This window comes from Chanos chanos, chromosome 2, assembly GCF_902362185.1.
Source record: "Chanos chanos chromosome 2, fChaCha1.1, whole genome shotgun sequence".
In the NCBI taxonomy this organism is placed as follows: Eukaryota; Metazoa; Chordata; class Actinopteri; order Gonorynchiformes; family Chanidae; genus Chanos; species Chanos chanos.
Genome location: NC_044496.1, coordinates 18,647,564 through 18,791,742, shown reverse-complemented (window position 1 = coordinate 18,791,742; position 144,179 = coordinate 18,647,564). Strand labels below are relative to the sequence as shown.

Here is a 144,179-nt window from a genome sequence, read left to right as displayed (position 1 = left end):
CATTTGATTTGAAAAAAAAAAAAGAAAAACTTTTTTAAACTCACTGTTTTTTTGTTAAATGTATTAGTGGCTTCTGGCTCGCTACTGTAGATCTATGTAACAGAAATTGCAGGCGGATCAATTAGCTCTGACCTTAAAAACCTCTGTCCTTGTTTAATTGGCGATACTGAAGCAGGGTAATTGTATAAATCAGCTGTTAATGAGATCCCTGCTTGTTGTGAAAAACATAATAATGTGGGGAAATGAACATCAACCAGCTTTGTGCAGTTCCAGTTCTGTACTCTCTCTTCATGCATGTAGATGTGATCCAACTTTTTTTTTTCTTTATTTCCACAATATTGAGGTGGAAATTTTATGTAAAATTTGGTTAGATAATGGCAAACTGGGTGCGTCCACATTAAAGAAGTGCTCATTTTTATTTTCCCAGCAGAGCTGTGAGCTGCTGGACTTTGAGGCGTGCTGTTAGTACCAGTGCATGTTGCTAAATAAATCATTAGAGTTCTGCCGCTGACGAGAGACAGAGAGTGAAATTAAATAAAACAACCACTTTATATGAAAAGCATTTATTAAAGAAATCAAACAGCGCTAGGACAGATTAATGAGGTATTAAAGAAGTGGATTCTAAACATTGTCTAGGATTGGGTCCCAGAGGGGAGAGAGAGAGAGAATATGTAGAAGCCTTACAGCTTTGGGACTGTTTAACTTCATCTGTTCGGTTTCTGATTGGGAGCCAACAGTCACCACTCTTCTGTTACCCTCACTCTACCACTTACTCTCTCTCTCTCTCGCTCTCTCTCTCTCTCTCTCTCTCTCTCTCTCTCTCTTTTTCTGTCTTGTTCTCTGTCTTTCTTTCTTTGTCTGTCACTGTCTTGTGCTAGCTATATTTATTTGTTATATTTATGTTGAAAACCTATCACTAACAATCTTTCATATTTTTTTTTATAGGTCATTTTCATGAATTCAAAATCAACTTACCAGTGATCACTGGGAGCTGGGGATAAAGTTTTTCTGTTTGTGTAAGTAGGTTCTCTATTGTTCCATTTCATTTCCACCTTGTATTTCCATTTGTATCGTGTTGTAGTCCTATAAAAATAGTGTATCACGTTCACTCTCTCTCTCTCTCTCTCTCTCTCTCTCTCTCTCTCTCTCTGTCTCTCTCCCTTTCTCTCTCTCTCTCTCTCTCTCTCTCTCTCTCTCTCTCTCTGTAGCTATCTCTTTTCAAGCACATTATTTGTGATGTTATCCTTTAATAATGTAATCCAAAGTCAAGCATAAGGCTGAATGTCTTCATAATTTGCAGAATTGTTTAAAACCATTCATAGAATTGAGATTATTTTAAAATGGAATTACACTTGAAATTATTGGACAGAAATGAATGCATTTTAATGCCAAGAGATTATTACTGTAAACTGAGTTCTTAAAATACTTGTGGTTATTTTACTCAATTTATTTATTTATTTTTTTCCAGTTTTGGTAGATATTATTCTCTCATATGTTTTTGTAACATTGGTAGTTTTGTGGCAGCCAAGTTTAACTCAAATGATTTGGAAAGTGCAGGTTGGTTGGGGTCTTTGGTTCTACATTTTCCACATGCACCTCCTTCTTCACATAGAGTAAATCTATTCTTTATGTTAATGTGGGTTGTGTTATTGGTAGTATATGGCAGCCGGTTGTCTCAATAAGAGCATTCACAGCAGTGAAGAAAGAGGCCCTTTTTTGAAAAGAAATACAGGCAGAGCTCCATATATAGCCACAATATGTCCTAAATGGGAGTTTTCTCTGCCACTGTAGCAATAAAGATCATATCTGGCAAAGTGTTGCTCCAGGTAATGTTAAGCAAATAAAAGCCCTGAAAGTTAAGTTCATATTAATCTTTTTTCAAATGTCAGTTGGATATGAGGAACAGGACAGAGTTATATTAATGTGACGAACTCTCTCCTGTTGGCCCTGCATAATTAGGCCAAGCAGTGATAAAAGCATATCCCATCTCAAAGTTCATGGCCATTCTCTAATACCACTGCTTTATCCCAGTGACTTCATGTCAACCCCTGCCTTTGCAATGGCTCAATACACCCATTTTTTTCTCTGGGCTTGCTCTTCCTTTCATTTGCTTGTAGTTTGTATTGGTGGTGTTAAGTCCATTCGCGGTGACTGTCCGTAGCGTGAGAGGCAGATCTCTATAGCTTCACTCAACTGGAGCTGAATGGTAGAATGGTCCTGGAATGATTACTACCTTTGTTTTCCAGGCCTGTCAGTCAGAGGAAAGTCTACCTACACTTTTTCTTTTCTTTTTTTAAGCGGCAAAGCATCTCAAATGACTGTCTCTGTGGCTAACTCATCATCGGGTATCAGGTGGAATGATATTGTTTGTAAATTGGTAGTGTGAGATCATTGAATAATCTATAGTTATTTGTGTTTCCGTTTTAATATTAATAGTGCATCTAAGTTGACTGATTTCTGCCCTTTGTAACAATAATTGCCTGTGTAATCATTTGAGCTTTCGTTTATTTTATGACGTGCCCATTTAAGAATAAAATTTGTTTTAATGATAGATGGTCCACTGATCTACTGCCATTTCATGAGGATAGAGTACAGTTCTAGAGCTGTGTTGATCTGATTTGAATGAGAAATGTTAAATAGAGAGCTGTTGGATGTTAAACCTTTTCTGAAGGAGCGACTTAATGGCAGCTGCAGACTCTACTGAGTGCCATTATGGGGTCTGTGAACACAGATATTAACATTGATAAGTTGCAGGTTCAGTGCTCTATTTTGGGAATGAAACAGTGATTGTTGGACTGAAAAAAGGTGAAAGAACCACTGACTAAGAACAGTAAACATCAGGCCTATGTGTTGGCTTAGGTCCAATGAGCAGTGTAACAGTGTATTCCTTGTCCAGTACACCAGCCTGGATTACTCACTTTCTTGTGTGTGTGTGTGTGTGTGTGTGTGTGTGTTTGTGTGTGTGTGTGTGTGTGTTTGTGTGTGTGTGTGAGCCGTTAGATTTTTCTCCTCCTCCATATTCATATTTCCATCCCAGTTTGAAAGAGTAACATTGTTGATGTCTAAATACTAATACATGTCAGAGGTTTACTGAGAATCTGAATGCTTTTTTTCACACCTCCTTTCCTCTTTCATTAATGGGCATCAGTCTATAAGTTACAGAGTCACCAGCCACATTTGACTGACTACCTGCTCTAACTAGTATGTGGTAAAAAACTTTAAAGCGGCTCAAGTTACAAAGAAGCTAAAAAGGAAACAGGGTTAAAAATATTACAGTCTAGAGGATATTATTTTAAAGAAAAGTTGACAGGAAGAATTACAAAAGACTAAATAACTCACGGCTCTGAATCAGTGTGACTGAGACTCAACATGGATGCTTGTCTTCTTCATTTTAGACTGTGTGTTTTATGATGCTCAGAGGAGTATTCAATTCCCTGTGTGCCCCTATCACTAAGACCTTACGCGCTCATTAATCTAAATTCCTTTGCAACTTCAATCTGCATGTTTAATTAATCATAAAATGAGGCGGTAAGTAATTTGGGCAATGTGTAGCTTGTTTTCGGCTGCATTTAATCACTCTTGTGTGAACTCATTTGGAAACACCTGAGGATGCGGTGAGCCATCTGAATAGACAGAATACATTCTTTGTCAGTGTGTGCCATTCATCTAATAAAACGCTGGGCTCTCCGTCATTTTGAATTTAGCCCATTTTAGTGCTGATGTCTCCCTGGGGTAGGGTCTGCAGGAGTGATTTTCAGAAAAATTGAAACTAATGAAAATGAATAACCTTTGGGTGGTTATTTTCTCATCTGTTATCTGTACTGCAGGCCTCACCACTTACAGTAGTTTACTGACCCCTCCTTGATTATTGTCAGCCCTGGCATTCAATAGGGTCGGCATTTTAATTTTATCAACCGCCGAAATTCTTCTGTTTCAATAGACCCGAAGGAACATAAAATTTCATCACTGTGAATTTAGAATAAGATTTAATTGTTGGAAATTGAATTATTGTAATGAAAAGAAGTCCTAAGCTCTCTTGAAACATCTGAAATGGTAATGTCTGCCTGAAGTATTTACGGAAGAGGATCCATCAGTTTTCTCATTACTGCTCATGAGATTTGTATGGGAATACTTCTGGAGCATCATCTGCTAGTTAAGTTTCTCTCACTGTTGGACGTTGGACTCTCTTCATGGCTGAGTACAGGTGTGGAACCTCAAGGTGACAGACCAAGTTTTTTCCTTGAGTGCAAATACGCAGACAGACTGTGTTTGTGTTGATACATATGTTCTGCATTATTCACTTTATTCAGCTGTGCTGCCTGTGATCAGTTTCGTCTAAATCGCCAGATTCGACTTACTAGGAAAACAATGAATCATTTTTTCTCTCCGCTGTTTCTGTTCTATTGTATCACCACGTCTCAATCCCCCATCCAAGCAACAGGCTGTCATAGCTGAGGTCTTGGCCCCTGTGAAGGTTTATTGGATATATTACTCTTTGGATGGCTTGATGTGCTTTATTCAATTCTCCAAAGAATAAAACCTAATATAGATTTGGCTGTCTTCCTCCCTTTCAAGGTACTGAAAAAAGAAGTTTTCACCTATTAGTTTTATATGCCAAGAACAGGAGTGAGAAGCTTGTCATTAATCTCCTTGGTTCCCCAGCTGTAGAAACTAATGCATAACTAAAAGTCCTGTAAAATGAATTAATGATTTCAACCATGAACTTTTCTCCCAAATCGCCATGAATCCTCTCCAACCGATAATGCGCCCCGACCCTGCAGTGTGAAATCCCTGTTATGTTGCGAGTAGCCAGTTAATTGATTCGCAAATTATTTAAAGTTTGTGGCACCCAGGGGAGTGCTTGGCTCTAATGACAACCGTTCCCAACGAGTTTAAAAAGTCTTTCTCTCCAGCTTGTGTTGGATTGTAATAAGCTAACAAGCTTAATCAGAGACCTGAAAAAGAACGAGTACTACACTCATCCTCACCCCTTTCCACTCCCCACACTTTTCCCTTTTGTGTGAAAATGGCATAACAGAATAACTCCGTTTCATTGTTTGTGTATTACATATAACTGATGTCTTTACGTCTCAGAGGTTGAATGTCTGGTAAATGTGGGCAAACAACCTTGAAAAAAAAATTGTTTCTTTTATCAGAGCACATCCAGATAAAAACATGTTCATTGTATATTAGTTCTTATTGTCATCAAAAGCATACACACAATACATGCATATACAATAAAGTCAAAATATAAAATAAATTCATAAGTACATACTGTTCAAAAGAGTCTCCTTTAAAAAAAAAACCAAAACATAAATTTAAAGGACTATCTTTTTGTCACGCGGTGGAGTGGTGCAGGACCCAAGCGCAAGACACAAAGGTTGTAGTGACAAAAAGGAGGACTTTACCTACAAACTGAAGATAAAAATACAGGCGCAAGCAGGAACAAAACTGATAACAAAAAGTTGCAGCCTAACAGTGTGCTCAAAACACAAACAACAATAGACAAAGGACAGGTGAAACACAAGGGCTTAAATACAAGAGGAAAACTAACAGGGCTAACATGATTGGATGAAATTACCAAGGAGGGAACGAGGTTAATAAATACAACAAACAGGATCAGGTGAGGGGTGGAAAGACACACGGAAGAGGAGCACAAGACATTTCAAACTAAAAGTCCAAAGATGAGGCGCAGGCTGTGACACTTTTATCTGTAGATGCCAGCGACCTTGATCCTAACTAGAGGTACTCTTTTTCCAAATTTGTAAGAAACACAAAGAGTCATAAGTATTACAGTTATCTTTACAAAATTCAAAGGAACCACTGTGCAGTTCATAGAGATTATAAATGGAGGGAATCTTTGTAAATACTTTTACAGACACATTTTTAATGCATGTGCTATAAAGATTTTTACCATCTTCAACTTTTCAAATTTAAATCATGGACATCCTTTTAGGGGATATAAAAACAGTCTGTGTACCAGACACACAGCTTGGATTACAAGTGTTTCATTGTGTGTTTCCAAAATTGAAAACAGTGTATATCGTATGCTCTTGACTTCAATTATTTCTTCTTTTGCAGTTTTGAAACATAAGTATGTGTTCATCCACACTACCTATTTTTAGAGCCATAATGGGACCAGTGTAGTGGAGACTTGGGAGCAATGTTAGAAAGATCTGTTTAAAACAGAGTTTTGAATTAAAGGTGAGATAAACCCAACCACTGTTTTTCTTTTCGTTTCTTTTTTTTTTTTTTAAGTGGACTTCACAATGATTCATTTTAGCAGGTCACTTTCTTTCTGTTTTCTTTTCAGCCGGTTAAAAATGTTGACTGGCGAACAGTATTCGGGCTTTTTGAGCGTTTATTAGACAACTGGAAAAGTCTAGATTTCTCATGTTGTGATCAGCTCTCTGCTGACAAGCATCCTTTAAAATATAATGTACTAAAACATAATGTTGTAGGCTACAAGAGTTTGTCGTTGTTTTAAGTTTAAAGTCACAGTGTATCGCAGTATTGTAGCTTCAGTGAATTACTCAAGTGGGGAAAAGATGAACACATTTAGCTAACATTTGAGTCTCCGTAAAACTAAAACAAGAATTTCAATTTAAATGTAAGCCAAAAGACCTTTTTGTGTGGGAGGGGCTTTTAAGTTCTGTGGCTCAAGGATTCTGTAGAAATGGCTGTATCTCAGCTGGTTGGCTGTGGTGAAAGGTTTTCTGTTACTCACCCACTAAGTGGCTGTATCTCTGTGCTAATATCAAGGAGCCCCTAATCCGAGCCCCATTAGCAGGCGCTGTCATTCAGACACACAGTGTCGGCCTGATTTAAATAAAATGAAATGAAGATAGTTGTTTCTGGTCCCCTGGCTTCACTCATTGCCATAAACATATGCTCCATGCCCCGCTTCTTTCCATCTTATTTATGACTTTAATTTGTTGTGTGGGCTGCGCTAGAAATCAAATTTAATACAATCCTCCCAGGGACCCTGTCATATAATAACATGGTAATTTCTGTGTATCCTTTTGAAAAATGAGGAAATTAATTCTTCCTGACATGTTCTAATTATTCCAGTGTGAACGGCAAATCCGCTCTCTCCCCAGCCCCCTAAGTGTCAGAAGCAGGCGGCTGCCGCCGGGCGTCGAGGTGCTAATGCTGACCAGCAGTGCGTTTAATTTGAAACATGAGCAGACACCTTTCAACACACCTTCCTAATGTTGGAGTGCTTCACACAAATTAATTCACTACTCATCTGGCAGCGTCAACTCACGGGGGTGTGGGGATGGGGAGATGGGACACTAGCGCTATTAGTCAAGGTATAGTTAGAGGGGCTTTGCTGTTCAGCCACTCTGATAGGTCTACCTTCGTGTCTTGCCGTTTGACGGTACGTAGAAATGTGAGATTCGCGAGGGAGGCTTAGATTTACGGACAGAGGTTTTTTTTTTTCTTTTCTTTCTTTCTTTTGCATTCCCATTGCTGTCAAAACACTTTCACACATTCCTCCGCTAAGCTGAGAGGTCTGAAATGCTAATTTAATTAGACTGTCATCAGTGAGTATTACATACAAAGCTATAGCCTCAGCAAAAGAAGAGGTGATTTTGAGCCTGTCCTAGTCGCAAGGAGCTCTTGCCGTATGTCTAAGACCTGCATTCAATATAACCCCTGATTGTCTCCATCACAGCCTTCAAAATGATGTTTACCATCTTGTCTCATTGCTCAAAGCACAGCATTTACATTAATGGCATTTTTTTCCCTATAGCTGTTAATAGATTACACAAGGTCAGTACCAGGTTTAGTTGCTATTGAAAAGTAGACAGTTAGAACTCCTTGTCAGACAAATGATCATTTACAGACAAAACTCTTGTCCTTCTCTCTGTTCTCTTTCTTTTCCTCAATTTTTTTTCCCATCATTCTCTGGGGAGCAAAATCATTTGTTTGTAGCGGATGAACAGGAACTTAATGCTTTCATTGTAAAACATAACCCTAAGAAGCCACTCCATTCTTCTCAGAATCAATTTGCCCCTCCTCAGCCCACCAGGAGCTCCCCATAAATCTTCACCCCCTTAGAATCATTGATTAATTAATTGTCTGAAATTAAGACACCACAGTTATACCATTATGACAAATTTTCTGAATGACAAGGCAATTACACCAGGATCTTGGTTTATGTTCAAGAACAAATTTAATGGCTGTACAACAGGGGAATCTGAATATGATCTCAGGCCAAGAACAGAGGTGTGTAATATGAGCTGGTTCTCCATCCACTGCTCAGCAGAATTTATATATGATAAAGCATAATCAAGAATTCAGTCTGAGGTGTGTGTGTGTGTGAGTGTCTGTGTGTGTGTGAGACAAAAGACTGAGTAAAGACAGGCACACCCAAACTGCCTGTTACATCCTCAATTAAACCTTTCTATTGACATTCACCTCATCACATTGAACGCTTACTCAGCGGTTAGGTGCAACATAGTCAGTGGTGGATATCACATCATTATCTCGGGTGTAATATTGGCACATTTTATCCCTTAATTTTACACTGTTTGCTTGGAATGAGGATACAGAGGGGTCATGTGGTATGTTTTGATCAAGCGTTTTACTGCGTTATGAGACAGAGAGAGTAGGGTTTTTTTAATATTAAAAAAAAAAAATGGAAGATTTTCCTGCGCTTCTCTAAAACCTGCCTAAGAACAACATTCGAAAAATTCAGGCACTGGAAAAGAAAAGCTTTTTTCCCCTCTTTTCTAATTCTAAACAGTGTGTAAGAGTTTATGACAGAAAAAAATAAACAAACAGAATTTTGTGAACCTTTGGGACGGGTTAAAGCCAAAGAGCTGTTATTGATTTGGTGCGCGCCCTGTATGTGTGCGTTTTTTTTTTTTTTTTGAAGCGGAGAATACAGACCTCCAAGTCTGGCGTCATGCACTCTGAGAAGAGAAGGGCTTTATAGTCTGTGGGTGGGGTCACTGCTTTACTTGCTGTGGAGAGGCGTCACCATGGCCGCCGAATACAGACAGATTATCATTTTCCACACCCTCCAGCTTTAATCAGTGCCATGTTGGCTTGAAGAGCAGGAACAGGTCATCATCACTGTGGAAGAAGTGATGCGCTCCTTTCAGCCTATATTACTCTTTACATTTCACTGGGACGTTTTGACTCCTCTGTCCTGCTGCTGCCGCGGCCGCTGCTACAGTGTCTGAGAGCAAAGGGAGGGATACTGCGAAACAGCCTGAATGGCTTTCCATTCTCTCTCTCTCTCTCTGTTTAGCTGTGGTGGTCATCAACCGCCTCCCATTGATTGAAGGAGATCTCCTCAGTATGGAGCACATCACAGGGACCAGTGTGGGCTGCCTCCCACTCTCCAAAGTGAGTGTAGGCTGCTAATGATGGAAGCACTGGGATCCTTGCCCCGTACCAAAGCCCACATGGTTGCACTGCCGAATTAATTCAGCAGTCAATTTGACCCAAAGTTTGAAATCTGTGCTGCATTAGGAGGATGTGCAGAAGCCATGTTAATAGCGAGCTTGTTGTCCATATGGTACTACTTTAATGGATCACATTTGTTGCAGATGGTGGGAGAGTTGCTTTGGACAGAGGCAGGTTTTGGCAGAGCTCGGTTTCTCGAATGGGCCGCAGTAAGCATGGCACTGTCTTTTAACACTGATGTCGATCCTCCCTCTTTTTCATTCAACCATTGCCCTTGAAAATGTGGCCTGTTCTAAATTTAAGTCTTACGCACCCCCCAACATCCCTCTTTTCAGATGTACGGAGAAGAGCAAATACAATGTGGCTCACTTTTTCCTCAGCTCTTTCTCCAAACCACACCTAACTTCATGCATAAAGCCCTTAGTTGTCTCCATTACCACAATGGGGCTTTCGGCAGCAGGCAGCTGAAGCTAAATCACCCAGAGAGAGAGAGAGAGAGAGAGAGAGAGAGAGAGGTACGCGAAGTTATGAGGGTCAGAAAAACTCTCTTAAACAATGCTTGAGCCACAGAGGGACATGTTCTTTATCAAGTAAAGCATGAGACATGAATTCAGTCTCACCTCTAACCTACATCTTTCAAACGTGCGTCTTTATCAACATGTTTCTTCATGTGGAATATGTGCAAGTCACCGTGAAAGAAGTCTAGAAGAACTATATATTGTCATACTCTTTTCTACATATTCACTCATTCCTTGTGCATTTGGACACCCTGTGCACTATTTTGTATCCATTTATCTCTCTAACTGTATTCCCTCCTTTGTCTGTGAAGTATGTGAGCCACATAACACTGCTGTCAGACTGGACTTAACTTGACTTTTTCCCTCTCTCTCTCTCTCTCTCTCTCTCTCTCTCTCTCTCTCTCTCTCCAGAAAATACTTTCAAAAGTAGCAGATTCAGTCAGCTTATGTGAGTTTTCTCTGTCTTGTGCTTGGCTCCTAACAAAAGGAGAGTAAGAGAAAGAGGAGGGTACAGGGTGCAGCGAGTGTGTGTGTGTGTGTGTGTGCGCGCGCACATGTGTGTGTGCGTGTGTGTTTTTAACACTCCCTCAGAATGGTGAGGAGACACGCTTGATTGGCTCTGCAGCATTTTACTGTTGTTTTCTCACGTTGTCACTGCTGCAGTGTCAGTATTATGGGCACTGTGTACGAGTGGCCTGACCCTCCCCTCACACACCTGATAGTGAGAAAAGTCTCGGCTGGGCCCACTGGGCCCGGCGGGTCTGCTGGCCTGCTAAGTGCTGGTGGGCCTGAAAGGCACAGTGTCCTTGGACTCACTGCTCACTCTTTCCATTCTCTCAGAAGCTTTGTCTCCAGAGTCACAGCCTCAGCAGAGAGACAAGCACAGGCAGACGGCCGGGGAGGAGAGAAAGGGGAGACTGAGGCAAATTATGGCCATGTCACTGAATACGAAAGCGTTTAGGACCAAGACGCTGGATGTCTTCCCTCCGAAATATCTTATTTATGATGACGTCTTGGAGGACGCTGAATGTTGCAGCATGAGAAAACACTAATTAGTTTCAGCACTTCATGAATTCTAGTCCTGAGCATTGCGTTTTTTGAAAAACAGTGCTAGAAATGCAAAAGCTCCAGCTGTTGGTCTTGAAAGATTAGATGTTGTTGGGTTTTTTTTTTGGTTTTTTTTTTTGAAAGGTGAAAAATGATATAGAAATCTGATTTGGTATTGTTGGTGTTTTAATGATTTAAACACAGTAGAAAATTAGAAGGGTTGAATTTACGGTCCTTAGTGGAGATATGAATATGTCAGTTCTTATTTTACAGTGGCCTTTTTCCCATCGAACCCATCATGCAGGCAGGAAATTTTAATTGCTTGCTCATCATTGCTTCCTCATGATATTCAGGATCAGTATTTAGTTCCCGCATAAACAATATATACCTTATGGCCAATAACTGATACTAATAGAAACCTTTTTGGTGAGATTTCCAAACTTATGTTGCTAAATTTGTGAACAAGGCTTCTGTATGGCCTCTGTGAACGATAATATTGTTTCAACATCCACCTCCCTCCTGTTGAATGCATGTTCCATCCCTGGGCCCCTATGGTAAAGTTCCCAAAATCCACAATGTATCTAACGCGACTCCGTGGCAAAAGCAGGCAGAGGCTTCACCGGAGCCAGTAGCAAATGTGAGCACTTCATCAGACTGGGGCTAGAATCTATGTAACTTAACTTGCTGTTCTTTAGGGAAAAAAATGGATTTTAACTCTAGTGGCTGAGGTAATCAATTGTACAGTTTTCACATTAGCGTGATATAATAAGTCTAATAGGTGTGAAAAGAGGAATGTGTTCATAGTATGTATTTGTCTGTTCTTTGTTCCTTTTTTTTTTCTTCTTTTTTTCCCCCCGTTAAGTTCCAATGGCTCTCTGTGTATTTTTCCTGTCACAGAACACCAAATGCTGAGCATGGAGGGCTTTCTGCGTAGCAGCTTTTTACTGAGGTTAGTTTCTCTCTGTTGTTGCTGCAGGGATCAGGGATCATGCTCATCTGTCCTTTCACAGCTCCAGTGTCTTGACACCTGGCATTATAACTAGTGGAAGTGTGTGTGTGTGTGTGTGTGTGTGTGGGTGAGTGTGTGTGTGCACGTGTGTGCGTGTGTGAGTGTGTGTGTGTGTGTTTTCATGAGTACGTGTTCTGTATGATAGTTCTATGTGAAACCCTGGCATGCTCACACTGGTAAAACAGACGATCAAAATGAAAAGCATGTCCCACTACAGTACCCCCCCCCCCCCCCCCCCCATAACCCTCCCCCTTCCTGTCCCTCATGAGTAGTAGTGTGAAAGGCAGGTTTCACTGATCATACTGCATGCTTGTGTCTGTTCCTCAACTCGCTCACAGGACAGGTGGAGCGGGGTGGGGTGTACTCTGTGATTTTTACTGTTTCCTGTTGTGTGCTTTTGCTTAACTGCTAAGTCAAAACCAGTTAGGATGGTATTTTCCCCCTTCCTGTGACTCTAATTAAGAATTTGTGCTGTCGTTACACAGAGGAAGTAAATAACACTGAGTGTGTTAGCCATTGGCTGTTCTCCTTGTGAACCACCTTCTCCAGACTTGAATGCTGCATCCTAATTAGCGATGTCTCATTAAAAGCAGTAGCAGCATCTGCCTTTCAAAGCTGCTGTCAGCCAAACTTTACTAAAGCTAATGAATCCCCTTTGATTTCTTTTTCAGAAGGTCATTTATTTGATTAAATTAACAACATTTTTCCCAGGACTGTTGGAATCCAAACAAATATAAGAAGCACATACTCTGATGATTCCTATTTAATTTTTATGCCTTTCTGTACTTAAAAAAACTCCAATTTATTCTGTCGTCTTTATAAACAATTTTTAGCATTTTGATCGTGAGAAAAATAGTTGTGTCACTAACTTGTCACTGAGTTTAAATTATTTACAAGATATCTTAACATGCTTCTGAAACAGTTCAGCTGAAACAGACACTAACCGTCTGCAAATGTGCTGTGGACTGGCCAAAGTATGAGTGAGAGGATGTGTGTAAGACATCCAAAGATATTCAGATGGACATAAATAAAACCAGACACACTCAAATGTGAGTGAACAAGAGTGACGACTAGTATTTGCTTTTTTTTTTTTTTTTTAAGATCCCATTTTCGTTTATAGGCGAACTACAAAATTCCATTTGCATCGATGCTCACTGCCACAAAGTGTAATTCTAGGGTGAATGTTTGGCAGTAGGATCGCTCTGTGTGTGTTGGATTCCTGTCAGCACAAGGTCTTTATACATTCACGCTCTCTCTCTAATGCTCCAGAATGGAGGATTGTATCTGGCTCAAGCCACCTGTTGAAGGCAAAGCAGTTGGATGGATAGCTAACAATGTAGGGGGGAGGTGATGGCAAAGGATGGCCTCACCTCTAGTCCAATCCACTCGTAATACATCTACAACTTAACAGCTCAGCCTGATAAATGAAGAGAAATATATTCATTCCTAAGGAGTTGTTACAAACAAGGCTGTTCCATAACACAGTGCTTTTTGTTCTTTGTCGAAAACATTACTAAGTGAGAACACTGTGATTAATCTGGGTAAATGCATCATTACAATCCTAATCCACACCCTTCTGTCAATGTCTGTTTTAATTAAATGAGAGATGCCAGTAGAAAAGATATCACGAACAAGCAGGGGTGATTTGAGGAAGGAGGCCTCAACAATCAGGATGAGATTAAAGACGAGCTTCGCCTCAGGGCTTGCTCTTTTTCTTGGTCAAAGCTAGTGTGTGTGTGTGTGTGTGTGAGAGAGAGAGAGAAAGAGAGAGAGAGAGAGAGAGAGAGAGAAAGGAGGGGGGTCAGTAGTGGTGAAGCGTTAAGAACAGCATCACAACATGTTTTATTGAGCAACCAAACTGTGAGAGGATCTTTGTCAGTGCAATTAGAAAGTGAAACTCGTACTCATGACTCAATTCATACATTCTATTTTGATTTTATGTTTTAAAAAGGTGTTTATTTGCCTCTGTACCTTGTCCCCCATTTGAATAGGACAGAGCACAGGAGATCTGATCCAGTGCACAGATGTTTATCATTTTCTGTCATCCTGGGACCTGGTATCTGTAACAAAAGAGAAAAATACTGTTTCTCCTTATCTTTAATGAGTCAGTACTTTTGCTATGAGTCAGTCTTTAGATATTCTGTTTGAACAAAATTAATTCTGTGAATTCACATTAAGTCAAAGGCTTTGATAGTCATTTTGAAAGACACAAGTAATTGTTTAGAAAAGGTCATATGATTTAAAATGTTTTACTGTTAATGTGATAGTATCTACATGTTAGGTTTATTATGTTTTTTTTCTTAAACAAATACAGTAAAGAGATGCATCTGCTGAATGAAGTGAGATATTCAGTGGTACAGTGTTCTTTTTGAAATATGTGTTTTGTACATTAAATAATTGCATACTTTGAAAAAAGAAGACAGTTGCAATTGTTCATCTACTGGAAGAGACTATAAATTAATTTGCACCTTGAAACATGTGTGTGTGTGTGTGTGTGAGAGAGAGAGAGAGAGAGAGAGAGAAATGGTGTGTGGGGGGGTATTAAGAGAGAGATGTGTCTAGTAGTCCCTGCCTAATCCCAGTGGAGAGCACCTCCTCCTACATCCCTTCCATTATTTGATGTAATGAAAGGAGAAAGTGTGTAACACAGAGATTGTTAATTAATTTAGTCTAACAAGATGAAGATAAATGAAGCACACTGAAGGTTGACTAGGCAATGGGGCCCACTTAGCATTCCTTCTCCCCTTCTGCTCTGCCCATCCTGACAAAGAAGCACATTTAAAAGGTGCTGGTCTGAGTTCTGTGTTTGCCAGCTCCAGTGAGGTTGAACCCGTTACATATAGACACTGATTAAAGTCTGACTTAAAATCATTAGCTGTCTATAAATAGCTCTTTACTGCTTATCTGTTCTACTGATCACAGTATTATGATTTAAAAAAAATGACTGTATCTAAATCTTTAATTTACTTTGATTTAATCAAATTAGTTTGATGTGTCATCATTATGAGCCTATATTCTTCTCTACGCTTAGTTATTTTGTTTATCAAAGTCAGTCGCTTCATTGACATTTATGAGTTTGTGTTTTTTTTTTTTTTTTTCTTTTTGTCCCTTAGGCATCAGCTGTGTGCGCTGCTAATTTTAAGCTGAGTTAAAGGGGAAAAAAAACCCCCAGAAAACAGGGGGCTTCTTTAACCTGATGCTCCCTTGCTGGGGCCGCCTCATGGTCCAAAAGATGTGCCCGTGTGGCTCAGCCCATTCACCATATGAATGGTGCTGGGCTAATGCGGATCAGTGGTTATTTGAGCGGCGAGAGAAGGACAAAAAGGGAAAAGAACATTTTTTTAAAAAGCCAGACAGTTGTCTTCATCCACACCCCTTTCACCAAATCTGCAGTCTATCAAGGACCTTCTCGGCAGACAATTCTGTATGGGCCAGCATGGCAGCACAGACCAATCATCATGGCACCCATTCTCTGCTCCTTTATTTTTCAAGCCCACGACAATAGGTTGTTGATTGTGTGGACAACACCAGAACAATTACGCTCTCTGTTTTGGTGGCAGGGCAGCATTTTAATGTCCGATCCTCAATAATGGGCTCATTATTGTTATTCTTAGACTAGGCCTCAAGAGAAGGAATAGTTGCTCACAGTACGTCATTATTTTGCAAATTTCGATTAGCTCATCATGTTGTCTGTGCGGCCAGAATCATAGCTAATTAAGGCTAGGGAGCTCTGCTACTGGCCCTTGAGCTCCTGAGTTAAAAGGTAGCACTTGATAGGCCAATAATATGAAGAAAGGTGGTAAAAAGGGGGATTAGAGCTGTTGCCGTAGTAACTCCAACTTCCATCTGCGAGGGAACAATGGACTTGTGTTTCTCCACCACCTTGGCTTGAAAAAATAGAAAGAGAGAAAGCGAGTGTTCTGAAAGGACAAGACCCTTTTTAACAACAAAGTGGAATCCTGGCCTAATAGGCTCTTTGGTCCGAGTTGTTAGGCAAGACCACTGGGGGATAGGAGAGATGAAAGGTCACAACGTAATCCAAGGACAGCAAAGGTCATTGTCCTCTTTTACAATAGCAGTTTGTTTTGGGCTCCCATTTGTTCATCACAGTCGTGGCACACATGGAACCTTCAGCTTGTCTCTTCTTTCAACTCGCAGGAGAAGAAAGAGAAAAAAAAGGGGGGGGGGGGTATGGGGAGTAACGCAGTTTAGCGAAAGGGAAAACGTGCTATACGGCCAAAACCTACTTGTTCCTAACTGACTCTAAATAAACACAAACTAGATTTATGCCAGAGATCTGGAAGAAAAATAACTTCTCCAATTAGAAGGAGCTGTCAGATGTTGTTTGGACTGCCTCCAGCCATTCCCATTCCCGTTCCCTGAGCTGGTTAGGGAGGGAAGGGAGAAAATGGCTCTCTGCACTCTTCTGTATGTTTCTGGCATCTCACACTCCACTCTGATAACAAAGCTGTCTGTAGATTCAAGCTTTCTTTTGTTTCTTTTGGTAAATCGTAATGTACAATATAAGCACGTACAAAAGTATTTCAGAGCCTCACGTTTTCTTTATGTGGCTTTTTTTCCCCTATGAAAATATTTATGTCCTCACATGCTCCATGACCTAATAACATCAAACAAAATGGTAGGGGAGATAGCTGGTTACAGTAAAATTAAATGGGAAAACTGGATGATCAAATTCAGTAGTTTACTCATTTAAACAATGTCTTATTGAGTCATTATATGTAATCTCATTGCTCCTTGTTGGCTATGGTCCTTTAAAAAAGAAAAAAAAGGGAGTACGACAAGCAAAAAAGGAAAAAAAGAAAGAAAAAAGAAAAAGGGAGAAGAAAAAAAAAATAATTTAGCTAACCTTAAAAAAAAGAGCCACTAAAACTCTGTCAGTGACAATATGGTTTGTCTGAGTTATTGTCAATCTACGGTCCTATGTGTTCCTCCTAATGTTTTATGTGCCTTATTACAAGTGGAATATGTCTGCACACATTAAGCTAATTTATGGTTTGGGCCACTGAAACAGCAGTACGGGTTAATGAATTTGGCATTACTAATTATGCGTTATTGAGGTCTGCAGATGGGGGGAGTGATGGGGTATGTGGTTTTACAGGGAGATTGAGGAGCTGGACAGAGATGCTTTTTTTAATTTTTTTTTTTTTTTTTTTTTTTACATTTTACCTTCAGCTTCTCAGTAGAATTCTGATATACATACTGCAACAAATGTCTTGAGTCTTGAGAATAAAATGGTCTGGAAATTTAGGGCATTTCTCCCTCCCCCAAGAAAAAATCCAGAAAAATTCTTTACAAAGTCATCCTCAGCTGCATGTCTGAAAGGAGATTGTTGATATGATTATCTTTAATTTGATAGAGCGTCTTAGCAGGAAAAACAGTTCTCAGTTAAGAAAACACAAGGACTGGCCTCTGTCGAGCTGCTTAAACACAGGTGTTTAGCCATGCTCAACAAAAGCTGTTTTTTTTTCATTCAGGAAAATATGAATGTTTTTTCCTCCGACAGAACACATGTTCATCCTCTCATTTTATCTTTAATTTGCTTAGTTCCTCATTTAAAAAAAAAAAAAAAGGATCCACGAATAACTCCTGAGGAGGTGAACTGAGGACTTTTTAGTCTTGTATAATGTACTAAATGTCTGTACATAAACTAAACAATAGACATGTTATGCAAGATGTGTTGACCAGTCATCTCACTTTCTAAAAACAGGAAGCCAGTTGATGTAACTGAAGCTATTCACATCAAAAAGCCATCTAGAAAGGCTCTATTCTTGAGCTCAGTTACATGTTTTTACTCTTGAAGACCTTGAAGACTATGAAGACCTGGTTAAAGTCTTAGAAGGACTGGGGTCTTCCACTGCACTACTACTCTTAGTGTGCCCTGCCCCATCCTCTTTGCAAAGACAGAAGACCTGACAAGTATGAGTGGGTTTAGTACAGTGGTGTAGGCTGCTTTCAACATATAAAGGCCAGCCAGTATATGAATAGGATCCACCTCATGTTAATGTGATCTTGGTTGCCATGGTATGGCTAACTAGGGCCTCGTCAACACGCAGTGCTGAAGCACAGAGATGTCTGAGAAAACTACCCAGCAATGACTCACGGGTCTTTCAGTTTGTCTTTCAGCAGTCCCATCCCTCCTTGTTCCTTCAGCATCCTTTCTTTCTCTGTTTCTGTCCCTCAGTCTCTCTTGCTCTTTAGCCACAAGTACTTCCGCACTCTCTGCCTGACACACTCTTGTTGCGAACCAAGCCTTTCAATTTAGATTTCAATTATCATGTTAGTTTTGTGATTAGACTTGTGTCCTCCAGGAATTAGACCTCTCTGCTCCTCATTTTTTCCTCTTCCCCTGCAATCAGATAGGATCTGATGAATTGCGCATGTAATTACGGAAGTTATTGAATATGCAGATCACTGATGACTCTGAGTGAGCTGTTCATAGTGCATTAAGTCTAACTGTATCAAACAAGAGGCCTGCTGAAGACCCACTCTCATAATGAGAGAGGGCCAGTGTATGCCATTAGTCAGGGATAATAGCAACCACTAAGAAGGAACTCAATTAAGATTCACACAGTCCCATTATGAAAGCCTTGCTTCTCCATACGCAGGCTAACAGGCTAACGTAGCTGGACGTGGGTTGCAGCTGTTGGACGCAGTTTTTTTTTTAAGGCCAGGCCCTGTAGAGTGGGTGGAGGTTATGCCCACGTTGACTACCTTCATCATAAACAGTTTTGAGATCTATCCTGGCAGAAGCACAGGGTGTTTATGAATTACTCAACATGAAGTATTTTCCCCCACTGTCCATGACGGCTGTATTGACATGGCCAACGTTGTGATGCAATCCCAGAACTTCTCTCCCACGGAGGGAGGGAGGGAAAGGGAAGCATGTCTTAGTCACAGGGTCGGGACTGAGGGCAGTTGGGACATTTTGACTATAGAGGGGTTGAGCAGAGTGCTAGACAGAGCTGCGCCTGTGAAAGATGCCAGCGTGAGGTAAGCCCTGGCCTCTGGGTCCACTCTATAATCACTGCACTGCTCACCTTCTGAGCTTCAGCTGTCTCAACCCCCCCCCCCCACCCCCCACCCCCGCCCCACCCCCCAACGACCCACATGCTTTGAGCAGCTCTCCGTACACTTCAGCTTTAAGAAGTCATAGCTACATTCGACTCCTTTGTTCATGATGCAATATTTCAGATGCTAAGGCCAGTCTGAGAAAGGCACTGAATGACTGAATAAAAATTTTGGGGTATCTTAATTTTGGAAAATTTAAAAAGCAAGGTTTTAAAGAGCTTTTGAAGTACGTTTTTTAAACACAGCCGGAGGAAAAGCACTTTAGAGTTAGTGTTTGGCTCCTGTTGTGTTTAATTCAGGATTCTCTTCCAGAAAAGCCCTCTGTATTTTTAGCTTCAGCCGTGGAGCTGCCATTTATAGCAGACGGCCCTGTTCCTGGACTGCCACACTGCTGACGTGTGTGGGATGGATTTTAGAAACACCCGGACACAAAAAGGGAATCTCTGCCCCCCAGGGAGGTCCTCACACTAAATGAGCAGCAGTTATACTCACTGAAATACACATGTATGCCTTAAGCACTGAAACACTAGTGCCAAATAAGCCTGAGGAATGCACACACACACACACACACACACACACGCACACTCACACACACCCACCCACACACACGCACACGCACACCCACCCACCCACACACACACACACACACACACACACACACACACACACACACACATCTATGTCAGCGTGTATGAACACATAGTGTTTATGCAGGAGAGGACACGTGTACCACTCTGTACAGTTTATTTATTCATCAGAACCTTAGAAATGACTCCTTAAGGGAGTGTTTTGTGGCACGCTTGCATTCCTCGCACACATTGCATTGTATCTGCCTAAATGGCTGCCCGTTAAATATTTACCCTAAAACTGTCTCTATTTGTTGTCAAGGTGACACCGAAATAAACAGTAAGACCATCTGCTGACATAATGCTTTCATATAGTTGAATAACATGTTGTTTGGTGCCTTTAAAATTCAGTATATTTATGAATAATATACGTCTTGATCTGAAGTGAAAACACTTAGAAGTTTTATTCATAAATGATGTATCCATTTGTTTTCCCTGTGTTTGATGAAGAGAACATTTAGAAATTGAAGTGCTACAACAATAAATGAAACAAGCTCGTCAAGTGTAATTATGAAATCTGTCGTGAGTGCTTACTTTAGGTAAGCACTGCTTTCCATCATGGTGTCTCTCTTATGTGTTGTTGTCAGTATAAGTTCTTGTCATTGGTAATTCTAAAATACATTATTTAAAAGCTGAGATCTTGCTTCCGACTAATTTCTTTTCACAGTCTACTCTTGCTCACTTAAATGTTTAAGTAGCAGTCATTTTGAGAAGAAACCAAAATGCAAGTAGTTTTACACTGTACACTTCTGAACTCTGCAAAGCTGAGACTTAACAGCAACATGGGATTAACTTCTGACCTTGTTTGAGAACACAAAGGAACTTGGATCAGAGGCCTTGGCACTTTCTGTTTCTCGGTCAGGCCTGGGTGTGGTATTTAAGACTCAGAAAGGGCTTTAACGCCTTGGACCACTGGCTAGTGGAGTTCGCTCCATGTATATTATTAGGTTAATAGGATTGTACTTGTTTACACCAACTGTTAGCTTAACAGGAGGTCAAAGAGGTGGCTTAAACTTGTGTAATGGGCTTATTAGAAAATTCAAGTAACATTGTAGTGGAGCGCATACACACACACACACACACACACACACACACTGCTGGTGCACTGGGCTGAGGACACTGTATGATGGGCATGGGCTTGCTGCGTGGTCTCTGTGTTTTCAGGTTCTTGATAAGGGGTGGGTTGCGAAAGGCGACCTTTGCCAGGCCTCAGCTATTGTTTGCAGATTGGTTGCAACTCCGCAGGCTGTGAAAGACACATCTGCTACCTTGTGTTGAAAGAGGGGGACGGGGGAGAGCGGGAGAGCGACAGAGGGAAAGAATGAGAGAGAGAGAGAGAGAGAGAGAGAGAGAGACAGAGAGAGAGAAACAGAGAGAGAGAGCGACAGAGAGCAAGAGAAAGAAAACAGAGAGAGAGAGAGAGAGAGAGAGAGAAGGAGAGAGGGAGGGGGACAGAGGAGGGGTAGAATTGGGGCCATGGGGAGAACCTAAGCCACGCATCCAGCACTGCCACAATCCCTATCCACTTATCAAATATTTGTCTGGCCTTCACTAGCTGTTTACCTTTCTGTGTTTACTTTGCTTATTTAAGTCTATTTGAGTCAGATACACACACCGTTACGAGATGCTCTTTTCTTTTTTTGAATAATTCATCTTTTTCGAGTGTGCCAGTGTCCATTCTCTAGTGAAACAATATAATTATTTTGATGTCTGGAAAATAGTTTTCAATTTTATTCCTTTCTTTGTTTGAAAACCTAACACGTTACTTATAGTCTGATTATTATAATCTACAGTAGCAGATTTTAAAAAAAGAATGCTTTGAAACGTCAGTGTATCGGTAATGATTGCGTTTTATTCCATACAGATGTGAATGTTGATCTGTGCAGCGTTCGGTAGCTCTCCCTTTAGACTCCATTTTTATATGGTTCACCCCAGAATGAAACTTCTGTTTGTTTAATATGCTTTTGATTGATTCAGTGATGTTGATCTACACAGCCGTCTTGGAGCGCACAGACACAAAAGCCTCTTTGTGTAAGTCGGAGCTGAGTAAAATGGAGGAGCAGTTTGAGATTACCCGATTATTTCATATTGGCCTGCGCGAGCCGCAGCTCCGAGCCCGGCCGCATGGAGCAGGACGGCTGTGGTGACGGAGAACCACAACAGAGCTGGAGCAGAGCCTGAGCAGAGCATGCATGGCAACCAGAGAGGCTGCGGAGTGCTCGCCAGAGACAGATACAAAAACCTTGTCACACACTTGCGGTTTTTTTAAGAAAGCAATTTAGTTAATGATTTCATTCTGAAAGCCTGTCATGATGCATGCATCTGTGTTTGCCAGGAAAGGAAAAAATGAAACACAGAAGGACAACATTTTTTTTTTTTTTTTTTTTTTAAAAAGTCACAGACGAAGGTGTTAGTCAAGATGAATACTTCTGACTAGAAGCTGCCTTTGGCTCCAATGAAGTTTACATGACTGAAAAGAACAGAAGTTTCGCGTTTTTACACACTTGCTACCACCACAGTGTGAGGGAGGAGAACTGCCTTTCACAAACCCCTTTCTTTTTTTTTTTTTATTCTGCCGACTCAAGTGGCACATATTTTCCAGTTTGTTGAGAACATTTTTAAGAGGCGACTTTGCCGTTTTATGTCTAAGCTGAAAGTTGGTAAGAGTGAGAGCTCAAAAATAAGTGGTCAGACACGTTGGTGAGACATTTTCTCTATCAGTCAGCGGCTGATTCAGTAATGCGCTTGCTCTCCGGACTGGATATTCTACACTTTTTTTTTTTTTTTTTTTTTTTTTTCAACCATGTCTGTCAGCTCACTCATTTTATTAGGCCATGTTTCACATTCACTTTTAGTAGTATTCCAGCCCCACTCAGCGAGTGAAACCATCTTAGCATTGCTAAAAAAGGGCTGTTACATGTCTTCTGTGAATCAAATTTTAAGGCAATTACTCAGATCAATGGCAGGACTGCTGGTCTTGCTTCTCTCTTTTTTTGTATCAGCTGTCAATCTCTGGGATAACTTTTAACCACTTCCAAACAGACATGGTGCCAGGCATTCATTTAGTGCTTTTATTCAACCCCTTCTCACAACCTGTCACACGGCCACACACTGTTGACCATGCTTTCCATTCAACATCGGCAAATGAATGGGTTTCAGGGGTTTAAATCAGCAATCAATGTCAGTTTCCCAACATAATAAAGCTTAATCATAAATCTTTGAGGTGTGGCCTGCCTGACCCTCAGTTAATCAGGCCCTCGTACATGGCCTCATCTGGGTGGAGCAAATGAACTATCCCTGTTTTGATTTTCCGATTGACGTGTCACATGAAACGTAGCCACTTTCAGACTACATCTTTGACTCCTCGCTCCTCTCCCATATACTCCTCCATATCCCATAAGAGTAATAATCCAGAGAAAGTCCCTACTTGACAAATATAATTTTTTTTGTGCTGTGCATGTTCTTATGTGCGTGAATCATCCTGAAGGAAAATAAGACATGGTGAGAGAGAAGGAAAAACAAAAGCAAAAAAAAAAAACCAAGATGTAATGTAAAAATGAAAAAAAAAAAAAAAAAGGAGTTCATAAGAATTAGGGGGTAGACTAACAGTAACTAATGAGCTGTTGTCCACCAAAACCCAAGAATAGAGCAGCTTAATCAAAGCAGCGTTGAAGGTAATTTCCTCAATTTTCTCCCCCACAGAAATCCATTTATGAGATGAGAATGAAAGGGAACAAAACTGCTTTTCTTTTCATTAGACGCTGCAAATTTTCCAATTTGGGTGACCAGCACTGGCGAAGCTTCCTATTTTTGGAGAAGAAAGAAATTAGGATAGTCGGGGAGAAAGTGGACCACTGTGTGCCGACATTCCAGATGTCCTAACGGCAGTTGTACCAGCCCAAGTTTTCTGGGCACTGGCTGCCAATGATGACCTCATGAGGTCTAGGCTGAAGACTGAGGCACAGCTCTCCCGGCACTCTACCAGAATAGCCCTTTGCTTTCATAATCCATTCAGTGTCTTCAGTGTCCCTCTTCATTCCTGTCGTGGCAAAATTACTCCCTCATAATTAGCCATTGTTCTTGCTTTTTTGGCGAGTCCCTCTGAGATTTTTTCAGGGCCCCCTGTTCTTTCCCTTTTCTTCTCTCTTCCCCCTCCCTTTCTCCATCTCCTATATACTCATTGTATCTCTCTAAGAAACAGAGGGACTTGTGATACCCCCTCCTCCCCTCAACCACCTCTCTTTGGCATTCTCCTCTCTCTACAGTCGGCCTTAGAAGGAACTGTGGGAGATTTTACACTTGATTTGTTGAATCTGAAGTCTTTGCTGTAAACTTGCAACTGCTCTGAAGAAACTATCTTTATAAATGACAGAAAGGACCTGGTCTGAATGGTGCTTTGTTTACTGTTTTCCTAAAAGGGGCCCCCACTATATTTCATCTGTCAGAGTTGCTTTTCTTTCCCCCAACAATGCTTGATTGTTTCCACCAAAAAATTCAGGTTCCACAGACTGGAGAATTCTGTATTATATTTTCCTGCCAAATTCCGATCTCTGTTTTCCTTCCCCTGCGCTCACAAAGGGCTCATAACTTACTGTCAACTGTTAGGCAAACCACAAAGCTCCACTGTTGCTCAGCAAATAGGCTGTGTTGGTTGATGGCTTGACTGGCTGTAAAGTTTGCTTAACTGCAGCGGCAGTGACAGAAGGCACTTTGGGAACTGCATCCCCCAGAAGGCCCAGACTTCTTCACGTTCAGTGAGAGAGAGAGAAAAACAGGAGGGAGAGAGAGAGAGGGAGAGAGAGAGAGAGAGAGGGAGAGAGAGAGAGAGAGAAAACAACAGGCAGTGTTTCTTGTCTCCGAATCTGCCTTGGCTGGAAGAGCGAGAGGCAGAGCTGAGCGGTTCCTCGTTGTTTTGCTCCGTGTGTAGCGTGTGTGGCGGCGTGGCTTCCCCCACTGGATGTGTGCTGAGACGCTCTGCTGTGGCTGGGACGCTTGGCCCGAGTGCGTGTGTGTTTGTGCCTGTGTATATGCTCTCCTGTCTACGCTCTGGGATCTGAGGGAGTGGAATGCCATCCAGCTCTGAAGCGGAGGCTGGTGGAGAGAGAAGAGGGCCAGTGGCTGAGCAGCTAGACGGGCTCAGTATGTGAGTGTTTATTGACCTGTACCTGCTAGACGAGCACCTCAGCTTACACACACACACACACACACACACACACACACACACACACACACACACACACACACCCACACAAACACCCACACGCACATACACATACACACACACACACACACACACATGCGCGCGCACAACACACACACACACACACACACACACACACACACACACACATTCCTTTTAGAAACAACCCAGTGTGTGAGGTATGGTCAGCTCAACCAGCAGTCTTATAGAGTAAAATACAGGCAGACCCACTAACTGGATACTTTCTCTAATAATCCACTACGTAAAGTAATTCACTGTCCTCTGCGGCATAAGTGAAGAGCATTTTGGAAGTGGCTGGTGTAATTTGTCCTGTTTAGATGTCTTCTGAGTGTGCTTTTTAGCTGTACAAACTGCTGCTAGTTTGAAGTGAAATTGTGCATGCAAAAAAAAGAGATACTTGAGTGTTGTTATAATTGAGTAGACTTTTTTGAGGGTCTTCATTTATAGAGGAACAATTTAAACAAATTAATCTTGACTACACTCCTGTGACATATTTAGAGTGTAGGTATTTTTCAAACCTTTCAGCGCCATTATTCATAATTGCTTTGCTCATTTCAGTTTCATACCAAGTTTTTCTTTTTTTTCTGTCTTCTGATATGATGGCCAGTGAGCAATGCAAAAACAGAAAAATGTATTATTGAGTAAAATTATTTGTTAATTCTGATTTAAGTCGCTTTTCTAAAGAAAAAAAGTAGTCTCAGATATTTACAGAACAGGTATATTTCCCTGAAATACTCTGACAGGTAATAAGAATTTGTTTAAAGCAGGAGATAGGAGGAGAACAAGATGTGCCATTAACGGTTTTTGATGAATTCACATGTCATTCTGTGTGTGTGTGTGTGTGCACGTGTGTGTGCTGAGCTTGTGCCATTCTCTCATTGCCGTGCTTCCATTTGGAAGTGCAAAGTGTGGGGGAATAAGGAGTACCTCTCTATTGATTTTCATTTACACATTCGCTGGCTACTGGGGAGTAGCTGTTTTGAGGAATAGACAGGACTCTGTTGACTCCCCTCTCTCTCTCTCTCTCGCTCTCTCTCTCGCTCTCTTTCTCGCTCTCTCTCACTCTCTTTTTCTCTTTCTGTCTTTTTCTCTCTCTGGGATGATTATGTATGGGCAATCTGCTCAGTCACAATGGAAGGTGATAATTTAATTGTGCTAAACGGCGCTGGTTGTGAGAGTAATTTTCCAGCCGAGGGCTGTCAGGTAACGTTGGCACCTTACCCTGGGTTAGGACCCTGAGGAGGTTCCTGCCTCGTCACCTGTGAGAACACGGGGGTTCCCTGACTCCTTTAGTCACCAGCTCCCACTCCGCTTCTCACTCTCTGCAGATCCAGATCCGCCTTTTTTCTTTGCAGCTTTCTTTTGCGTACTTACGCGTAACATTTTCTTCAGGTGGATGCTGTGTTTTTGTATGCATGCTCCACTCTTTGGCGGCTAAATTATATATAATTATTAAAATGTTGATTGATGCTGTAAAAATGCTACCAGTACTGCGTCTTGACAATTTCGCTTTGTGCAGAATATTTTAACCACAATTTATTTGAACTGCGGTTCAAAGTAGTTGCTAAGGTAACATTGAATTGTATGAGATAAAACGTATTTTAAAGGGAGGCTTACCATTTTAAGCCCATTTTAAATAGCACCTCATTTTTAAGTTTTATGAGACTTACCTTTTTCTTTTCATCAAGATGCGTGACTGTGCTATTGGTTGAGTTACTCACTGGAGACGATATTAATTTTCCTCAATCTGTTTTCACTCCCCCTCCAACCTCTGTTCATTAGTTGTGCTTTCTGCAGCGTTATGTATTAAGTGCTGACATTTCTTATTTCTACCCCGTTTTTATTTTTTACAATAAAGCAAATCTTAGTCACTGATGTTACATGAAAATTACTGAAAAAAAGTGCTTATATATGTATTTAACGATTATATCCTTTGACCTGCATTAGTTGATAATGTAAGTCAGTACAACTTGAAATGATTTTCTGTCTCTTTTTTGGGTTGCTCAGTAATCAAATCTTGGACAAAATTTATTTCAATCTTCCTTTGTATTTTACGTGTGTATTCAAGTGTATGTATGTGTGAACGTTTATGTGCATGCGTTTATGTGTTCCATCACCAACGGAAAGTTGAAACTCCGTCATAAAATAGCTTTTACCATTTTCAGCTTTCCCTTTGTTAGGTCCTGAAACAATGACTCTCTTGTTCGGCCCTTTTTTTTTTAAATATTATTTGACTATTTCTTTTGCAGTACATTTTGTTGGTGATATTTCAGAAAGAGAGGGCCTTAATCTTGTCTTCCTGACGTGTCTTGTAATTTTGCTGGTCCTGTACTAAGTTGGGAGAGGGGTAAAGAAACGGTGTACGCTAACTTATCACTATTGTCTATAAAAGGTCAGTGGTGTGAAAGAGCAGAGGCAGCGGGCTGGGAGTCAGCGCTTGTTACGATAGAGAGGGAAACGGGATATCCACAGACACATGGCCCCAGTCACAAGACCTTTATGGCACAGCAATGTGGGGGCTTCTAATGCTAACCAATTAAACAGAGACTGGTGCGTGATGAAACATTATCAGTGGCAACAATTCATGAGTCAAAGCATTCCAGGCCATATGAGCCTCTGCTTTAGGAACTTCGCTCTTAATCCCAGTAAACGCAGAGCAATAATGTCAGATATACGTAGGTCTTTTCCTTTTTTTTTTTTCTTTCCCTACTGAAAGACATGGGGGGCTTTGACTGGAAAAAGACAAGCTGAGTTTTATGCTCTTATTGATTAGTTTGGTTTGTTAGCTGTCCATTGTTATTGTGTAATCAAGCGTGAGCGGCAAGGGCTTGTCAGGAATTCATATGAGGCCACTTCAGCCTGTGATATATTCTCTGCTTAATATGCACACATGCATGTATTGGACTTATTTACTAGAGAAACAGATTGAATTATTAATCAGAATATAGAAAATGCTGCAGTGCAGAATACACTCAAGTCAGGCATATACGACGCTGTTGTGTTTGTGGCTTCTTCTTTTTTTCTCCCTGTGAAGCACTCATGGGCTCCGTGTGTAAAACAGGATTTCATTTGATAAAATGCGATTATGTTTCTGGTGCTGTAATATTTCACATGTTTAGTGGGAGTTCTCTCCCACTCTTACCTCTTAACCATACACACTCTTGTCCTACTACTGAACACGGCAAGAGACTGAGAGTAAATGATTTTGAAGTGATTTAAACAGACTGACTTTTCCTGACAGACTTCGAGAAATATACGTACCGCCTGCTTTCGTTTTGTCGTCAGAGAGATGATGCACATGTTCTTTAATTTTTGTAACGATATCTCATTGGTGGTGCAGAGGCCAATCTAGTGTGAATCAGAGGGTTTTGTTTTTTTTGTGCATGCAGTGTAAATGGGTGGAGGGGACAGGGAGAGGCAGACTTACCCCACTCTCTCTCCACTCCTTAGCTGTGCACACAAGCAGTGCAGCCCTCCCAGCTCTCGTAATAAATTATTAACTCCAGCTGACAAATACTGTTACGGAGCCTGGCACAGATCTGTTGCATTTTCTAACAAGATTGCTGTAGACACATGTTCCAGGAGGCTGGAGTCAGCCGTGTTCAGTCTCTCTGCAGCCCCTCTCATGCCTCAGCAGTTTGACTGATGGCTAGAGACTGGAGGAAAAGTGCCTGAGAGACTGAATATTTTAGAGGTAAAATAATACCACTTGATTTACTGTGTAATACAAAAGAAGTGCTTTGTTTCACTCGCACTCCATTGAAGACACTGCTTGTTGTACTGGAAGTCAGGAACCTTTGGATCCATGAATAAAAAATGGATAGTATCTCCAATCTCTCTTGCCATCTCCGCACGTCACCCCACCTCCTCCTCCTCCTCCTCCTCTTTCTCCTGCTGCAGCCCCCTCACTCCCCCAGAGCACCATCACACTCAGTCTGTGTGCTCTGAACTTTGCTCTGAATTTTGATTTTCAATTAACACTCCCAATTTCAAGATCATACTCTATTTGATATAATTACAGGAAACAATTTATTGGCTGATTAAAATTGAGGGCCCGGACTTGCTTAAGAAAATAGCACACAAACCAGATGAGGTCCCTAGTTCCTTCCCTCCACTAAGTGACACTGTGTTTGCACAGCTGTGGTGGCCAGCTTGATTAACTTCTATTGGTCCTATTGTCCTTCTCTGCTCACAGCTACAAAAGTGATCTATGACTGCATGTGTGTGTGTGTGTGTGTGTGTGTGTGTGTGTGTGTGTGTTTTGCTGCGTGATACACTTGTGTGCTAAAGTGTATATTATAGGACGGTCTTTTATTGTTCAGTATACCAGACCCATGTCTGAATGACATTGTTGCTTAATGAACAGTTTTTAACAATTCAGAGTGCACATAGCTTAGTGCCCAGTGACGTGTGCTATTGGATGGCACAATTTCAAATGAAGCAGTCACTCTTTAGAAACATCTGAGTACTATTGGACCTGACAGCACCACGTAACCCCCACATCCTTCATGTACGAGGATTGTGGACTCTGTGCACACGTGAGCAGATTAACTCACAGTTTGGTGTTAAAATAATCTCTCCTTGTGTCAAATTTGTTTTCATCCCCCGATGAACCCCATGCTGTAAACTTGGCAGAGTTGGGATATGGAGTCTGGAACACCTCGGGCTGCCTTCATTACCCAGCCTGCCTCTGTCTATCTCCCAGCAGTCTCAGTGGGCAGTCGAAGGACATTAACGTGCTACAGCCCTTGACCTAGAATGCCCGTGACCTGTTTCCATGCCGATGGAGCCGGTCGCGTGGTCCAGCCAGGGCATAAGACAGGTCTAGTCGTCCAGGACAGCAGTGTAAGAATGAGAAGCGTGGCTTTATAAGATCAGCAGTGAAGACTAGCCCCCCTAATTAGAGATACCCCAGAGTGTTGGTTCCTGACATGATACTTTCATTGTTAGATTTGTAGAGGAAAAGGAGGATTAGGACTAAATACACACTGGCTCATCTTCAGCACTTCAGATCAGTGGGAAAGCCATACGATTCACTTATTTATACCAAGTGCTTAATTAGATTAGCTGACTGCATATTAATTTCACTCATTGTAGCGAACAGCATGAGAGCAGCTTCATTAATTGTGAGAAGAGTGGAATTAGCTGTAAAATCCTATCTGAGGCATGGGTTACCCCGTAAAAATGCTATTTAAATTGGAATTAACTTCATTAGTTTTCTTTGCACCTGATATGTCAAGCGCACTCTTCACTGCAATATTCATGAAAGCCTGTGACAGTTTGTAAATTTTGTCTTCCACTGCCTGGCTCTGATTTTCAAGCTCTTTAATCAGGATTTATTTGCCCAAAGAAATACTGTAGTGCTAAAAAGTTAATGATTTTCCAATTTGTCGACAGGGGGAAAAAAAGAGAAAGCTTGCTTCGATGTATATAGCCTGAAATGATCGCGTTGTTTTGAGATCAACACTTCTGAGTAAACGTTCACAATGAATTTTCATAAAAAACACTTTTCAATGGATCTTCTGTCTTGTAACTCGAGTTACTTATTCCATATCAAGAGCAGAAAAACAATATTATACAATGTTTTCTCCATTATGTGGGAATTGGCACTTCTGGCATTCATTTGGCCATTATAAGTGTCTGAGTGAGATTGGGCTTAGTGCGGAGGCTGCATTAGCTCTTTAATGAGAGTGTGTTATATAGTATGGTAACCCTCTTAGTGCTGTAATCATGTGTTGGGTGGGGGATTGGGCAGTAGGCACAGCTCCAGGCCTGGCTCAGCATGGCCATTTACATTAAACAAAGGATTAAGAGGGACCCCAGCACCCGTTCTCTCCCCAGCCATGCGTATAGACACTGATAGGATCTCCTCATCTTTGATTTTCGTCCAGACCAAGGGTTAGATGGGATCTTGGTCCAGGATGCTCTCCAAGTCCATGTGTGGAATGGGCACTGTTAAAAGACATCCGTCACCTTCTTCGAAAAAAAACCCAAAAACAAAACAAAAACAAAGACACACACACACACACACACACACACACATTTACACTTGTGCACAGACAATGCAAAAAAAAAAAAAATTGTCTGTGTGTGTATATGTGTGTGTGTATGTGTGTCTGTGTATGTATGTGTGAGTGTGTATTTGTGTGTCTTTGGAAACGTCTTGTGGCATACTGACCTGTGACTGTGTTGCATTCCTCAGCAGAATAATGTCTTCCAAGCAAGCCACCTCTCCATTTGGCTCTGCCCCTGATGCAGAGGATGCTGTGAGTCAGGACCATCTGTCCTGGGAGAAAGAGGAAAGTGCAGACCCCCTGGCCGCCCCCCAGCTGCCCCGACACAACCTGCTGCACAACAAACCTCACCCCGAGGAGCTCCAGCCAATCAGCGGTGTCCCGCCCGAGTCCGACTGGGACAACCTGGTGTCAGCCCAGCAGCGCATGGTGAGAGACTACACCTATCTAATCTAATGATGGATTGACAGGATACAGGACTTGTACACTGCTTTCTGTATTCACTGCAGGATTACTGCCCTGCATGCAGCTTCATTACACCCATCTGACGAGTGATAACTTGTTGGTCACTGACTCTGTTTGTGACTCCTCTCTTTTGCCTATTTGCATAGAAAACTATAATGAAACCTTTAATGGGCTGAAAATAATAAGCCTGAACGCATATGCTACTGTCTCCTCTCTTTCACTCTTTCACTCTTTCTCCCTCTCTCTCTATCTCTCTCTCTCTCTCTCACACACACACACACACACATACATGCACACACACACACAATGAGCACCCAGTGAACAGGCGCTGTTGAATCGCTGCACCCCAGCAGAGAGGAATTCTCGTCCCAAGGACACGGTCAGAACACAGCCCCTGGAACAATTTCAATGAAGACTTAAGACCTTGCGTTTTGCCAAGCACTTGTCTTTGAAGTTTAAGCCCTCACAAGTGCCTGGAGATTCCCCAGACTGTAAAAGTCGAGGAGAACAAAGTATTGAATTGCATTTCACGTCAGACAGATTTTATGAATCTATAAATAGAAAGACAATGAGAGAGAAAAGTCCTTGAGAGAAAGTATAAGTGTGGGACTGAGATGGCTCCTGAGGCTTTTCCTCTCCCTTGCTCCAGCGCTTTCACTAGCCCAGGAGGCTGTGAGCCCAGACGCAGGCTTGACAGGCACTCATTGTTTGCTGCTCGTAAAAGGGAGTTCTCCATATACCCTGCCCCTCCTCCTGGCCCAGGCCTGGACAATACAGCAGAGCCCTGCAGACTTAGTTCCCTCAAGCCCAGCAAAAATACTCAATCATGAGCCTACCGTTCAGTTCAGCAACAAGACCACTCACATCTCCAGCAGCACTGCAAATGTCACTATACGATTCAATCTAGAGCTTTCAAACCTATTTCAGACGGACAAGTAAAACAGATAGGTAATCCAGGCAGTTGTTGTTGGGGGCGCCGGTGTGCGGCAGAAGTAGCTTGACACATGTGGTTGAGAATGAAAATGCTTTGATGTGAGGAGCACAGAGGAGCAGAGAGGAGCCGACAGAAGCTGAGCCACTTGTAGGATGCGGCAGTGGAGGCAGGTGGTTGTTTGTGACAGACGGGCTCGGGTAAAGAGACCCAAAGGAGCAGTGAAGTAGCCTTCGACTGAACTCCCACTGATGGATGCCGGACCCATGGCTCCTTTGTTTTGCCCTGTTTTATATGGATACACGGTGGCCTCTCAAAACTGTCTCACATGTAAATGCAGGCCAGAATATTACTCAGGTGGTCCCTATTTCCAGGAGGCCTAATTGGATTACAGCGACGTTTCTGATTACCGTAATTAGAAAAGCATTTCAAAGAATTTCTCCGCATTGTCCGCTGCAACGTGCTAGGATCATTCAGCTTCCTCTTGATATAATGAGGAAAACCGTATGAAAAGTTAATTCTATTCATTTGATCTTTGAGAGCGGGTTGATTTGCATATTCGCAATTCATTTCGTTCAACAAGCTCTATTCTTTTAGCTGCTAAACACAAACGAAATTTCTGTGCTGTTGATTGTTTAATAGATTTTTTTTTTCATTGTTCTTGAAACTCTCAATTTGAATTATTTGTTTTGTTATTCATGTACATATCAAATGTTTGACAGCAAAAGTTTATAAAACATTTTTCTTTCGTTTTCCTGCCCTTTTAGATTAATCTTTATCCGGAAAGATACCTTTAGATTTGTATCCGTTAATTTTGGTGACAAGTGTGAAAAAGGGATAAGAAAAACCCCCAAAAAAACTAGTAGGCATGAGTATTCCTGAGGAGCAGGAAGAGGAAAGAAAAGGGTGTTGAGAAAGTGAGAGAATAGAGGAGAAGTGTGTGGGGGAGTTGCCTGTGTTGATAGCTGGACTGCGCTGTGCCATGCGTCTGTGTGGGCTGCAGCGCTCTGAGCCCGTGCCAGCTGATTGCCCTGTGTCGTCCTGCTCCCCACTGGCTTTTTGTGACGGCCGTATAAGCAACGTGCAACCCCAATAACACTACATATGTCTGCCTTCAGGCACCACCTCTTACAAGCTCAATCCACACTTATCCTCCTAATGTTAAGCGCGCAAGTCCTCTCAGCTCACCTCATCTCTGCATACTGGTACGGATTAGCCAACTTCTGTTTCTCCCTCTCTCCCTCTGCACGCCGCAGAACGTGCTCCTGGAATTCCTTTCATTGCGGCTTTGCTTCGCCTCATTCTGCCTTTGTGTGATCATGTCTGTTTTGTACACAGTAATTGTCTGAATGCTTTTCTAATTGTTGCTCCAGTGTTTGACTTTTAATTTTCATTTGTCAGGTATATTCTGAAAACTCCTAGGTTTTGTTGGGTCTGTAGAGCCTGGAGATGGATGAACATGTTTGATTGCTACGTTGTGGAGCAGCAGACAGTAGTTTTAGCCATGTGAGAGTACAGTATGGGGTTCTTACCTCTCTTTCTGCCCCATGTATATCTCTGGCTGTTCAGGGAGCGCTCAGTTCTCAACTGTAGACTGAAACCAAGTTAACCACTAAACCACACACAGGTGGGACCACAAAACAACAACAGCTCTAGACAGGGCACAGATTTATGAAGGCCTGGAGGGTCTAGCAAAAAGTAGGCACCCTCTTCAAAATGAAGAAATTACACAGCACTCAACTGAAATTCAGACACTCGCTCAGAGCACTTAAAGAAATGACAATGATAAGTTTCACTGCCGTCTGCTGTAAGGTGAATCTTGCTGCATTTGACCTATAACATTCACTTTCCTTCTACAGATGGAGTTTTATGGGGTTTTTTTTTTGTTGTTTTTGTTTTTTTGACAGCTACAATCCATTTGTTTTATCTAACAGAACTTTAGCAGTGTGTTGGATATAAACAGGGAACTATGGAAAAAGGAAAACAAAACAGAATTTTTTTTTCACCATTCTCCTTCCCTTCCCAAACTTTTGTTTTTTTGCAGGAATCTGACAGCAATAAAGTATGTTCCCTGTACTCCTTCCGGAATAACTCTACCTCTCCACACAAGCCTGAGGAGGGGGCCCGGGAGCGAGGTGACCTGCTGAGCAGCTCTGCATTCGGGACACCCGAGCGCCGCAAAGGAAGCTTGGCTGACGTGGTGGACACACTGAAGCAAAAGAAACTGGAGGAGATGACAAAGACAGAGCAGGATGGTATGAGACTTGCTACTTTGTATGTTTGTTTTCCTCTGTCTGCGTGTGTCTGCATGTGTATTAGTATTTGTGCTTGTGTGTGTGTGTGTTGCATTGTATGTCTGAATACGGAATACATTTACTTGACTGCATATTTGAGTACTGAGTACTTCAGACATTATATATGTATGTGTGTATATATGTGTGTGTGTGTGTGTGTGTGTGTACATGCACGAGTGCTTTCTTCTTAATTTCTTAACTGCCTCTCTCAATCTTTCTTTCAACGTATACACATTTACGCAGACACACACACACACACACACACACATGCACACACATACACAAACACAAGCACATACACACACACACATCCCAATAACATGGGAAGACTGACGTGGCTATATTTCCAGTTTGTTCTGAATCTCATCCAGTGTGACAAAGAGTGGGTGGCACTAGACCTCATCTTAAGTGTGGTCTATCTCCAGTGCCAAGCCAAACTCTCAGGCCATAAAACACACGCCACCTGATGCCAGGAACATTACCTTCTTATTCTTTAACACAGACGACACTGTTCATCTCACTAATTCATCTGCCTACCTGCCAAAACAGAGTCAAAATATTTCCCTTTTTTTGCCTCATTTTTGACAAGATGCCTGGAGCTTCCTCTAATGCTCAATGTAATCCTAATATTCTAATACTAGTATTTCTTTACTCCAGTTACACAATAAGAATAACAACAACAACAACAACAACAATAATAATAATAGGTGCAACTGATTTGACTTGGTGCATCTCTATATTTAGTTGATCGTGTAAATGAGAGCATTTGTTAGTGTTGTTAAATACGCACACAGACCCGTCCACCAGCTGAGCTGCAGCGCTCGGAAGACCAGAAGGATGACAGAAAAACAAATATTGAACAGTGCCGCTGAAATAGTTCCCCCACTTTTAATTAGTGCTGCAGAGGGAATATATAGAGTCAAACATACACAGCATTCCCTAGAGACTTATGAGTCTCACGGTGTCTGGGGAGCTCTTAGCCTAAGCACTTCATCAGAGGAATAAATTAGACCTTAATTTAACAAAAAAAAAAAAAAATTTGTCTGTAGTATTTTGCTGCTGGTCTTTGTACTCAGTCCTGATTGTTGATAGCCTTTTACATTTTACCAGGGGTAAACAAAATATTTAAATGCTGGAAGGAGGCTTGAGCAAACAGTAGAGCGTGAATGTCAGTTATCCTCATACATATTGTCTTAATAATGTGCAAAAAATGATATCAGAATTTTCATATGTTTAATGTATCAGGTGCTCAGTTTAGAAATTTGGAAGGCTTTTTTTTGTTTTTTTTTTTTGTTTTTGTTTAAGCGTGTTCATGGGAAGGTCTTCTCTGTGGTACGGACATGTCTGTTCATGTTAGTTTCCCTGCTGGTTTTGGGTGAGTTTTTGAGATGCAGCGTGCTCCTCTCAGACCTCTGCGGAGGAAGGCGTTAATGTTAATGAGACCCAGCTGGTATGGCCGGTTGCTGCAGTAATTTAAATGGTCAAGTGCAGCTTGTAATCCTGGGCCGTATGTTAGCGGAGAGAGGAGAGGATGCTTCAGTGTAGTGTACAGCTGTGTTAATCTTTCCTTAATAATAGAGACACAGCCTGGCTCATGCCTGATACCTTGCACCATCAAAACACACTCCCTTGTTGAGGGAAATTCATCCCAGAGTGGGCAACACAGAACATGACAAGAGGCTCACAGAGTTCAATATGGAAGTGATAAACTACTGAAATGGAAATCTCCAGTGATACAGAGGACAGCTGATTGCCGCTCCTGCAGCAGTTCTTTGGGTTTTTTTTTTTTTTTTTTAGACTACATTAAAACTGAATATATTTTGATTAATAGGCACAGTATTGGTATATAGCAGTGCATAGTATTCATAGTACGTGACTTTCTTAAGAAACTCTACGTGAACTTTCAAGGTCAGGATTAACCCATTGCATGAATCCTAACCAACTGAGAGCCATATGCTGTCTTAGAGATGAGACTTAAGTGAGACAAAGCATGGACTGGCTAAAAATATCACCTATTTTAAGGGAACAACTGTGACTCCTAATCCTATGTGCTTTGCTCTGCTGCTAGATCAGTGTTGTCTTCAAGGCTTAATTTGAGCTATCTGTTTCCATCAATGTAAGTGCTTTAAGATCAGGACGTTGAGACTGGGATAATATCATATGAGGTGCACTAAGCTGTGCAATATTTAGTTTTGCTTCCTTGAAATGAGCTCTGGTCATTACAGTTTATTTGTACTTGAAAATATATATTTTTAACTTTAACTTTAATTTCTATACTGAGAAGAGTTAATGATGTAATTAGTAGATCTAAGTTTACTGTCACAAACTGAGCATTTGCAGGGTCATTATGTGACAGCAAAGTTATATATATGCATACATAAGTCAAATGTGATTGGCTGATGTTTCTGGGTTGTGTTTGGCAGGAAAACTCTTTTGGGAGAGTGTTTGATGTGAAGTCCTTACAGAGGATGATACAGTATCCCCCCCCATGTCTGCCTCACCTCTTGCTTTATCCATGCTTAATTAAATGCGCTTCATTGGCAAAGCTAACCATTCTCTAATTGAATAAAACATATTAGAAGTGCACTGCAAGTTTTTTGAACTCCGCGGACATCTCGGTGCTCCCTTGCTGAACCCTGCGGGATTGTAGTTGTTCCCTGTGCACCGCCCCCTCCTCTTCACTCTCTAACAGGTCCTTAAAGTGCTTTAAGTGCTTGTGACCACTCTAATGAATGAAAATGTCCTCCCAGCACGGAGGATTGCATTAAGCTGAATAGTCACCTTCGCTGTAAAAGCTCCGTTAGGCCCCGTTGCCGGGAGGGCTAACGATTGTGTCCACTGTTTATTTACAGGGTATTGTAAATGCATTATTCATGGAGAGTTCTCTAGACAGCACTTGTCAAAAGGTAAAATGTCAGACCTAAGTAAGAAAAAAAAAATAAAAATGAATTTAAAAAAAAAATGCCCATTACAAAGAGGCAAGGTGACTTTGATTTGATTCACAAGCAATTAAGCCTGTTTCATATAACACACTAAAGTATTAATCAATGGAAGTGTACTGTTAGCTGCACATCCCCCTCATAAGCATTATTTACTTACATTCATATATGTTTTTATTGCTTTTTTAAAGAACTCATTCACATCTTTCCTGATTTGCTAGCAATTTATGTATTTCAAACATCACTTTTATATCTTTGCATTTCATACAGATTGTGTTACAATATAAATTTTGGCATAGGCAGGCCTGGCAGAAATTGTGATACACCTTATTCAGCTATAATGACTGTGGCATTTCATGGAGAGACCTCATCACACGTTTGCCTTCTGTCTCATTTTCCTATTGCTGCTACAATGTTAGTGTTGATGATTTTGACAGAATTTTGACAGAAATATGTCTCCTCTGGCCCCAGTAGACATGTCTTTTGCCAACTTAGTCAGCAGTGTGATATTGCCAGGATTGGTTCTGACTCATGGTAAAGGTTTGTTATCTTCGAATTCTTTTTTAGAGCCCAGTTTATCAATATGACAGCTTTACATGGTCCAGTCAGTTCTCGTGCCTGTCGCTCAGTGTGCTGACAATTAAAGAGCAAATACAGACCTGTTTCCTCCTCTCTCTCTAGTTTTTATAAACTGTTCGTGCCAATACACACAGAGAAACACACACAGACACACACGCAAGCGCGCGCGCACACACACACACAAACACACACACACATACATGAGTACATTTAAACACAGAGGGTGTTTCAAATGTCCTGCTGATCAGTCAACTCTTTAACAATTTATGCATTTAAAAATAAAATCTTAGTCTGTAATTTCAATAAGAAACTCCTGTAACTATTTTAAACAAGGAAGTAATACATTTTCAGATTTTATTGTGATATAAGACACTTGCAACAAAAATGTAGAGTATTAACGTTAAAAATGCTCAGTTAAAAAAGAAAACATTTTGAAATGTTACTGAATGATTCTTATTCAAATGTGTTTCTACCGTAGTCTAACAAAATGAATATGAGATTATGCTTAAAAGATGGATCTTTCATGTTATTTTCAACCAATAGACATCCTGTTATTTTGATTGTTCCTTTTACTTCTAATGTATTTGTTTTATATCTTCTATGTTCCTCTGAGGTTAGTAGACAAAGCTGTGACTCACTTTTAATAAGCGCATGAAAATATTCCAATGTGTCTGTTAGTCACAGGTGAAACTGAATTCTTGTCCCGAGGAAAGTGAGTTATGTCCCCCAGATTGACCTGGGTGTCCATAGTAACAGTTGCTAATGTGACAGGGTGGGAACCCAAGATGTTCTGAGAGAACACACTCCAGAACAAGCCATAGAAAAACTGAGTGACTGCATACCAGTAAAACACACATTCACACTCACTTTTACTCACACACACACACTTACTTGTTTGCGCCAGTCATACACTTGCATAGACAAATGCAAACAGACCCATGCACACACACACACACACACACACACACACACACACACACACACACACACACGCACACACACCTGGATCCCTGTGAGGTCTGCACATTGACTAATTGCTGATGACTTTAACAGGGTGAGGGGAGGTGGTCCTGCAGCCTCCCACTCACTTAGTGGGGCATACGGATATTTCTAGAGCCCCCCTATAGGAGCATGCCCATTTCAGCAGCAGGTGAGCAGGCTCCTCCTTCAACTTGTGCGCTAAGCCCTTTGTGTGTGTGTGTATGTGTGTGTGTGTGTGTGTATTGTGCTCTACAATATATTTGCGATGGAAATGTAGATCAGCTTTAGAGCAATACTTATGATTTCTGTATCTGGCCTGCTGAGCCCCCCCCCCCCCCCTTTTTAAATCTGATATACGCTGTCTACTTGTTCTGTGTGCCTACAGTTGATATCTGCAGATCAGATCTTGGGTTCCTTGAGAATTGAGTGCAGAAAGCTGTTTTAACACCTGCCATTTCAGTTGCATTTTTATGACCTGGTTGAAAGGGTTCCAGTTGAAATAATGTAGCAGGGATAGCTTTGCTCTCTGCAGTCCTGCTGCCCTGTCATCTGGTTCTGTTTTATTCCACCTAATTAATAGAAATCTTTGTTGTAATGATCTGTGGCACTGGCCCTTGACTAGATGCATATGCAATGAAGACAGAGGCTCACCAGCCTTTTTAATTTCTTGGCTGGTGGCCGGTGCAGACCTGAAGTTTTGAGGCTTGCTTCAAACACTTAGGTCTTCCCCCTTCTTCTCTCCGTTCGTGAGTCCCGAAGGCAGAGCACACTGGCCAAACATCAGTCGGGTGGTTCTCCTCTCTTCTCTTCTCTTTCTCCTCTCTTCTCGCCCACTGCGCTCTACACGGTCTTTAATAATGTTAGCTTAGCTTTCCACCTTTGACCACCTTACGTTTGTGTATTTCATTAATATATGCGAAGAAGTGCAGGTATGTGGGTGCATGAGAATCTGTCTGTGTGTGTGTGTGTGTGTGTGTGTGTGCGTCTGTTTGTATCTGCATGGACTGCCAGCTTTGTGGAGAGGGCCTCTGGTCTGTCGCTTTTGTTTGAATAGGTAATATCGAGCTGTTTGAGCTGAGGAGACATGAGTTGGAGTCGCTTGTTAGGAGACATGATCAAAAGCTGCTCTTTGCTCTGTGCCAATGAAACCTCTTGTCACCCTGGGAAGCAGACGTTAAATAGATTTTCGGCTGTGCGCAGTGGGCAATATGCCAGGCTTACGTGAACTTTTACAAACGGATAGCGGACCCACCACTCTCTCTGTCTCGATCCTCTGAGAAAATTTAAGAGACTGCAGACGGAGAGAAGACTGAAGGTGCCTGACCGCAACTAGACAAGGATGCTGGCAGCAGTCCCCACTTTCAGTGCCTTTGTTTGCCTATATGTTTCATAGGAGCATTGCAGACAATGGCAAGACTGCAGAAACGTCTGCTGGTAGGAGGTAGCTTTCAAGACCAGCACAGTAGACCTCTAAACATGTCTAAAAAGAGCTCTCCCTTTCAGATGACAAAACAAGCAGCTGCTTCTTCAATGTGCCATTCTTCACATCCGTATCACCTTCCCTCTTCTCAGATTCCCATTAGTCAACAGTAGCAACTGCTGCGGAGCATTCCGGGAGCCATCTTCCCTGGGCTCAGCTGTTGACTCTGTCCCCGTGTGTCGGGCCTGCACAACAGCCTCATTGTGCAGTTCTGTGTCACAGCACTGGAAGCTCCCGATAGGAGGAAATGGGTGTCTCAAAGAGACAAATCACAGCCAGGCCCAAACAGAGGCCTGTTTGTCCTCTCACACTAACATAGGTGTGTCTCTTCAGATGCAGTTGACAAGGCTCTCACAGCGCTCTTGATGCAGGCTCGCTTGTTCAGTTTGAGCTGCGATTGAGTAAAGTTTTAAGCCAACTACATTGTCCTAAAGGACCACGCAGCATATGGCTGGTGCTTCTTTTGCTGTTTCCAAACATGAATATTGAAGATTGGTTAAAGTAGAAGTGTTGGGGGTGGGAGATGCGAGGTTGGGGGGGGTGGGGGGGGTTATGGTCACAGTTTTCATTTTAATTAGTTTTGTATGACCTCACACTATTTGGACCACTACAGCGAAGGCAAAATGCTTACACACAAGAAAGCAGGAGAGCCATTAATGCCTCTTAAATCTGTCATCATTGTGCACTGAAGCACTGCATGTGCAAAGAACGCCTTATGTAGATTAAAAATAGGTGAACAAGAACAAATATGAGCCTGCCTAGCTTAACGTAAGACTCATGTGTGTGTGTTTGTGTACATATGCACATGTGTTTCATTTAATTATTTATTTTGTGTCTCTGTGTGTGGGTGTACGTGTATGTGTGTGTGGTGCACGCGTGCGTGCGTGCGTCCGTGTGTGTGCGCGCGCATGTGTGTGCTCGTGCGTGCGTACGTGCATGCATGCGTTTGTGCGTGTGTGTGTGTGTGTATGAGGTTATACTGGGAGACTCAACCTAAGTGTAACCTCTGGGGTCCCTGTCCTTGGCCTATGTTCAGTTCCCAGGCATTCTCTGCACATAACTGGACAAAGGAGCTGGTGTCATCTGACCAGGATCAAAATAGTGTCAGTGTAAATCACACCATGACCCAATAGCTCATGTGAGCTGCTAATGATTTCAGGCCACATAGCAGGCTTGTTTTATGGGGGTGAGACAGTCTGCCTGTACATATTCCCCCCCCTGCACACGTACACATGACAGCTTACATGAATCCTCCTGTTAGCATATTAACATTGTTTCCCCTCCTAACAGTAAGCATGAATATTTTACACACGGTTTTTGATGTACGTGTCTGGAACGTGTCTGATGTACGTGTCTCACTCACTCTCGCTTTCCTTTTTTTTTTTTTGTTCAATAATGTGTCACATGTACCAGGAGATGAGATGAGATGTCAGAAGAAACAGATAGAAACATGTTTTATTGCACTGCAAAGCTTGAGTGCTGATGATTATAATTATTCGGCGAATGCCATCTCTCTTTGGGAGTGGTCCCCCCCATATAATTTTAAGTCTGAAGAGGTCAAGTGGTTAATATGCTTTAAGACCCTGTCATCCATAACATGTCATGAAGTTCCAATGATAGGTTGAAGTTATGAGTTTGGATGATAATTAATGATCGCTGGGCTGGAATGAGATTTTTTCCATAACTCCAACACCACTTATCATAATGCCGCAATTAGTGATTTGGGTGGCGAGGCACTTCACTTGCCTCTCTTGGTGAGTTTTGAGTGCTTTCCTGGGAAGAAGCTCACTTCAGTGGTCCTGCTCTGATCCTTTACTAAGAGCATAAACAGTGAATTTCTATTTATTTATTTAATTTTTTTTTTTTTTTTTTACCAAAGCTCTCCTTCTTTTTCTCTTGACCTCTCAAAATACAGTGGAGAAATGATCTTAGCTTCATGTGAAATCAGAATGCTTCCGTTCTTGCACAGCGTGCTGTAGTTCATATAGCCCCACAGCCCTGAGAAAAGGAACGGTGCGATTCAAAGGAAAATACAGCACCAATTGTTGCAGAACTATTTTGGAACAATGGGGCATTGAGGCGCCTAGCTGTAGGCCAGTGAGAGGACTTCCTAGAAATTGGAATTCTTAACCTTTTGAAGTACTATGGTTACTGCGCCATCTTGCTACTCCGTCTTCTCCTTAGCTCTGTATCAAAAAAAAAAAAAAAAAAGATCAAGTACTTTCATTTAGTTTCAAAATAGGCTCGGTATAAGGAGCATCATAAAGAACAGTTATTATTTTAATATTTGCATGCACTTTAACATGTACATTTTCCCTTTTTGACTCGTGATCTGATTGTGTGTAATGTCCACGGAAAAACTTGGTTGAGCATTGGATTTGTGTGTCTGCTGAGGCACTGCTCTGTTTTCAGAGGGGCTGTGTGTGAGTTAGAGAATGGAGGTCGACAGCTAAAAATAGTGACCTTTGGACTGTGTGTGTGTGAATGCTGAACTCTGACATCTTGGTAAACAGAGCTTGCTGCATGGCACCATAAACATCTTTAATTGCTGCTTCATGAAAACAGAGAATGTCAAAGACAGCAAAAGCAAATATGCCCCCCTAATTAGTCAAAGGAACACAAAGGAGAGAGGTTGCTCATTTGAAATATTTCTCTTTTTTATTTTCCTACTTATATAAATGGTTCATTACTGCAATAAAGTAATGAAATGTGTTAAGGTACAGACCAAGCACATTTAAAAGCTGCTTATTTACCGTGTCATTTAAAGTACCTTTTCTCTGTAAAATGTGAACTTATACATGTTTTAGTAATGAATTACTCTATCTTTAAAAAAAAGTCATATGAGAAAGTGTTTAGATATTTCTGCCCTGGTGTTATATTTTTAATTTCACAATCTCATCGTTCTTACAAGGCAACATTTAAATTCTGTGTATATTGCAGAGAAATCTCTGAAGCACATCGAAGTTGCCCTGCGTTTATGATGAAATAAAGTTTCAGTGACTATACCCGACACATGGCTTCACAGCAAATTTTAATCTATTCATGTGGATCCTATTAGTCTCTTTTTGTCCTCGCAGAGTCTCCGGCACCCATTAATTTAGTAAATCACTTTGAGCAACTATGATCACAGTAAGCGGAATTATCCACACATTTCTATTAATTTAACATAGATGAATAAATGTGAATGTTTTGGAGCATTGATTAGCAGAAGAGTTTATGTCTGACAGTTAGATTGCAGGGTATCCAACAAAAAAATGGCTCCTCTGCAAGGTACCCAGTAATTTAATTCTTGTGTGAAATTATTATAATTTATTACAGTGTGTGGGCCCTAATGATTACCGACATCAAATGGAAATTATAAATTAAAATTAAGTCCACATATCTCTCTTAATGTTCATCTTCACAAGTACTGAAACCCTCATCAGCGGCGAAGTTTCATAAGACGCTTCTCTCTGTATTTGTATGTTTTCTTTTTTTTTTTTTTTTCACTTCTAATTTATTTACCTCTAAGAAAAGACTCATTTATTTCAGTGTTTCCCATCATTACGGGCAGACTTTCAAACAGGTTTTGTGTTGCAAACAACTTTTAGGATACACTGTGTTAAATGCGTGCTTTTTTTTTCTTTCATTTTTTAATTTTTCTGAATAACTTTAACGAGAAACAATTATTCGGAGCAGAGCGTAGCCGCCAACGTTAACTGACTCTGCGGACTCTTTCTGCTCGGGCAGGGCTGAAAAGTGGAAGGGAAGAGAAAGTTCATTTTGCTATCCAAGCATTAAATGGTCCTAGTTTCTTAAAAGTGACCTTGTGGGGTAGGGAGAGCTGCACAGGGGCTCCTTCCAGCTGTACACATGGCATCCATCGGGGCACAATCACGCTCAGTCCCAACACCTCAGGCTCGGACATATGTTGAGTTTTATTTCATTCTTCTGACATTAATCCTATTCACCAGCTGTTCTGCCAGCTGCCACTCTCCAGCTTAGGAGAAGATTGCAGTTTGGGGGGCTCTGAGTATGGCTTTATCTTGGCTCCTCATCTCTCTTCACTAAGTCTGGATTGGATTTTTCCCCCTTGTTTTCCCCTCTGAAGGTTTCTTGAGTTTGAATACTTCTTTCTTGTTTTTTTTTTTGGTTTTTTTTCAACTTGTTAATTTTTGCTCTTTTTCCTCTTGTAGAAAGGGGCTCGAGAGTTGCGTTTTAATCTCTTGTCCAAGCCCTCTCCTGGATGGCTGCCTTCAGAAGGCACAGGCCGTCAGCTCTGTGGTGTTCACTGTCTGGCCCTGGCCTCCTACACATTTATAATTCAGCACTGTTCTTTCATATAGCCGTGGCCAGACCGCCTCAGTGCCCGCAAGCTCTTCCTCCTGAGGAGACAGTAGGCGGTCTTCCCATCTGAGGGGAAAGGTGTCTGGCACTCAGTGTTGCCATCTCTAATGAGAGAAATCTCAGGCCCTCGTCAGCAAACCATCCAGCAATGTCCTTGTAGACAAGATGCTATCCTATGCCAGTCTTTTGGATAGATTCCCCCTTTTTTTGGTCTTTGTGATTTCTTTTTCATTCAGCTATATTTCAGCTTTATCTCTCTTGATTATATGCCTAATTGGTGTGATATATTTCTCCTATGTGCTACATTGTCTGGTGAAATTTCTCCTTGTCATCCCTGCTGAAGAACTGCCTGTCGTCTGAAGTCAGGCTGCATGAATTGATTGTCGCTCACTGCTCACTTTAATCATTCAAGGCTGATTACCACAAAGTCCTGCAGTAAAATGGATTGGGAGAGGTCATATACCGCCCTGCTCAAGAGGTGAGACCTCTTGGGAACAGTTAATTCATAAATGCTTGATAGACACATATCCTATTTGGATGGGTCAAGCAGTATGTGTGACTACCAACACTATGTCTGACCACCGGTCCTTGGGATGACATGGTCACTGAGGTGAGCTAAGCACTGCCCAGCCCTATCAGAAGTCAAAGTCTAACTGACCTCAGTAACACAGTCACCCATCTGACTCTTGAAGCCACATTTACCTCCTCCTGTCAGACAACATACCAGCCTCCACTTCCTCTGTTCCAACTCTGAGTTTGAATCATATCATAACAGAGATCGATTTGGTGCAGCCGATGATGGATGGTAGGAGCATTGCTGCATTAATCCTCTAGATCATCAGTCAGAGTATGAGATAATTTGAAATGATGAAAGAGTCAAGAAGCAAGAAGGCTTTTCCTGTTGATATTTGGGCCTCTGATGAAGTATGGTTAAGGCTAGTGAGTCTATTTATAGTAGCTGTTGCCAGTATAAAATGGTTGCTAGGGTTAGACAAACCTACAGGTGACTAACAGAGATGCTCACTAAGTGGAATAATGAATAGTATTAGGTGTCAATTAAATCAAGCCTTTCCCGAGGTGCAGGTGCTCTACAATGTACTGACACATCTCAAGGAGCCAAGGCTCTTCACCCATGCATGTGAACGGGTGCATTTGCATATTAAAGAGCTGAAATTATTTAACTGAAGCAAAAAGTCTTCTGGAAATGATAGAGGTTATTAAAACTGTTGACAAGGAGGGAAGGTAATTGCCTGAAAATGAGCAACGACGCGCACTGTTGTTCACAGAGTGTTGTTTTTTTTTTGTTTTTTTTCCCTCTTTTTTAGCGTTTGCATTGTGCTGCATCGCCCGGGTGTGTAACCTATTACGTTTAGATTGCTCCCTTGCAATTAGTGCCCTTTTTGTCCTCACTTCAATAACGCCATGATTATGGAGACTTCAGGAACATTTGCCGCATCCAACAGCTGTTGTCTCTAGGAATACCGACAGAATGACAAAACATGTTTTCTTATGTCATTTCACTTTCCTGTCTACTTCATGTAATTATTATGTTCTATTTTGTGTGGTGATGGAGTCTTGTTTTAATGTTTCTGTGATTAAGACATTCAGAAGATTCCCCAGAGTTTGTGTGTTGCTTTTTGTGAGTCTTTACTCCAGTTTGTTTTCATAGGGAAAGAGAGAGAATGAGAAAAAAAGAAACTCTTTTGGCCTGATTTAGTGAGACATCCCTATTGTAAGATCTACCAATTTTTAAAAATCTCAGAGCTGTGGAGTTGAGGAAGAACAAGAAGAGAAAATGGAATCATATTTTCCAAAGAGAGCTAGTGAGAATGCTTGGAGTAACTTGTTTTCCTTAGGAAATTGAACACAACTCTCAATATTCTCTTGACCTTGACAACGTGACTGCTTCTCTTTCTTTCAAAAGCTTTTCTCTCCAAACATTATTAGAAATGTTGCTCTTGAGAGTGCTTAGAGGATAATTATTAACCTCACTGCCTCACTCCATGTAAGTGTGCCCTCCAACCTGGATGTCTTCAAGTGGAGCAGTAATACTCCTGCTCTGAAATATCAACACATCTAGGCTCTCTCTGTCCAAATGAAAAATGTCCTCAAGCTCTCCACATCATTGGATTGCCTGTTTAGAAATCTCAACTCTTGTGGAGGAGGAAATTATTTATATGGTCAGTGTCAGTTGATCATTGATTTGGTAATTACATGTTTCCCTGGAGGCCAGCTGGCTGATGTACTTGCCTAATGTTTAGGCGGCGTCCATCCTGTTTTCACTCAGTGACTGGCTTTTTGACTGGTGTGCATCACTAAGTTTGTATTGGGGAAAAAAAAGGAGACAACTTTAATAAAAATAAGTAATGTGAAATGGGGACTTGTAACTGTTGAAAAGTATAGGGACACGGGCACAGTGGAGGTTCTGTGCTCTGAATCCTGTGCTCTGAAAGAAGTTGTGACCAGATTTGTGAGCTTGTTTGCAGTTTGAGGTCCTTCAGTCTCTGGCTCCTCTGCCTCCAGTTTTAAGGGGGGATTGGATTGATGAGGGCAAGGAGTTGCTTCCTGTTGGAGGGATTACAGTGGACATGTGAGGCTTGGGGGGCCGCTGGCAGATGTGTTGGCAATGTGCCACAGGGTACAGGTCACACATTTAGAGAAACCACATCTTCAGAGAAATGGAACAGCCAGAACATCGTCCACAAGACAGAACATGAGGTCGATCCTGAAACTAGTCTCAGTCAGTCCATAGACACCATGGTAGTACACACCCAGTGTTCACTGAGACACAATGTTCACTCTGACAGTATCTTTGATTTTACCACCATAATTTTGTTTTATAGAAGAAGATTAGCTAATAGCTAAATTATGATAATTTAGCTCATAAATGCCCTAAGGGGTACAGGTTATGGAGCTTCCTGGTATATCTGTAGTAAATTTGTTATATTCTCCCGTCATATTTGACAGCTGTGGACGTTTTACAAACTACCTCTAATGTAAATGAATTTGACCATTGTTACTTATATATACAGTGATTTTTTACCCTTTACCATGATTAAGCCAATTTTTAATAAAAATATCACATAAATGTAGCTGTTTTAAAACTCTTCTTAAAGTATTTATAACTAACCAGGGCTGATTTTATTAAGGTTAATTTATTACAGTATGTAGAATAGCAGCTTAGTAGAGCATTTGATTTGCAATCTTAAATTCAATTCTAAACTAAACTAAATAAACCAAAGTCGCAGAGAGAGGGAGAGTTGTTTAAGCTCTTGTTTAAAAAAAAGCGATAAATAAACAAACAAACAAACAAACAAAAATTGACAGTCAGGCGAACTTGTCAATGCTTCATCTGCTCCAATGTATTCTGTGTTGTGGTTTCTGTTAAACATTAAATTTTGGCTTTGGTTGTCGCCAGGTGATGAAAACTGTGTTTATACCAAACATGATCCCAGAAACTTTGCTTTGTTCAGATTTATGAGTACCATTATCATTATGCTTTTATGTGTTGAAGGGCTGGGTTTAATCTAGTTATTCTATCTTTGCTCTAGGTGTCTCAATCCAGCTGCCTCTGTTTCACTGTATTAAAAGATGAGAGGATTGCTGCGCCAACAAGCTGTTCTCTCTAGATTGGGCTGGAGATAGCGCTTAAATGTTGCATGGAGTGATGTACACTGTCAGTTAGCGTGCCAGAAAGGCACTGTGTGGTAGCGCTAGCTTTGTGTAGGCCTGTTCCCGCTGAAGCTCAGGCTCTCCGCTCCTCTGGGAATGTAACAAAAGCTCCATGACTATAATGGCATTTCCAAACTTAAAGGCTTTAGTCCTGTTAGGGCAGAAATGGATTGTAGCATGCTATTTTTTCCCTGTTGTGATTTGGAGAGCGAGGCGTGCCGCTCTGTAATCCTCTTGTTTTGACAGCGTTGGTCTCCGGAGTGGAGCATGGGTGCTGCAAAAGAAACACAACAGCGTCTGAGTATCAGGAGTCTCCATTCAGACACATTGACTCAGCTAGCTCAAGGGCATTGGCTTTACAGGAGCCTGGGCATCTCTCTCTCTCTGTCTCTCTCTCTCTCTCTCTCTCTCTCTCTTTCTCTCTCTCTCTCTCTCTCCCCCTCTCTCTTACTTTCACTGTCGCACTCTCTCTCTTTCCTTCTCACACTCCATCTCTTTGGACTCATTTAGACGAGACTTGTTTTCTGTGCAGGGCTCCAGAGCAGCAGGGTTTCCGCCAAGCTCTCTCCCCAGTGCCCCGCCGTATCGCTGGGCCAGAGGAAGCTGGTCTCAGTCCAGTGGGGCCAGGCGCACTGAGTGGCAGGGCTCAGCTGTCTGCCGGGGGGACCTTGGGAAAATGTAAATAAGAGACAGATAAGGGCTATTGTTTTCATTCCAATCTCATCCAGTCTGAATTGGTTCCCCCAGAGCCATGCAATGCTTTATCTCAGAGGAGGAGGACAACAGGGAGATTTTGGGGGCCCTCACAAGGAACTAACAATAAAGTCAATGGCATTCTTTATTTATGTATTTGGAGTGTCCCGACATGCAACTTGAACAGTTATTTCTGCTGTAGTTTCTAAATGTCAACCATGTAGCTATTTTTATGCTTGTATTTTGATAAATAAAAATAAAGAGTAAAAAAGGTCAAAATCTGGGTACAATTCAGAGAGGATCACACTAAATTAAGTGTACTATGCAGAATTTCTGTAGGTAACAGCAGGAGCTCTGTAGAAAATATCCTTGTGATAAATCCAGTTTGATTTTTAAATTAATGGCATACTTCTGTTTCTTTATATCCTTAACATGTTAATGTGACATAAGCTATTGTGCTGATGTTAGACAGTATTTCCACTGACATTCATAATCTCTTCAGAGAAGATGGAATGCATCTTGGGAAAACAGGATGAAAAAAAAAGAGTCTAGCTAATTGTTAATCTAAATTCCTCTAAAATGTTTTAGCATTTATATGGGTGCTTTGAAACAGTCCAGACAACTTACTTGCTAATGGTTTGCATTCCTAAGGTAACCTTGTATGAAATTATAACAGAAGTGTTTTCACGAAGCTCTTAGCTGTTTTTTGGCTTCTCTCTGTTCTGCCGAATGTTATTTTACACACATATGCTGGCCATTCCTCACCTCACAAAGGTAAAATAGCACAGAGCTTCTCTGGCATGGCACATTCCAGCTGTAATATGTGGAGCTGGTGTCTGGCCCTGGCTGGATGTGCCTCTCTGGAGGGAGGAGAGGGAGCGACCACTCTCAGGGGAGGCAGAGTGGAGCTGAATGGGAGCTGGCACCGCATTATCTCCAACAGTTGGTGCATTCCTTAATGATCAAGTGCTGGAGCAGCATCTGTGCTGTGTGTATTTGTGTGCGTGTGTGTATGTGTGTGTGTGTGTGTGTCTGTGTCTGTGCGTGTGTATGTGCGTGCGTGTGTGTGTGTGTCTGTAGACGAGGAGAAAGAGAGGAGAGGAATATCGGAGAGTCTTCTGTAAAACCTCTGACCCTCACAGTTCACTTCCACTTTAGCTGCTCTGAGCCATAAGCCATAAAAGGAGGTCTCTCTATGTTGTTTGCTTTTTTTTTTTTTTGGCTTGAGGGGAAAGAGTAGGCCTATGTATCAGTGGTGTTTTTTTGTTTGTTTCTTGTGTACGTTATTATCTGGGGAGGGGGGGTGCATGGGGATAGGGATGAGTCAGGAAGAGGAAACACTTTCTCCCGGGAGCAAGGCCTCGGGCTCAGGGCTGGGTTATCATGCTGCCAGGCAGCAGGGAGGTAACCCACACTCTCACTGAGGATCAGGGAACAGACTGTGAGTTTGGGATTGAAAAGTCAATAAAGTAGAAATAATGTTACAATGACCCAAAGTGGAGATGTCCTGTTGGCCTCAGTGTAATGGAGGAAGTTGAAAATAAAACAGAATGGTAACTCCTCTTCATCTTTTTTGAAAGCCATGCTGAAACAGAGAGAAAGGGAATGAAAGAGTACAGATTTAACGTACAGGTTTTTGAAGAAACGGTTATTTTTATTGACATAATGTGTATTTCTTTTTTCCTTGCTTATTTTATTTTATTTTGTTTTATTTTATTTTATTTTGGGTGAGGGAGGGGTCTGTGGTAGGTTTGAAGCAAGGGATGCGTGGTTTGCTGGACACACTCAAGCCTATTAAAACTTGTCATGATGGAAAGACAGGCTTGCATTCCTTGTAGGGTAAGGCAGCTTTTTTCGAGCCCTGTTCACTTCACTTCTCTTCCGCTCACATGGCCGTGCCTACCAAAGCAATCATACTCTCTCGCTTTTCCAAAGTTAAATTCTCAGAGCACTGCAGCAACAGGATGACTCCACATCATATGCTTAGTTTCACTTCAAAACTGATTCACCTTTGCGAATCTGAACAGTTGAACGACTGTATTATTTATAGATTTTTTTGACAAAACTGTTACATCTTAATAACTGTGAATCTTAGGAAATGTTATACAGTAGACAATGGCAATATCAGTGAAACTTAAGTCTCTTTGGAAAAAAAACAAAAACATCTCATAAATAATGATCTATTTCAGCAAGAATGTTCCATTACCTCAAGTACCTCATGATTACTACAATACACAGAAACACACAGCATTGTATGAGAATCTCTTAAGTCACTCAGAACACTTGTGTACTCATGAATTGTACCCTTTTGTTTGCAAAAGTGTGTTCACAAATGAGCCATTGTCTGCGCAGTGGTTTAACCATTCCTTATGGTGCCCGAGGGCCCTCTGTGGACTGCAAGAATGTCTGCTTTTGCCTGTGTCCTTTGCCCCCTTTTTCAGAGAACAAACCCACTCTCGCTCTCCATGATGTAATCCACAGGCAACATGACACTAAGAGACAGTCTAATCATGGGTCACACTCACACATGATGATCTGAAGCTTGAGGAAGGACTGTTAAATAGCAGAGGTTTTATGCTGGTCAAAAAAAAGTGTTGAAGAACACACTAACTGCTGGGTCTGACTCTAAGCTTTTGTTGTAGAGCGCAGTCTCAGCCCATGTTCCGTTCTGCGTTCCGGCACTCTGCGGCTGTGCTGATTTAACTTTTGAGCTCTGGCTTCACAGAACAGTAGTCATCTTCCTCTGCTCTGTGTGTGTGTGTGTGTGTGTGTGTGTGTGTGTGTGTGTGTGAGAGAGAGTTCGATGGGAACAGGCTGACCTCTGTGTGCAGCGCTCTGCAGCTCTGTGAGTCTTAGGAGCGGCTGGTTTGCAGTGTGTTCTTTATCAACGACCCCAGCGACAGCGCGGCAGATTCCAGCCATTCCTTCACTGATTCATTGTCCGCTGGACAAATGTTAATTGTTTTCATCATTGCCGGCTGCGCGGGCGAACAGACAAATGTGGTCTCACCCTTTACCTTCCCTTTAATGTCTCTTTGTAGTGCCTTGCTTTTATCGCTTATCGCCTGACTGAACTGACCTCCAGAGGACTCCAGCCACATCTCACATCACTTTCAAGCACAACTGCTCTTCATGTGAATGCAAGTGTGTGACTGGCCTGTGCTGTATGTTTGTATTTGTAGGTGTGTGTGGACCGCAAGGAGAACGTGTGCGTGCCTGTGTGTGTGTGTGTGTGTGTGAGAGAGAGAGAGAGTCTTTGTTTGTGGGGTAAACATATGAACGTGTATTTAAAATAATGTTATCTGATATTTCATTAAATATGTCTAAATGGTGATAGCAAAGAAATCAGATTAAAAAAAGTTATTTTCATGCTTTTTTGAGTACACTAGTCGTGGAGCTCAGTGATATATATAAAATACTACAAATGCTCTTTGAAATGACAGTCTTTCAGCCTTATTACATTATTTTTGAATTTTGATTAGAGCAAGAAATCGCATTCATTTGAATTGCATTTATCGCAGGATTTTTTTTTCTTACAGTGTTATACTTCTATATCTCTGTGTATTTTCTGTGTAACACAAACATTGTAAGAATTTGTTTCCATTTGTGCATCTCTGCATGTTAAATTTCCACCATGTGAACACCAAATTCAATATTGAATTAAAGGAAATAATTATCTCTTTCAAAAGGGTGATTAAAAAAAAAAACACTAATGTGCATATATATATTATTTACAACCATCATATTTGCACAAGCCTTGTTGTGCAGTGTGTTACAAGCAGGAATATTTAAATTCAAATTTTATCTTTTAAATGGTTAATTTTAATTTTTATTCAAATGTTATTGCGAGTACAGATTCCATGTAAAAATCTAACTCCATGCAAAATAGTCCAAAAATTAATTTCCAGCTTGACTGGAAGTTCCTTCTCATTAAAGCCAAAAAACGTTATGCATCTCTTGTCTTTCTTTCAGAATCCTCCTGCATGGAAAAACTTCTCTCGAAAGACTGGAAAGAGAAAATGGAACGACTTAACACAAGCGAACTTCTGGGAGAAATAAAAGGTAAGCTTGTACCCTGCCGTCGCTCACTGACTCATTCTTTTCTTTTTTTTTTTCTTGCAAAAGTCAAGAGAGTTTCCATTCTTATCTGAAATGATTTGAAATGCAACCCCTGCTACTTCTATAGTATACAAAAGTATCTTGCTGCGAGCCTTCTCTAGTCTTCCTTATCTCATCTGTCTAGATGCCTCTCTCATGCCCTCTGTCTTAATTGCAGTCACTCTGTATGAGGCCTGTATGGGGGTCTTTGTTTAACTGCATTATGGGGGCTGCTGAATGTTTTTCCTGATGGCAGTAAGACACTAAATGCTGTTTGTACCGGAGACTGGACAGATTCATGTCACCCCTCTGATGATAGAGCAGAGCTTTAAAGAAAAGTGGACCTGAGTGTTACGGAAAAGGCCCACTCACATGTGAGAGGAATGTGTCTTTACTCTCTTTGGGAATAGCCAGCACAGGTTATGGCCCACATCAATGTTTATTCCTTGGTGAGGTGGGTTTGGGAATGGCTTCTGTTTTCTTTCTTCCTTTTTTTCTTTTCTTTTTTTTTTTTTTTTTTGAAAGTCCAGGTCTTAGCACTGGCTGTTACAGGGAAGTGTTTATGTAGCAAGAGAAGGCACAGTACCAGTTGTCTGATAACGCTAGGCTTTCTCTGGCTCCAGCTCTGTTCTCCTCCCCTCTCTATCTCTCTTTTTTCCTTTCTCCCTCTCTCTGGCTCTCAAGAGTAGCACTTCTGCCGACGCCCTGACTGACAGTCAGTACCCTCATGTTGGCTCAACAGTTCATTTTCAGCAATTTATCATATTCTGATATTATCTGCGGATTTCATTCTTTAACTTAGCCACATTTCAATAACAAACGGTTACTCGGAAGAGAGATGAAAGTGTCATAAATATGTTATCTTTTACTATTATAATTCACTATTCTTTCCTCCTTCTGCTGTTTCACTCTTTCTAACAGAGACCTTTAGAGTACTTAGAGAAGGATTGGTAGAACAATAACAGATAACAGAAATAGTATTGTTTTTCTTTTTTTTTTAATGTCTCTAATTTTAGTGGGCCATTTTCTTCATGCATGAATTAGAATTATAAGTAACATTTGTCCTTGGTTTTAATTATTGGATTAGACTCTGCTCTGAGAGGGGGCTTGGGGGGGAAACAGTCATACATTCTAATAAGTGTATTCATCGGCAATAACCTTAATGAACCTAAATGTAAATCATGCCTTGGTAAACTAGATTCATTGTACCTGTCCCAGTATATGCCACTGTAGATCAAAGTGCAGTGAATAAAATGTTTGAAATGATTTAGCCTTTTGAAAGCAGATCTTTTTAAATTACAGGGCATTTTTATGTGTGATAAATTGGAATGGTGAGGTCACATTTTGGAGGTATAAACAGGTAGGAAGGCTGATAATACATCCTGTGCCCTGTGCTGATTTCCACTGAGACTGAATCTACACTAGAGGAACAAACAGAACTACTTTTCATATCACACCGGCAGCCTAAGGTTTTTAATTAGCATGCCATTTCATATGACTGTAGACATTTCAAAGGCCTGCTTTGTGCTCCCCCTTACAAATGTCTCTCTCTGTGTTTGAAGTCTGCCTGATGTAAATACTGGCAATTAAAAGGAAGATAGGGGTTGGAGACACACAAGGTCTGCTTAATTAAAACACAAACAAAGGCACCACGCTGAAAACACCTTATGATTAAGATCTAAAGTGTTATGATAAATCAGAGACCACATTAATTGTTGGGTTAAAATCAATACAAAGGCCAAGCACGCCTGTAGGTTCAAATTAATGGAGGAGAGTCGTAGATAAAGGCTGACATGTGGATAAAAAGCTACCTACTGGCAGCCTAACCTTGCAGCTCCCTCACAAGTCTGTGTGCATTCACTCCAGAACCAGTGGCATTGTGCAATTTACCTAGAGGTTATGCTTTGTAGTATTGTCCCATCGTTACAAAAGATGGCTTTTGATGTTCAAAGATAAATAAATGAGATATGATTTTTTTTTTCCCCTTTTGAACTGTATGACAGAAAAAAAATACATTTTTCTCTTCTGAAGACAGCTCCTTTTTTGAGTTTTTGCCATATCCTTAGCTCCCTGTAGTTGTTGCTTAACTACTTTACATATTTTTCACCTTATGAACCTGTCATAGTACCAAGATAAATTATTGCTGTGGTAAGGAATCTTATTGGTGGGTGAACTAGTTAGGACAATCCCAACTTCCCGTGAAAGTCTAGAACAATAGCAAGCAAAGAATATAAGCCAAGGCTTCAGAACCAGTAAGACCTGCAGTCTCAAACTCTGCTCTGTCCAAACTTGCCCAGCTACATTGTCTTCTGAATGAAAAACAAGTTCGCAGAGTAATTGTACAAATTTAGACTACTGTTTGGCTTCTTGCTTGTTTGCTTGTTTGTTTTTGTTTTTACATGTAATCATAGGGTAACAAAAATATTTGTATAGAGTGTAAATTAACAGATTTTTCCCACCATGTTGTACAATTTTGTAATGGAAAAGAATATGTCGTTCACTTTGTCTAAAGTCCCTACGTGCTCTCCTGAAATCCTTTAAAGGCAAAGCTCAGCAGGGTGACGCTGAGTGTAGTGTGTGAAGCAGAATTAGCTGTGGATTGCTTTTCGTGTAGCGATTCTTGAGCGAACTGTTTGTTTTCATACCTGAGCACAGCTGTCAATCAGGAGGAATGGTGAGGCGGGAGATGAGATCTTCTGAACAAAACCACAGAGAAAGAGAGGTAGCAGGTTGGAGAAGCTCCAAGCCACACGACTGTGCAAAGAGAGAGAGAGAGAGAGAGAGAGGGAGAGAGAGAGAGAGAGAGAGAGAGACAGAGCAATTATATCCCCTCAAAGAGATCTCTATCTGCAGAGGCCGTTCCACGTTCTACACTGCTTACATAAATATATACCATTTTATCACTTGCTTCTGTACTTCTATATATGTAAAAATAAATAAATAAATACATAAACAGATTTTTATTTTCCTAAAAAAATAATTGCTTTTTAGTTTTGTAAGTGTTTTTTTTCTCCTCCCAAAACGTCCAAACACTGTCAGAGTCACTATCTGAGGGTATTTGGATTTGAGTGTGTTACGGCTTCTCCGGCCGCGTTGGTACACAAGCAACATTCATCTTAATAAAATATGGACAAAAAAAAAGGGGCGAGGGGTTGGGGGTGGGGGCGGCGGTGGTGGGGGGAGTAGAGCATTGTGTGTTTGTATAAAAATGGTTGTTCCAACTTGGGACAGAAGAAAGCCAGGGCTCTACCACTTTACTAATCAATTTTTGAATGGTGTCTATATGACAGTGGAGGAGCACTGAGGGAAGGTCCTGTGGCTGACAGATAAGTGGAAGCTCCTTAAGAGGAGTGTGCGGCTAGTGAACACAGCTGCTCTAACTGATTTGATGTTGGTTGTACCTGGCTTTGCCTTCCTGTCTGGACAGAGGCAGACTGTGTGTATACAGAGAGCCAATTGTTCAAGCAGCTGGATTCACTTGAAAACATGATTATTCAATTTAACATTTAACTTTATTCTTAATGGCTCCAATAAAGGCAAGACCAAAGGGCTTTAGAGATGTATGACAGAGTATCTGTAAACACACAATATAACCATGAACTTATTTTTTTCACATCAGTGCATTTTATACTCTCCCAAATATATGGAATTTCCTTTGAAGATATATATAAATTTAAAAAAAAAAACAACAACAGCTACTACAAAAAACAAAACAAAACAAAGCAAAACAAACAAACAAACAAACAAAATAAAAACACTTGAGGGTAAAACAAATGCTATAATGATTATGAGCATTCACAATCTTCATACATTTCATATTTTAACACTGTAAGTACAGGGCCATTTTTGGAAAAATAATTGAAAAGTACTTTTAAATAGAGAGAATCTTGCAGAGTGAGATGCTATTTAAACATACTGACACTGTTAGACATGTGTTAGGGGACACTGAACGGAGTTGAAGCTGTGTCTGGAGCATTGCTCTGAAGTGAGGCTGAGGAGAGAGAGAAAAACCTCAGCCCATCATACAGGTTAAAATATTCCTCTATATAACTCATTCACAAATGTCACACTTTGCATTTTTCCTCTAACGCCTCAATAGTCAACTGTTTCCCCCCCTGCACCCAAGTGAAATATGAGCTACAGTAAATTATTATTCTTTGGAGCACATTTGCAAGATGAATGCTGGGAGAGCTGTGCTCCGTTTCTTTCCTAATGAATTGAGGAATTTAGCTTGTGGCATTCACATCAGAAAGGCACACCTTGTTTTCTGGTGCTCTCTCTCTGCTCACATGGTGTTATTGAAGGCACAGAGGCAGACAGGCACACACACACGCACCCACACGCACACACACACAGTCTCTCTCTCTCTCTTACACACACACACTCATACTTCTCTGACTAGGAGAGGAAAATCACCACGTTGGACACTGGACAGGAATACATATCCTTAAGCGCATTTGCCATGCAAATATTTTCATCTATAATTCACACAATGTTGTATAACATTAGAGGCAGTTTCTGTCTCTACTGTAGCGCGTCCAGATTTTTAAACATGTAATATAGAAAAAAAAAAAAAAAAACAGTCGTTACATGATTTGATGCATTTCCTCAGACAAAACTTAGAGGTGCAGAATTACAATACGTAGAGTGTAATGTTTATCAGGAACGGCAGGCAAATGGCCTTCTCACAGGCATGTAATGCCACTTAAGTGCTGGCACGGCTTGGCGGTGGACTGCTTTACTACACGTCACGCTGGATTTCCGACTACAGCAGGACCTGGACAGCGTATACATACACACACACACACACACACACACACACACACACACACACACACACATAGGAGTCTGTGCTTGACCTCAAGGGAAGGAGCTGAAGGAACCCAACTGACTGAGACACATACAGATACATAGGGGAGACAGTTAATGATTCAATGTTTCATGGTAAACTTCTTTTTCCTAAATGTCATAACCCCTTCCCTGCTTGGGCTAGCGCTCAGCGTTCAGATATTTGAAAGCAGCTAAATGCTTCACGGCTAAAGCACATAACCACTCTTCTCTTCAAGGATATTGGTCCTACCACACAGATGAGTCTTCCTCTCGCTTTCTACGGATTGTTCTGAGTAGACTTTGGCCTTGAATGTTGGCCAGTATTGGCTATTGACTTCAATCAGGGCCTCTTAGTGGTACTCTAATGAAAACAGGAAGAGGTCAAGGCATCTCCACATATGTCATACTCCACGACTAGATGATTAAAAAGTGCCACGTGTCCTACTCAAGGACGACTCCATCTTGCTCTGTCTAAACACCAACCTCGACATTCCGCGGTTGATAAAGATTGATATAACTTATAAAGTAATTTATCTTTCTTTAGTTTTTGCTCCTTTAAAAAAAAAAAAAAAAGATAAAGAAGTAGAAATTTTATTTGCCAGAGTGTGAAGGTGTGATGGTATGTGGTCAGATCATATCTATGAGAAGCTCTTTAATGAATAGGCCCATTTGATGATGAAGATTCAGAGTGAAGAGTCAGAGCACATACATTATTGTAATTATACTCTGGAGCAGCACTGATGGTCTCATTCGATTATTAGTCCACATTAAAAAAAAAACTTTGAATGTCAGATACATGAAGTCAGCTTCTGTCTGAAAACCATTTTGTTGACTTTTTGGTATCGGTCAAGCGCTCGCTGAAGAAAAATACATCAAATGAAAATACACATGGCATACCTGTGTAAAACTTTGGTGTGATGCCAATGTCTTTTTTCATCTCAGCGTATACTCCAAACAGCATTCATGCGCACACATGCACGCTCTCTCTCAAACACACGCACACACACACACACGCACGCACACACACAGACACACACATTTTCTCGGCCTTACCAGACACTCTAACCCAAACAAGTTGACACACGGCCTAATTAACATAGTGAAACAAAGCTAATTCCACTGGAGCTGTCAAAATACAATTGTTTGCTGTCTTCGATAAAAAAAATGAAAAGATGCTTACCTTCTGTGTTACTCTGTTGAGGACATTAAATGTGAGCTACATTTTCATGTTGCATTGAAAGGTTTTTAGGATTGATGCCATATGCTGACATGTGCGAGTGAGTCCTTGCTCATGCTTGTTAATGAAGTTTTATTGGCAGGATTAGCAAGGTTTATATCATGGTGGGGGCAGCAGGCCAGGTGAAACAGCTGTTACTCGTATTGTCTCAATTCAAGGGCAAGGAAGTACTTTTAGCACCAAATTACTCAAAGTGCTCAACATCGTTTAACATTGCGAGAGGGTGCAATGTATTTCTCATCTCTGTTCAAGGAGATGAGTGATACAAAACTGTAATTCAGTAAATCAGCCTACTCTATTCTGTTTGGCTAACTTTATAATAGATTCTGTGAATTTTCATTTTTCATCCTTATGGCAGGAGCGCGTGGTTCGTGTATTCTAATTTCAAATTATGGGGGTAAAGAATTTTTGTTATATATTTAGTTATGTTTTGGCTTTAGCTGTACACACCAAAATCTTTCGGGTAACAATATTTAAAAATGTAATACATTTCTATTTGTGGAGGCATGAGCACATAACGATTCCTCTGTGTGTAAGTGTGTCAGTGAGCCCTGTAGCCTATGTGTTGTGTATATTGAGTTTTGCCTTTGCAAACATTTAAATACAGTTGGAAAGCTCAGTGAATCCCATTAGCCATGATTTAAAGTACTCTACTTATTTACCATTAAAGGAGATTGAAAAAGGGGGAAATTAAGTTTTCATTTTAATTGTATTCGTTCAGCTTTAATCTTTAAAATAGGCATTGTGACAAAAAAAGACTCCAGAAAGAGAAAAAAACAAAACAAAAAAAAAAACCAGGGACTATGTGAGTTTTTTTTTAATAGATCATGCTCTCTCCCTGAGCTCCACAATGCGTAGGAGTATTAGCGCATGTGCTTTTGTGGCGTGGGATATATACCTTTCTCATGTAGAGGAGAACAGGCTGAGCCTCCAGCATGTTAGGCATGCCAGCTATGTGCAGTGTGCGTCCGGACCCAGCCCGGCACAATCGCTGCATTTACAGCCATCTTAATTTACTTAGGATGGGCTCGCAGCATATGGGTGCATCCACAATAGGCAACTGATGGGGAGACAAAGAAATTCCAGTGTTGGGATGTTAAAAAAAAAAAAAAAGTCATTCAGATGTAGTCATAATGGTTCAGCTGTCCTGACCAAAGGCTGGCCAGAGAATAGGGAGCCTTGTGATTCTTTCCCTTTCCCCCCCCCTCTTTTCCTTTTTTGTGCCTGAATCTTTTATCTCCGTTATTCACTTGGGACTCTTCAAAGTAACAAGCTGCCTTCTCTTCCCCGGTGCTGCACTTGGAACTCAAATTAGGGCCTGCTTGATTAGAGGGAAAGGGAGGGGGGTGGGGAAGAAGCGGGGGGGGGGGGGGGGGTTGAGGGAGAATGGCTGTTGGACAGAACAAGTCTCACCCTTACAAAGTGTCTTTTATCCATTGCCCCTGGCTTTGACAGCTCCCTCACTTGCTGCGGTCGCAGTTGTTTTCCTGGCATTTTGTATGTTGTTATTCATTGTAGTCTGAGATCTTCTTGTCCTATATTGTAATATAAAAATAAGACTGTATACAAAAATGAGGTAACTGCTCTTTCAATAATGTGTCAGTTTGGTATTTACCAGCATTCACCTGGTGCGAATGGAACGCAACAGACGGCTTACGTTACACTCTGTCCTTTACCCCACCCCCCCTCACCCTCCTAACCACCTCCACTCACACGCTCCCTCAAGTCTCTCCCTCTGGTCTATTGTGTCCTCAGCTCCTCTCACAGTCATATGTCTGTGAAGGTGTATCTGCTCTCAGAGTGTCATAACACATTAGTCCTGGCTGACCTGCGTGGTTTATTTAGTTAGGCAGTGTCTCATCGCTGAGCGTCTCTTAAAAGAAGAGGATGTGAGGAGACACCTTTACGAGAGAGGCCAGCAACCCGCTGCTGTTAAGAGCCATTCAATATGTGCGAATGGCCTCTTTGTCGGGAATCAGTTTTGATGCACACTACTCCCTCTTCAAGCCACTGTATCCAATAAAACTTTTATCTGCATTTTAAAATTAATCCATAATTCATCACAGGAAGAAAAGGATTTAAAACACTAAAGCAGCTCCACAAAAAAAAAAAGAAAGAAAAAAAAAAGTGTGTTATTTGTCAATGAATTATTGAGAGCGCTGAACTGGACTTGAAGAAAACTCATATTTTACCCACTTATTTTATGCTTCAGATTTGCTTTGTCTTTAAATCAATTATTGTTGTTGTCATCAATTTTGTGTCTTTTCATAGATGTATTTCATGAATTTCTAAAAATTTATGACATTTCTGTATTTAGATAGAGAAACAATTATTCAATTATTAAGGGTAGAGAAACAGAGAGAGAGAGAGAGAAAGAGAAAAAGATTTGGCTATTTTGGTAGAACTGGAGGCAGCCTCTGCTCTCAACTCCACAATGCAGCCGTACAGGCAAACAATGGTTCCTCTGTTAGTATTCTGTTAGTGTTTGTGCCGACCAGCACTCCCCACACACATCCCCTGTCCTAGACCCTCTGGAGTCCCTCTGTGGCCCCAGAGTGAGACAAGGCTACTGTAAAACACATATACACTTACTCACACACTCTCTCTCTCACACACACACACACACACACACACACACACACACACACACAGAGTTTTTGCTTGCAAAGTTTTTGATAAAAGCACAAATATATTTGTACAATACAAATTGACATACAGAAGCTAAGTCATACAAACACACTGAATTTTTCTGCACATGTAATTGTAACCAACTTATAACATTAGACACATTCTGATTAAGCCTTTGATTAAATATGAGCCTTGCAAAGAGGGCTCCTGAGTGGTGGGGATTGAGTCCAGATGTTTTTAACTCTGTTGAAAACAGCTATGTCGACCCCAGAGGCCCCTGAGATGCTCTGAGGGGTTGGTGGTGATGTTAGGGGGGGAGGGGTACACAGGGTTATGCTCTCTGACCTATCAGCCTACTTTGGGAGGGGCTGTCTGTCCTGCCCATGAGTGGTGGTCAGTGGCCCCACTCCCTCCTCGCGTGCCCACCCACCCTCCTTCCTCTCTCTCTGAAACCAGCCCGGGGAACACGGGCAGATGCAGCCCAACTGGGCCCTCTAAATGCAACCCTTTATAGACAGAGCCAAAGGTTAATAAAATCGGTGGCGAATGTATCAATTTTACAGATAAGCCATTCACAACAAGTGTAGTTGGCTGAATAAGAAGTCAATTCAGGCCTTCAGAAACCACATGCAGCAGCTCTGAATGGCTGCTTTTAGGTGCTTTTTTGAGGAGGATAAATGGAGAATTGCCGCTCTCTTCCATTGCTGCGGCTCAGGGCTGCCAGTAAATTGCTCTGAATGGGGCTGGAGGTTGACAGGCCCTATTAAGACAAACGGTCTTCCTCATCGGAGAGATAAAATAAATCAGGTGTTTAGTCAAATTAAAATAGTTGAACTGGAGCAGGCCCCAGGGAGCCCTGGGAGAAACTCAAGACAGATGTGGGCAGAGGATATAGGAAGACACCCAGGAAAGAATTTAACACTGTCTGGCAGTAAGCCAGGAGTACTGTACTACAGGCTCTCCCCAAGTCTCATTGCGAATGTGCATAAACAGCAGCATGTCACACAGGAGAAAGCCCCGGCAAACCCTGAGTTACCGGCCTGCCTCTCACGGGCAATTATGGCCACTGTGTAAGTCAATGGACGGATCACTTAGCATTGATTAGGTGAAGGTACAGCACAGCCGCTCTTACTCTCCGACAGAGACGGGGGAGGGTGAGCTATTACACTGACGTGAGCGCACGCTCTCTCTCACTTAGCTGTCGTTGCCCTGCATATGTGTGTATGTGTGTTTGACATTGTTATTGTTTTGCCGGTGCTGTATCCTCTGTAATGATATGCCTGTTGATCTGGTTTGTATTGTTGGGGATAATGAGAGGATGTAGAGGTGACAGTGACCCTGTTTGAAAATGGAATTGCAATGTAGAGGTGTCTGTGTTTGCTCCTTCTGTAATGAGAATTGAGAGCAGTCATTAGAGGCCCTGGCAGCACCTCGCCACATTAGCTGTGTGTGACAGAGGAAGAGTGTAAAATAAACAGGAGTTGTGGAAGATTCAACTGCCATTACACGCACACACATGCGCGCACGGGCGCGCTCGCATTCACACACACACACACACACACACACACACACACACACACAGACACACACACTCCCTCTGTATATGCTCCGCATTGTCTGTCACTAATCTGCCACCTTCAGTCGTCTCTTGACAGCTCCCTTATTTGCAGGAACAATTCCATTCCTTTCTCGCAGTCGCAGAAAAGCTGTGAGCGCCAGAACAGGAGAGCGCAAGGCTGTGACCTTCGCACTTTTAATGAAGTCATTCTATAGTCAGCGCAAGGCTGCTGTAAGACGACAGCCTAGTTTTAGACAGCTAGACTTTCACAGGCCAATTGTCTCCATGCTTGTAAATAACTCCTGTGTTCCTGTGGCACTTGCTCTTGAGATGTGAGTGGTTAGCTATCCTGCATTTGCTGGGTCTCTTGTACTCTCCTAACATTAACGGATATTTGATGGCAGAGGGGTGCTTGAGGGGATGGTTCCAGCAGGATACCCAGCAAAAGCTTTTTATGTCTCTTGGAGATGTGCTGATTATTTGGTAGCAGTGGTCCTTCTGAAGTTATTCAGTTTGCAGTTGTATTTAGAGAGTGAAAACTAGAGTGAAAATAGCCTTCAGTTCTCCTTCGCAAATATTACTGTTTTCTCACTCTAGGATATATTGTGCCATGTGTGAGAGTGAGAGTGACTTGTGTCTGTCTTTACCCCTGGAGCAGGTACACCTGAGAGCTTGGCAGAAAAGGAGAGGCAACTCTCCACCATGATAACCCAACTCATCAGCCTAAGGGAGCAGCTCCTGGCTGCCCATGACGAACAGAAGAAACTGGCAGCTTCACAGATGGAAAAGCAACGCCAGCAAATGGAGCTGGCACGCCAGCAACAAGAACAGGTGAGTAGCACACTACCATATGCTTTTTCATTTTTTCTTTTCTCATACGTCACAACTGTCTCATATGATCCACTGCATGAGAAAAAAAAAAGTCAAGACATTAACGTCAGTTAAACAATTATTGTTCAGTTTAAAAAGATGACAGATGCTGTAATAGAAATTCTTATTTTTGATTCTTTCACATTCTCTTTGGATTTATTATCACCATTTTATCTTCCAAAACATTCATGACGCTTACAACTTTAAGTGGCTGCGTGTGAATCTCAGGGCAATGTATGAAATGAGGATGCCCTGTGAGTAAAGATCCCCATTAGATCAGTCCCTGCTTATTATCAAAGCGCAGATCAGCCAAATGAAGCATATTGTTACCAATTCAGCAAATTAACACAGTTCATGAACTGCTCTAATGTGTGATAGTGTAAACGGAAAGGATCTGTGCACAATTCAGATGTTTTTATTACTAACTCATATTGCTGTCAATTCATTATGTAGATTAACAGTCACATCTTAAAGTCAAATAATGTGTGTACCTAAAATGGATGAATACTTTCAAAACATCCACCATTAATATCTCAAAAAAAAAAAAAAAAAGCAAAATCCTCTGTTTAATAGTCAGGTTTATGGGCAAAGGGTGTGCATTGTATGCCTAGTTGATTTTAATAAATTGTGAGCACTGATATTTAATGTTTTGCCAGTTTGTATACGTGCAGAGACTTAGCCTCTAATAGCAAAGGAAATGGAGGAGGGGAGTGGGAGAGAGGGATAAGTCGGCTGCCTGAAGTTAGAATGTCATTTAGCCATCCAGACACGACACAGTAATTAACTGTTGACACTCGTGAAGAAGCCAGCACAAATTAATCCTGACACATTTGCCGACGAGTTATATCTTACAGTGAACACTTTGTAATTATATTTGAAAATGAAAATTAAATGACACTTAAAACTAGGTTGTCATGCTCAGTGAGGCGAAGGTGCGGCTTGGGGTGGTGGGGTGTGTGTGTGTGTGTGTGTGTGTGTGTGTGTGTGTCGAGGAGGGGGGGGTTCTAGACAGAAAAAGGGGAGTGGAACTTAAAGATTTGAAGCTCTCCGCTGAAAGATGCGGTCCTGACAGACCACTCCCACCCCAGGCATACCCTCGACCACTCCTCTGCTCCATAAACATACCAGTCTTACACTCTTCTCAGCTCCTAGTCCTCCAAGCCAGGAGTAATATTCTTTATTGATGATACTACTCAACATTGTTACAAAGGAAAAGCACTTACTGTGCTCTACCCTAAAATTTTGATCTGTTTTTAATTTGCTTTTTCTTCAGATGAATATATGTAGTATTTGTTTATGCCCTCTTGACCGGTCTTATGGATAAACTTGAGTGAGATGTGAGGGCCAAGCTTGTTTACTCATGCTGTCAATATTTCATACGCCCCTGAGTAGAGCTTAACTGTAATCTGTGGACCTCAAAAAAAAAAAACAGACATGGTAATGTTTGTTCTTAGTTTTACAGACTTTTAACAGTTCCAAGAGTCAGTTTCAGTGACGTTTTCTTCTCCTTCTCTCTGCTTTCTGTCACCCTTAGATTGCAAGACAACAGCAGCAACTTCTGCAGCAGCAGCACAAAATCAATCTCCTTCAGCAGCAGATTCAGGTCAGTGTTGGTTTCATCTGATCACCACCTCCCACCCCACACACAAAAGTCAACCTCTTGGGACCCGCTATATATCTCTCACAGTAGACATCCTTCCTTTACCACCCTACTGTCTCCTCTCTCTCTCTTTGTTGTTTCTCTTGTCTGCTCTCTTACTCTCTCTATCTTTCTCTCATCATTATTGCAGTTGTCATTCAGGTTACAGGATAATTGGCTGTTCATAATTGGGAGGGGTATAAATGGAGGGGAATAATTAGCACTTCCTAATTAATGAAAAATTTAAAGAAAGAGAAGTTAACGGCACCTAGCAGAGCATGTTTGTGTGTTTGTGGTAGAGTGCCTGGGGGTATGGGACATGAAAGAGAGTGGTAAATGCCTCTGAAATGATATGTCCCAGTGGAGTGACGTGGCAATGCCTCTAAACAACACCTTAGTGCTACCGTTAGCCGTAGACTCATTCTCTTATTCACCCTAATGTCCAGTGAGCTGCAACTGCCTGTCTGAGAAACCTGTATCTCGACATATAATTACATATATTTTGCCTTTTACAAATGTTTACTTTTTCCCTAAGTAAATTTTAGTGATTGTTTTTAATGTGTGTTTTAAATCTGTTCTTAAGAAAAGGCATGTTCAGTGTTTATCCTGGCTTAGAAGTTCTTAAATTGGATTAGTAGTAATGGAGTACAGCAGTTATTTTAATGTATTTTCTTCCCAATCTGGATTGTGTTCTTTTTTCTTTCATCAAGTAATCGTGGGGAATGAAAAAAAAAATGTAAATGAAGAAGACAGGAGCTCAGTACTCACATAAGGCTTAAATGAAGAGAAGTGAAGAAGTGTGTAATAAATAACCACGACATATTTGCAAAGAACGAATGGAAACATCAGGAAATGGAGAAAAAAGAAGAATGAGAGGGCCAGTTTTTTCTTTTTTCTTTTTCTTTTTCTTTCTTTTTTTTTTTTTTTTTGGAGGGAGGGTGGGGTATGTGTGTGAATGTGTTATGTGGTGTTTCACTGAACAAGGTTAGCGGACCACCCAGTCTGTGTGGTAGTAGACGTACACAAGCTGGTCAGTGGCCATGCTCAAGGTCAGCATACACGATGTCTACGCATGAAAGCCAAGGGCGTAGGGTGTGCCTCGTGCCAGTTCAAGCCCATCTCTCTCTCTCTCTCTCTCTCTCTCTCTCTCTCTCGCTCCCAGGCACTGTGGAGACAGGTACTACATTCCCCACCCCTCCTCCCTTCCACTAATTTCTTTTAGGCTTTCACCCTGTTTGCACACAGAACTGTACTGTTCACACACATAACACTGATCTTGTGTTTTATCTCACGCCCCTCACTTTCCATCCCATTCGTTGACCTGGCTTTTAGATGGAGGTATGGAGCGGTAAAGGCGGTTTGGTGGTATATCTCAGGTTAGATTAGAGAACCTTTAATGAAAGCCTTAAATAAAAGCTAGAATTGCATTTTTCTTTTGCCTTTAGGATCATCCGCTCGTATTCTTGACGGCCGTGCGCTGCAGCGCTTCGGTAACACAGCGTTGCTTTTCTGCCCTCTGTGTTTTCTCTCTGCACGACGCGCTCAAGTCACTCTCATGTGTCAGGACAATCCAAACCCTGTCTGATTTACTCAGCCTTGAGCACAAAGCACAATTTAGTGCCTGGCTGTAAAACTTCTTTCATCTGCTCTTTCCTGGAGAAAGGCTTCTCTGTCAGTGGCTCCTATGGCTGGAGAGGCAGTAGAGTAGAGGGCCCACGCTGCATTTCTGCTGACCCACTGAACGATGCAGCATGTGTGGAGTACTCCACCTCTCCACACTCCACTCAACTGCTCTTACCTCAGTCAAATGCTTTTAGCCAGGCCCCCGCATTCCTAACGCCACCTGAGCCAGACGGTCTGTGTTCTGAGCTGTCCCGTCCCTGTTCAGAAGCAAAATGAGCTTGAGAGATCAGCCTAGGCAGATGACATTACACCAGTTTCCTGCTCTCTTGTCATCTTCTGCCCCATTGAAGCCACACAACCACAGTTAAACAAAAGATAGACTCTCCATCTGCTGCCGTTGGTGGGAGCAAGCATGTCCTAATCACAATGCGTGTACCACAGACTTAAAACAGGGCCACTACTAAGAAAACTTACTCTGGTCTTGAAATCATTTCCAGATTAACAGATGTTGATCTGCTCAGAATTCTGTTTCTTTATGTCATTAGTTTTGCTTGTCTGCTGACCCACTTTAACTCTGTGTTCAGTTGCACTGGTTGGTTGTAACGATGGTGAGACAAGGGGAGACTGAGGAGGGGAGGCAGCCTTAATGCAGCTCACTGGCACTCTGTTTTCATTAGAACCAGCTCTTTAAAAATGCCCAGTGCTCTTAATATACAAGAGCTTTGAGTTAATTAGTACTCCAAACAAGCTTTCAGCCTTCATGTAGCAGACTTTAAGCAGAGTGGTAAAACAGCACTCGGGATTAGGTTACCCTGCTGTTTGCATGAAGTGTGTGTAGCTTTTAAAGAGGACCTCCTCTCCATCAAAGTGCTACTGTTTTGGCTTAGGGGAACTCACTGTTGTTTTTTCCCATTATTGATGATGTAACTGATCACATCAGTGAGCTCTATAAAACCAGATTGAAGGGTTTCAAATAAAACCTCCATGACCATTACCTTAACCCCCCTGCTGGCTTTAGACACTCTTTCTGGTTTTCTCTGAAAGAGCGCCACAAGGGAGAGCAATAGATGGACCAGTCTGGAACAGTTCTGTGTCCAATCAAGCCTTCTTTGAATTGCCTTCTCTCTTTTCATCCTTTCGCATTTATACAAAGAAGGGAGAGAAAGATTGAGTCTTTGTCCTTCGGGATTACAATGTCACTTGTTTTAAGATAACAGATGTTTTGATTAGAGTGCTAGGAGCTTATCAGAAGTTCAAGCTAAAGGTTTTTCTCTACCCCCCCGCCCCCCTTTCCTCTCTTTTTATTATTTCTTTGGCAAGTGCCTCTTGTTGAATTTCATACTGCAACTAATTCTGTCCAGAGAGAGGATTACTGTTATGTGATTCAAGTAGAAACTTAAAACACCATCAGAGATTGAATGAGTAGCCTGTGACAATTAGAAACAAATGCTGAAGTAAATCTGATCTGTGACAGAAAATGTGTTACTTACGTAAGGCAAGTAAAGCCGAACAAATAAAGCCGGACCTGTTTGTTTACCCTCAGCATCAATCAAACTGTGTAAATCAGGCTCCACAGGACTGTTTTCCAAAGAGCGGACTTTTCTGCAAATGCACACACATCTTTTTTTTTTTATTATTATTTTAAAACAGCATATCAGGTTAATTTTACCATTTGAAAAGAAGTAGATTCTTTCATACAGCTTTAGTAATTATAATGGATTCAATAGCGACACGGCATATGTTTGCAACATGAGCAGCAGTCTATGAAATGACTTCATAACACGATACTGAGATGTTGTTGGCCAAATGCTTATTTCTTGCTGCAGTTATTTCAGTACATGATTAATCACGTTGAATTTCCATTATTTTCTTTCGCTGCCCATAGCTGGAAGAACTGGAGCATCTGAAACAGTTCTACTGAGGTTTAAAGTAGAATTTGTAAGATCACAAATATTTATTCATACAGAAATTTTGCCCACTGTATACATAGTGACAGCAGCCATGATCAGCTGAGAATCTGGTGGTGTGTGTATGAATGAATGTGTGTGTGTGTGTGTATGTGTGTGCACGTGTGTGTGTGTGCGCACGTGGGTTTGTCAGTGTGTGTGTGTGTGTGTGTGTGTGTGTGTGGGTGGGTGTGTGTGGGTACGTGTGTCTGTGTGTGCGCGTGAGTTTATATATTTAAGTTAATGTGTGTATGATGACGTGCAGGGTAAAGGAGGCTCCTAACTGTTCTGTGATGGAGAGCAATTCGTGGGAGTTGCCCGAATCAGCCCGTCTGTACTCCAAAGTGCCAGGGCAGGTGTAAATTCCTAAGGTTTTCACGAGGCTGCCAGTCTGACGTACATTTCTGGCGCGGTGCTGGCAGCATGCCAGGCATTCTTGCACGTTGGGACTGGTACAGTGTGAGATGAGGTGACACAGGCAAGAGAATGCACAGTCTCAGGTGAAGGGAGGTTCATCATACTACACACGCACACATGCAGACAGACACGCACTCACGCAGACACACACACACACACACACACACACACACACACACACACACAGACACACATACACACAGACACACACACACAAATACACACACACACACACACACACACACACCAATACACACACCAGGAGAAGAATGAATCCCTCAAAGGTCAGCGTGAACTTTATCTTTACATGTTGTAGGAATGAAAGCCTCATATGAGACCTTGGATATGTTGATAAAAGAATTCCAGGCAGCTTGACTGCATGCCCTCATATCACAGCAAAGCAAACATTATTAGTTTTTGAAACTGTGATAAAACTGTGATGACTGAGAGCACAGAGAGCCTTCTGTGAATGGACATAGATGATGTTTGTCCAGCGGGACCATTGTTGTGCTTACCGTTGCATCCTGTGTTTTAATGATGCGGTCTTAAACACTCTGTCATTGTGCAGGCCTGCTTCTACTTATCTAAGGCAGGGCTGTGTTTCCTCCTGCTGCTTCTCACAGAGACCTCCACGTGGCTGTCTTCCGCTGTCCTCCTCCTCCCCTCGTCCCTTGCCAGCACCGGCTGGGTCGCACGCACCCCCCCCCCCCCTTTCACCTCTTCTCCCCTGTGTCTCTCTTCCCCCTTCCTCCTTTCCCATTGCTTTAGCTTTCTCCTTTTTCCAGTCTTTCACTGACCATTCATTCACCTTGTTCACTCCTCTTCGTTTAATATAAAAAGGGCAAATTTTTATTCCATTGTTTAGTAGAATCTGGTCATTATATTTTTTCATTGTCATGACAGGACTGATGAATAATAGTTCTTCTAAGAACAAATTTCTTGTTTTTTTTTTTTTTTTCCTTTTTCTATCATATAAACAAGACCATGACATCATTTATTTTAATTGTGTGCTAAAAACTGAGCATGTATTTCAACTCTGTTAAATTTGCTCTGCTCTCACAATCACCCATTATGGGGTCTGCATAGCTGGCTGGCTGTAGAGAAGTGCCACTACCATAGTTAAAACAGAAATTGTTGTCAGCGTTCACTTCAAAGTGTAAAAGGTTGCTTCACATGTGGTTTTAAATGGTGTGGGGGAACAGCGGGGGACTTCTAAGGGTTAACTGATAATAGCTACATACAGTCCCCAGATTAAAGATACATTTTAATTATACAGGGCTAACCACCTCCATTGGCAATGGCACCCAGACTTCTATAAAGAGGACCAACACAGATCTGAGACACAATTTGTGTGTGTGTGTGTGTGTGTGTGTGTGTTTGTGTGTGAGTGTGTGTGTTTGTGTGTGAGTGTGTGTGTGTGTGTGTGTGTGTTTGTGTCTTTGTCTTTGTCTTTGTCTGTGTCTGTGTCTGTGCGTGTCTCCGTCTCTGTGTGTGTGTGTGTGTTTGTGAGTTAGGTTTTTGGAGCATTGTTAACAGGCTAAGGGGCAGTCAGAGGTGGAGGAGAGGGCCCCAGGGACACCCCTTTGTTCCTGTGGACTGACAGGCATATGTCTGAGACATGTGTCTGAGTAGGCTCATGGTTACACTGATTTCTCTCATATGTGTGCCATTTCCCCAGGCCCACTGAGCCTGGCCTAACAACAGCCATTTACCCGGAGCCAGAGGTGCAGGAAGCCTGCCCCAGGAGGGGCCACGCTCAAGGGTTAATCAGCACCAGCTCTGTGCTCATCACCTCTGCATATACTTATTACATTGTGTCATAGCACACTGGTACAGTCTATTTCGGCCGTGGTGCTCCGCTTCACCTCCTGCTTGACAAATATTCTGTTAATAATTTATTGGAGGGTTTTGACAGAATGTTGTTTTTTTTTTTTGCTATCTTAAATAGAGGCAGGTAATCTTTTTAGTTCTGGTTCAGAATAGCAACATATATTACCGCACTATTCTTACTCTGAGTGTCATGTTTTTCAAGTATATAAATAGAAATTGAGGAATAATAGCTGTCTGTTCTTGTTAGTTGCATAATCATTTGGAGATCTCAGGGTGAACTCCCATCTACCAGTGTTGCAGACCAGTGACAAAATTCACAGAGCAAGTTCATTGGAGAGCCCTGTCTGGACAGATTCTAAAAACACTCTTAATTAAGTATGCAGTCTTTTGTGAAAGCGTCGATCCCTCTTTCTCTATGGATTTTTATTCTGCTGGTGCTTCCAAATGTCACTTTAGCATACATTATTCAGGTGAGCACTTTTGGCTGTCAGGAATTTGGAATGTTTAACAGAGTAATGGAACTGCACATAGTAAAACTGTTTCTCTGAAATATGATGACAAGACTACTGTCATAGGTGAATCTCTTATGAAATCTTATTCCATCATTAATGTATTGCATCATTGCAATCATTATTCTTATGATTTCTCTGCTCAAGATTAAATTGAATATCATAGTTTTGCTCTAAGCCCCAGGCCATTTGGTTTTCTTTTTTAATTCAATGAACAATGATTAAACCCAAATTTCATTAGGCCAACCAATTCACAAGGCACCAAATAATAACAAATAATTTAAATCCCACTTCAGATTAATATAGGGGTGGCTAATTGAACAGAGATCATGCTCCCAATTTGTCTCACACCAGACATTTAGTTTGTTTCCCCGTACACTGTGATCTTTCATATTACAAGTTGAACTCATGTACTGATTGACAAATAGAGAGAGAGAGAGAGAGAGAGAGAGAGAGAGAGACTGTGAAAAAAAGAATGTGTTGCCAATTAGTTGTGTTAGCAACGTAGTCAGAATTTAACAGGAGAGGAAATGAGTGAGTGGGATAGTGAGTGGGATAGTGTGTGTGTGTGTGTGTGTGTCTGTATGTGCCTTCATTTGTCTCGTTTTACAGAGTGCTCTGTGCAGCTTCTTCAGTTGTAGGATTAGTCCGTAACAGTCTCATCAAATCCACTTGGCTTCAGCCCAGAGAAACCCAAATCAACATGCTCGTCCTCCATTTAGAAAGACTGTTAGCTGATGAAGAGCCTAACATGTGAGACTAAAGATAAAAGAAAGCAGTGACCTGACTCATTAGCCCCTTTGATTTAATATATTGACACTTGGATACAAATAATTCCATTTAGTGGCTTCAGTCGGGGAGGAGGGATCAATTTAATTAGTTATGAAATGTGACTTCTTGTCAGGAAGCAGAAGAAATGCTGACGTTAAATAAAGTCGTGTGCAATTTGAACAATAAAGCTTTCGGGCCCCTGTTAAAACTTAATGATGCACAAAAAGGGCTTAATAGATACAACCTCGGCAATGGCCCTGATGGTTTTGAAATTAAGCTAAGTGGATGAATGGAGAACAGTAATGTTACCAGTCTGTTTAAACAAATTCCAACATTAGGAATATAAACAGTGAAAGCTAAGTGAATGAATGTTCTCTGCAGGCTTTGTTAGCCCGTGCCTGGAGGAAATCGCTAGGGCTGCTGTTTTGCCCTCTGTCTCTCTTTTTTTTTTGCCGTAAGATCATACAGTTGCGATTTCCTTTTAAATCATGCCATCGTCCTTGGTTTACTGAGTATCAAGGATTACCCCGAGACAGTTTGTTCCCTCTTTAGGACTTCAAATTGCTGAGGATAGAATCGTTCTTTATTATATATTTGAGAAGGATAAAGTTTTTTGTTTGCTTGGTTACTGAATATGTTGAGTTTTGTGAGATGCAGGTTGAACAGAGGGGACTATATTCTAACGACAGGACCTCACAGATTGAGAAGGAGCTTGGCACAAAGGTACGGTTGTGCTGAACATATGCCGATAGCTCGCAGACGCCTGCTCCGGCACTGTGAGAATGTAGACAAACACAAATCAATTATTAATGTTAATGACACAACTTCTACTCGTATTCTTGTAATTAACAGCAAGGCAGCGAGTCGGCATTGTGTTCTAACACCTCTGTATTTAAGCTGTGTTAATGAAGCGATTCCATGTCGAGGAGGACTGTCACATGAACAGTTGTAAGGTGTGAAGTCACACCTGAGTCTGTCTTAAAATTAGTTACCTGAGGGGATTTTAAACAAGCTCTGGGACTTGGTTTATGTATGCCTGCATATTTGCAGTCTTCCACAGCAAGCTCTCTATGGTGATAACAGTAATTAATGAGGCACAAGATTATTTGAGCTGTACGTCTCCACATCTAATTGTGCATCAAGGAAATTGCATGAGCTTCATTATGACAGTATGCACGCCAAGTGGCAATCTATGTGAGCAATCTATAGGACCTTGTAAGTACCAGACTGTGTCAATAACAGATAAAGCAGTGCTGTCTGTATCTCTGTTGAATCTCATCAGAAAAGCACCTGTTTTGAACCCCATCAGCCTCCTCGAGCTCTCTCAGATTAAGTTGGCTAGCCGATACTTAGCTTTCATTGTACCCGGACAGGGAGGGAAAATATCAGTTGGCGGAGAACACATCCTGCAGTGTGATGTTGACTTAGTTTCCTCTCCCTCCCGCTCGGCCTGTGTTTTCCCTGTTAATGTTGAGCAAACTGTTTTGTCTTTGCGTTGGCTTTACGTGGCCCTCAGCCTCCGCAGTGGGCACACATACACGGAGAAGGGGAGCATTAATAGCGTCTACTGTGTGCGGCCCAGCCGGCAGTTAGAAAGGGGGCCCGTGTTTTCTTAGGGCTAGGGTGGCAAAGCAAAGCATTCAGCCCATGCTCACAGCAAAAAAAAGGGCCTTTTTGTTTTCGGGGCGGAGGAGAGTCCAAGCATTCCCCATGGAATACAATGAATGGGCCATTTTGTCTCTCGCCGTTTTTCATAGACACAGAATTGTTAGAGTTTTTTTTTTTTTTTTTCATAATTATTCTTGCCCGTCACTGGGTGTGCACATGACATTTGAGCGCGTTTTAAGGTCTCAACACACTCATGTGCCTGCAATAAAGTCCCCCCCATAACAATCCTGCTTTCTGCTGGACAACAGAATAGCCTCTGTTGTTTTCACAAGTCCCAGCAGCTGGGAGGCAATTGTGAAGACAGAGGCTCAGTTTATGCACAGACGACAGGAAGAAGGGGAAGTACTCCCCAACTCTATGAGCAGCTCTCTGGACAATGCCATTATTAGATTATGGGTGGTCTGACTCCAGTCCTCTGCTTCGGCATTAGATGCATTGCATTTTCTCATTAAGCCTCACTGGAGACTCTGAGACAGTCTGCACAATATTTAGATGGTATAATTATGTGTGTACTTGCAAACACAGATCAAAAAAGAGAACGTAAGAAAAAGGAAAAGTGGGGCTCAGCATTGTTAGTTTAATTAAGATATTTCATCACTTCATTTTATACACATACATCAGTTAATTAAAAATATAGCCCATGAAAAAAACACATATTTGATATGAATATATTTTCTATTTGGGCCTTTAGAAGATTATTACATTTTTATTTAGAAAAGCTAGTATTAACATTACTCAGGCATCGTTGAATGTAAAATTGTTCTATTCAAACCTAAAAAGATTTAAAAAAAAAAAAAAAAAACCAAAAAAAACAAACAAAAAAAACTGCATGGCTCGACCCTTTCCCGCCAGTACAAAACTTTTACAAATAAATAAAGAATGAATGAATGAAAGAAAGAAAGAATGAATGAATGAATGAATGAATGAACTCCCTAACCTGGTGGGGCCAGGAAGAGGCAAATGAGAAGGGGGGTTTGTCAAAAAATACATACAAGCTTAGAGCGTGTGCCTCTCCACAGATGAGCTATTCTAACTGTCACTTAGACCCGTTCCCCACCTAGAGGTGTTGAAGGCATTTTTTTCTCATTGCCCATTTCCATAGATGTGGGATATATGTGGAATAATGATGTTGGCCCCAGACTCACTTGTGGGTTTGTTTATGTCTGTTCTCTTCGCCCCTCATTACCCATGCTGTTTGAGGGAGTCCCTGCGGATTTAGCCAGTTTACTACAAACCTTTTTAATTTTATGACCAGACCCTGCCAGACTATGTTTTTCTATTCTTACTACTCTGTGAGTTTTGCAGAGATGTTTCTGTATATCCCATGTTCTGTTGGCCATGTATTGCTGAAGAGGTGATCATACTTAAGGAGGGTTAAGATGGAGCAGAGGAGGAGAGAGAGACAGGTTGGGGACCAATCGGAAAGAAGTTCGTATCATACCGCGTGTGCCATCATACTGAGTGGCTCAAAGAGTGCAGAGCCTAAGGCTGGTCTTTGATATTTTATATTCCATATAAACCTAATTACTTGAAATATTTACAAACTTAAATTACATCTTAGGCCTTTGAGGCTCTACAAGAATTTGCCCTAAGTACACATATCTGTTGAGTCTACACTGATCACATTTCACTGCCATACCATTGGGAATAGCTTCTTTTCCCCTCTCTTTCTGCTTAAGCAATTTACTAATTCCTGCACGTCAGCAACATTCTGTTTCAATATTCCTTTAGATAAACATAGGCATTTGATCACTTGCAAATAAAAATTTGCTGAACATATTTTGATGAAGAACACATACTGAGTGTGTTCTTTTCTCTGGTTATGGGGGCTACAAGTATTAAGGGCTTGGTTGCATGTGTAATATATGGCTGATCACAGCCAAGTGCACTTGGGCAGTCTTGAGCTGGGGGGGGTGGGGGGGGGGGGGGGTAGAGGGGGTGGGGGTGGGGGTGGGGGCTGTCCTGCTTTTTAACAGCCCCAGACTTAATATGGACATATTGAAATGGCTCTTTTCCAAGAGAGCTTGTTTTACTGTGTAAGGAATTAGTGTAACAAGAAGTCATCTATTGGTTATTCCTCCAGACAGCCAGCCTCAGTGCAGTGTCTGGTTTCTGTGCACCTTGCCCTGTGCTGCACATACACACTCAGAGCACATTAGTTCTTGTCAGCCTGTCTCTTTCATCAATGTGCAATGGCGCAACAGACGCAAACATGTTGTTTGTCTGTGCCTTGTTCAAATGCAACCCCAACAGAATGGTGATTGTGCACTGTACCCAGAGATGTTAATCTTTTACCTGTTGGTGAAAAAGCGACCTTTCCTGAATTTGATAAGCAGTTGAGTCTGTGGACTGGTAAGGTTGGGAAGGGTGCGTCTGGTCAAAGCCACATCCAGACAAAGACCCTTTGTGGCTGACCTATAGCTCTGTAGTGGAGGGATCTCCCATATTGACCCTTTTTCTGACCTGTGTGAACAATACGTTTAGTCTGCTCTGGGAGGCGGAGGCCTGGTCTTAATTCCGGGCCTGTGCCGACAGAAAGCCCAAGGATCAAAGTCTAGCTTGGTAATATTGATCCATGTAGCCAATTGTCATCAGGGACTGAACTGACGGAGCAGAATATCAGCCACTTTGATAACAGCTCTCTGGTGCTGTGTGTGTGTGTGTGTGTGTGTGTGTGGGATTCGAGCTCAAAGCTGCAGCGCCTCCACTCTGAGGGGATGTGATAAATGACCTGTGATGTAGGAGTAATGTGTGCTTGGGGATCTATGGGATTGTTTTATGAATTGATCTCTCTAGAATAAAGTAATGCATGGACCCTGATGCCCAGAAGTGGTTCCATTCAGCAGTTTTCACTTGGTTTGCTTCCAGAGGGCCAGTGGTTGAGCAGGCTGAACAGTAGCGGATGTTGAGTTCATGTTGCCGTTTAGTTTCACTATTACAGGCCCTGTGGATGAAGCCAGGCTGCCAGCCTGTCTCCGCTGGTCTTCCTACAAATAGATCCCCTAAGCTGATTTTCTTTCACAGCCGTTTGGCCTTAGTCAATGTTCAGCAGGGGAACAAAGCGTAAACTATCACTACTCACAGTAACGGTCGGCCATTACTCTCCTACTAAAATTAAAGCACCCTGGTTTTAGAGCTTTAAGGGGGATTTGAATCATGGAGTCTTCATATTTCCGCTCTTCAATTTGAAGAGCAGAAATATACGTTTTTTTTAAAAAAAATATATATACATATATATCTTGTACTTGAAATGATAACAGCTAAAAAAAAAAAGTCAGAATGAAAATGTGAACAAAAATACAACCAGTGTTACATGTTTGCAAGTACTCTGTGCTTTTATGGGTTGCACACAGTTGCACGTTTCATAGTGCGCATAATGTTTTTTTTTTTTTTTCCTGAGGCTTAGGCAGTGTGTTTCAGCGGCTAAACACTTGTTTTAAAAAGGACTTAGAAAAAAAAAAAGAAAATCCTTCACCCTCCCCATCCTCTCTCTTATCTTGTCAACATTGAAGGCATTTGGACATGTTGAAACAACTCCCCTTTTCCTTATAAAAGCGAAAGAGCTAGTGACGCTCGCTGAAGATCAGACTCTATTTTCATGTTAGGGGGAGCACTGGGACTGCTGGAGGGGGGGGGGCGTGTCTCCTGGGCTTTTTTAGACCTCTTCTAAGACAGTGAGGAGCATGGGTGCTGACAAGGGCCCTGTTGAGCACCGTAATGACTTGTACATCTCCATTTCCCCTCTGTTTGTGACAGCCTAGGCATGACAAGAGAGCATAGCACAAGTAAAGCTGCAAAGTGTACACTGCAGGACTGTACACACACACACACACACACACACGCAAAAAACGCACACATGCATGCAAAGTCACACTAAGTGAACACATCCTATCACACATGTATACAAATATGTCCATATGCCCACATACAGGCATACATTCACAGACAAACTGGAATTCTTTCACTGTAACAGAGATCCAGCCACACTAACCCATGCCTTCCTTTTCCTCTGTGCTGCGTGACCTCAGGGTCAACTGGTGTTGTACAGCATTAAAGGACCTAAGTGCTGATGTCAACATTTCCACTAACAACATTGATTAATCTATAACTCTCTATTTGTTGTTTTCTCTTTTCTTCAGGTCTCTTGTACTAGATTGTATTTACGGTTTTAAGCAGTCCTAAAGTATAAAAAGATTTTTTTTCATAAAGATGTTTTTATAAGTCTTTTATGCTCTGAGTATCAAAAAACAGACATAAAGGTTGATTATACTTACTGTCTGATTTATTTTTAAAGATGTCTAATGTAGTTGTTGCACTGCATATGAATGAAACCAGGACAATTTGCATGAGCAGCGTGGACATCAGTCGGTCATGTGAATGAATGATGTATGTGTAAGTCTGAGTTGGAGAGCCTTCTCTCTACTTTCCTACCCCTGTGTATTTATCTGCAGGCAGGGAGAGGGGTGGCTGCCAACTCTGAGGCTGACTGATTGCTACAGATGCTCTTCTTCAAGTAGTCTGAGTTAGATCCTTGGGAGTCTTTGGGGACAAACAATAGCACCTGTTCCTCATAAGATAGCCCATTCATGTATCTTTAATGAAGCTCAGGGGCAGATGGCGAGAAATGGCATTATCTAGCACTTACTAGTGCTAAGACAAAAGGGAAGGAGCACCAGCGCAACAATGGGCCATATTTGTGAGGAGCAGAGGGCCTGCTTCCCGAGTGCCCCACTCACATCTGCTCCACTTCATTCTTTCACACTCCTGAAGATCATCCTGGCAATAGAAATATTCTGGGCAGCCAGCCGATTGGCACATGAACTTGAGGGTAACTATCTCAGAGCCTGGAGGGCCTGTGACTGCAGCCAGGCAGGGAGACACATGAACACACAAACAAATACACACACACACACACACAAAAAGTATGTGTAGAGAGAGGGAGTGAGTGAGAAAGAGAGAGAGAGAGAGAGAGAGAGAGAGAGAGAGAGAGAGAGAGAAAGAGAGAGAGAGAGAGAGAGAGAGAGAGAGAGAGAGAGAGAGCGAGCATCTTTTATGTAGGAGCCAATATGCAATTTATCAAAATCTGCCTGTCTAACTGCAGCCACTTAATTCCATTCTCTGTCTATCAGCAGTCAAAGCAAATTGCTAGTGATAATCTTTAAATCTATAGATGCATTGTCTGCTCAGCTACAGTGCCATCTGTTAATTGACAGACTTGAAAGCTAACCTCCACTATTAGTTCCCACTTTGAAGCTTCTGATTTGATTCTCCGTTCGATGACATTGGTTGTGTAAATTAAAGTTTAATGTAAAGACCTCATTACTGCAAATCACAAGTGCTCAAGAGAAGCAGAATTTTTCTGCCTGCTCTGTTTTTCCTGTCTTATATATATTTTTTTCTTTGCCATCAAATACAATTTTCTTTTTTCATTATACTCTGCATTTTAAATATTAGTTCAGAAATTTTTCTAGACAGTGATTATTCTCTGAAATATTTATATGTGTACATGTGAGGTTGTAAGTACCAGGTGTTTCTGTCCGCACTGCCTAAACATTGTGTCGAATCTGATTCTGGTTCAGTTATATGGGATGACATGTTGAGGAATAGTTCTGCTTTGGTTCCACTTTGAGAGCAGCTGTTCTCTGTAATACCCTGGCTTTAGACTGATTCGTTTTGCTAGGTTAATGTGTATAAGGTTAATCGCAATTATGTATGTGACTGACCTTAATAACCTTTTAAAGAGACAATTTTACAAATATATACAGCAATGTAATCTACCATATCGATGTAAAAGTTATTTGTTACTGAATCAGATAACAAATTTAAGTTGATTTTTTTTTCCTGGTGTTATATGACAGACGCAGTGCATCTACAGTAAGCTTGTTATGTTTGAAATCTAAAATAAAAAAAGTCATCTTTAAGTTTATTTAAAGATACTCCTTAAATGGATGTGCCCTTGAATTCCCAGCTCATCTGGCACTTTTCGTATTATCGAAAAAAAGAAAATGTGGTCCTGCATTTTCACTCTTATACACTGTAACCTCCACAATTGCGTAATTTAATAGCTTGCTAAACAGAAAGTGCATTTTTTTTTATTTATTTTGCTCAGAGGAACTCACTTTGGGATGGATCGATAAAGTGGTCCCAAACACTTAGATTTCAAGCTGCCGTGTGTGACTGTTGGAAGAGAAGGCAATGAGAAAAAATGGATATCACAAGCAGACCTCAGCTAGAATGTGGAAGAAAATCATTGCTCAAAGCAGGTTGATTTCATGCCCCAATGCCGCAGCAGTAATTGCACCCAGACCCATTTTATTGCAAGTTGATTTTAAAGAGGGATGAATGGAGAAACATTCTGTAAAGTGTTTATTTTGGGGTCTGACCTTTATGAACCTGTTTTCCAGCCGGGTTCCTATGAGGTGGGTTGGCGCGCCACTGCATTAACCCTCACAGGTCCACAGTAGCACTGCTGCACCCTATCACAGCCAGACAGGCAGCAGGGGATGACAGCAAGATTACGCTCTGTGTCAACCCCCAACTTGTTCCTTCATAACCACTCGACCCCAATCACACATGCATGCACTCACACACGCAAACGCATGCAGGCACACATGTTCGCACGCGCGCACACACACACACACACACACACACACACACACACACACACACACACACACACACAGACAAACACACACACATGCAAGCCTGAGCAAGCCTGTACGGATCCAAAGACAAGTACATATGCACACACAAATGCAAGCACATACACATGCACACACATCCTGTTTTGAGAAAGCAAGAGAGGAGACATGGTCAAAATGGTGAAGGTTAATAATGGCTCTTAGAAGATGCAGAGACAGTTTGAGGGGCAGCGTGCATGCTGCGCAGGACCCAGACGTTAAAATGAAATATCACAAATGGATCAGGGATTTTTGGGCTCCTTCCACTTTTTTCACCGCTGAAAGCAGGAGCTGTAAATTACAGGACTGGCCGAGCTTTTATCGTCTGTATAAATGATCTTCCAAAAATACGAGACAGAGGCAGTATAACTATGAGGGTCTTTTCCTGTCAGTCATTACTATTGGCAGAGTGTTTAAGCATTCACTCCCGAGTTTACCCCCCCCCCCCCCCTCCCCAAAAGGCTCTTCCACATCCAGTGACGAGAATCTCACCTGTTGATCTGCACAGAGCAGTCACCTCTGTTCTGCTGGAATTCCACTCTGCGAACAATTATACTCATGACAGTTAGACTGAACCTTGGGTTACCTCTCAGACCTCTAAACTGAGAAAATCTCATGATCGTGTATCCCTGTGAAGCTTTGAGAGGAATGTCAGACTGATACCATCACTGAATGTAAAAAACAAGTGTGTAAGAAAAAACCTCATGTCCTGCGTTGACTTCCACTAGACCTTAACCTGTAGACACAAGGAGCGCTACCACCATGAACCACTGTGCTGGTATAACTTCTCTCCTTACCCTGCATGCAGCACTTTGGAGGCAGGAAGGGTGAGACAGTGTGCGTGTGGCTCTTTGATGTGCTAATGTGTGATTGGCGGGGATTAAGTGTAGGTATTGTGTGAGCACACGCGGGCAGAGGGGGCTGCAAGGCCCCGCTGTCAGTTTGCGTTAGACCTCTGTGTGATCTCCTCTCTCTCTCTCTGTTCAGCAGGTCCAGGGTCACATGCCTCCGCTCATGATCCCCATTTTTCCACACGACCAGCGTACTCTGGCAGCGGCTGCCACGGCCCAGCAGGGCTTCCTTTTCCCCCCAGGAATGTCCTACAAGCCAGGTAGGTCCACCCCCACCCCATCCCTATCGAACTCTGTGTCTCAATCTCGATCTCCCTCACTCTCACCTGACATAGTACAGATGTACATTGTTGATTCTATAAGATTTTCACTCTCCCCTTCTCTCTCTCTCTTTCTTTCACTCTGTCTCTCTCTATTTCTTTCTTTTCACTCTCTGTTTTTCGTACTGTTTTGTCCCCGGATGTCTGTTTTGACTCGTATGGAGGTATTAAGTTGAGTGCGTCTCTCCCACCCACACAGGTGTATTTTGACAGCTTGGCTCAGCTCATGCCACTGTGTGCAGTGTCCTCCCTTCACACACACACACACACACACACACACACACACACACACACACACACTGCTTAATGCAGAATATAGTTCTCCTTAGTTTGTTGGGATTACCGAATCTGATATCAGCACAGAGGAACTGTCATACCCACTTCTCCCTGTTCTTTCACTAGTGTCTTCAAGCATTTGTATTGTGTCAGTAGAACTTCTCTACCTATTTTCTTTCTTTATTTTGCTAGGCAGGTCATCAGAGCTACTCAAATTTACCCTGCTCCCCCATGAGTCCCTAAATAAGAAACAATCACCCCTTCCTGTCAGACCAATTCATTCTGAGCACTTTGAACTGTGTCACCTTGGAAATGCAGCCAGTACCAGGGAGGACTCAAAATCAAGGCAAGCGAACATGTTGAACAATAGCTGGGATGCACAAGTGCTGGAATGTAAACAGCATGTCAACATGAAAGTGTCTGAACTTTTGTGGTTGTTATCACCTATCCAGGAATGTGCTGAGGGAGCGTTAATAGCACGATACCTCCATGAGACATATGCACACGTGATACAGCACAGCCAAGCGTGCCTCAAAGAATTACCTGACACAATATCAGTGAATATTTCATGTAAATATGAATGTTTCTAGTTTTATATTAGATTTAAATGTGCCTGCTGGCGAGGTAAACTCGGGTGCAGGCTATTTTTACTGAGCAAGCTGTTGAAACGACCTTAGCACTGATGGTGAGTTCCCAGGCTTCCAGCTCTGTGGGCATGCTCTCACTGTGCTGCGAATCACATTATGAATATTCCATGGTTGTAAAAAGGAGAGTGAGGATGCAGAGAGAGCACTGGTCACAGATTGTCTACCTTTGGGACGAAGACATTCCAGAAACACTATCTCTTGTACCTGCCTCAGTATGCTTGTCTACCCTTTTGTTTCATGAGAAAAAAAAAAAAGAAAGAAAGAAAAAAGAAGAAGAAAAGAAAAGAATTGCTTCTCATGCAAGCATTCCATATCCAAAAACAAATTTGCAGGAAATTGCTACAACATGCAGATTGACTCCCTGCCAGGCTGGTAACCCTATGTCTTTACCCAAGCTCCCCACTCTTTGGAAGAATTAAAGATATGCCATTCTCAGCTTCTGTAATTAAAAATTAAAAGCAAATTCCTGCCCCTGGGGTGATCAGTGCCACAGTGTCAAATGCCTATCCTTCTGTTGTTTTCTTTTTTCTCCCTCCTGCGCATCGACTATCGGACAGAAGTGAAGTAAAAATGCACAGACAAGGGTTTTCCCCACCAGCCGAGCCGGCTATTGACACAGCAGTGGGCCTGTGGGAAATGACATGGTGGAGATCAGTGCGAGGAGAAGAGAGAGAGAGATGTCAGAGAGGAGAATTTATGTCAGAGCAGCTCTGCAGGGAAAACCCAAACCATCTTTTGTCTGAGAACTGGATGCTTTGAGAAATACATTTGTTGTCAGCACTGCATCAAAACACAGAAATAACAGAAAAAGAGGTGGGGTGGGGGGCTTAGAAAGAGAGATAGAAAAAGAAAAAAAAAAAAGTATTTGTAAGTTATCAAGTGAGCAACAGACATACTGAGGAATAGTGCTGTTATTAAATGAATGATAAAGATCAGAAAAGAAAGTCAGGCGTTTTGCAGCAATAGAGGCATGACAAGCTAAACAAAGAGCCTGAGGAGATTATTTTCTGGGTAGGATTTTTAATGTGTTTGACATGGAAATTGTTTCAGCACAAATAATAGGGGCTATTATTGAATCCAGGGTGTTGTTCACATTGTGTAAAAGCTGTGTATTATTCATAAGTTAGTAAAGCTAGTGAGTACAGCTATGGGGTTGAGCATAAAAAAAAAAGCTCACATCATTAGTTCAAAGACTCCATTATTCTTAAGTGTGAGAACAAAAATACAGTCAGATGATCTGTTGACACAATGTGAGGCGGAGTGCTGTGTGCAGTACCCTATGTGCATATGTAGAGACTGGCTCAGTTCAGGCAATGCCTGGACCAAGTGCTGATGACCCCCACCCTGCAGTGTAGCAATAGAGCCTCCTGCCCCTCACACTGTGCTCAATGGCCTGGGCTCTGGCTAAGAGTGAGAGCCGAGGTCATCCTTTTCACAAATACATTTGTGGAGAACAGGAGCGACACCCCCATCTGTGGACATAAAGATACCAACGCTCCCAGTAATGGAGCTGCTAAATGGTTCCACGGCCATTTTTGCACTCATGCCATCATGAGGCCACAATGCCTTATCGACGCCCTGCCTTAGACTCTGCTGGTAGTCCATATTACTGTCTGAGGGATTCTACCAGATTAACTACTATGCCATGGACTCAACACTGTGTCTCTGGCTACTCATGCTTCTTATTGTCATCTCTATAGTCCATCCTCAATGTATGTTCTATGTGAAACCCGTAATAGCATTTAAATAAATTATAAAGCCTTCAAAGTGCTCGGAGGGAACAAGGAAATCGAGGTTGTGTCAGACGAAGAGCGCCTGTCTGAGAGAAATCTCTGGTCCAAAAGAATATTCTAAACGCTCCGATTCTTAACATCAGGTGGCTGACAGTGAAGAGGATGTCGAATGAACACTTTACCTGTGATTCCCCCCTGCCGTCCTGCACCTTTTCATTAGTCTGGCAGGCACTCCTCTTCTCCTCGAGCACTGGCCCCAGGCAACAGAAGTGTTCTACACAAGACACCGGGGTCCTTCCACTTAAAGAGGCCCAGTGCCAAGTTGGCAGCCCAAATTGGCCTCATTTTGCAGTGTGATACCTGGCTGAAACAGAATACACTATGAACCTCTCCAGCCTCAGCCTTATAAGAAAGAGCTCTTTACACATAATTCAGCAGCCCACTGTCTATTTGTTGTCTCATAAGAGGAGGAGGAAGAAGAAGAGAGTAGAAAAATGTGTTTGAAGTAACGGAAGTGAGCTTTTTTCCTTATCCTCATCAGAAAGAATGAAAGAAGATCCTCACAAAACAATATGGTATCGAAGTTAAATTACAAGGCTAAACATCTACACCAGTGCAGCCTCCTGGCCCGTGATGTGGCATCTCAGATCTCAGACTATGTTTTCTGGGATGTCCTTCTGTTCCAATCTGTTAGCTTGGTCCTGCTCACGTGGTGGTATTCCCTGTCATAAGACAGCTCTATATTAGCTTCTCAGCTCTTCTCACCCTTACCCTCTTAGAAGCTGATTAGTCAGGGGGTTGCTCATTCCCAAAGGGAAGGGAGTAGAGAAAGTCCATTCTGCCCATGCAGAGTGATAATGTGCCCCTGGACCCTGGCCCTGATGCCCCTGAGAAATATGTCTTGTCCTGGCAGTGGCGTCACTAGAGCCGAGAAGTGGCCAAGCAGGGCCTGAGAGCTGCCGTACTGAAAACAGGGGAGAGTGGCCTTTTAAACCAGATTGACTTTCGTAGACAGACAGGCAGTAGCCTGGCAGCGGGCCCAGTCTACTAGAAACACTGCCCAGCCCTCAGACCCCCAGGCTTGGGCCAGTGTCCCTGTCTGGCACTAGACCTACTTGGGGTTTCACATGACATTTTAGCCATCCATATTTGCCTAGCACCCTTAGAGAGAGAGAGAGAGAGAGAGAGAGAGAGAGAGAGAGAGTGAGAGGGACAGTAATGACCCTCACCCTACCTCTCTTATGGCACTATTTGAAATCACTTCAATTGCCTGCTTTATTCTCCTCTGCCACAAGCTGGGATTGAATTTCCTGCCTGTATCACAATGTGCTGTGCTGTACAAGATTGCAAAGCGAGCAAGGGGAAAAAGAGAGAGAGTATATACATTTACCCTCATGCCTGTGGCTTAATGGCTCCATATGTTTGTGAGAAGAAGTGACAGGCAGAAGTGGGGTCTGAACTGGGGCCAATTCCCCTCTATAGGCACACTTCAGTCAAACCTTCAGTCAGACCCCATCAAGTCTGCTCCCTTACAACCCTATGCTGAGCCACTACTGAATTACATACACCAAGCATGAAGTAAAACAGTTCCTCCCTGTTATCCTTTCTTTCAAACACAGTTATCAGAAGCATTTAGATCCTGTAGCTTTAATTTACAATAGATTTGATCACTTAATTAGGTACTATTCTTATGTCCTGCCCTATCCTGCTCCTCTGTTCTGTTCTGTTCTGTTCTGTTCTGTTTTGTTCTCTTCTCTTCTCTTCTCTTCTCTTCTCTTCTCTTCTCTTCTCTTCTCTTCTCTTCTCTTCTCTTCTCTTCTCTTCTCTTCTCTTCTCTTCTCTTCTACTTTTTCTTACATTCTTTATCCTTCTTTATTATGATCAGAATATGAAGGTGAGTGAGGGAAAGACAAAGAGGAGGGAGAAAGAGAAGGGGAAAGATGTTCCTGTGCAGTCCTGCTTCACTCTGCCCAGCTCAGTCTTTTGTTGGTGCAGATGTTTGGGCTATGCGCCGAGGCAGGGTGCAGACAGGCCCAAGGACTGTGTTGGCACTTGTCTGGCTGCCGTTGGGCCACTCATTGTCTCAACCTGTGTGCATTGTTCTCCCCCCCCTCCGACAGGTGATAACTACCCAGTGCAGTTCATTCCATCCACAATGGCAGCTGCCGCCGCGTCAGGACTCAGCCCTCTCCAGCTCCAGGTATGTACAACAACAAAGAATGTGCAGGCGGCAAGCCAAGCCCTCGGCACTGTGCTGCAAACCAGCTGTATGCTAAATAATGAGAGCACGCTAAATCATTCACACAGTCTACCCTACCAGCTTAACACCCTCAACCTGCAATTTAGCCTATTTTATAGGGAATCCAGCCCTGCAGTTACACAAGAGACTGGAATTAGGAACATAATGGATGTTATAGGAAACAAGAATCCTCTCCCACCCTAATTGTCTACCTTACTAAGAACTGCACTGAATCACCCAAGAGTTCATTGGTGATATAGCGCAGTTATGATTTGTGATTATTTTGAATGTGTGTCTGAGTCTTGTTAAAGTACGTTTTGTTGCAGTAACCTAAAAATATAGTTTTTAGTGAGTGATATTAAATGTAGGTTCAGGCAGAATATAGTGAAGTAGGAGGAGTCACTTAAGGAGATAGATTCCTATTCAGAATGCTGGGAAAGAGTCAAATGCCCCGTGGGCCCTTCAGGAAAGTTCTCAGGGAGCAGTCCTACTTTTGACCCCCAATCAGAGGCTTACTTCAGGCAATAAGCATTAATATAGATACTTATCTGCCTGCCATAATCGTGATAATTGTCACCATTACCCTGTGTGCTGCAGGTCTACGCATTCTCAATGTTTGACAATATCTTTCCCCCAGCTTACTTTCATCAAGTTTTATTTGCATAAGTAATACTGTGAAAGGCTTTGTGAAACAGATCTCTTTGTACAGTCCCATTAATTTCATTGCACGTGCCTGCTTGCATAAAAAATCAATAGAGGATGTCTTTTGAGGGCCTAAGATGGATAGTATCCTTTGAAACAGTAATTATAAACATTTAAGGTTTTCCAGGAACTATTTGAACAAGGCACTTGAGTGGAAGACACACATCTGTGGATTTCTCCTTTTGAAACAAAGAGGAGTTGGAGCACAAGAGACTGACAGAGTGTGTGTGTGTGTGTGTGTGTGAGAGAGAAAGAGAGAGAGAGAGAGAGAGAGAGAGAGAGAGAGAGATGGAGAGAGCTAACAGCTCCCTCTGTCTTGTCTTTATGGCTGCTGTTAGTTTGTCAGCACCCGGGATAAGCTGTTGATAGTAATTAGACATTAAGCTTTCTGATAGCCAGGATTGTTGCAAAACAAAGCCAAACATGGAATGAGGAGGGGTAGGGAGAGAAGAGAGAGGAAAGCGTCTCGTACCTTTTCTTCTCGCTGATACATAAGCACAATTTGTCCTTCAGAGCTTATCGCTCTCAGCATTAATGAGCCTTGGCAAGTTGGAACAATGCTTGCAGCTGGAGCTGGAAAGGCCTTCACTCTTCAAGCTGCTATGGGAAGAACAATCAAGTGCATAGAAGGTGTGGGATGTGTCTGTTCATGTCGAGGGTGTGTATTGTGAGAGACTGAGTGTTTGTGCGTGTGTATGTATAAGGGAGAAAGATGGAGAAATCGGTGTTTGTCAGAAAGAGGGAGTGCCTGTATGTATGTATGCGTGTCATGTGAGCGCATGCGTGTAGCCCTGTATGTTTAACTGTGCAGGCCGCTAGCTGGGAGTGATGCCACGGTTCAGGAACATCTCTATTTATAGTGGCCTGATGGGTCATTTGGAGGCTGGGATAGTCATATATCTGAAGGCTGAGGGGGCTCCAGCCATTAATTTTGATAATGTATTTAACCCTGGGAATGGGCTGAAACAGAGCCTCCAAGACCATGACTTGGCTGACCTTTAGAGAACACAGTAAACAAAAAGAGGTGCATTCCCATTAATTGAAGTCTGGTATATTTCGCCTTGCTGGCTGCTATTTACTCTGCATAGAGCTTTCCCTAAAACAGCCTGGCAAGTCAAACATGCCCTTTTCTCTGCTACTGGGATCAACATGTCATGTGACTGCTATGCCTCTACAAAGCACCATGAAGTAGGATGATTAAAACATAATATGAAGCCAGAGATTTAGATGATTAAATTCACGCTCCACATACTGATAATAGTGTTAGGGACAGTGTCTCTTCGTGGAAGGCTCAGACATTGCAGATACGCGGGAAAACACAGCCTTGTGTGTGTGTTATACGTCACATGTCAACTGAGGACAAAAGGAGCACATAAAACAACCTTTTGAAAAAGAGAAGGACAACAAACAGACGGAGTTAAATGTGTAATTTGTGGGGATAGGAGATGATGGAGTAATTGTCCAGCAGTTAGCTAGTGCCATGTTTGTGGTCACATGCTGCCACCGCTTTTGTCTGCATCTGATGTTGAACCTGACATTCCCTCTTCAATCTAATTTTACTGAGTGTGGAGTTTGAACACAGCCCTTTTACCTCAAATTCATGCTGACCAACACAGCATGAGCATGTGTATGTGTATGTGTGTGCATGTGTGTGTGTGTGTGTGTGTGTGTGTGTGTGTGTGAGTGAGCGATTATCAATAATGGCAGTATCAGTGAGGATGTACAGCATATGCATGATTGCACCGCTCTACAGCAAACACTTCACCTGTCGACACCCAGCTTCTCGTGTCAGGGGACCCTCCTTCTGCATCCCAATGGCTCTGTTTGTCTGTCTAATTAAAACATCTCCGCTTGTCAGCATTCTGCCAAGGTATCATTTTCCCCAATTTACACAGTTGAGATTGGGAAATATATGAACCCGAAAAAATGGTCTTATTGGAGGAATTAATTCTCACAATGGTGTGGCAGTAATGTGCTCAGTCATCCAGTTAGTGGGACTGGCCGCTCTGCCAGTCTTAATGTTATCCACGCACACTCTCACAGTTTTCTCTGTCATAACAGGTTGGGCCACGCGCAAAGTATCTCTCTTTCTCTCTTTCTTTCTCTCTCTCTCCTCCCCGCACCCTGCTATGCTTGAGTAGAGCTAACAAAAGCTTCAGGGTAGATGGCTGGCAGAGAGAAAGAGAGAGAGAGAGAGAGAGAGAGAGAGAGAGAGAGAGAGAGAGAGAGAGAAAGAGCCTTGCGTTGCTTTGCTGGAGAGTGTAATTTGCTTGTCAATATAGGGCCGTGGCGAGCAGGACTGGCAGCGTGCGCCTGTCACCAGGCATTCCTGCACACTGAGTAATTTCACTCAATGCTTCCCTGACAGATTGCTCCCCATCTGCAACTCACTGGAGAGAAGGTGCTCAAACCATTCCACAGACTGGGTGCCTCTCTTCATTAGACCTTATTCAGGTCCAGGATGAGCCGGCCACGGGCAGGAAACAATGGCTCCATCCCGGACTGTCCCTCATTTATTAGAAGTGACACCTCTCACCTATGCAAGGAAATTGTGCTCAGATCGTAGCCCCTGTATTAGGTGGGAGAGGAGACAGGCTAAAAGGAATTATACTAATTCCACAAAAGAATTCTATTTTATTTTTGTCTGTTTAGATTGGCACTTCATTTGTTGGTGCACAAGATCACCTTGCATCAATTGCTCAGAGGAAAACAATTTCCTTAAAGCCATTCTCTGCTTGATATATTGTTTGCCTGTTCTACCACGGGCTCTAAACAAATCCACAGTGAACTTTGAGAGAGGCCTGGTTTTTATCATTGGAAGCAGACTTCTGGGTTTAAGCAGTTTTAAAGTAAGCATCATTGGATAAAGTAGAACATCTGTGTCCTCCCTTCGGCGCCTAACAGAGGGCACACAAATGGGACCCCTCTCTCTCTCTCTCTCTCTCTCTCTCTCTCTCTCTCTGTCCATCTCTCTCTATCTTCTTTCTCTCTCTATGTCTTTCTCTCTGTCTTTAAATTGCAAAGCAGCACTGCATTTCAAGCTTTAAAGTGCTAGATGTTAAATTGCTTGAGTGTTGACTTTAGCCTGCAATTACCATTTATCCTAGTGAAAATGGCATCTCTCATGGTTCACGGTAAACCTTCTTTAGCTTTGCCACTGCAAACATAAAAAGACACCACCTGCAGAATTATAACTGGACTAATATACGAGGAGATGCTTTGAAGGCTAAAATAACCCTCAACAACTGCTTTGGCTGAAATGATGGAGTAGTCCATGGTGGAGGCCCACAGACATAGAGTCAGAGGCAGCTCAGTTTTATCTTTTGTTTGGATGCAAATGTCTCCGTGCGCCGGATGTGTGGAGAGAGTGGGGGCTTCTTGCCATCACCAACAAGTGGAGCACTTTTGACTTTCAGCTCAAGAATGAGAGCGAGCAGCTGTTTGTGTGACTGAGTAGAAGTGAGGAGAGGAGTGTACTTAGTGAGCTTTACTACAGAGAGGTTCCAGAAGCCATGTGGTTATATTAGATCAGCGCTGAGTTGATAATGGGAAGGATAGGTGAGCATCTGGATAGATGAGTTCTCGAACAGAGGGGCAGATGGACAGATATGCTGGTAAACAGTGAAAGAGATGCTAAATGGGAACCTTGGCCTGTTGAGTTGAGTTGCATGCAGTGTGCAGTTTACAATGGGTATGGCATGCTCTCTGTGTATTTGGGTTAGAGGTGGAGTAAGGGTTCCTGGCCGGCAGTCTCTGAGTACACGCCCAGGAGGCACACCGCCTCAGGAGTGCTGCTAAGTTAACCTGTGAACAAGGAGGTTCACTTGAAATAGAAAGAGAGAGAGAGAGATGGAGACTGAAAATAAAAAAAAAAAGACAGAGATCCAGTGATGTGGGGACAGGGGAGAGGAGGAAAAGGAGGAGGGGATGAGAGGGAGCAGGTTGGATGCCAGCAGATGAAACAGATGTTGGGCCATACTGGAAAGCATCGGCGCAGTGCACCAGGATGCCTCCCCCTCCTTCTGACATCTGGGCTGGCCTGGGTCAGCCCGCCCGCCCTGGGCAATGAGCCTGGACAAGCCTTGTGGCAAACGGGCGCTGGCGCTGCGCTTCCTCTCTAAACGGCAGAGCTACTGATGCGGCAGGAACGCATTCATATCCACGCCAGTACTCGCCGATGCCAAGGCAAAGGGAGACTATCAGAGACGTCTCCTCTTCTCACATATATATCCAAGATTAACAACATACACACAAAGTTCAGTGGCATCAAAAAAAGCGTCTTTGCCTGTCTGTTCCCTTGTCCATCCCATTGGCGTGAGCTCAGGCTGGAGCCTCAAAGGCACTGCAAGAGGGTAATGCACCATTATGGCTGTGAGCACTGAGCCTGGCTAAATCTGCCTCTATATTTCCTAGCATCTGCCACACAGCAATCTGCCTGGCTCTCGAAGAACAAACAACATGCAAGAATTTGTTTTGCTGCAAAATGTCGTGGGTTTCTGCCCTCCCTTCCCTTCTGTGCAGAGACTGCTGTTTACCCATTGCCCTCAAATTCTGTTACACCCGATACACTTTTACACCTCCAGATCAAATAGTGAAAAAAAAAAGGTCATCGCACGCTGAAGTAAAGAACATAACACTCACTTAACAGCAGTCCAGGTTAAAATAGATTGTGACTTTTTTTTTTTTTTTTTGCGGTAGGTGTATGTATTATTAGCGCTGCACTCTTGTACTGTGCATAATATTTACACAGTAGTTTTGTACTTCCCCTACAAGAAAGTAGAGCACAGCTGTATTCTTAGGCAGAGGGTCTGTGCCTATGGAATGCTGAGATATCCAACATCATCACCTTAGAGATGTAATCTATAGATAATGTTGTAGCAGGCAGAAAAGTAAACCCTCTCGTTTAACTTCTTTCGCCTCTAGAGGGGTTGCTTTTAATTATCAGAGGCTAACAGGCTGACCTTGGGCTAGACCTGCTCATTTGGAATCCATGCACCACGAGATGTGCTCTGCTCATATGGGAGAATGGGGAAGTTGTGAAGGAGGTGGTATTAGAGAGGTGTGTGTGTGTGTGTGTGTGTCGGTGTCTGTGCCACTAGGAGGGTGAAGAATGCAGTGGAGGTGAGTGAATTGAAAGCCCCATTTCCCCTCTCTCTAACTAAGCTGTATTGCAGCAAGTCATTTAATGCTCAAGTGGACAAAGGTATTACCTGAGTCACTGGGGTGGATCAAGACCTCTCTCAGTGGCCCGACTTAAACCGCACATTCAGAGCAGCTCAGCACCTCTCCACCACCACAGCCAGAGCCACAGTCCAACCAGTTCCCATTTCCTTCCCGTCAGCACCCTCAGCACATGCCCTAATAGCTCTCTGCTGTGCGCAATTGGTGCATTTTTGTTCCTCTGTGTGTGTCTGTGTGTATGTGTGTGTGAGTGTGTGTGTGCACGTGTGTGTGTGTGTGTGAGTGTGTGTGGATGTGCGAGTGAATGCACACACATGTTCATCTGAGCTATGTGTGTTTTATCAAGGCTAGAGGCAGACTCAAACCTCTTTGTACTCTGTATTGCTGTGGTTTTCTTCAGTGCTTGTCTTCAGGTCATGTGTCTATGTTCATGTGCAGAAATAGCAGCATCCTCTAGGGAGCAGACAAGGCAGTACCTCAAAACCTTCAGCCAGCGGAAAGGGAGGTTAGATGGGCCTGGCTTAAAATAATGACAATAAGACAAAGGAAACTTTTCAGCACTTGTAGAGTTTCTCACTAGAACATGCACACCATTGCCCGGGAGTAATGTCACAGTGTCCATGCATTGCAAAAAAAAAAAAAAGAAAAAAAGAAAGAAAGAAAAAAAACTGCTAAATGTGGGATTTTTCATGCTCTAATTCATCAAACAGAAACAATGGTTGTAACCTCTGCAACCATTTTGTTTCATCATGATGTAGACAGTGCCTCTGTGAATCGCTCTTTTGCTGTGGTTGAAGTGGCACATAATGATTTGAATGTAAACATTGCTGCAGTGTAAATGAATGAGCAGGAAGGAGAGATTTTGATGGAAGGGGACTATACTCTGTAGCAGAGCCAGTATTGTGGGTCGGGGGCACAGAGCCAGCACATCCTGACTTTCTCTCCCTGATCGACCATTGACTTTCAGCATGACCCTCATTACTGCTGGCCCCTTCTGCCACTGCTGTCCTGAAAGCTGGTGGAGAGGTGAGAGAGAGTGGAGGGCCCACCGGGAGAGGCCTCTGTGAGGCAGGCAGATGTCCTTCAGTCAGGGACTGGAACATGTGTCCAGCCCTCAGACAACATTAGCTGGGCCAACCAGGACCTGTGCTCTCCTTCTCATTTAACCCTCTCCTAGCCAGACGTATGATTAGCAGGAGGGAGAGTGTTAAAATTTCGACTATGCTGTGTTACCTTACTTTCCACCTTTGCTATTGGGCGAAGTAGTATGTCACACCTCCACTTCCTGCCTTGTGATTGTATTTATTGTCCCTGACTCCTGGAGGCTGGCTGAACTGGGTAGCGTTACCCTTCACCCTGTGGCTCTAACCCACTAATCAGCTCTCACAAAAGGCAGACTGACTGGCTCTAATTTGAAGTAAAACCCAATTATGCTCCTTTTCCGGAACAATAAAGTTCTTCCCACACAAGGTCAGGGTCTTTGCCCATCCACAGCACTTTTAACAAACATCTGTCCAACAGACTGGGCTACGGTTTCCTCACACTGAGCTCCACACGCAACAGAGAGACACTTCAGGCCTTACAATCGGCCCCCCACCTTTTATCAGCTTTCATAAATATCAGACACTTATACCAACTTCGGTGCGATTGAGTTACCTGAGTTGATTTAAAGAGAGTTCTCGTTTGTTACCGTTATTACTTTTGACTATACTGTGAGACAAACGGTGTCTGTTTACTGGGTGGTGGGCTTTGCTATCATTGTGCAAACCTAATCAGCCTGCCATTTCCGCTGTTCATATGCTGTTGTTTGCCCCAGGTCCCCCTGAATAATGACCCTTTTGTGTAGCACTAATGTGCAAGCGTTTAAGTGGGATGCAGGGGGGCATACGTGTTTATATCTCGTGATATGTGTCATGACACAAAGCGCTTTGTCTGGCTCAGGTTTACGTCTGCATGTCTAAGGTGGGGCAGGCCACTAATGTGGCTGTGCCACTTTTTCCATTTCAACAAATGGAGTCCTTATGTAGCTGAGTTCTGTAAGGAAATGAGAGCAGAGAGGGCAGCAGTGCTTGAACAGAAGAAATGTTCTTTTTTTTCCCCTTTGGCTAAAAATAGAAGGACCTTGTTCACAATAACTGATGGAGAAGAAAAAAAAAATCGAATTAAAATTTTGAATACTTTGAAAGAAATTCTAAAAGATATAAATGTTTTCTTTTCCTTCTATTTATTTATTTATTTAAAACTTTTTTAAGGGTTTAAAATTTATGTGGCACATACCTGCAAGAAGTCATTCAGACCAGAAGCCATTTGGTCAGACCCCTACTACCAACCAAACTAATCCAAACCTTTGCCTGTTCATCAATCAATACTAGCCTGAGGCAGACAGACATGTATTCAGATCATTCTTTCTCTCTTGAAAACCGTTATTCTCCACCTTAGCTAATAACTGAGGACATAAAATGAGCTATCGTTGATTTGTTAAACTGAAAAAAAAAAATCGTTTATAATTGTAGCCCATTCGTATGTAATTGTTGTGTTTGATCCTCAGCTGTTTGGTTTTATAATACACTGTGGTGATTTTTATTTGTCTGACTAATATTAGATTGCTAAAATAAAAAATCATATTCAATTGGATATGACAGATTATCAAGCATGAACCTGAAATCTAAACCTCTCCAAGACAGCTCCTACGCTGTGTTGATTTGTGATTGACATTTTGCATTTCAACGTACTTTAAACCACATACTTCATTTGTGTGACTGGTATGCCAGTGAGGTTAAGTGAAGTTACTGACATCGATCCAAAGAAAATAAGCAGAATGGCATGACTAGTCTTTGTTCAAGATCCTTTCTTAATGAATTACTTTGATAAAGTAAGCAAATGAAATCTGACTGCTCTGGGTTTATGTAAAAGTGTTATGAGTGCAAACACCCAATTGGTGGAGAGATGGCTCAGGTGTCTGAGTAGAAACTCCCCAAACCAAAGGCAGTTCAGCGGAGTGGAAGAGTGGAAGGAGAACCAGAACTCTGAACAGACTTGAGCTCTGTCTGCAGACTTTTGTGATGAGTGGAAAAAGACTGATCCAAGTTCTTTGTATGAGAGCCATTTCTCTGTGGTTTTTAGGCTGCTGTCTCTCTCGCTGGATTCAGGCTTTGATATACAGTTAAGACCTTTGATGGAGATTCTGTGCCAGGATGGAAAGAGAGGAACTCATGAAGGAGTGAGAGAGAGAGAGAGAGAGAGAGAGAGAGAAGGGAAAGAGAGAGAGGGGAAAGTGGGGGGTAGGCTTTGAATGGTGGCTGGTTTTGGATGTTAACGCCTTGTGGGTTTCCTCCTCACAGCAACTGTACGCCGCCCAGCTGGCCAGCATGCAGGTCTCTCCTGGAGCCAAGATGCCACCACTGCCTCAACCCCCCAATTCCAGTGGGCCCATCTCCCCCACTGGTCTGAAGAGTGAGAAGAGATCCTCCAGCCCTGTCACTCAAGTCAAGGTATGGCCCTCACTGCAGTGGAGTGGTGCTTGACCCAATCCACTCTAACACACTGCTTCAGTAAATCAGCAGTGGTAGCACTGCTTGCGTCTCAACACTGCTGTTCTCTCCTCTTCAGAGCCTATCAATCTGCCAGGGTTTTACAAGACTCTCTCTCTCTCTCTCTCTCTCTCTCCAGAAGCAGAACTCTGTGGACAAGGTTGCTATGGCTATTCTAGCTCCCACAGAGCAATTTTCAGAACATATAGTGTCTGATCCCAAATACCGACAGCCTTTGCCATTTCCCTTGGCTTCTCTAACACAGATCAAAATCATTACATAAGAGCCATTTCCATGTGTAAATACAAGGCTGAAATTGAAATTTGTGATGACTCTTTTTGTCATAAACAACAGAGTTATCACTGCCACATGGCAGGGCTCCACAAGTCTACTGCTGTAAGCACTGGGCATATACATCATCTTTTTTCATTGCGGCTATAATATAAAACATGCGCACATTTGGAAAAGTTTAGTTTAATATCACAATAGTAGAGAAGATAAATCATGTCATTGAATAGTGGGGTGCAGAGCTGTTATTCTCTTCAGCGGATTCAGTTAAACTCTTGCCTCTTTAGCTTCATGGAGCAGTCTCTGCCTGTAAGAGCAGAACAGGATGCAGGCTATGCCAGTTACCTTAGTTGCAGAGGAACATTGCAGAAAACAACTGTCATGTTGTCGCAGGCAATGGGGGTTTATGAGGTGGCCCTCATTTGCCTTTATTTGGATATTGTCCACTGATTTTGTGATATAATGTTGTTGATCAAAATAAGTTGATAAAAGACAAGGAGTGGGGTTTTTTTTGCCCCATTGGCCCCATATGCAGATGTGTTTTGGTTAATTAGATTGCAGTCTGTTTTATTTGTCTACCTAAAGCATAATTGAATGACAAACTGTTCTTGGCGCTGTGATACTTAGAGCTTCAGGCTGTCTAGAGTATGTTGGCCATCTGTTTGGATAATGTTACATTTTGCCACAGTAGAAGTGTTGAATTGGCCTAACAGACATCAAACAAAATAGTTTAGACAATATTACTTTTTGGGATGACATTCCATATCTGCCATCAAATACAGTAGCATTCGTTTGGACAAGCAATGACTCCCTCATATGTACAAAATATGCTATATCTTTGTTTTGCATACACCATAATAATTAAGGCGTAACGTTATTCCTCTGTGCCGGTCCATGCCAGACAAACATTCAAATAAAGGTGCATGTCATAGAATCATTCTCTCCCTAAAATGAAAAAAAAAAAAAAAAAGAAGAAGTGTAATAGCCATCTCTGAGCAGTGACTGCAGTGGTGGCTTTGTTCGAAGCGTTTGAGGTGTTCTGTCATTGTGAGAGCAGGTGAGCGGATGAAGACATGCTGAATGGCAGACTGCGCATTAATTAGGCTGAACAAAGCTGCTTCACCACTGTGAGGAGAAGCAGGATGGCACAGAGCCTGTGCCTGAATCAGGACTCCTGGTCTTTGAGGAGTTAGCTAATTAATCTGCTCTGCTCCGCTGTACTAGCCACTGACACATTGTCTTGTCTGGGAGGTGAGAGATAGATCCCAACAAGGGCTCTAACAGCGTGTCTGTTCTCCACAGGAGGAGGGAACGCAGCCCCTCAACCTGTCTGCTCGGCCCAAGACAGCTGAAGGAGTCAGGTCGCCAACGTCCCCCACACAGAGCCTGTTCCCCGGCAGCAAGACCAGCCCTAACAGCATGTCTACCAAGAGTGGCATCCCTAGTCCACTGGGGGGTGGCTTGGGCAGGGGATCATCTCTAGGTGAGAATCCTTCCTCTGACCTCTCTAACACACTCGCACATCTGGAAACAGATGCAGACTAACTCTTACACAGTTTTTACCAGGGACAAAAGTGAAATCTGATCTGATTTCATTTTTGGCTTAAACATTTATTCTTTGGACACTGTCTTAGCGTTTTGACATTAATAAATGCACTTCTAGTCTTATGCATTTATAGTTCTATGCAATTTACAGATTAATAATTATCTTTTCCTTTCTTTTCTGTCTGAGCATATAAATGACAATATGATAATAAATGATAATAATACAAAACAGACTCAAAAAAGTATAAAATATGTTGTGATTTTTCAATGATCTTTTGCATCACCACAATAATCTGATGTCAGTATCATATACTTAGCCATTTTCTAAGAATAAAAAAAACATTCCGGTGTACACTGAGCTTTTGACAGAATCATATCTTGTAATCTCTGTCAAACTTAACTATTCAGTGCACAGCAGTTTAGTGTGCTGTACGTGGTTTTTAGAACAGCTCATAGTCTCTACCCCCCCCCCCCCCCCCCCCGCCTCTATATTAAACCTTTTTTTTGTGTTTGGTCTCTACAGTCTGTCATTAAACTGGGTCTGTTTTGTTGAACTGTGTTCATTTCCCCTCTCTACTTGGTCTTGAGCTTTGAACGCAGTCATCATGTTTGTTTTCGTTCTATTTCCAAGTCTTAACTGCCATCCAGGCTCACCTCACTTAAATCTGCTAATTATACTAGGGCGACAGACTAAGATTGCTACCTCATTTCTCCACACATGCAGTTTGCCACTCACACACATGTACTCACTGTACACACAAAGCAGAATGCTGATAAATAGACCTCCCGTTTGCATATCTTACATCATGGATCCTGAAATGTGTGTTTTCAGCCAATGTATGTGTATGTGTGTGTGTGTGTCTGTGTCTGTGCTGTGTCAGGCTGTAACTTTTTGTTTCCTAACTTTTCCATCCTCAGACATCCTCTCCAGCCTGAACTCCACAGCACTATTTGGAGACCAGGATGCAGTGATGAAGGCCATCCAAGAGGCAAGGAAGATGAGGGAGCAGATCCAGAGAGAGCAGCTCCAGCATCATCAGCAAGGCATGGAGGCCAAACTCTCTGCCCTCAGCAGCATGGGACTGAACAACTGTAGGGCTGACAAAGTGAGTTTCTCTATCTCTCACTCTCTCTCTCTCTGCTTGCAGTCTGTCCCTCTGTCTTTCTCCCTGTGTCTGTGTTTCTCATAGTCTCCCTTTTGTTCAAGGACTTAAAGAAGTTCAAGGACTGCTCTCTGACAGCCCTCAGTAGACCAGTACTCACGCCTCAAGTCCACTACTCAGGCCTGTCTTAACTTTAGAAAAAGGCACTTAAAGAATTTTTTAATTGCACAAAGCAAACTAAGGCAAGGCGAGTGAATTTGTCCTCTTCAGACTACAGTCTTTTTTTAAAAATGATTTTTAAAACCAACCAGAGTCTTTGATCCAGGTCCAGGGGAGTACTTTTGATTGGCATTGGCATGGTGGTGGATGAGGGTGGGGGGAAGAGTTGGTGCGGGTGGGGGCAGAGCATGGGCTATGGTGGTCCTCTGCTGCCCTGTGTGGGTTCAAACTGTGATGTCCCTGCCCAATTAAAGCAGACCTCTTCAGCCCTGGTGTGGGACAGTCCTGCTTTGTACCAGGAGCAAACAGACTCCCAGGGATTCCCTTTAAAAATATCTTCAATCAATGAGTCAATCAAGGAGCAAAAAAAGAAAAAAAAGACCAGCTTCCATCTGATTGATGCCATATTGCCAGTTGGCTGTGAGAAGCAGGCAGGAACTGGGAGCATAGACTCATTAATATTTCAATACCTGTTACTTTCAACCAGCATCTTCAAGTAGGTCAATGTATATGTAAAAAAGTAGATGAATGCCCCCCCCACCCCCCACCCCACCCAAAGCCATTAATTTAGAGGTTGGGGTAAATAAGCTTGAGAAATTTGTCCCATGTGGGTGGCACTGAAGTAAACAGACACTGAACTATGTCCTAACATTGCTTTAGTGGTGGGTAAAACAGCAGGACAATTCTTCTGTCTCTACAAAATAACAGATGTGTAATACCTTCTGACTGCAAATACTGAAAAATGATATTAGTCAACATACCAGTTATTTTCCTGTTTTTCTTCTTTTCTTTTTTTCTGCTGTCCCTAATAAAAGCTGTATCGTGCAACCCATAATCTTGTTTTTCTTGGACAAAACACCTTATTTTCACAATGGTCCCTGTTACAGATGGAGTTTTTCTGGGTTAATAACTAAGCTACAGTATTATCAGCTGTTGTCCTTGGCTTTTTGCTCCTTGTTTGTCCTCCTCAGAGGTGGATATGGTATGCAAAAGCTCAGACATCACCTGTAGCTGTGTTTCCCTCCTCATCTCAAGCTACGTCTGTAACTTAGCTCATTCTCTCCGTGCTTTTCTATGTATCCCGAAGTCTGGGGTTAGTTTGTGGTCAGCCAAGCATAAGAATATGCTGCTACATGACATGAATGCAGCATGCAAACAATGGCTGAAAAGGAAAGTTGTCAACAGGCAGTACTCGCCCACATAGTGATTGTTCTTACCAGGTAGAGCTCGACGCTTTTTTTCTATCGCTCTTTTGTTTGCTTCAGGTTTGTTGGGGATTCAATTGTGAGGCTTGTCTTTTCAGACTCTGTTTGAGCACTTTGCTCAGAAGAGTTGTATGTGTGGTGAGATCAGTCCTGTCAACTGGCCCTGTCAATCCACACCTCTCCTTCAGCCCTGCAGCCTGACTTACAGAGCAGAAAAGGCCAAGACATTAAGCAAGCAGGAAGATGTGTTTTGCTGAAGGACTTTGATGTAAGAGGAGGGTAGTTCTGGGAAGCTAGCGGCGCATGATCCCATCTTTGACAGGACAGGGGAGGAACAACAAATAATAATTAGGAGCTCTATCTGTTTGAAAATATGACTGGTATGTTTGGGTTATCGTGTTGCCATAGGTAACTGAACACATCACAAAGACTCCCTGTTTTTTGAAGTCAATCAACCATCATTTGCACACCTTCTCTCTGTGCATTTGTGGTTGCTTCCATCTCTGAGAACAGAAGTTTGTGACCTTTTAGGAGGCACCCAATAAGAGAAAATGCCGTAGCTTCTTTTGTATTGTGACCTCTCCTGTAGGCCTTCTAGTTTCTAATGATAAATGCTACTTCTATGTATGTGTTTCTCAATCAAAAAAAAAAAAAAAACTGCAAGTATGCCATTCAAGTCACTCTTTAATGTTTCTCTCCTAAGAACAGAATTTGCACACCTCCTCTTTTTAGATCATTTCTGAAAATTATTTGCTGAGGATTTCAGCAAGGTCTGGTAATGTCCTGTACAAGGATTCTGTGAGTAGACTTAACATGTTATCAGAAGAGCTGTTTCTTAGACGTACTAAGGAGTGGGACAGTATTTCAGTCAGGTTTCTGGCAGCATAGAGGTCGGCCAGAGCCGATACAATCCGACAGTATAAAGGGGTCTAAATGTTCCAGATAAAAGCTCTCACTTTGGTCAGTTTCAGAATATTAATATTTCAGTAAAGCGCCTCACCTGACATAAATACTGTACGCTCTTTAATAGCTGCCTCCCACTCGGCTGTTTGGAAGTTTATCACAGTGAAAGCTTACATGAAGATTCTGGAAAGGTAACATAAATGGGATTAAGGAGAGGTTAAAATCATCTAGTGGGGCTGTTGGAGGGGGATATTAAATATTGATTTATCCCAGTGTAACGACCATGCTGGAGAGTGGGGCTAAGTGCTGCTTACAGATGGATCAATTCATCTTTTAATACAAAGTGTGTCCGAGGAGCACAATGGAACGACCTGCATCCCTCTATCCACTCTCACATAATGTCTTTCCTCATAGACCAGTCTTTCCTCTTTCTCTCTCTCTCCCTCTCCCTCTCTCTCTCACTCTGCTGCCCTCTCAGGTGGAAGAGAGCTTGCCTTTAGAGCTCCTGTCCAGATCCTGTAAAATATTCATGTTTTACTGAGGCGTGTTTGCTCACTTATTTTTTATTTGTCCTCTTTACTATGTTCCATCAGCAAAAGAAAGAAAGAAAAAAAAAGCTTTTATAGCCCTCTCACTATTTATTTTTTTTAAATATTTATTAAATGTATTATTGTCTGCAGAGGGCAATTACTTTTGTTTATTATTTATCTGCCTTTCCAGTACTTTTATCCAGAACAACGCAGAATGGACTGTACATTTGTACTTTTAGAGATGCATTTGTACTTCACAGTTTAATGGTTTTTTTGTTTGTTTTTTGTACAAGTTTTAGAGCATGTTTGATTATGTTACAGTACCATTTGTATGGTAACTAAGCACCCGGGCCTTCCTAAGAGCTTCAGGTCCTACTGTATTTTATACTCTTAGAACTTCCCATACTATCTTACTATCCAATATTGTGGGAACTGTATATTTTTATATTGATCTTTCTTTTTCTCAACCTATTTTTTGATAGTTGATGCAGTCTACGGGAGGCTGCTTAGAGATAAAATATATTCCTCTGCTGACACCTCCCAAACTGAAATCAAAAGGTGAAAGGCCAGTGTATTAACCTATTGAACCACCTCAGCCCCCCTGCCCCCACCTCTCCCTACATTATTGATGAGAGGTATATTCACTCTCCTCACATCTCACAGCCGAAGACCTGAAACATTCAAATGGAGCTTTGCTGGCACTCCTTAAATTCCTGACTCCTACCCTTTTGGATGTGGAAGTGATGTGTACCCATTCCTCTCCATGTTTATTGGGGTCCTATTCAAGCAGGTCCTCACAAAGACCCAGAATATAATCTTGTCTGGTCTGCAGCCCTGGAAGCAATTTTCTGCTCCTTTTTCTGCTGCTGTCTTGGAAATTGCCAGCCTAGGATTTTTGGCCGCAAAGTAAATCCTGCTATACATGGTTTTGGCCATCCAAATTTGATTATATTCTGCACTCAGACACTGTCCATAGCCAGCAAGTGCCATTGTTAAGTATTGCTTACATTAATGCTTTGTCCAATTGTTTATATGTGCCAGGGAATAAAAACAGACACTGTGTGTGTGTCTGTGTGTGTGTTTTTGGTTGTTGGGGGTGCATGCACAAAGCCAGGGCTGAAACAATGCCATCTGTTTTTTGGGTTTTTTTGTTTTTTTTTACCTCATCTTACCAGTCCACAGCAAGACATCAGAGGCTGCCCAGTGCTCCATTGATGGCTTTGGATTTGCACCATGGCTGCATAAAATCACAAATGACCAAAGCAGGGCAGCTATTCAAAAATGTAACAAGCCCCCGTGTTCCAGACCTGTTCGGTTCTGCTTACACCAGAGATCACACAACAAAGCCTGTAGAAAGAATAGGCCACAATGGGTCATTTATGTGTCCCCATATTGGGATGGAACCCTCAGACTGGGCATATAAAGGCCCCTCTGTCCTCCAGATCATGTGGTTTAGATTGTCCGTTGGTTTGCTCCATTATTATAACTAGATTGTATGATAAGGGAGAAAGAGAGATCTCTCTTAACAGATCCTTGAGGACGTAGTGAACAGTTCTGGGTCATTTAGAACTGAAAACCCATTAAAAAAAGCATGAGCAAATGATCTCAGCACAGCATGGAATAAAAACAGAGCACCCTAGACCTTTTCTATAAACTGCAGAATGAAAGAGATCATTTATGAATAAAGTTGAAAGGTTAGATGTTGTGAGCTGTTTTATTCCCACCAGTAAAGCGGTAATACGTTTTACTAACAGAATTAAAACTTTTAAGAACAGGTCCTACGTCACTATTTGTGGACTTTTTTTTTTTTTTTTGACTGGCCAGTTCCGCTTAGCCACTTGATTGAAATGAGATGCTAAAATGCTTCCCTATCCAAACAAATGATGTGATGTCCTGATATTGGAATGAGTCGCTGGAGGCAGGAGCTATGGCTGCTGTAACTGGGAGCTGATTTGCAGACGTAGGGCTCAGCCCTAGCCTCTGTGTGGCTGCTCTGTTAGCCTGAGAGCATGGAGCCTGTTTGTGAATTAAGATGGAGAGACCGCATGAAAGGAACCCTCAGCTTACCACACAACTGGATGTGCTTAAAGCTAAATACTTCAAAACTTCCAACTACTGGATAGCTACAGAAATTATAAATAACAACGCAATTGGTTACAACTGAAATTAAAAACAGATGAGGAACAAAATACATGTTTAAGTTTACTTATTTTCCACCGCAGGAGATAGGGTACCTTACGAGACAAAGAATACAGAAGCTGACCGTATGCTTTTCCGTATTTCAGAAAGTATTAAACTAATGTATATGCTACCTGTGTTGTGTCTGTCAGTGGACTCACAGAGGTCTGCATTGTAAGGCACTCTGTGCGTCATAGACCCATCAGCCAGGTTTGTGACCAGCAAAACATGCTACATTCTCTGCTTTCAGAGCGAAAGCAAGGACATGATATTAACAGCTATTCATTGGACTATTATGTCCTTTATCAACTGTTTCTTTGATATTAGCCTTGTGCACCTGGGTAACAGAAAAGCAAATTAATAACTCCACTCTTTCACACCCACTCAACTTCGGTCATTGTTTAGTATGACAAAATAATACCTCCAGCTTTCTAAGGCAACTGTAGGTTATAAATACACATATATGCAACCCCCCCCCCCCCTAAACACACACCCAGTGATATGATGAATGCTGTAAGACCAAAAACTGCTTCACAATTGGCATTATCTGAGTTTGCATGGATGGCTGGAACAATTCAAGGCCATATGGTTGTGGTTGAACTATTTCTAAAGGAGCAGGAAGAACGTCAGGAGCTGCAGTGTGATGCGTAAATACAGGGTTGACTCCAGCACAATGCAGAGGGCCCATCCTGCTCTTACTGCCCAAAATATGTGCTGTGGGCAGAGCAGCAGTCCTCCGGCACATGTTCTGTGGCCTGTGTGATTAGAGCCTTCTCTCCAGCGCTGACATCGGCCCTCGCTGGCTCCACATGAAATGTTCAGAAGTTCCACAAGGGCTGCCATGGACCTCCATCTTATTACCTCACCGTGCAACCATTCTCTGCTGAACAAAATGCGTTTGTAACCAAATTTGAAACAAAAAAAAAAAGAAAAAAAGAGCCGAGCAGGGAGGATTATTGTGGGTGTCTCTTTCCACTTCAGTTTGGAGTGTGTGGCTATAATTTTAGATGTGGGATTTCAGGCTGCATGCTGAACTCATTTGAGGGAAGGGCTCGTCATTCGCCAGAGGTCGTGGTCAGAATGGGAGGGACACAACGTGTACCATTACATCTTAGCATTGTTCCTTTTTCCCTCCTTTCCTCACCCCCTCCTTTTCTCTCTCTCTCTCTCTCTCTCTCTCTCTCTCTCTCTCTCTCTCTCGCTCGCTCTCTCCTTTCTCTTTCTCTCCCTCTCTCTGTTTCTTTCTCTCCCTCTCTCTCATGGTCTTGTCTTTTTGTATGTGATGGAGAAGCTTTCACTATACTCCTGCCGTAATGCACATTATAAATATGCTTTATAGCATGCTAGTTACAGAAAGCTGCTTATGAGTCTCTCTGCCTGACTGGACAGGCATGTCCCAGGGTGCTGCATGTCCTTTACTGCTCTTCTGTGGCAGAGTGATCAGTAAAAATTTAATGACACTATAAAATAATAAAAATGCCATTAATTTATCACAGTACTTGATGCAGCGGTACTAAAGTAACATTAGTTCACTGAATATTTTCAAACCTTCAAACAAAAAAAAGCCTAATGTTATATGTATAAATTATCTCCATAATTTGAACTGTATTGCTAATGCTCAGATATAAATTATATTAGCTATACTCAATAAGTATATAAAAATAGTAGATAAAATTTAATGGAAACAATTTGTGCAACATTCTGAAGGAGTTACTGATTTAGTTTAATGCTCATTTGCACTGTGAACAGAAGGATGTGTTTCCCACATCCTCTCAGCTGAGTATTTTCAAAAGCTACAGGGACCAGATTACTGGCCTTGTAAGCTTTACACCTGTGAGTATTAAATAATTTCCCCTTGTTAAAGTAGAGCCGAAAGCGTGTTGTGATAAAGACTTAATTTCATTATGCGTTGAATTGGTCCCTGTTGACTTGTTCTGTAATTATTTTACTCTGTGGCGGGGAAAGGAGAAGTTCAGTGCTTAGACAGTTATTAATGAAACTCATTGATGGATGGCCCTTGTTCTCTTTGCTCTCTTCCCTACATGATGCTTAATGATCATGAGTTTATAAAAGGGGTTGATTGATCAGAGAGGGCCAGCCGAGCGCATGTGGGGGAAGTACTGGCTAATTTATTACAAAGCCCCCCCACCCCCCCCAGAATGCTGAGTCTTCCCGGCGGACTGTCCACAGAGCATCGCAGGCTCTGTCGTGCCTGTCCAGCTAGTTGCACATCTGTCAATTTGTCATCAGGCTGCAAGCCTCTTTCATTAAACGTAATAATGTGGCCTGGTGATGAATACAGTGGTGTAGGATGCTTCACACAGAGCGTGGCACGGAGAAACGCACACCGCTTCATCTTGTCTTTACAAAGCCGCCTCGGCACAGTGGGGTTCACTGCGTATATCATAATTAGAAAACACTTAAGTAAGCAGAGCACAGTCAGAGAGGCAGCTCTTAATGACAGGCCATAAGCAGGTAGTGGTTAATTGTACATCAGAATCACTCAGATGGTTATAAATAATGATTGTTCCTTGAAGCATGATGGTAAATTGCAGTCCTTTCCTCTCTGTCTTTCAAAGATATTCTGTTTTGTGTAAGATTCATGAAGAAATAAAGAAATTGTACAAAATCAGAGTGCTATGCAAGACTACTAACTTAATTGAAATGATATTTTTGGGTTGATTTACTTTTAAAATTTTCCCTCATATTTCTGTTTCTCATATTTATCTTTATTTGCAGCTGAGAACATATGTGAAACATTCTCTTGTATGTCTTTTCAAAGTCCTTGGGACAAAATTACTGCAAAATTGAATTTGTGGGGGGTTTTTGTTTACTGTCATGTTTGTTTTAGCTATAAACAATTTAAATAATAGACTCGAAATAATATAATATGCACTGAATATTGTTTAAATGATTAAGTTTAATGTTTAAGTGATTATTGACAGTTTGATCATTCGTAATAATCTTTGCTGTGTAAAGAGACATCCAGCTACATGGTCCCTTGTGGATAAAAGCAGAAAAAAATAAGCAAGCAAACTAAACAAAACAATATGGCTGAAAGATTAATGTGTTTGTTGGTGTCTGTGTCTGCTTTTGTGGCAGGGGAGCTGTTAGCATTGTGTTGGGAGCCCACCTGAGTGTTTGTTCAAACTGTGTGTGATAGGCATTCTCAGAAAAGACAGGGGGAGAGGGGGTGATATACAGGCTGCACACGTTTGGCAGACATTGAACGCTCACCCTGGGAGTAAAACAAATGCTCTCCCCTGAATAACAGGAAGATGCCTGCTTTTAGAGTCTTCCAGCCACATCCGAGTGAGAGATTATTTGTATCATGCCGAGTCAAAGTGTCCATCTCCTACTTCAGTCTTTAGAGAAGAAGACAGCCCTCTGCTAATGCCCCGTACATTCACGCAGAACTAGGTCATTTAACAATGGAGTGAGCAGCAGTCGGCACTCTTCCTCTGCATAATACATTAAGTGTAATGTGCAGCAACAATTCAGAGGCCCCCGAAAGCTGTTATTTTATTCTGTAAAAGCACACGGACATGACATTTAATATTGTCATAGAGCAGTGAATGACAGGGTTTCATTGTGCATCAAGTACAACATGATGCCAAGTTTAATCTGAGCATAAAGCAACATGACAAAAGGGAAAACACAGTGTGTTCTTTAAAGCATGAGCCCTGAATAAATGATAGACAGGGAGCTCAGGGTGCCTGAGACAGGGTTATGTACAGTGAAGATTGGGAGGTGGGGGGAGGGGGTGCTTTTGCTAGTGGTCCCAAGCTTCATTTTGTGTTCTGGATTCTCCACTATGTTGCTCTTAGTACTTCCACCAGGGAGAGCTCTTAATGCCTTTATTAAACTTACTCAACTTCAGTAAGGAAATTATGAAAGCACAATACAATCTTAACATATCGAAACGCAACACAGAATTCTATGAGGGAGGCCGAAACTGTACAAGCACTGGTTTTGAATGAACCAGCTTCCTTTGATTCAGATGAAATGCATGGGAGACCTATTGGGCACTATAAGTAATCAGTGCGGTGCTGTTTTACAGGAGAGGAGTCATTTTGATAACCTTGGACATCACCTCAGCAAGCTGGGCGAAGATGGAAAGATTGGCCACAGAGTCATCGATCTAACCAGACCAGAGGATCTTGATGGTGAGTATACGGTCCAGCTCATCTTCTCCTGCGTTTTCCACCTACTTTTGCGATTCTTCCACTCACCACTTCTATAATTCATTTAATACCATCTTAGAGATGTTGCTGACAGTGCTATTTTTTTTTCTTTTCTTTTTTTTCGCTATCATTTATCATAACTTTGTGCTTGCCACTCAGGTGAAACATTTTTCTTTCTTTAAACACACGAGCCCCCGTTGTGTGCGTTGTTTTTTTCCGATGATTAAACCGACAAACTAAGGGACTAGAGTGAACAGTAGTGATGGGCAGAGTCACATTCTTGGGCTGGCTACATTCGTCTGGGAACGGTCTACAGTGGCTCCATAAAGCTGGTGTGAGGTGAGGGGGCTGATGCAGGGTCAAGAATGGGGGGTGCTCAGCACCGTTTGAAGGTTTTCACACCTTAGTGTGCTATGGGCAGACTGAAGGACAAAGCTGGCCCTTCTCCATGCTTGGCCTCATTCTCCACTGTGCTTGTTTGAGGTGCTGAATGCGGAGGTATAAACTCTGATAACACTTGCATGACAAAGCGTCATCTCCCTTTGTGGCCCTGATACGTAAACAGTGACAGGATACCTTTATGTGTGCCAATATTTGTCTGGGTAAATATTTGTAGCAGTTTCCATGGCTCTTCAGAGCAAAGGAAAAATGAATCTGACTCTCTGTTAATGGCACATTCTGAGAGTAGTATGATGAATATTTCTTAGAGCAGTCTCTTCGGATGAGCAGCCATCTCTAAAAAAAATAAATAAATATATGTATTAGACAATCATCAGCCTGAGCTGCCATAATAAATCTGTTTGTTTACAAACTGTCAGAATCATGAATGATACATATGAGCTGTTTTCAGATGAAATCCATAAATAGAGAATTCCAACTTCGCTTGGTGGTCTGATGGGATGCTTCTTACTTTTGCTACAGTGTAGTCTGTCCCACCCTGCGTGTCTCTGGACCGCTGGGCTTCAGGTCTTCTCTTCAGTGGGAACTCCTCTTCTGTGGTCTCTCTGGAGTCAGGAGCAGACTGAGGGTGCACAGCAGCCCTTGAGAAAGGGACTCGGTAGTAGCCTTTTATGTGCTGGGATGAGGGAAAGGCAAGGACAGACGTCTCCCGGCAGTGAATTCCCAGCAGGCAGTGGATTAAGAGCAGGCGCTGAGACGGAGGCCACAGAGGTTGTCTTCCCAGAGGGAGAGCAGTGGACAGGCGCCAGGGCAGTGTACATAGCTCACTAACACAGTCACCATTTCATCTCTCCACAAACAGATCTCTCTGTCCCACCAGCCCCACCAGCTAAACGAAGATAAATGATGTGAACAACATTTTATGCACCCACATCAAATAATGGTATTTCACAACCAAATTTCCTTAATCCATCTCGAGACAAGATATCTGTTTGGAGTGTCTGTAACCTGGGCGTATGAAGCATTTTGACTAAATTTCACCAATCTTCCCAAGAGAGGTGTTGTGTCCTTAATCCTTACAGTACATGCAGAAAACATGGAATGTAGAAATAAAATAAATGTATAATAAAGCCTAATGTATATCAAGAGTTTTACAAGAAAAGGTAAATAATTAACATTTATGATCAGATTATTATAGTAAGAGTGATAAAATTAGTTTAGATTGAACACTTGATTCACAGTACAATTTGAAAGGCTCCAAATAATTCATCACTTAAATCATACATTTTTTTTGCCGACTACGCCGTCTTCCAGTTTTTGGAAAATTACTAAGTGTATTTCTTTTTATCAATTACAGAGTGTAGTCAGGTCTATGGTGGACTTGCTCACAGAAAAGAAGTGCTGCATTGAACGGGCTTTTGGATAAAACAGTCGTCTGCTGTAGCTGTAGCTCACAGAAAGCTTTAGGTTGCTTAAACTAATATTTGCAAAGCATGCAGCAACCAAATTAACAGCTGCCAAAGTTCTAACAAGGAATGCTGGAAAATAGCGGCGGGGATTGGAAATAGATAGAATTTCCTTCATTTCGCAAAGCCACGAGCCACATGCATCAACTCACCACAAAGTCATTAGGTCTTTTTAAGCTCAGATGAAAAACATTAAGAAATACCACAAAAGGCTTTAGTATGCCCTCTTTGTTCATTCACATATGGCAGTGTATAAGTTGTAAGCAGCTCGGGTTGTGCATTTGTTTAAACTGTCGCCATGAGAAAAGGTCTAAGGAGAACAAAAGGGGTGTTGAGGGAGTCCTGGGCCAGGAAAAGGGCTGATCTAAATGCACTTTGCGACAATATCGTCCAAATGAATATGGGAGGGATTGATTAACTATAAATGGACAATTGACTCTGTTTGGGCAGTGCAGTAAAATGGCCTGGATTTCTGTCTGGTGCTATTGCTTTATTTTAATATTTGTGGTAACACAGTGCTGTCAGTGAGTTCTCACAATTATTTTAAGTTTATGTTTCTTTCTTTTCTTTTTTTTTTGCCTGAAAAAGTATAGGCATTTTAAGCTTTGAGCTTTCCAGAGACCCTGATCATTTGCAATTTACAGGAACATTTAATCATAGCAAAGTTTAACAAATATCAGTTTATTCTTTAAGAATGATCTTAAGACGATTACTGGTGTATTTATTTTTTTTTTATATACAAATGTGTAGACTGATTTCCTTGGTGATGTGACATTGTAGGAGAGAGTGACAGATTAAGAGTGTTCTCTTAACATGCCTGTTTATCTCAGTACATTCAAAAAACAAATTCTGAATGCCACTCCAGGACCTTTATTAATCCCATCTGAAACTGTAAAAGTGTAAAACAACTTTAACATACTCCCATCAAAAACTGATGACATTCAAGATGAGACACATAAGACAGAAATAATAGCTAGAGGAAACAGGTCATAACATGTTTAGCTCTTTTCCTTATATACTCACTCCCATACACACACACACACACACACACACACACACACACACACACACAGATATATAGCAGGTTTCCGACCATCCCACTTAGAGAAGAACACAGGTTGGTGTGTTAAAATAGAAGTTTGATTATAATTTGATTATAATTTTTTAATGGTTTACTTAGAAGAATATGAGTAGCAACTTGAATGGGTGTGCTTGTGCATTGTGTCATATCTGTCTGTGCGCATTAATCTTGACTGATCCCCCTCCAGCAGAGAGGCCCTATTGTTGGAGGTAAATACCTTTATGGAGAGGTTTCTTTTTTTTTTTTTTTATTTGATCCTGCAGAGAGGGCCCGGCAGGTTTGCGTGATTGTTGCTCATTCACCAGAACGGATCGTTGGGAGCGGATTCTTATGTGACAGTCTGAGTGTGCCCTCAGAACAAAGCAGGGTTTGCACCGTAAGCCGGGGAGGCTCAGCTTTTTTTTGGCTCAGTTCCGCAGCCTGTCGAGTCTGGACCTGTTGTAGACAGGTGTGATGGGCCATTGGGTTTTCTTTTTCTCTTTCTCTCTCTCTCTCTCTCTCTTTCTCTCTCTCTCTCTCTCTCTCTCTCTCTCTCCCTCTCTCTCTCTCTCTCTCTCTCTTTATCTCTCTCTATGTAACTTATACAGACCCCTTCCCACTGCCATGTATTCACCACCACAGACAAATTAAATGGGGATTTGCATATCTCCCCGTCACTTTGGACACTGTGTCTCGTAAATCACAATAAAGACGATTAAAGCCTCCCCCAGCGCTGCTCCCTATGCACACCCCGTTGGAGCTCCCCATGGTACCTCGAAACATCTGTATTTATTTACACAATCATACACCTAACTAGGTGCTTCCTAATAATGTTGCTCAGAGAAACATCAATTAATGCTAATTTGTAAATGTCAGAGCAGTGCTGGTTCTCTTTTATTGAACTGAAGAAGCTGGATTGTTGTAAATTGCATGTTTCGGATGCGTGATGACGCTGTGTGAGCGGACCTGGCTGCCAGCTCCTTGGCTGCTTTTGATTAAGGCAGATCACGATTTCTGCGGGGGGCGGGGGTGGGGGTGGGGGGGAGCCCAGACCACCCGTGTCTCTGAGTGGGGCCCGTGCCGGGGGCCGCTGCCTGCCATCTACGTGGAGCATTAGTGCATGGAGGCAGAGTGTCCCCTCAGTGGTTGTGTGCAGTGCCCAGCACCAAGCTCATTCCTGTGGTCTGCTCATTCAGCAGAGACTGCATATAGTCTGGTTCTACTTAAGTACCGCAAGTCTATAGCCACACAATAGTAATACAGGCCACACAGACGATCGCCGCGGCCTGAATCACAGCACCAGATCTGCTGCCTTGCAGTGCCAGATCTGCTTTTGAACAAAGAACTGAGAAAGGAAATGTTCACAGTCTTCCAAAGGACACATGGCTGTGGCAGTATGGTGATGAACTGAATGAAATACTTTTGTGTTTCTGCTGCTGCTGCTGCTGCCGCTGCTGCTGCTACTAGTTGTGTCCCACATCTCGTAAGATGCTCACCTCTGCCCATATGCATGCATGCCAGTATATAAATTGCTGAATCAGTGTCAGTGGTAAAATAATGACATGGGGGGCATCGTAAATTAGAGTGCGCCATCCCTGCGAGCAGACACTGACTGTCGTGTCTGAACGAGCGTTTCACTCCTGGGGTAATGAATGCCTTCATCTGGCTCGGCAGTCAGCAGACTGCCCTGCATTGATGGATACTGTCAGCCCCACGCCACACTACATTTCATTGCACAATAAACATGGCTGTCAAAACCAAACAAAGTGAAATCAATTTATTCTGTACGGTGAGTGCGTGCTAAATGAAATTAATGTACTGTGGGCCCTGTCGCAGCCTAGGTAGTGTATTATCCCTGCATCCTGACATCTTCCAGCAGCAAGAGAGGCTGCCAGTTCAGGGGTGTGTGTGTGTGTGTGTGTGTGTGTGTGTGTGCGCGTGTGTGCGTGCGGTTGGTTGTATCACTAGTTTAGAGACAGGTCACAAGATGGCAGTAAGGCAGAGGCTCTTCTGTTTAGTACAAAATAAGCACATGTTTTTTTTGTGGTGTGGCTTTGAGCAGACAGATGTAAAAGACTAGGGTGGCATTGCTCCTAGCCATAACTAATGGGGGAGAGAATCATGCAGAGTAGCAGGCTGTGGAAGAAATAGAGGTAGTGCACAGGGCAAGCAGATAAAGCAGAGCTACCCGTCAGATGCCTGATAGGACTGGAGCTAGAGAGAGGCTGCTGTGGGGGGACCAGAGTGACAGCAGTGAAAGCCCTGGCCGTGGATGATGCACCATGACGGTGTGAAGAGGCAAATTGTGCTGGCTGGCCAGATAAAGGGAAACCCTTTCTAGATCATGAATGTGTTGGTATGACTGTTAAACATGAGCTAGTGCAAATGGATTTGGAAGTCCTGTGTGTAGTCTTTACCCAACAGGGCCTGTAGAATAGAGCCTCCTGCTGGCCAGCTGGACCCCAGGGCTCAGCCTGTTCAGGACCCCCAAGCCAACTTGTGATGTTTTGTGTGTGTTTGTGTCATACGAGAGACGCATCGCCGAGATAAGAGGAAGACCTCTGTGGCCTCTTTTTCCGCTCCTCCTTACACTGTGCTCTTTTACCACGCTCCGCAACTCACAGAATAATCTGTGCGCAATATATTAATCATGCCAAAAAATGCCAACCTCCATTACTCATCAAGAGTTTTATTCTGTTTATCAACTGAAATAATAATAGAAATCAAACCAGGTAGTCTTTGCCAAGACTGCGAGTTGAGAGTCCTAATGAATACGCATCACATGTGGATGATGAAATATTCATGCCTCATTCCAAGCCTTCTTTTCCAGTTTTTGGATCATTAAAGATGTATCGTAGCATATGGAAAGCTTTTTTGTTGTTTTAGTTTTCAAGCCTTGTTTATCAACATGTTTTTGTTTGTTTAAATATTCATACAGCTTTTATTTAATTCTTTCACATCTTACATATAAAAGGCAGCAAATACGCATGCAAACAGAAATCATTTTCACTCTGCTGTAAAGTTAAATACAGAAACTAAAATTTCACATGCTGATTATGAATGGCCTGATTGAGAGAGGGCAGTCTATTGCAGTCTATATCAGTAAGCTCTCACAGGAAACCCTGTGTCTGTGCTTGTGTATACATAGGGGAGTTAGCAGAAGCATGTGCTTGTTTTTTTAAAATGGCTGTATTTTGTTGGCAAAGGCATTTTCTCCTGATTTTACCTTTTTAAATCGAATACCCTAATGCAATATTTGTTTTAGCATTATTACCTGTGTAAAGGGACCCATACGCTTATTAACAGAAAATATACTGTACTGTGTACAGCGGTAGGGCTGCTTGTTGAAATTAGGGCAAAATACTGAAAAGAAATTTCAGTCCAGCTCCTCTTCTGATTTTGGCCAATTCAGGCCCAACCTTCGGCTTACCCACAATGTGTCCTTGTACTCCACTGAAAAACATGAGTTGTCTTAAAGGAGAGTGGGGGCGGGGGAGGGGGGGTTTAGGAAGAAAGTTTGAGTTACGTCCGTAGGCCTCTCGTAAGCCGAGCTCTGGTACTCCTCCAGTCACACTGGTGATAGTTCATCTGCATGGCACTTCATTAATGGTGTGCACTGCTCTCTCCTCTTCTTGCTCTGGTGTTTCCAGGGATTAAAGAACTGAATGGCTCTGCAGATAAACCACATCAGTATTATTGTTGGCCAACAGGAGGCGCCAGCACTGGTGAGGCACGAGTCTACAGGGAATCCCGGGGAAGAAACAGCAACGAGCCTCACATCAAACGGCCCATGAATGCCTTCATGGTCTGGGCCAAAGATGAGCGCCGCAAAATCCTCCAGGCCTTCCCAGACATGCACAACTCCAACATCAGCAAAATCCTCGGTAAGACAAACCTTTCTGCATCAATTATGGGAGCTAGAACCATGTATGTTTTAGCCCTCCTTTCTGTACTTGTTGGATGGTCAAATATTTTTGGTTAACTGTATTAAAGACGGCTGAAGGGACAGTAATAAGGAGACTTAGACTCCAAATAAATGACAATTTTAACGAGGCCAAAGAGAAGATGTAATTAAGAGCCTAGTGTTGTTTTCAGTAGCGTACTAAAACCTTTCCTCTGATACTCCGATATTCATGATAGTGTTATTATCAGCACACTCCACTCCCTGTCTCGTCGTTAAAAGCGGCGATGCCACCCCTCAGTTCCCTGCTCAGCTGTGCACAGGCTCTGTGTTGTTTTGCTTTTGGCAGTGGTGATAAATATGTAGTGTTTAATGCACTCTGTTACTAACAAGAAGAAACAGAACAGCATTCATGAAACACTGGGACCCTGTTGAGGTAAACTGAAGGGGTGCCTTAACTGAGCAACTGAAATGCTTTACTGTTTGAGATACCCGACTAAACTGCTAAAACAATATGAAGAATGAACGATACTGCATAGTGGAAATGTGAGAATATTTGCTTGCAATCTAGTTTGATATTTTGATCATTTACACATAAAGTGGAAATATAAGGTGTAACAATGAATTACGAATACATAAAAATGCACACAAATATTCATTTCACAACTATTCAGACTCTATAGTCTTCACTGGTTCTATTTTTCCCTTGTGTGTCTTTTTGACATGATTATGTTCCTTGCACGAGTATATCCTGCACTTTAAAGACATGCTGGAAACAGAATTGGTGAAGTGGTTGTGCTGCTTTAGCAGCTCAGTCAGATGGATTTAGAGGCCGTCACACGGGCAGTGTTTGTCATGAAAAATGACAGGGCTAAATGGGTCTCGTCCCACAGTGCTGAGAGTCAATAGATCATTGCCGCTAAATGTCCCGTCAGGCAGGACATACTGAAAGCTGGAAATATTTACAAGTCTGTTGTTTCTGCTAATGCAACATCAGGGCAACCCTCGAAAGGATTCAGTCTTAACAAAGCCCACTGCATGCTCACTACAACAGTACAACTCAAATATTGACAGATTTGAAGAACGGAACTGTTTGTACATAACATTTTTGTTAGAATAACAAGCAAATGTTCACAATGGTTTCTTAAATGTGGATAATACACTTTATCATTGGTTATTTGATTGATTGATTGATTGATTTCTTTATTTTCATTTTATTTGCATTTATTTTTTCTGCAGTAAATCTGTCGTCTTTATCTGTGCCATTATTAGGGAGGATATGTAAAATTGAGACCATATCGGATAATTAAATTATGACTTTAAAATAATCCATCATCACCCTCTCTTTCTACCTTCTCCCTTTCCCTTGTGTGTATAGGCTCTCGCTGGAAGGCCATGACCAACCAGGAGAAGCAGCCATATTACGAGGAGCAGGCTCGTCTGAGTAAGATCCACCTGGAGAAGTACCCCAACTACAAGTACAAGCCACGGCCCAAGCGCACGTGTATCATCGATGGAAAGAAGCTGCGCATCGGCGAGTACAAGCAGATGATGCGCTCGCGGAGGCAGGAGATGAGGCAGTTCTTCACTGTGGGGTAGGTGCACAGTGAAGAATGCCCGAATCCTGGCATAGACAGGGCAGAAAGATTGGCTCAGTCATACTGTCTACACTGCAGATTTCAATATCTATGTTCTCAATGTATTTAAGTAATAAATAGTGCCTTTTGCACAACGGACAGGTTTCAGCATGGTATCATGAAACAACTTCCCATAAGGCGTCTGACCCTCTTATCAAATTTTTTGCTAAAAGGCTTTGCCATAACCCATCAAAACATGTCTGTTATATTATACAGGTCTAAATTTGATTTTAAAGGGCAGTCTAACCAGTAGCACACTTTGGTATACACATTTAAACATGTGTTACCGATATACCTCCATATACTCTGTAACTGTACATATCTTTTTATCTTTTTGAAAAATTAATTTTTGAAGTTTTCAAGGTGAACTTCAGTTTTACTCTAATCTAATCTGAAGCACTTTTCTGAAGTGTTTTTCAATTGTAGTTATTTATAAAATTGAAGTTCAACACAGAGAATGGAGAAAGCTGATGGGGCATTATTATAGGATACGAAAGTTAAGTATTAATGTAAAGAGTGCTGCAAGGCAGATGCCATTAGCTGAACCCTGTAATTTGCTGTGTGTGGTCAGTGACGAAAAGCCTCTTCCAGGTGTTTCCACTGCACCTGTGAGTAAAATGAGCCTACTAGAGATCAAGAGTCTGGGGCAAAAACACCAATTGGCTTTGTCACCCAGATGAAATGAGAACTATTTGACAGCCATTCCGAAATTGTTCCGCCATATCTAATCCCAAATCATTTTTGCAGCTACTGGCTGTTTGTATTCCTAGAAAACAGTAAAGCCAGAACTTAAATAAAACCTTAAATCAAACCTTACAAACTGACGAGTGATGTACATCTTTTTCATGTTCTAATTGACCGTACTTGTTTAGTTTAATGCATGTTAAATGTGTCGTTCATTTTCAAAAGAGCCAGTCTTCTTCAGTTTTGTGAAAACTCAAATAGCATTTGATTGCTGTATCACATCATGCTGTAACCATCTCTCCATCTCTCTCTCTTCCCCTCCCTCTCCCTCATAGGCAGCAGCCACAGACACAGATCCCCATCACCACCAGTGCAGGTGTGGTCTACCCTGGTGCAATAACCATGGCAACCACCACACCCTCCCCTCACATGACGTCAGACGGCTCCAGCGCTTCGGCCAGTCCTGAGCCCACCATCCCAGTCATCCAGAGCACCTTTGGCATGAAGATGGAGTCCAGTGCCATGGTAACCAATGACCCTGTCAATGGAGAGGATGAGATGGACATGTACGAGGACTTTGAGGATGAGCCCAAATCGGACTACAGCAGTGAGAATGAAGCGCAGGAGCCAGTCAGTGCCAATTGAGACCTCTCCCCCTTGGCCAATCTAAGTAGAAAATATCATGGTACTGGAGAGAGGGCATACTGAAGAAAGGAGAAGGAAAAACTACAGAACAAACGAGAGAGAGAGAGAGAATAAAAAGAAAAAAAAAACTGTTTATGATCATATATTCTTTTGGAGCCTGCATGCATATGTGGCTCGCACAGATTCAACAGCTATTGGTCTTAAATGTTTCTATAAGTGTGAAGCCGTTTGATTGTGTTTATTTTTTGGCTTTTTTATTATCTTATTGTTTTATGTTATGTTTTGTTCAAGGACATTTAAACAATTAGGGTATTGCCTATAAATCTTTGGATTACAGGACTTGAAATGTTAATGTTTGATATCTATAGCTCTCACAGTCTTACTTTTTATGGATAAACATTTTTTTTTCTTTTTAGTTGAATGCTAATGAAAGCTTACATTACTGTTTTTGATGGGGGTTCTATTTCTCACTCAGGAATGCTGTGCCAGCCAACAGCTTGTGAATGTTTTTAATCAGAATTATTTAAATTAAGACAAGACAACAAGATTTAATTTGAAATTTCATACTGAGATAAAAAAGATCAATCTTCACATTTGCTGGAATACAGAGGGAAAGCATATCTAAAACTCCCAATTATTATTATTATTATTATTATTATTATTATTATTATTATTATTATTATTATTATTATTAATACTACTACTACTACTACTACTATTCGGACTTTTGCAGTCATTATAGAGTCCCAGTGTGTGCCAAACATTTCATATTTTCTTTTCATAAATGGAACATTTCTAAGTCTTAAGAGACAGACAGTATGAGTCTTAGACAATCTTCTAAAATCTTATCAACCTTTCTGGAAAAAAGAAAAAAAAAAAACAATCTCTCTTCCCTGCTCTATTAACTACCATATTTAAGTGCTCTGGATTCTAGAGGCAGTGATTCATGAGTTGTCCAGTTCTACTGGAAGTCTAATGCAATGATCATCAACCACCAGCCCCTCTTCTCCTTCTACTTTCCCCTTCAGTCTTACCCTCTAAGTTCTTAATCAGAGTGATTGTAATCCGGCCAGAATGCCACAGGGCCAAAGGCATCCAATCTGTGGAGTTGGAAAAGGCAGCAAATGGCAGCTTTGGTGGCATTACAATCACTAATTGCTGTTGTGCAATATGCACAGTACATTCTGCTAAACACTTTAGCCTCTTCCAGGGCAGGACGTTTAAAGTCCTTAAAGTCTTTTCCTTATGCTTAAGTCTTTTGGACATTGTAAATCTTAATTGACACAAGAAAGTCTTAAAGCAAAGCATGCCCTTTGGGTTCATGCAGTGTGTTTACCATTAAGTCTTAAAAGAACAACCAGTTCATCTGGATGTTACAGGCCAGTTTTGTAGAGGGCAGGTAAAGGAGACTGCTAACAAAATAACAAATTACTGCACTTACTGACATAGCCATTCATGTTAAAGGCACAACAAGAGTGCTTGGAATTGCATTTCTCTATCAACCTTACATTCATTTAATGTAGCTTTTTATTGAATTTGATACTTTGCATTGGATGTGAAGGACAGGTTGAAATTTGTAGTCAATGACCAATTAACATAGCCAATAAACTTCTGTGACAAATTTAGCAGGATTACATTAATGCATAGTAAGATTAAGAATTTACTCCCATTCTTATTACTACTGTAGTTGTCCTTGTTTTATAGTTATCAACAACAACAAAATGTGTAATAATAATAATAATAATAATAATAATAATAATAATAATAATAATAATAATTGCACTGTCATGTAGAATGGTGTGAAGGCATAAAAGTGATTTCATTGCATACATTCACTGTGGAATCCTCTCACTAGAACCAGCATATATTCTGAGGTCTGAGGTTGTATCGTCATTAGAATAGGCCAGACGGTTTCCTTGTGGAAGGACAGCCAAGACTGGGCCAGCGGTCAGGGCCTCTTGTTGCAGGTCTGGGCCTGCTGTGAACTCCTACAGGGTGTAAGGTCTATGCACCTTCATCTTAGCCCTGCCTTCCCCTCACCTCTGTCCATGGCAAGCAATGCCCCAAAGGGCTACCATCTGGCTCCCAGTGCAAACCCATGCCCAAGAGAAAGGAACAATGTAGGTGGGTCTTTATTGTTTATTGTGCTTTCCATCAAAGCATAGGTGAAAGGCCACAGCCAGGAGCAGTCATGAGGTGCAAGCGAGCAGATGGAACAAGTATATCAAGCTGTGGGGGATTATTAAAATGACTGACGAGTTCGTATCATCTCAAATACAGCATTATTAATGCATGAGTCCTGCTATTTTCCTCATGCCCTTGAACCAATCTATTTCATCAGTAACCCAGATATTAGAGGAGATGGAAATGGCAGGTAATCACTACTTAGGGCTGGTGATCCTGGTCATTGCATTACTTCTCAAGGTTGGAAAGGTATTGATAGCCCTTGAGCGCTTATTTCTCCCAGCATTCAGAGCTTTGGCTCTCTTATCCCCCCCCCTCCACCCCCCATTTAAAAGCATTTACTTAAGTCTTAGAAGTTATAGGCACTTCTCTATTAGAAACAATTTTCTTTTCTCTTCTTTTTTTTTTTCTAGTGTTTGTTGTGTTTCTTTTGTAAGGTATAATTGCATTTGGCAGGATGTCCTTCAATATAAAAATTCAGATAATTTTTTTGCCCTATTGGCCAACTTGTCTCGTTTAAAAGCTGTTACTCCTGTTTGCTGGTTGATTTGTACATGATTTGTACATATTTTCTTGACCATGCCAAACCAACTCAGTAGGCTGGTTAATAACAAAAGGACTGTTGTTGGGACTGAAACTTGATTGCGCTTGCGAAAGAAAAAAGAAAGGAAAAAAAAAGAAAAAAGAAAAAAGACTTCAAACTCACACAGAGACAATGTTTCATAAGTGTTATAAGCACTGGATATAAATGGTATTTTTATCAACTCTGACTAATGTGAAGCCGTTATGCGAGAAAAAAAATAACTACATGAACAAAAGTCACCTGTTTGGACTCATGTGGGCACGTCTCACAGTTGCCAGATTTGAGTCATTTTTCTCTCTGCTTATTTTGTTTATTTATGCAAAGACACGTGATGAATGAACACTTTGTTTAAGCTCCAGTGCTGCCTAAGGGAGAGAGAGCAGTATAATCGACAGAAGGCTCGCATAGTGACTGGTCAACTGAGACACACCGGACTTCAGTAGCGCATTTTATTGGTCATGTATGTTTGTTTTGTATATTGTATTTGAGGCTATATAGTGCATATAAACATTTTATTGTATTTATTAGCCATTTTTGGCTCTAAAAGTGTCAGTAGAACATAATAAAAGGACAATCAGAGAAAAAGAATAAAATCAGTGAGATCTGAATCTGAATTGGAGCTCAAAACAAAGTTTCTTGTGATTTTTTTTCTTTCTTTCTTTCTTTCTTTTTTTAATTCACCATCTCATAGATTTTTTTTATTGTAAATATAACATAGGAAAATAGAATTTTATTTTTGTTCATGAGTATCTAGTGAAGTATAAGTTATGTTTTTGGTCTGTTTTTTTGTGTATATTGATCCTTGTTCTTTAGACAAAATGACAAGTCACTGTACCTCATGTAGATGCTGAATTCACATCCCTATTGCTTGAGCAGTATTTCATTTGTAGCTTAGATAACCAAGTACCTCACTTGATCATTTATCAAAAGACCATCTCCACACACACATAAGAATACTTACACCCCCCTTACAATTTGCCTTTATTTTAGTGATATTGATTAAACTGCCTAATATAGATGAGGGTAATGAAATCTGCATTAATGGTTAAATTACCGTGTCAAATATGTATACAAACTATTTTTTTTTAAGGTACAGATAATGTTAAAAAGACAAGTGAGGTTACTGGTGAGCTCAGATAATGGGGACGTGTAAATATTTATTAGTTTCTATGGTGCACAATGCAGACCCACTCATAATCTTTTTCTCTGTGTTACTTGTTAGTGTTTTTCAATGAACATATTCAAAAAGGCTCTACCCAGCTGGCAGCAACTAAGTCCAAATTTCATTGTTGTCAAATTCATTACTGTCACTGCCATACTCATGAAATGCTGGTACAATAACAGAAGACAAAGCTTGTATGGTGTTTCTACTTATCTTACTGTAATTCTTTTTTTTTTTTTCTGTCATTGAATTTTTGTGATGTATATTGTGGAATTGTTCTTTGTTAATTTAATCAGCACAATTCACTGACATGCTGGACTGACATGCTAGCTGCTGTTCAGAAGAGTAAAACTTGCTGTCAGGGACAACCTTTAAGCTGTTGTCAATGGTACTTTGCTTTTTAGATTCTGTCTCTCAAGCAACACTGTGTGGCTCCTCTGTCGCTAGGGCCGCTCTTGATTTGAATCCCGCTGGCAGCCTGATACTTTTTTTTTTCCCTTGTAGAGACCGGTTTCTCGGCAGGTACCTAGGCCCATGAACAATATTGTTTTGGGTGTTAGAGATATAGAAATAGTGTCTGTTGCTGCTTTTAAAAAAGTTTTAATTCTAAAAATGTAAATACTTTATCATAATATCTTGTACAGTCCAGTGTAAAGTTTTTAATTGAACTTAAAAAGGTTGCCATCACATTTGTGTTCACATTCTTCTTTATACAGTACAAATGACAGCTATTTGCTACAAATATTATTGTTTAAAAAAAGGAAAAAAAAAAAGGTACTAAAATATTTTTGCTTGGCTTCAATATGTAAACCAGCAAGTCATTGGTTTTTATGTGCAGTATTGACGTGAGGTAAACTAAAGGTAAATTAATTCTACAGTTGTATGTCCAGAGACCAGTCTTCTCTGTTATGGTAGTATTACTATATCAAATAAAATATATCAAATGAGTGACACATTTTGGTGTACTTAGGCACCTTAGAGGATTGTGCAAATATCTAGATTTTCCCCCACAGGAAGCATTTTGGCATAATGTAATGTCACACCATCTTTCTACAGTATATGTACTCAATCCACTGACATAAAATGGCAGACAAATGTGTTTCTGCCTGTTTATGCTCATTTACCTCAAGAGTTTCCTCTTTTTAGTTTATGATTGACAACACAAGACAAAAAAAGTGTCTCATCATCACTCCATCTTTTGTACTGCTGTTGACACTTACAAATTAAAGAGACATTTTGTTTTACCTGCTGTGTATTTTATTTATTCTTGACATTTACATAAATTCATACTAAAATGTTTCAGTTACTGGAATCTACATAACTGGACAAAGGAGGTGTGATGTATTAGCTCAAAAAATTTATGAGCACAATGATCTCTGATCTGATTAAACTATTTTTTTGGAAGGGACAAACAGATGGATGGTTAGATCCATGGATGGACAAAGTGATTTCACTCAGCACAAGGTTTATTTCAGTCTTTGAAAGTCCTTGAAAATATTTTGGATATTTGGAAAACACAAAACATTGAAAACACTGAAACATGAAACTGAACAAAGAAATGCTTTAAGGGTAAAAATGTTATATTTGCAAGAAACGTTTTGTGAGAAAGAATTTGGTGTGTCCCACAAATTTGGGGGGCAGGACTAACCACAACGCATTTCAACACAAATGCCACACCATGTGATGACTCATCAAGTTCAGTCACTTAATCAAATAAGGTTATGGATTTCTTTTCACCAAAACCATAAATCAGGTGAATCATTGTTTTTTTTTCCTAGTAAGGCTTAACACTCCTTTGGAACAATACTTAACAAACATATTTTGTTAGGATTGTTTAATTTCTTAATGAGAGAGCTACAAATTTAAAAGAGTGCTTCAGTGGCGCAAATAAATTAAATAAGTACACAACAAAAATCAAAACTACTTAAATACGTGTGAACAGTGAAAATATTTTAAAATTTTAATACTTTGCAATTGAGCAATTGTTAGCTCTGAAATATAACCTTAGCTAGTGTTGGATCTCTGCCAAATGTCAAAAGACAAGAAGAATGACCCATGACAGGGTTGTCTGTGGTACTATGACCAGAGAGAAAGTCATGCACGTGTTTGTTCCATCCTACCTTTTTCTTTGGTCACAACACCCACCAAAGCCCTTGGAAAGTGTGATCAATTGCAAACACTTGCCACTCGTTTGAAGATGGTTGAGTGTTGTTCTGATAGCTAGTTACTGAGGTCCTCCTGTGCTGCTATTCACATTAGGAAGTCAGCCATTTGTCGCCAGCAAATTCTGTGGGCTGCAGCCATTTTGGCATCTTCACATGTAATATTGATTCGGCATCTGCTGTATCAGGTTTTCTTAGGTCTTTCTCTCTTCTGCTTTCTGTTTGGTGGGGTCGATCGCATTGCAGTTTTTGAGTGGCAGTGGTCTGGCAGGAGTGAAATGTGACCAGCCAGATGAAATCTTCATTCTGTCTGTCATAATGTCTTGCAGTCTTCACTAATCACCTCTTTGCAGAATTTCTTCATTAGTGACATACTTCTGGTTAGTGACGTGGAATAGGTACCATTGGTGAGAGATGTTCAGTTTCTGCACTAATTATGTTGTCTTTTTCATGTTTCACAAACGCAGAGTGCAGTAGATAAGATTATGGTATTGTACAAATGGATGTTTGTAGTGTTGCTGATTGCTCTTGTGTACTATACTGGGTGCATCTGCTGGAAGACTGCCATCACCTTGCCAATTCTGTAGTTGCCATCTGTCTTGTGTTCACCATCACTACTTAGCATGCTACCCAGATGATATTGATGATATGGAGGATGATGTTGTCAGCAAAGTCTAGGTCTGTTAACCATGTAACCATAGTAAACAGGAGTATGCGACCTTGCCAAATACTGGTGACAACTATGAAGTAATCACTGATACTGGCGTCTGTTTTCACACAGCAGCTGGAATTGAGGTAGATATTTTTCTAAATGTTGATATATAACACTGAGGGATGACATGCAACTTGGCAATATTCTACAGCACCCACCCATGCATAGCGTTGAATGTCTTTTGAAAATTGATGAAGTTGACCGATATTGGCTGTTGGCGCTCTGTTCAATGATGTTTTGAAGCATGTTTTCCAAGGTTCAAGCCGTTGCAAAGTCTGGCATGTTCTTCATGCAGTGTTGTGTCAAACACTTTGTACAGTTATGCAGAGGACTTTGGTGGGGACAGATAGGAGTGTGATACTGTGCTGATTTCTGCAGTCTGTGAAGTTTCTTTCTTTAGCAGCTGGACATTCTCCCTAGCCTCCATTCTTCTGGAACATACTCTTCTTGCCAGCAGGTGTTCAGTAGTTGTGTCAGTACCGTTATGGCATTGGTCCTGCTGTGTTGCAGTTGCTCCACTGGGATCTCGTCAAGTCCCACAGCTTTACTGTTCTTCGGTGCCTTGACTGCCTGGACTGTCTCTTCTTCCATGATCATGTACATGTTCAAAGTTAGGTCCTCAGGGAGAGTGGCAGCATCAAGATCAAGACTGAGCAGTCAGAATCAGCTAAGTCAATGTCTCTTTAAAATGGCCCATCTGGCATGTATTTTGTACTTTTCATGTCAATAGCATCTTCCCATTTTTGCACTTCATGGGGATTCTGGAGTTGCCTCTTGCACCAGTAAGTGCTCTGTTTACAGTTTACACCTTGTTATGGTCTTCCATGCCTCTGCCCCCTTGTGCTTCAACCATTCTCTCTTGTCAGTTTGGCAGCTGCTTTTTACTCTGCGGTCCAATACTTGGTACTTATCCACAGTTTCATCCATTACTGAGGTGTTCTTGCTTGTTCTTCTTGACTTTTTGCCACTGCTAATTGATCAGTGCTAATGTTCTTTCCTGTATCTGTCACTCTCTCTGTGTCCCTTGTCTTTTCAAAATTGTTTTCTGTGCACACTCTGTCACCGCCTGCCTAAGCAATTCCCATTGTTTTTCAACATTGTGGGCACATTGCAGCTGCTGAAACTTCCTGTTGAGTTTTAGCTAGTGCTTTCTGCTGATGGTGAGATCATTCAGCTTTGCTTTCACAAGGTGGTTATCTGATGCTACATTGGCTTCTCCGCAGCTAATATCCTGCAGTGCCAATCTTCATCACTTGTTAACGCCAATATAGTTGATTCTGTTGTTGATGTTTCCATCCAGCAGTCATCTCTTCATTGTATAGCTGTACAATCCTAGCCTTTGCATTCCTGAAACTATGCTGTGATGATCTGGCTATTAATCTCCTTTGACCCAACCAGCACCTTTGCTGTCTCTTTATTCAGCACTATGCCGACACCATGCACATGTTGTGTTGTGTCCAAAGTACAGGATAGTCTTAGTGTCACTGTACATTCTACCACCGTCAGACCACCTTACTACACTAACACTGTAGATGTCTAGTTGGTATGTGTTTAACTGTCTAAGCAGTTGTGCTCTTTGCTGCTCTGACATACTATCCATACATTCCACTTTTTGGTTTTCACTGTTGTTTCAGCACTCAGAACTGAGTTCTTAATTGGGTACTGGAGTTCCTTTTGGCTTTTGCTGAGATCTGTCATGACAGTGACATTTGTGTGGCAATTTTGTTTGGTTTTTCTCACTGTTTCAGTAGTGGTTATTGGTTTTATGGGGTCAGGTTGCCAGCCTGATGCCTAATCCTCCTCTTTTCTCAGCATGGGCTAAGGCCTGGCCACAGCAATGTCATAGTGGTGCAGTGGTACAGTGGCACTTTTACCGCTGTAAGTGCCTGCTGATCTGCCATGGGAACTGAAAATGAAAAATATATCTGGGATCACCAGCACATTCTATGCCCTTTGCCAAGGATCAAAGACAAAATCAAGGGCTTGTAGAGGTCTGGATGCTCGGATGCTCTCATGTACATTCCTTTTTTGGGCCCAAAACTTTTCTTTTGGTGCATCTAGTGCATGTGTGAAAGAAGTTTTTCATTTCTTTATACATCCCTGGCCAGCAACAATGATACCACATGAGGCAGTTTTTCACTGAGGTTCCGGAACTTTTTCAGGAGTTAAACAGGAACTACACAGTTTTTGAATGCATTTGTGTTTACTTCCCCTAAATACCTCATGAACTGTGAGGATTATGTAAATTAGGAGTATGAGACACAAAAATTTTCACATGTCTGAGCAACTTGGGTTGTTGTGCTCTTTAGTTCTTCTTGTAATTCATTTTCATTTTTTTTCCCCAGCAATAATTTGTAGCAGGGTTGTGCACAGTTCAGCTAATGGCAATGGGATTTCTTATTGTATCTTTTTTGTCCCATGTTGGTCTCATTCTGTGAAGTTTGCATTTGACCAATCAGAAACATTCAGTACTGCATGCTCTACCCCAAAAGTACTAAGGTACTAAATATGGTTCAGGCCCATCTGCTAGCAATTATTTTTCCTCAAAGTAAAAAAAAAAAAGAAAAAAGAAAGGGGGGGGGGTTCTGTACTTTTTATAACTGAAATGAGAGGTACAAGAATAAGAATGCATATTATAATGTGTGGATAAGTAAAAGTACTGCAAAACTTTACATAGAATGTTCTATAAAATTACACTTCTTACAGTGTGCAGTTCAGATGTCAACCCCAAGGTTTAAATTTTGCAAGGCCAGTATCTACACAGAAAGCACACAAAGATATCTGAATATTTCAGAACACAAAATAATTCTTCTAGATACTAAAAGTTATCTACAGTGACATCTTTTGGACCAAACCTTAGATTTCTGGAGCAGCCTCGCACTATTTGGAGGAACCATTGTCAGATATGCATGGTTCAAAGCAACAAAGCTTCACATTTGACAATAACAATGCACAGAGAACCGTGTAACCTAGGGTCAAATCTTTTTTCTAGAGCAAGAATTTCACAACTTTGTACAGTAAAACGGACAATACTGGAGGTTCCACAGCAGTGTTTCACAAACCATGGACTGTGACAGGGGATGTAGAGAGTCAGCATGATTACCTAAGACAGAGCCACAAGAAACATTGGTTTAGCTGGAGGTTCGGAGGAAAACACCCAGAAATGCATGATTGACTGGATTTACATTGTTTTTAAGCATTCACAAAAATTCTGGATGCATCTCAATTGAGCACTCATCAGTTCCCTAAAGCTAGTTACAACTTATTCTGGGAAAAGGACATACCAAAGCATTCAAGGACTGGTAGGTAAAGATGGAGGCATGACAACAACAGTGAGAAACAGTGAGCAATGCTGCTATGCTGCAATGCTGCTAAAATCGGCACAATATAGTTCAAGATATTTCACTCTGCTCTTACAACCATCTTAATGAATGTTCTGAGTATGTATTGGTGTGTATTGGTGTGTGTGTGTGTGTGTGTGTGTGTGTGTGAGAGAGAGAGAGAGAGAGAGAGAGAGAGAGAGAATGTAACATGTAATTATACGGTTTCTTTGTTTGGTGTTCCAATCATGACATGGCCTTGAGGTATAAGCACAGACTTCCTTGTTCTCATCTTTTGTGGCGGTCTTTCTTATTTAGGTTTGACCGATGTGTTTGTAGTAAATTTTAGTAGATTTTCCTTTTTTGGACACAATCCTACCTACGGTTCCTGACATTGACTCACCTCCTAATGGGCTTGAAACTGAACTTGTCCGTAGAACCCTTGTCCTTTGGTCAACTTCCAGTGAAAGACCAAGGACCATCATTGTATAAGTCCCAGGGTCAGCTGACAAGTTTTGTCCTGAAAGCAACCAGGAAGCACAAGAAGCCACAACTCATCATCATACAAATCAAGATGAAATCATCTTCCCAGACTACCCAAAAGTCACACAGATGAGAAGGGAAAAGCTTCAAGTGTGCAAAAAGTGCTGCATGAATGTCAGGTAAAGTTCCCCTGGTTTTCCTGGCAACTGTATAACATCACCTGTGATAGGTTTCAACCATTTAGCAAACTGAAGAGGGCAATGCAGTTTTTCTTTAATATTAAGGGGCAATTCAGTCAACTTGTATATTGGGTTGCTTTAACATTAACTAAAAAACTAAACAAACTGGGAAAAAGTGATCAAGGATTCAGAGTATGTAATCTTAAAACTCTCAGAAGAGAGATTTAGGATCATGTCTTTGTTCTTTTCCTCTGTTTGGATGCAGTAGACAGGACTCCAAGCTGTACTGTGTCAAAGTTTGAACTTTATGAGCATGAGAATCTGTTGCACTATATATTAAAAAATAACAGGCTCCTCAGTTTTCAGCAGTTGGTCCAGAGGTTTGGCAATAGTAAAGAACAATATTTTCTCACATAGAATACCTCCAACTAAAAATCTGATCCAGTCTAGACAATGGTAGCCAACTACTACCTCTTATGGAAAACTTAAACCCATCTTTTATACAGCACTTTATGCATCTCACTTGTTCTCAAATAACAAGAAAATTCCTGCACTTCTTGATGTGTTAGAACTCCTCAAATTAACTGAAGACCGATAAGAATTTCTTGATTCACCCATTTCAGATGAAGAAATTTTCAGTGTAATTAGGGTATTGCCATCAGGTAATGTTCCATAGCCAGATGGTTTTACAGCTTGGTATTTTAAGTGTTTCTCATCCAAGTTGACTACTCTCTTGCAGAGGATGAACAGATGGATATGTATGTCACAAACTCTTATCCCTCCTATTTAAAAAAAGGAAGAAGAGCCTTGTGATTTTAAAAGTTGTTGTCTAATTTCCATTGATCTCTGTCACTGGTAAGATCTGAGCAAATGTTCTGGCAAAAGGTTAAATGACTTAGTAGCCTGCTCTATACATCACGAACAGTTGGGATTTATCGACAGCAGGAAAGCTTCAGGTCATATCAGATGCATTTTCGGTCTTACGTGGTCAGTGTGTAGAACTAACTGTCCCATTGCTGCCCTTTCACTCAGTGCAGAACAGGCCTTTGATCGTGTCAAATGATATACAATAATGTTATATAATAATATACTGGAGGCCTTTGAGTGCGGGCAGGCATTTCTGAAACATTCACCTGGGAAAGACTAGATAGATTCTGATTCTATGGCCATACCTACAACACTGACATTTAATAGCAGCAATTTCCAGCTAACCAAATAAATAAATAAATAAAATAAATAACCATAGGGTTTCCGAAACAAGATTTCAAATTTTCATGCCTCAGAATATTATTCAGTGCTCCTGTAGCAAACTTGTAAAAGAGCCACAAAAGCACTTAAGGTAGCCTGGAGAGAGGATTTGAATCTTTCTACTGATTGTGAATAGGACTGTGTTTACAAGAACATCATAAAAGTTTCATCGTTGTATTAGTTTGATACAATTCAACGTTTTACATACATTGTGCTGGACAGCCACAAGGTTGTGGCAATCATACAAGAAAATCTAATTTATGATAGTTGAAATGTTGTTAATGATTTATAACAATTTATAATGATATTAACAACAAAGGGGAAAATGCTCCAAGTTCTCCATACCCCATCAGTGAATCATAAAGCATACATTCTGGTGGAATAGGAAAAAAAAAATGAATTAGTAATATTTTATGGTGCATACATTATAAATGTGTGAGTCCAACTACATAACTGTGAGGGAATAAAAGTAAATAAATAAATATCGATAGATAGATAGATAGATAGATAGATAGATAGATAGATAGATAGATAGATAGATAGATAGATAGATAGATAGATAGATAGATAGATACATAGATAGATAGATAGATAGATAGATAGATAGATATGCTTATATGGTGCATGTAGTTGGGTGCATATATATGAATACATTCCAACTTAATGTTTCTTTAATTGCCTTGTGTCCTGTTCTTTCTGTTGTCTTATGGTCTTATTTGTCCGTTTTACATGCTTCATTAGCTGTCAGTAGAGCATGATGGTCTCTGAAACAGAAAACAATAGAACAGAAGTTGTGAAAATGGGATTTTTTTTTTTTGTCTGCAGTTGTTGTATTTGTTACTGAGCATTTTCTTTTTGCCAATCAGGCTGTCTCAGTACCTGAAATCAGAGTGATATCAAAGAAGGCAGCAGACCCTCTCATTTTTTTCTGTCTGCAATGACTAAGAAAAAAAAGTCGGGACAGAAGTCATTTCCAAACATTTTGGAAAACCATTTGTGTGCCTTTTGTTGTCGTCATCAATCATTTTTTGTCTTTTGCCAGAATGTGCTGTAAGCTTGTTCCCTCAAGAACATACGTAAAAACCACACTTTAACTGTGGTGTGTATAATAGACGCTTGTGTCAGCTCTCTGCAGCTGAAGCGCCCCGCGGTAAATGGAAAATTAGACATATACAGCTGCACAATAAATCTCATTGTAATTCACAAAGCTTGCATTACAAATCTTTGGCCCAGAAAGACACACTGGCATTGTATGTTTGATTGTATGTTCTTTGTTTTTGTGCTTGCAAAGTGGACATAATTGTCATGTAGTGACATTTTAATCTTGTCTCAGATAGCTCACATTTCCGTTGTATCTTATTTTAACTTCATGTCATACGCCATACTTCTCAGCGTGGGCCAAAAGCAAGGAGGGTAGGCGGGGGGTGGAGAAGTATGGAGAGTGATGTGTCAGCCTTTAAGTGGCCTGTTTAGATGAACTGTCACAGTGTGAGTACAAAGATGTAGGTGTTTGGGCTGCAAATAATAATTAATACAGTGTTGCTGTGCAGCGGCGACAGGACTGTTATTTCATGGCCCTGATGACTAAACATTGGAGGGAGTCGTCTGGAACAATATTTTACTGTTCAAGAACTCCCGTCTCCTGAGCTCCATGCTATTGCCACTGAGTCCAGTGAATCAGTCAGAGCGCGCCGTCTCCCAAAGCCCAGCTGCTATTTATCTGATTTTCTCATTAGATTTGACTCATGACTTTATTGTACAGCCCTTGGCAGAGGCTTTGCATTGCTGAGGTATTTCACTTTAGAATTTTGTGTGAGGCTTGCAGAAGCTTTGCAGATAACCTTTGTCCCATGTGTGTTTTGTTTATATCCGCTCTAACAGTGACACTCAACAAACATTCAAACATTCGGAATTGTGTTCTTGTTGATCGGTAATTTTCTGTGAATTTTCTGTGAGGAGCTTTCTTTTAGTCATTTTGTGGAAACAGTTGTTCAGTTGTTCTCTGAATTGTGGTGAATTGTAATTCTGACACATGCAATATCAAATAGATAATGCAGATTTGAAGAGTTGTAACAGCATTGTTTAAGTAATTTTATTTAAGTAGTGGTTTTGTTGCCCCTGGAGGATTGGTGTGAGCACATACTCTGAGGTGCCAAGGTACATCTTTGGATTAGTAGCTGCTTTTGGATATCAGACACGCATACATATGTAAAGATGGCCCAGGCCCAGAGCCATTTTTAATCCTTTGAGGTGAAGGACTTAAGGAATCTTGCTAATTTCACAGATGGTTTAAAATAGATTAGTGGTGAGTACCAGCTCCCGGAGATATGCGGACCCACCAGGCTCCCTGTTCCTCTGCCAAAACTCTTCCCTCAGATTCACCGATGCCTTCCAAAAGTCCTGCAAGGTTAAACTAAAACTTCGAAATTGTAAAGCAACACATAATTCGTGATGCTTCACCTCTTTTTCTTCTGTGTGAATTATCAGCTGGTTTCTGAAGGACCCCTGTTATTTGAGTTTCAGAATGTCATAGATCTGCCAGTTCAGTAGCAATTAGTTTTCAGTGTGTTATTGGCTTAGATTGCTATATGTGGTGGTCTGAGAGCAGAAATATGTTGGTCTCTGTGTGTTATTTTATCATCATCTCTGTTTCTTCCTTGTGTGCCCCCCCCCCCCTCCACACACACACACACGCACACGCACACGCACACGCACACGCACACGCAAAATTCTTTATGCACTGTTCGCTTTTCTTGAGGTTTTAGCTCTTTGTTATCTCTGTGAATCCCTGCATTTTTCAGATTTTGCACAATAAGGGAGCCTACAGTCCTTCTCCTTTGATGATGAGATCTTTCATTTTCAGTCCAAACAATTACTGTGAGCACAAAGGTTCCTGTTCTGCATGGAGTTGAATGGACAAAACATTTGGCTCAGGAGGCCATCTTTAATCATTTAACTTTTCTCTCGCCCCATCAATCGTTTGGCCCAGTGTGTCTGCAAGCCAAGTTGCTGAGAGAAAAAAGGGTGAAAGTGAAAAGAAGAGTGTAGGAGACGCTGTGGTGTACAATGTAGGCCAAGCCTGCTGACAGAGCCATCGCAGACCCATAGAGTTCAGACAGAACTCTGGACAAGCTCAAAAAGCTCAGCTAGGAGTTAATGTGGGAACACAATGGACTCGGGTGAAAAACTCAACATGTTTTTGTTGAACTTGTCATTCGCCAGTGCATAGTTGTAAGGAAAGCCTAGGAACCATCTGAATGTCATTTGTGCTCTTCTAATGCACCATATTTGGCTCAGCTTTCCCAAGCCTTTTGTTTGGAGTCTTTAACAATGGAAAAGACATTTACAGACTGACATGCAGAGATGCAGTTCAAGCCATTTTGGGGCTGCCTATTTTCAAGTTAAAGCTTCAAAAAGCTGACCTGATGCCAAAACAAGATGCTATTGATCAGATGATGGTATCAGAAAAATCTTCACTGTTAACAGTCCTTTTTTTAGGCATTGGTGATTTTGAGATGTGAAATAATGCTATACAAACATCATGTCTATGAAAATTGTTGTAAGAGAGTGTTGGAGATGTGAAGGTGTGAATTGGAGGACTGCCAGAAAATTACAGATTGGAGTCACTTTTTTTTATAATTTCTCCAATGCACAGCTCTGGATAAGACTAAGTTCTATTTAAAGGGAGTCGGGCCCTGAAGAAAGCAATTGTACTATTTGTTCAGCTAAGGCTCTAGGGAATGACCATGAGTACATTTAATTTTTCTGATATTCATAAAGTCATCACATAGCCTGTTTATTTACTGGGTTTTTTTTTCCAGGTCCCTTTTCATTTGTCATTTAGGACATATTTATAGGTTTGCTCTAAAATTCAACCATATGTTGAAAATGTCTGAGCATGGTTATTTGGCACATTGGTTTGCTAAATGAACTTTTGAAAGATTCACATAGGACAATATTTCACAAAATGTAATTTTACATACTGTTTCACATCATTGCATTTCCTTAGTGTATTTATCTCTCAAAACATTTGACTGCATTTCTTTTGGGAAGAATAAATATGTAATGGATATTTAAAAGCATTTTGACTTCCCCCACTTTTGAAGAATTTAGCAAAATAAAGATTCTGATGTAGGCATGTGCTATTATCTCAAAACCATCACCAAGCGTTCTCAAGCATGTGTCAATTACTCAGCCACACCTTTATGAATATGTAAATATGCACAGAATGCCTCATTAATTAATAATTCAAGCATTTATCACAAATCCAGCACATTTTCTTTGGAGGTTAATGAATTGCCTTTGAATGCACGTAAGATTTGTTCCTTTATGTGAAGCATTTATTTACTGCAGTCAGTTGTGTATTTTATGGGATTTGTGCAGTCTGGTGGTGGTGGTTTGCTTAAAGTTTTTGTAAAGGATTTAATTACTAATAAAGTAAGTTCTGATATGATCATGGTTTGGGTTCAGGAAATCCATTTTTCAGTGAATTCTGAGCACTACCTACATGCAAATCAAAAGACCATTTGAACACAAACTAGCCAGGCATTAAACTGACTGAAATCCTTACCAAGAGCCTTACAGGCCACAGTAAGCCAGCAATGGTCAGTTGGCACAGCTGAGCCAGTTAATATTACAGTGCTTAGCATCTGCTTCACACATTAAGACAGATTTCATCCATTGAGAAATCATTCATTCCTTTTATCTCCCTGCCTTTTTAGTTTTTCTGCACTGTAATATATTCATTACATAGGCTCACTTGATCTTATTTGTCTTTGATAATCACTTGAATTAAACAGTGTGTTTGCTTTGGGACTTACACATTTGCAAAAGGATAAATTGAGACATGGTTTTGTTGACCTTTGTTTACTCCTGGTCTAGCAGGGAGGAAGGGGAGAGGACAGGGGGTCTGTGAATTTTAAAGAGCCCCTCCCCCCAAAAAATCATAAGTGTTTGTGAGTCTGTGGTGCAATGAGACATCAGTCACAGAGGATTTACTGTGTTGGCTGCATCATATTCTAAGACCATGAATTTAACATGAAAGTAGAACTGTAGACAAGTACATAGGGATTCTTCCTTTCCCGGGATTAGTCCGCTACCTCTTGGATCCATCCACTTTGTTGCCACCTCCTTACTGGCAAAGGAATACATTTATGTAAATACAGGGGGACATCTTTGTTGTAAACATTAGTGTCCTCTAAGGAGTCAGAGTAGATGTGAAGAGTAAATGTGATGAAGAGCAAAGGAGAAATGTGAAGAAGAAATAACAAATGTGTGATCATTATAATGTATCATTTTTAGAATTCTACGCTGCAATTATTTAAGCTGTTTTTTTTTCCTTAATAAAATGGAATGGGATTTCCAGCTGACCGACTGTTGTGTTGAATTCACATATTTTCATCACTGAGAGACAGTGCTGAATTTTGCTTTTGATGAATGTGTCACTTGAGGTGTTTTGAGCCAGAACATTTCTTAATCTCCCATTTGCATATGTTCTGTTGGTTTGCCCTCACCCCAGACAACAGTAGGAATTTGATAATCTGATATTTAAAACTTACACACTACAGGTGTTGTACTTTTTACTGATCGCGATGCAGTCTGATAGATTTAGACAGTGTTATTTTACTATTTGCTCTTCAACCATAGAAAAGTCTGAGAGAAAACAATCTTTGAAGTAATTTCTGTTTTTTTTTTCATTTTAATTCTCAAAGACTGAAAGCTGTGTTTAAAAAATATTCATGTAGTTCTCAGAGCAGAAAAAAATATGTATACGCATGCCAGTAGTGATGTCCATACAGTTTGTGGGAATGGGACTCCATGCCTTTTCCCTTTCCCTCACTTTGGCTTGCAGATAGCAGCTAAGAAGATTGACACACTAATAAACTGATATTAATTAGACACACTTTGAAATTCCTCATTCTGCTCCTAACATCTCACCATTCTGGAGCTGGTGGCTTATTAAATCATTTGCAGCTCTTGGGTGATCTCCTTTTGAAACTGAGCCTGACCCTCCGGGCACAATTTATTTTTATTTCAAAAATTATTTTTACCAGCAAATTTTGCATTAGTTCAAGAGAATTATAAATCATTATTACAGAGGCAGACACTTCAAACATTTTGTAGAAAGCTTTTGGAGCAATAAGGCATCAAAGGCAGATGCTCAGTCTGATGACAGCTCCACTGGCATGCATCCATTCATTAAGATACTGTATTTGAGCATGGTAGTACCAGGAACATGCCCCTCAAACTACAAGAGACTAAAAATTTATTAAACAGCCTTTGTTACAACTAAGAGGAGGTGCACTATCAATATCATATCACAGGAAATGCCAAGAGCTTTTCAGAAATCGAAGCATCACAATGGCATGAGAGCTCAGCTGGGAATTTCTGTATATTCTGTTAAATTTGTGAACATAATTTTGTAGACACAGCCATCTCTGAGAAGGTAATCAGTGGTTTAGCTTTCTAGGAAGAAAACCAATCTATCCAAAATATCAGCTTTAGTAAAAAGTATATCTGTCTCTCTTTTTCCAATAAGCTTGTTTCCATTTGCCTTTTTAAAAAACATTTTCTGCACCAAATGGATTTGATAAAGCACAATACATGAAATAATGTTATTGTAAGTGAGTTAATGCATATGCAAATTTATTCCACTTTGCATGACACATCTTTGTGCGATCTTAAAGATCACAAGATGTTTATGTATGTGGCACTGTTCTGTGTAAATAATTTGAACTGCAAAACTTTGGACTTTACCGAAGGGTGGTCAAAATATTCCCAATAAAGCCTATGGTAACAGCCAGTGACTTTTGCCAGGGATGGGAGGAGTCTATTTTAGGGACTCAAAAGAATCAAAATAGTTATGAGAAGTTCATCCTTAATCAGGTATCAAAGCTAGCCCACAGGGGTTCCTGAGTTTTCACCAGATCAAGACTGATCATATATTACCATTGACAGTGTAATAAAATAAACTATAAAATGTTAACAATAATGATAAAATCTGCCACGCCAACTGAAAAACTGTGGGGATATTCCCCTTGTATGATGAACATGTGTGCAGCTCTTTACATATTACTTGGCTCTAGGTGTTCTACATCCATATCGTGTCAAAACATGAAAGACTATGTTCTGGGTGTGTAACTGGAGCTAGACAAAGAGGACGTACTTTTGAAATATGCAATACAAATTTACATTATATATGAAACTTAATTCAAAATATCAGTTTACTGCCATTTTCTTTCATACAGTTTTTTCTCCTCTGGAAAAATAGTTTCATTCTCCCATTAAAACCAAACCTAGGGAAGGGGACGTAACACAGTTATTGCAGTGCATTAGTGAATCAGTGATTAGCAAATTTGGTAATTTGATGTCCTGAAATTTTGATGCTGTAAAGTTTTAAGTTTTGAAAATCATTTTGTCCTTTGACATCTTTGTGGGTAAATGCAACGTTACAATCTGTTTCATATTAAGCCTCTGGTTTTAAAAGCTTTCAAGTACTCTAAAAAAATTGTAATGCAATTTTTCCAGAGCTTCACTCTTCAGTATGTGTCCCATTCTGCAGAGGATGGTGTGTGGTTATGGTGTGTATAATAGCTTTCCTTTGGAATGGTTGTCATCATCACAATTTATTCTGATTTACTTTCCCACCCATCAGTATGTATGCCTGCTGTTACTGTTCAACCTTTGTACAGTAGAATTTAGATCATTTTAGCTGACACAACAGCTTTTATTCATGGACTACACAGTGCATGTTGACCTGTCTGTCTATCTATCTATCTATCTATCTATCTACACCCCCCACACACACACACACACAGGCACACGTGTGTGGTTACATAACTAATTAGATGTTCATTTTATATGTCCACAAGCTTTCTTGGGACACAGTCTTGTGAATGACATGCAACTTGAAGGCAATCTAAGATCTCTCATCAATGAAAATTAATTGTAAGAGCAGAGATTCATTTCTGGAACCTGATCAAGATGGAAATGGTTTGTAGTTTTTTTGTTTTGTTTTGTTTTTTTGTCCTTTAGGTCAGTGCTTTCAGAACAACCTGTTTCATTGTTGCTCCCCTGTTAAGAGGCTTTACTCTTGTTCACAGCTATTATTAATGATCAAAGTTCTGGGCACTTACAATGCCAACAACTTAAAGGGAGATTGCAACTTTAACTGAGATCCAGATTTATTTAGAAGGAAATATAATACTAAAAAGGAAACTACCAAACATAAAACAGCTCTATATCAAATAGTGATTTGTATTTTTTTTTTTTTCATTTTTAAAGTCATCTGTGTTTTTTTTTAGAGGAGTGTAATGGCCCTTTCTACTGCTGCAGATAAAATGGTGGCATTTTCCATGCCACCAGTGGAGCTTATATTGTTCTACATTATCATCATTGTATTGAGAAGTCACTGCATGTCAATGCAGTGAAAAATCATTCGACAAGAGCACTCATAGTTGATTCAGTTATTTCACTGGCTCAGGAAAGGCATTGTGTATGTGACCTTCTAATCCTCCTAGATTGTGACGCCTTCTCTTTTGCTATTGAGTTAAAGTTTTCAATTGCCTAAAAAACCTTTTTAAAGATTTATAACAAGTCTTTAATTGTGGCTTTAAGCTGCCTCATCAAATAAGGAAACAATTACAGGAGGTTGGCTCGGGAATTGCTTCAATTTGCCAGATATTTATTGTGAGTGTTCAGCCAATTTATTTATTAAAAACACATTCTACTCTCGGAATTACTGTGATTATTTAGCAGCTAAGAGTCTGAAAATCAAACAGAAATTTGAAGCTTAAAAGATTTCAGTTGTCAATATTCATTAATAGTGTGGACTTAATTTTAACATTGATAGGTATAATATTTTTAAGCAAAACTGGTGAAAAAGGGAATGTATTCATTATTAATCCATTTTGAATGCAGGACTTGTTTTGCTTGTATTTCATTATACATCCCCACGCTACCGTTCTCTTTTGAGAGCATCCGAGTAAGCTTTCATTGCTTTTCTTTAGAAATTCCATTGTAGCAGTATAAAGTAATGTTACTACAGTTTGCTGGCAAGGTTATCAAAAGAAAATCAGTCAAGACGTACATTACAGATTCACATAGCAAATATATTCACCTCCACCAGTATTCACCAGTCAGATGTATTTTTCACCCATATATTTGCATACAGATGAGTAAAGTACAGTATTTCAACTATTTGAAGCTTGCCATCACTGCCACTGATCAGTGGTGACTTACCTGTATACAGTGTCACTAGAGATTAGATCTATTGGAACTAAATGACTGGAGTCTTCTAAGCCTTAGGCAGGAGTGCCTTATAGTTCTTCTCCCTCTGGACTCTTCCGTGAGGCAGACTGACATTAATACTGAGAAGACTTGTTACCCTGACACCATTGCATTCAGTGAGGGAAAAACTGCATTCTTCTAATAATCATTTTCATAGCTTGTCTAACTAAAGACACATCCACTGCTGATGAAATTGAAAATGTAGTTAAGATTTAGTGTTCCCGGGTGATTCCATCTACAAAACATTTTAATAATGTCCACTGTCAGCCTGATATTTTGGGTCATATTTTGGCTGTTTGTGATGGTAAAGCTTCGCTGTTTAAACAGCATGTCATGGAATGTTGTGATTTCAGAGACTAAGACATGGTATGGACTATATCATGCTTAAAGTCTTTTAAAAAGCTGTTCTTTCATCTCAGAAAACCAGGACAGATCGACAGGGACAAGCACATGCCAAGAGCTACCGTTGAAGGCTCAGGGAGGGGATCAGTCAACCTCAAGTGACCCTGCATGTGAATAACACACTCTGCACATGCATGTGCCAACATTAAGCGCGTATATACTCAAAAACAAATAAGCATGAGTTTGGGGCATGGTCTTCTAATAGAGAAAAACTGAAAAATATAGAAAAAGCTATTTTTTAGTCACCAAATGTAAAAGTTACATCATATATAACAAAACAATATAAGCAGTACGATATTTGTATTAGTTGCACTAAGGAATAATGAGAAAAGAATAGATTTTACATGTTTTGTGGTATTTTCACCTTTTCCTTGACCATGGTGAAATCAGATATCTGAAAGGCTTTCTGTTTCACATATCTAAGAAAACATTCTTGAAAATACACTAACAAAAACTGTCTAGCCACAGAAAGAGAGAGAGAGAGTGAAGGTCTCCTATTCTTTTCAGGGTTGCCTCTATTGTCACTAGCATTTGGCTTTCATTATGTGCTTGCCCCAGGCGCCTGCCGGCCTGTAAGGGAGCCAGCAGTGATTTAGTTTATAGAGATCACATGGCAAGGAAACAGGGCTTGAAAGACACAACTCCAAGAACCATATTTGATGAATTTCCTATGATTTGAGCCTGGGTTTATTCTTTCCTGTAGTGGAACAGACACCCTACAGCACACGCGCCAGGCCGGGGATGAGTAACAGAGAGAGCCAATTAAACTACAATATACGCTCTGTTTTCACACATCTCAGATTGCATTTCCTATCAGGAGAAAGGGGGCTGTGTAAGTAATCCAAATGTGGACAGGAAACCACACAGAGTGAAGGTTGGCTTTGTCATTAACAATTAATGTAAGTGCCATGGCTAGGATCAGCTGCTGCAGGAATAGAGTTTCATCACGACTTAAACCCAGAGCAGAACACAGAAAAAAGGAACAAAAGTCTTCGAATGACAGTCAACATAGTCCAAAAGAATGAAATGCTAAAACCTGTGTCTGAAAGAGCCCTCAACAACTGGTTTCACTGTATAGAACAAAGACAGAATTCGTTTTAAAAGTTCCCCTGTCCCCCTGTGGGAATCATGTCGCATGCGTGTCTGCTGGCTGCACCCCTCCCCCTTAAATGAGTGCCAGTCTTCATCAATGTGACCAAAATGTCATCAAGTAGTTTAATGCCCCTTAATATTGCTGTATCGTTTACGTTCCTGAGCATGCTGAAAATAAGTCCCAGCTGGGGATTTTTGGAAAACCAAAAGGGTGGGTGGGGGATTGACAGCCTATTTAGACATGCTACTTCACTTTGCATTAGAGTGTACAATATCAGGCACATGGAGTCAAAGTAAGGCAAGATTTCAAGCGGTGTACATCGGGCCTGGAGCGACGGATCACTTACGTTAGGAAATCAAAGTCAATGGTAGAGGATCTGGCCTGGAGAGGAGCCCAGAGGCCCCATGAAAAAGTGTGAAACCTGTAGAAAGAAAGAGAGACTCATTGAGAAAATCCATTACCGCTCGAGAAGCCAGCAAGCATGAAAAGAGCTGTCTTGTTAAATCCACTGTTTGACAAAGGAGGCCTTTGGCTTGAGGGATTGCTCTAGGGCACTTGTGACACAAGACAGAGAGGGAGATGGTTATTGATACAGGGAGATGTTTAGAGTCTCCAAATTCTGCTTCTGCTTTTTTTTTTTGCATGGCCAGAGAGGGTCAGAGGAAAACCTGCAACTTTGCCTGTGTCCCCAAACTGTTGTGCTGTTCTCTCTCAAACTAATTTTTCTATGAAAAGAAAAGATAACGAATCAAGGAAAATGACCAGCAAAGTGTGATATAGTGTTTTATGCAGAGAACTTACAGGTCATGTCTAGTGTATTCAAAACAACCTCATGCAATGAATTTCTTGTATACAGTTACACTGATGGTCTCTCACTAATCAAATAGTGAGCATATGTAAAAACTGGAGTATAAAGCTTGTAAATTATTATGAGGAATGCTGTATTATGTCAAAGGGAGACTCTTACAGAGACAGAAAACAGGACCTGAGGCACAGTGACTCAACATCTTCTTTGGGTCAACCAAGTGCATCATGTTAGGTATGATTTGCGTTTTTACTTTCCTGTTGCAACCCTTACGCAACCCGCTAAGTCAATTACTTGTAGAGGATTTTAATTTTAAGCACACAGTGTTTCGATTTTACGCAGGAAAATGCGAAACGTGTAAGCCGTCGTAGGCCAGTGCACTGTTTCAACAAATGTCATGTCTAAACCGATTTTAAGTGTACGGGCTATTTGTTCTAAATGATAAGATAAGCTGTGTTGGCTTTGAGAGTTGGCATCGATGCCTGCACTATCCTTGACTATATCATTTGTTTTTAGCAAAACACATAAGCTCTTTCTCCCCACAAACAAGGTGACAGGCATCATCAGGTATTGGCCACCTGTCTGAAGACTGCTGGCCCTTTAATCGTCTTGGCACTCCTAAGCTGGTGGCTCCCTCAGTAGATTTGTTTTTAATGCGCTGTGATTTTTCTTTTCTTATCTGTGTCCTGCTGTGTGCTTGAATCCCCAGACCAACCCAAACAAGCTTCAAATCCCTCATACTAGGGCAAGCTTGAAAAGACAACTTAATCAGAAATCCATGCTCATGTTGCTGTTTGCCGAACTTTGCTTCAGATAGAAAACTCTAAATAGTGTATTTCTCATTAGAATGTAATCCTTGTTTTCTCACAGCGTATGTCTAGTATTGTTCCACTCGGTATATGGGATTAGCATGTTATCTCAGTTTAAATTGTTTTGAAATATTTGTTGTTTTTAGCCACATTTATTGTTTTTAGTTACAACAGTTATATGATAAGTTCTTTTGAATTGCCTTTAGTTATGTAAATATGATGAAAGTGGACTGTTTTGAAGACGTGGAACATATTTATTTATATGCTCAATTCAGTTTTCTTCTCTGATACCATAATTTCTCCCCCTCTGCTGGAACTCAAATCAATCCTTTTCTACTTTAACAATGAATACACTCATATAACATTAATTACATTGTGTAAATTGATTAGACAAAAGTATTGGCCTATTATTATCCAAATAAATATTTATCTGGCTCGAAGCGGAATGAGTTGCATTATAAGACATGAGATGAGATAAAACAAATTTTTGAACAATTCTACCAGATATATCAATGTTTGAACAATGCAGGTTTCATTAAAGAGTAATATCAGTAGCACTTCTCCAACTAAAACAGCATCGATTCACTTTGAAATTGTCAGTGCTGACCTGTTTTGATTTATGCATTACAGTGGAATGCAGCTCAAACATATCTTGAAAATAGACAGGTCGGTTTGAACTGTATCCCACAGTAGCATCTCTTTAAGACATATAATT

General features: G+C 41.3%; 1 protein-coding gene across 6 annotated transcripts; it reads left to right on the top strand.

Moving 5' to 3' along the window:
- Positions 1–24,704: 24,704 nt before the first annotated feature.
- On the top strand, positions 24,705–119,651 carry sox6 (SRY-box transcription factor 6). 6 transcript variants are annotated; one of them, XM_030792056.1, is made up of 15 exons: positions 24,705–24,852; positions 31,133–31,373; positions 34,385–34,595; positions 53,277–53,366; positions 64,314–64,486; positions 66,060–66,128; positions 82,596–82,719; positions 87,556–87,635; positions 96,899–97,048; positions 98,678–98,858; positions 99,839–100,026; positions 109,119–109,224; positions 115,818–116,051; positions 117,447–117,663; positions 118,725–119,651. In XM_030792056.1, the coding sequence occupies exons 1-15, from the start codon at positions 24,776–24,778 to the stop codon at positions 119,032–119,034; spliced, it is 2,451 nt and encodes an 816-aa protein (XP_030647916.1). In that variant the 5' UTR covers positions 24,705–24,775; the 3' UTR covers positions 119,035–119,651. The 6 variants fall into 6 exon arrangements, with proteins under 6 accessions (XP_030647916.1, XP_030647907.1, XP_030647926.1 ...); XM_030792047.1 differs by having other exon boundaries at positions 64,311–64,486; XM_030792066.1 differs by having other exon boundaries at positions 24,706–24,852; positions 82,599–82,719.
- The last annotated feature ends 24,528 nt before the right edge of the window (positions 119,652–144,179 follow it).

Bases quoted from the DNA above. Each gene is read 5' to 3' on its own strand.
- sox6 (XM_030792047.1), top strand. From the start codon at position 24,776: ATGCCATCCAGCTCTGAAGCGGAGGCTGGTGGAGAGAGAAGAGGGCCA. The intron at 31,374-34,384 runs GTGAGAGACTAC...GTTTTTTTGCAG, and splicing joins TGTCAGCCCAGCAGCGCATG to GAATCTGACAGCAATAAAGT. The intron at 116,052-117,446 runs GTAAGACAAACC...TTGTGTGTATAG, and splicing joins CAACATCAGCAAAATCCTCG to GCTCTCGCTGGAAGGCCATG.